The 144,179-nt window shown below is 45.5% G+C and overlaps 1 protein-coding gene across 1 annotated transcript; it reads left to right on the top strand.

Moving 5' to 3' along the window:
* Positions 1 to 83,294: 83,294 nt before the first annotated feature.
* On the top strand, positions 83,295 to 131,342 carry ky (kyphoscoliosis peptidase). Its single transcript, XM_052017695.1, has 7 exons — positions 83,295 to 83,439; positions 95,039 to 95,112; positions 98,014 to 98,122; positions 105,416 to 105,533; positions 113,998 to 114,186; positions 123,181 to 123,371; positions 130,435 to 131,342. The coding sequence occupies exons 1-7, from the start codon at positions 83,295 to 83,297 to the stop codon at positions 131,340 to 131,342; spliced, it is 1,734 nt and encodes a 577-aa protein (XP_051873655.1).
* Positions 131,343 to 144,179: the final 12,837 nt, after the last annotated feature.

Raw genomic sequence — 144,179 nt, 5'->3', positions numbered from 1 at the left:
AGCTCACTGTGAGGTGTCATGTTCGTCACTAATTGGGCTGCCCCAACCTTGCTAAAGAGAGATGAACTCCTGATGCCGGAAGACCCCAACCCCAGCTGTAACTGTTTGACATCATCTAGTCATTTCACAACCTGTACAATGCACAAAGAGAGCCATGGGTTATGCAGTGTCTCTTGCTCAAATTATCCAACCCTGGGAGATAGGAGCCTGTACATTTCCTTGAATAGTTCATTAAATAATTCAACAAAGTTACAACATTTTGAATACTAATTTTGACTCAGAGCAGGTTTTATTAACCTTGCATAAGTATGAGTTCAGGAATTCCCCCCACCCAGCACATTAGCTGACCTTCCCATAATCAGGGTCTTGGTGATTCTCAGAATGTGGACACAGTGGCCAAGGTGAACATTTACTGTCATCCCAAGGTGCCCTAGAGAAGACGTTATTGAATCTTCTCTTTGAGCTGCTGCTATATGAGTGGTGATGCTGCTCCCTCATGGTCTAAGATCTGTGATGTTGACCCAACTTAAACATGCTGTCAACCTTTGAAGGGAATCTTGGGTCAGTGGTCCTGAATTTAATATAACTTTATATGGAGTGTGCAATATAATGTCAGAGCATAGGAGAAACCCAACTGACACCCATGGATCTTTCCAAATGACAGTTCAGACTTTGGAAAATGTTAATCAACAGTCCACAGCTCCATAGCTTCTGCCCCAACCCATCAAGCTTTAGTCTTCACTCTCCAGAGTCTATATCTTGGGTCCAACTCTTGCTCTGGTTTGTGGCCCTTGTCAAACTAATATTGAAATATAAAATGGCTGTTTTTTGGAGACTGGAGTAACTTGTTTGCTTATGTTCTAAACTAAAGGCAATCTTTGATTTACAGTTATTTAACAAAGAAACTCCAAAGAATGACTTTATCTGCCTGAGATTATCTGTAACGTTTTGATCAAAATTCATTGAACAACTAAGATTTTAGTTGATTCAAAAGATATAAATTCAACCATTTATATTATATTACCAGTTGTACAGAATGTTCATGGAGATGAATAACAGAAAAAATTAAATCTTTTTTCAGGAATGCAGCCACAGGCAACAGAAAATGTCTGTTGTCCCACTGAGAGAGGTAAGAGAAACCTGTGGCATTTACTTGTAGTTTCTTTGTTTAGTGTGTAAATTGTACAGCGGTGATGTTAAAAGGCAATGTTTATTCATTTTATGTGATGAAGACAATGCTGATATTTATTGCTCCTCCCTAGCTGCCCCTGAGAATGTGATGGTGAGCTGCCTTCTTGAACCACTGGGGTTCTGGTGAATGCACTCCCACTGTGTTAATTGGGAGGGAGTTCCAGGATTTTGGACACAGCAACAATGAAGGAACACCAGTATAATTCCAGATCAGTATGGCATGCAACTTGAAGAGGAATCTGTATGTGGTGGTGCTTCCTGAACTTGCTGCCTTTGTCCTTCTTATGGTAGAGCTGTGGGTTTGGGAGATGCTGTTGGAATTGCCTAGGGAAGTAAATGCAATTCATCTTGCAGATGATTTACACTGTAGCCACAGTGCCCCGATGTTTGAAGGACACCAGTCAAGTAGGTTACATTTGCTGGATTTTGTTGAGAGGATACCCAGACTCTGGCCTGTTCCTGTATCCACACCATTAATGCGGCTGGTCCTGTTTCAATTCTGCCCAATGGCAACCCCCAGGATGTTGATGGTAGAGGACTCAGTGATGGTAATGGCATTAAATGTCAAGGGTAAAGGCTAGATTCCCTCTTGCTGGAGATGGATTGTTACCTAGCACTTCCATGGCATGCATGTTACATGCCATTTACCAGCCTGTGCTGGAATATTATCCAGGTCTTGCTGCATACAGACATGGGCTACTTCATTAGCTGAGGAGCTGCAAGTGGAGTTGAACATTGTGCACTCAGCAGCAGACATCGCCACTTCTGGTCTTCTGATGGAAGGAAGGTCATTGATGAAGCAGCTGAACATAGTTGGGCCTAAGACACTTCCCTGAGGGACTCCTGCTGTTATATCCCGGGGCTGGTACGATTGACGTCCACAACTTCAACCATCCACTTCAAAGTGAGGTATGATTCCAGCCATGGGAGTGTTTTCTCTGTTGACATAATTTCATCAGGACTCCTTACTGCTAAATTTGTTCATAGTCACTGAATGGTCCTGGCAAAACACACGCTGGGTATCAGGGAGTAAGTTATTGGTGGGTAACTACTGTGTGATATCACTGTTGATGTCACCTTCTGTCAGTTTACTAATGATTGGAAGTAGACTGATGGGGCAGTGAATGGCTGGATTGGTTCTGCCTTGCTTTCCCTAAACAGAACATACCTGTGCAATTTTGCACAATGTCTGGCAGATACTAGTGTTGTAATTGTCATACAGAAATATAGCATGGATACAGGCCCTTCGGCCCAACCAGTCCATGCCGACCATAGTACTCACCCAGCTAGTCTCAATTTCCTGTGTTGGGCCCACATCCCTCTAAGCCCCGCCCCTCCATGTACCTATCCAAGTGCTTCTCAAATGATACTATTCTACCTGCCTCAACCACTTCCTCTGGCAGCTCATTCCATATACTCACCACCCTCCACATGAAAAAGTTGCCCCTCTTTAAATCTTTCCCCTTTCCTCCTAAATCTATGCCCCCTAGTTTTGGACTCTCCTGCCTTGGAGAAAAGACTGTTACCGTCCACCTTATCTATGCCTCTCATAATTTTAAACATAAGGTCTCATAAGGTCGCTCTTCATTCTCCTACATTCCAAGGAATAAAGACCTAGCCTAGACAACCTTCAACCACCACCCTCTGCTTCCTACCCCCGAGCCAATTTTGAATCCGCCTAACTCTCTCTCCCTGGATTCCATGGGATCTAACCTTCCAGACCAGCCTACCATTTTGGACTTTGTCAAAGGCCTAGTAGACAACATCCACTGCCCTACCCTTTTAGTTATCTCTTCAAAAAACTCTAAAAGGTTCATCAAGCACAACTTTCCAAGCAAAAAGCCATGCTGACTCCTTCTAATCAAACTCTGTTTATCCAAAAGCTGGTAGATCCTGTCCCTCAGAATTCCCTCCAGAAAATTCCCCACTACTGACATCAGGCTGACCAGCCAGTAGTTCCCTTGCTACCCTTTTTAAACAGCAGAACAACATTAGACACCTTCCAGTCTTCAGGAATGTCACTAGTAGCTAACAATGAAGCAAATATCTCCATAAGGGCCTTTGCAATTTCTTCTCGAGCCTCCCACAAGATCCGAGGATGCACTCGGTCAGACCCTATAGATTTATCCACCTTAATGAGCTATGAGGCTTCAAATACCTCCTCCATGCTAATATGAATCTCCTCCAAAACATCTCCACCAGTTTCCCTCATCTCTTAAGCAACTGTGATTTTCTCCTCAGTAAACACTGAGGAGAAATATTCATTAAAAATCTCACCCATCTCCTGTGGCTCAAGACATAGGCGGCCCTGCTGATCTCTAAGGGGACCTACTCTCTTCCTAGCCACCCTTTTTGTCTTTACCTCTTGGGATTTTCCTTAACTTCACCTGGCAGATCCATCCTCTCTTTGCCCTCATTTCCCTATTCAGAGTATTCTTAATCATTTTATAGTCATCAAGAGATTCATTCATCCCTGACCTCCTAAACCCAATGCATCCTTCTTTTTCTTGACCAGAGCCTCAATATCCCTCGTCAGCCAAGGTTCCCTGAACTTGCCAGGTTTACCCTTCACCCTAACAGGAACATGCTGCTCCTGGACTCTTAATATCTCACTCTTAAAAACCTCCCACTTGCTATTCGTTCCCTTCCCTTCAAACAGTCTCACCCAATCGACCTCTGCTAGATCCTGCCTAATTCCCCCAAAATTAGCCCTGTTCCAGTTTAGGACCCGAACCTGTGGACCTGTCCTATCCTTTTCCATCACTATCTTAAAACTAATAGAATTATGGTCACTGGAGCCAAAATGCTTCCTGACTCCTTCAGTTACTTGACCTCTCTTGTTCCCTAAGAGAAGGTCCAGTATTGCACCCTCCTGCATAGGGTCCCGAGTTTCAATATACAGACTCAGGAAACTTTCCTGGACACATTTCACAAATTCTATCCCATCCAGGCCCTTTACACTCTTTTGTGGCCCAGTCAATACCAGGGAAATTAAAATTTCCCACTAATACAACAACTATGAGCAATTTCTCTACACACCTGCTCCTCAAGTTCCTGCTGAGCCCCACTATAGTGACACTCCCCTTCTTGTTTCTAAGTTCGAACCATATGGCCTTACTGGACGATCCCCCAAGAATGTCATCTCTAAGTACTGCTGTTACGTCCTCCCTTATCAAAAAGGCAACACCCCCTCCTCACTTACTTGTACCTCTGTAATGCCTGTGGCATCTGTATCCTGGAATATTGAGCTGCCAGTCCTGCCCTTCTCTCAGCTTTGTTTCTGTTATGGCTGTAACATCCCAGTCCTCAGTGCCAATCCACGCTCTGAGTTTGTTCACCTTCCTTGTTAAACCTCATGCATTGAAACAAATGCAGCTTAAATGGGTATTCCTTTCCCTGTCTTTACTGTGCCCCTGACTATCCTGATTACTAAACTTGCTCTCACTGGCTACTGCTTTATCCCATGACTTGCTCCTGCTCAGAGTCCCATCCCCCTGCCAATCTAATTTAAACCCTCCTGTGAAGCATTAGCAAAATTTCCCTGCAAGGACATTGGTCCCTCTCTGGTTCAAGTGCAACCTGTTCCTCTTGTACAGGTCACCTCTACCCCAGATGAGATCCCAACGGTCCAAGAACCTGAATCCCTGCCCCCTGCACCAGCTCCTCAGCCACGCATTCATCTGGCCTATCCTATTTCTGACCTCGCTGGCATGTGGCACTGGGATTAATCTGGAGATCATTGCCCTCGAGGTCCTGCTTCTTAACTTCTTACCTAACTCTCTATACTCATTCTGCAGGACCTCATCCCTTGTTCTCCCTTTGTCGTTTGTAACAACATGTACAGCGACCACTTGCTATTCATCCTCCCCCTCAAGTATTTTCTGCATTCGCTCAGAGACATCCCTGACCCTGGCACCCAGGAGGCAACACACCATCCTGGCATCTCTACTGCGGCCACAGAATCTCCTGTCTGTCACCCTCACTATCAAGTCTCCTATCATTGTCTGACTGCACCCTTTCCCTGAACCTCAGAGTCAGTCACAGTGCCAGAGACCTGACTGCTGCTGCTAGCCCCTGAAACCACTTCCCGTTCAACAATTCCTGTTAGTGAGGGGAATGGCCACAGGGGAACCCTGCACTAACTGCCTACTCCCCTTACTTTTCCTGGTGGTCACCCATCTATCTGAAGCCTGTTCCTTGGCTGTGACCACCTCCGTAAAAGCCTCATCTCTGATGTTCTCAGATTCCCAGATGATCCTGAGCACATCCAACTCCAGCTCCAGTTCCTTGACCCGGTCTGTCAAGAGCTGCACCTGGGTGCATTTTCCGCAGATGTAGTCATCAGGGAGGTTCCCTAACTTCCCACATCTTGCAGGAGGAGCATTCCACTGCCCTAACCACCATCCTGCCTACACTGAGTCAACTCTAAGGATCAACAACAAAATAAAACCTTACTTGTTCTTATCTGTGCCTCCTCATCAAAGCCTTTTTAAAGATCTGCTCTCAGTCCCAGCATCTGGTCCACTTACTTGCCTCTTCTGTGGGGAATGGTTTGGTTAGTGGCACAGGACTTCAGTACTACAACTGGGATATTGTCTTGTCCAACACACAAAATGCCAAAGGAACTCAGCAGGTCAGGCAGCATCTATGGAGGGAAATGGACAGCCAACATTTCGGGTCAAGACTGTTCATCTGGACTGAAAAATAAGGGAGAGGTAGTCAGTTTAAAAGACGGAGGGAAGGGGTGAAGCAGGAGCTGGTAGGTAATGGGTGGATCCAGGTGAGAAGGGGTGATAGGCAGATGGGGGAGGGGGAGAGTGAGAATGGTATCAGGAGCTGGGAGGTGACAGGTAGAAGTGACAAAGGACAGAAGGTGATGGAATCTGATAGGAGAAGAAGGTGGAGAATGGAATAAATGGAGGGAGGTGGGGAGGGGAATCGGTAGGAGTGACAGGTCTATCTTTCAGTCCAGATGAAGGACCTCAACCCAAAATGTCGGCTGTCCATTTCCCTCCATAGATGCTCCCTGACTTGCTGAGTTCCTCCAGAGTTTTGTGTGTTGCTCCAGGTTCCCACATTTTCAGTCTCTCGTGTCTCCATGTTATCTTGTCCTGCTGCCTTTGTTGTATTCAGTGCTCTTAGCCATTTCTTGATGTTATGTGGAGTGGATCAAACTAACTGATAACTGGCTTCTAATATGCTGGAGAGATCTTGGGAGGGAACCAAGATGGATCACCCACTCAGCAATTCCACTGAATATGGTTGTGAACGTTTCAGCCTTTTCCCTTGTACTCACATACAGGGCCCCTCCATCAGTGAATGGGGCTTCCCTTAGAAGATCCTTTCCCCAATTACAAGGAGATGTGACAGAATGGCAAAGCTTTGATTTGGCCTGTTGGTTTTGGGATCACTTAGTTCTGTCTGTTTGCATGTTGTTTAGCAGATGTAGTCCTAGGCTGCAGCTTCACCAGGTTAGCGTCTCAACTTTAAGTATGACTGGTGCTGCTCCCACCATGTCCTTCTGCAGTGATTCCCCTGACTTGATAGTAATGGTGGAATTGGAGATAACCAGACCATCCTGATGGTGTACATCTCTGCTGCTGCTGATTATCCACAGCTCCTCACAGATGTCCAGGTCTGAGCTGCTATATCTGTTCTGAGACTATCCCACTGAGCATAAACACAGTGAAGAGTGTCTTGAGTGATGACAAGGCTTTGTCTCCACAAGGACCGTGCATTGATCATCTCTACCAATGCTGTCACGTATAGCCACATGTAGAATGGTGAGGAGGACATTGCGTCCGTTCATCCCTGCTGTTGGTTCGCTCACTACCTGTGGCAGACTCAGTCCGGCAGTGATGTCCTTCAGGACTCAGCCAACTCAGTCAATGGTGATGGGTGGTGATGTCCCCATCCAGAGTATATTCTGCATCCTTGCTGCTTTCAATGCTTCTTTCAAGTGTTGCTCAATGTGGAGCAGCATTGATTCATCAGCCGAGGGATGATGCTGGGTGGTGATCAGGAGGAACTTCCCTGGTCCATATTTGACCCGATGCCATGGATCTTCCCAAGGTTACTCCCTCCTGTCTGTACACACAGTGCTGCCACCTCTGCTGGGTCTGACCTTCCAGTGAGACAGGACGTACCCAGGGACTGTGAACAAAGAATCTGACACATCTTCCGTGAGCTATGAAACAGTGAGTGGTACTAGGTCAGGCTGAGAGACAGTTCTTCCAATGTAGACACCAGTCTTCATATTTTTATGAGGAGAACTGAATTGAAAGGAACTTCACTGTACTCAACTTTGATGCTAAGGTCGATACCAAGTGTTCCACTGGTTTTATTTTGATTTCCTACATTAACATCATTGTTATAATAAAATTGAATGGCCAAATGGGCCAGACCAGCTAAGGTTGAATCAGATGATTTTCACTAGTAGGCGAGTTCATGTTCCAGGTTGTGAACTGAATTTAAATTGCACATCTGCTTTGATGGGATTTGAACTCATGTCACTGGATCATTAGTGCAGGTCTCTCCATTCCTGGTCTGGTCAGCACCATATTCCACTATTTTGCATGACAGTTAACTAAGGGTTCTGGTTTTCATCTGAAGCAGCAAGTGAGCTTTGAGCAAACTGACTCAAAGTTGACTTGATATCATTTGGATTTTGCAATAGTTTAAGGCCAATTACATTGATGTTGTTACAGAAACTCAGCCTGATGCCCTCAGAAGCAGGACAAGGCTCATGAAGTTGCCAAATAGTGCAGCAATTATGAGGGTTGGGAACATTTCAAATTTCAGCAAAAGGGGAGCAGGAATTGATAAAGATTGGAGAGTAGAATGGAGGAATGTAAGAAGTCTAAAGGCATGCAGAATTGAGATAAGATGAGTATTTTCCTATACCCAAGCAGGGGACCTTTGAAATTCTCAGGTATATTCAAGACAGATTTTTGGATGTTAAGGGAACGAATAGAACATAGAACATTACAGCACAGTACAGGCCCTTCGGCCCACGATGTTGTGCCAACATTTTATCCTGCTCTAAGATCTATCTAACCCTTCCCTCCCACATAGCCCTCCATTTTTCTATCATTCATGTGTCTATCTAAGAGTCTCTTAAATGTCCCTAATATATCTGCCTCCACAACCTCTGCCAGCAGTGCGTTCCACGCACCCACCACTCACTGTGCAAAAAAACTTACCACTGACATCCCCCTTATATTTTCCTCCAATCACCTTAAAATTATGCTCCTGTATATAGATATGAGTTTAATGCAGAAAAGTGGTGCTGAGATAAAAGATCAGCCAGAATCTTATTGGATAGTAATGAACACACAAAGGGCTGAATGGTCTGCTCCTGCTTCGATTTCTAATGTAGATGAGAAGAGTGACCCCCCCACTAATGTCAATGAGAAGGGTGAAGCACATTAATGTAAAATGAGAAGGGTGACCCATACTACTGTAGATGAGAAGGGTGACCCCCACTAATGCAAAGAGGTTCCCTAAACACCCTGACAGTTCCTGCTTTAAGGAAAGACTTGCAATTCTGTGGGGCTGGGCACAACCTGGAAAGTCCCAACAAAGTACTTTTGAAGTGTACTCACTACCTTAATTAGGTAAACAAGACAGGCAGTCTTGTGCTCAGCAAGCTTCCAATTTGATAAAAAGGTAATCACTTTGTTAACTTCATCATCATGTTAATAAAGTTTTTTGAAGAACAAATGTTAAATGAAATAAAGGATGGATATAAGAACATATGAAGCTGGAGTAAGTCAACTGGTCCCTTGTAACTGCTCCATCTTTCAATAAGAACATGGCTGATCCAATACTGACCTCAACATCACTTCCCCACTCTCTCGCTATACACCTTATCTCCCACCTTCCTTGAACAATGGTGTTACATTTATGATTTTCCAATTCTCTGGGACCTCTCTGAATCCAGGGAATTTTGCTAGATTACAACTTATGCATTTATTATTTCTGAAGCCATTTCCCATAAGACCCTTTCACACATCACTACTGTCCTTTCCAAACAACAACCTGACATTCAGAGCAAAGATATGTTGAACCCTTACCCCAAACACACTGGAGCTTCAAATCTCCAGCAACCAGAGTCCCGTAATGAATGCAGAAAAAAAGAGAAAGGTGCTCCACAGGTCAGGCAGTGTCTGTGGAAAAGGAAGCTGATTCAATGACCTGGGTGTCCAGCTCTTTTGTTGGTTTGTCGCTCATTTTAAGCCATTATTAAAATATAAAGTAAAGCTGTCTTTACAGACCGGTTATTAAGGGATGTTCTGTTTTAGAATATTCTGACTTGTAGGGCAGTCTTTGATGTATGATAGAGAAACTGCAGAGATCAATGCCCCTCTGATCAGTGGCTGGTTCCTGTGCAAAGCTGAAGCACTGAATTGAAAATTCCCATTTTTGTCTGTCCAATAATGCTACACTCTGTCACAGAACTGATTTGCTAAAGATCTTTAAGGAACTGTATGACTGAAGATAATTGAAACCTTTTACAGGAATGCAACCACAGAGAACAGAAGCTACTCCTTGCCCCACACCAAGAGGTAAGAGAGATCTCTGGTGTGACTTAGGATTCCTCAAACCGTGAGTTCTGCAGAGATTGTAAGACAGAATTAGATCAGAATTTTCAAGAAAATCAAGTGAATCTATGGTTTTTATCCTAACAAAAAGCAATGAAGGCAAACTGAACCACTGAATAATATGTTGACTTAATGTCAGTAAGATATTGTGCTCAGTTGCTGCAGCTTTGTTGATGCTGTTGTTGGCACCTCCCTTCCCAAGTATGACTCAACCAGCAAAGACGTGGTCCCATAACAAACAGATGGGAAAGCCAGAAGTATGCCAGTGCTAGACGTACCCCAACATGTCTTGCTTTAACAAAAGCCCTGCGTCAATATTGCACCATCCACAGCTTCATTTTAAGGGATAAAATTAGGAGCCATTCAGAGCCTTAAGTCTATAAAACACTTTGCCCTAATCCATTGAAGCTCTCATCTACAGTCTCCAGAATCCAAAAATAAATGCAGAGAGTGCTGAAATACTCATTGAGTCAGGTAGAAAGGGACAGTGTCAATGTTCAGGTTGGTGACAACATTGTCCAATATCATGTTGGTCAATATTCCAAGATATAAAATGGTTAACTTCATAGGCTGGACATAAGGAGTGTTCTGCTTTGAAATGTTATAAACTGAAGGACAATCTTTGATACAGAAACTGCAAAAAATGACTAATGCACCCTGAATCTGAAACTATATTTCAATTATGTGGAGATGGAGCTCAGAGTTGGAAAAAATATCATTTTGGCTTTCCTCTAATGCCATATTCTGTCACAGAACTCATTCAGAAAATAGTTCAAAGAACCAAATAACAGATAATGATTGGAACATTTTACAGGAACAGAACCACAGAGAACAGAAACTGCCCCTTGTCCCAGGCAGAGAGGTAAGAGATACCGGTGATATTCTTTGTAGGCATCCCCATACAGTGAGTAAGTTGTACAACATGGGGTGTAAAAGGGAATTGGACAGGACGCTTATAAGAAAGTAAGTTGAGGGTTCAGATTTTCATCCCATGTAAGCATTAAGCATTGATCTAACTCAGTGAATATTGACTTAATATCAATTGAATTTTGAACCAATGTAACTACATTTTGTAAATGTATCTTCAGGGGGAAAAAAGCACTATGCCATTAAAGGTTGAGATAATTGGAAGTAAATTGCACTTCTGTCCACTTCTGAGTCAAATCTCACCAACAGGAAAATTTAGCTGAACCAGGGAGCAGAGTAGCATTTCTGATGGGTCAGACGCGTACCTAGTGAGGTCAACATAAACTGGAAATCCTGGATTAAGACAAAGGGTATCTTCTGACAGTAAAACAAGCTGGTGTACATTCCGTTATCCTTCTTCATTGAGTGGTTACTGAACTAACAAGGGGAGACTTCAAAAGCCAACTCCAACCTCACTGGAGATTGTTCCTATGCCTTACAAGGAGATCAAAAATATTGTCTCGAGCTTCTAGCCAAATAATCTCCTGATCATCTAATGTTATGGATAGTTCCCTGGTCATACTGCTGGCAGTGTTTGGGGGCTTTAGGCTAGGATGATTGTGGTTTCTAAGGCAGTCCTAGCTGAGATTCATTGGCATTCTATGGGATGGTATCCAATCCCATCATGATCACTCACAGCTTGCTGACCTCAACAGCACTCTAGGTGATCACTCTAGTGATCACTCCACATTACACGGTGTACTGCTGACCACAGCACTGGACAGGTCACCCAATCTTCCACATAAGGAGAAGACAATTCATCCACTTTGAAGCTGGTTAGGAGGTGGTGGATGGCATGCACTGGGATTGGCCAGCATCACTTGTTTCCTGAGGATGCTAGTGACTGCACTCAAAGGGGAAATACAAGGGGAACCCCAGCTCTTCATGAATAGAAACTCAAAATCCAAGTCATGACAAAAATTTACTCTGTGTGAATGGAATCTCTCACAACCCTTTCATTCTCATGGAATGTGCTTTGCCAGAATTCCGTGAGTGTCAGGGTGAGTCCTGGGAAATAGGCTGCCACTACTTCTGTGGCTTCTCAACCTCATAGAGTCATACAGGACAGAAACAGGCCTTTCGGCCCACCATGTCTGTGTCTATAATTTTCAGATTCTTTGACACCTCTCTACAATACCACCACTGTTCTCAGGCATTCTAAATAACTACACCTGTGATGGTCATTCATTAGGTGATCCACTGAGCTGGGATTAATAGATTAATTCATTCAGTTGATGCACATTGATCTTCTTTCCACATAAGAATGTGGACTGTGAGACACACTACCTAACATTCAAAATCCTGAAGATGACAGAAACCTGAAATAAAAGCAGCAAGTTCTGGAAATACTCAGCAGGTCAGACAGTATCTGTGGGGGGAGAAACAGCATTTGCATTGCAGGTTGCTGACCTTTGACCAGAGACCAGTGTTTGTTGAACTCTAGCTCCTTGAAGCTTGAATCTTCAAAGGTTGGCTCCAGCTCTTTTCAATCCAGTATAGTCAAAGGGTTATCTTAATAGTAAAGGATACCCTTCCTTGGAATAATCTGAATTGAAGGATCATCTGATGTAAATTAAAAAAATGCAAATGCTGGAAATCTGAAATAAAAAACAGAAAATGCTGGAAACTCTCATCAGGTCAGGTAGCATCTGCGGAGAGAGAATAGCAGTTAACATTTCTGGTCTGCGACCATTTCTGTTCTGATGAACGGTCCCAGACCTGAAACATTCATTCTGTTTCTTTTTCTACATACGCTGCCTGACCTGCTGAATTCTTCCAGCATTTTCAATCTTTGATGAAAGTTTATATGATGATCGGGGCACTGTTGACAGGTGTTCTGTTTCAGTCTCAGTGGGATCATATTTTGTGCTCATACAAAAATGACAAATTCAGCCAGTTGCATGGTTACGTTCAATTCACAAAACTAAATAATGGAAAATGATTGAAATTTCTTACAAGGACACAACCACAAGGAACAGAAAACATTTCTTGTCCCATCCAGAGAACTGAGAGAGACTGTGATGTTTGCTTTTAGGCAGAGATTGTAGCCACACACAACACGCTGCTCAAGGAACACACAGGGGCAGAGAGTACTGAACTCAAAAACCTTTACTGATTCAACAAAGCACGTGAAAGCTCCCTACCCAAGGGTCCCTGAGACTCATGGGGCGGAGGTGACGTCCGACTGTCCCTGGAGGGTCTGCCCTGAGCGGGTAGTTCAAAAAGCACTACCGCATGTCTGCCCGCAGCTCCCGATTGCGATTCGAGTCCCGCCACACCACCCCCCTCCCTCCCCCAGAAACATCCATCGGGGGAGTGCAGCCCCCAGTCCGTGTGGCTTGCCTGGGTGGCCGGCCACGCCAGCGCGGTGCGGGTACCCTCACTGGTTGCTCAATGTCCAAGTGTGCCGGTTTGAGGTGGTCCACTGTAAAAGGCTCTTCCCGGCCACCCACCTCCATGACACATGTGGATCCGTTGTGCTGGATCACCGTGAAGGGTCCTTTGTACGGCCGCTGTAGAGGTGACCTGTGCATGCCCCTGCGAATAAAAACGTACTCACAGTCTCGGAGGTCTTTAGGGGTGAAGTATGGTGTGGGACCATGCCTGGAGGTTGGGACCAGTGCCAGGGTCCCTACCTTCCCACACAGCCTCGTTAGTACCGCTGCTGGAGTTTCTTCCGAACCTTGGGCCTCTGGTACAAACTCATCCGGGACCGTCAGGGGGGCGCCGTAGACCAGTTCCATCGAGGAGGTGCCCAGGTCCTCCTTGGGGGCTGTGCGGATGCCCAGTAGGACCCAGGGAAGCTCATCTGTCCAGTTGGGGCCCCTGAGGAGCACCATCAAGGCCGACTTGAGATGCCACTGGAATCGCTCTACCAAACCATTGGACTGGGGATGGTACTCTGTGGTGTGATGCAGCTGGGTGCCCAGGAGCTGTGCCAGTGCTGTCCACAAACCAGACGTGAACTGCGCCTCTCTGTCGGAGGTGATGTCCGTTGGGAGGCTGAACCTGGCGATCCAGTTTGCAATGAGCATCCTGGTGCAGGACTCAGTGAACGTGTCTGCAAGCAGTACGGCTTCCGGCCATCTGGTGAACCTGTCTACCATGGTAAAGATATACCTGGCACCCGGGAGACTGGCAGGGGGCCGACGATGTCCACATGGATGTGTTGGAACCTCCTGTGCGTCAGCTGGAACTGCTGGACGGGAGCCTTCACGTGCCGCTGGACTTTGGCGGTCTGGCAGTGTACGCAGGTCCTGGCCCAGTGTCCGACCTGTTTGCGCAAACCGCGCTAGACGTACCTGTCCGCTACCAGCTTGATGGACACCCAGATGGACAGGTGGGCCAGGTCGTGTAGCGTGTCGAACACCCAGCGTCTCCAGGCTGCTGGTACCACGGGTCGGGGTTTGCCGGTAGACACGTCGCACAGGAGTCGATCCGCTGCCGGGCCGATGGGGACGACCTCCAACTGGAGCCCTGAAACGGCGATGTGGTGCCGGGATCTCGGTGTCCGACCGTTGTGCTTCCGCCAGTGCTGCGTAGTCTAGTCCTGAGGACGATGTGCCCGCTGAGTGGAGGCAGGGGCGAGACAGTGTGTCGGTGATGATGTTGTTCTTCCCTGCGATGTGGCGGACGTCCGTGGTGAATTCCAAAATAAAAGACAGGTTCCTCTGTTGCTGAGCTGACCATGGGTCCCACACCTTGGCCAGTGTGAAGGTGAGGGGCTTGTGGTCCGTATACATGGTGAACTCCCTTCCCTTGAGGAAGTACCAGAAATGCCGGACAGCCGGGTAGAGCGCTAGCAACTCTCTGTCGAAAACGCTGTACTTCACCTCTGGTGGCCGTAGGTGCCAGCTGAAGAAAGCGAGTGGTCGCCACTGGCCCTTGACGAGCTGCTCCAGGACTCTGCCGACTGCCGTGTCGGAAGCATCGACTGTGAGTGCCGTGGGCACATCGACTCCCGGGTGCACTAGGAGGGCTGCCTTTGCCAGCGCCTCCTTGGCCTGCTCGAACACCTCCGTGGACTCCGCTTCCCATGCCACCTCTTTGGCCTTGTCGGCCATCAGGCTGAACAAGGATCTCATGATGTGTTCCACCATCGGCACAAACCGATGATAAAAGTTGACCATCCCTACAAACTCCTGCAGGCCCTTGACCGTGCTGGGCTTGGGGAACTGGTGGATGGCCTGGACCTTGTCTGGTAGGGGAACTGCGCCATGTCGGTTGACTCTGTGGCCCAAGAAGTCGATCTCCGTCAGCCCGAACTAGCACTTCGCCGGATAGATTGCCAGTCCGTGGTCGCTCAGGTATTGGCAGAGCTGGCGCAAATGTGCCACGTGCGCTTGGTGCAAACTGCTGGCCACCAGGATATCGTCAAAGTAAATGTAAATGAAACCCAGGCTGCGTCCTACCGAGTCCATGAGCCTTTGGAAAGTTTGGGCTGCATTCTTGAGACCGAAAGGCATCCTCAGGAATTCGAACAAGCCGAACGGGATGATGAGGGCTGTCTTGGGCACATCGCGGGGTGCACTGGGATCTGATGGTATCCCCTGACCAGGTCGATTTTCGAGAAGGTGGTCACTCCATGCAGGTTCGCCGTGAAATCCTGGATGTGGAGTACCAGGTATCTGTCGGTGGTTGTGGCGTCGTTGAGCCTTCTGTAGTCTCCGCAGGGCCTCCATCCTCCTGCGGACTTGGGCACCATGTGCAGCGGGGATGCCCACGGGCTGTCTGAGTGGCGTACGATTCCCATCTCTTCCATCTTACAGAACTTCTCCTTGGTGAGGTGGAGATTGTCGGGCGGGAGCCTGCGAGCTCGGGCATGCAGCGGTGGTCCTTGCGTGGGGATGTGGTGCTGCACGCTGTGCTTGGAGTTGGCCATGGAGAACTGCGGGGTGACTATGGAGGGGAATTCCGCCAACACCCTGGCGAATTTGTTACCCGAGAGGGTCACGGAATCCAGGTGGAGGGCCAGTAGCCTGGCTTCTCCTAGCTGGAAAGTCTGGAAAGTCTCGGCATGGACCAAACACCGGCCTTTTAGGTCAACCAGGAGGCAGTTGGCTCGTGGGAAATCTGCCCCTAGAAGTGGCTGTGACGCCACTGCCAACGTGAAATGGCTGGACCCAAAACGCAGTGGGATAGTTCGTGAGCCGTACATCCAAATACTGGTGCCATTTGAAACGGTGAGTTTGGGGCCTGGGACCACGTTACGAGTGTCCATGTTCGAGGGGGAAGTACGCTGACTTCTGCTCCAGTGTCTATCAGGAAGAGCCGCATGGAGTGTCGGCCCCAGAGGTACAGGAGGCTATCTCGGTGGCCAGCCGTCGTAGCCATTAGCAACGGCTGGCCCCGGCGTTTCCCAGAAAAGCACATGGTGGACGGCAGCGGCGTGCACCTGAAACCCAGCTTTGGTGATAGAAGCACCATTGTTCCGAACCTTCGTCCTTTTCCCCCGTGGGTCTCGACGGCTTCGGTTGCGAGGCCTGGGCTTTGAGGTGCGCGCTTGTGGCTAGGCCGATGGAGGCTGCTCCACATTGCTTACTCTGCCAAAGGACGCCTGCTTTAGCCGTGACCCTACGTGGGTTGCTGAAATCCTCACTTGCGAAGAGTAAGTGAATGTCCTCTGGCATTCGCTCGAGGAAGAACTGTTCAAATAAAAGGCATGGCTTATGGCTGTCCATGAGTGCCAGCGATTCATTCATGAGCTCGGATGGCGTGCGGTCACCCAGACCGTCCATGTGTAGGAGCCGCGCAGCTCGTTCGCGGCGGGAGAGTCCGAAGGTACAGATCAGGAGCACCTTAAGCTTAGTGTACCTGTCGTCCATTGGTGGCTGGTGTAAGAAGTCGATGATCCGGCCTGCCGTGTCCTGGTCGAGCGCATTGATCACGTAGTAGTACCGCATGGCGTCAGCTGTAATGTCTCTGATATTGAACTGGGCCTCAGCCTGCTTGAACCAAACATGGGGCCGAGTGGCCCAGGAGGTCGGAAGCTTCAGAGAGACCACGCTGTGCGAGTTGCTCGAACTCATGGCTGGTCGCTGAATCGCCGGCTCCAGATGCCGTCTGGAACTCGGGGTCACCAATGTAGCTGCACGCAACGCACTACTCAAGGAACACACGGAGACAGAGAGTACTGAACTCAAAAACCTTTACTGATTCAACAAAGCACGCGAAAACTCCCTACCCAAGGGCCCCTGCGACCCATGGGGCGGAAGTGACGTCCGACTGTCCCTGGAGGGTCCACCCCGAGCGGGTAGTTCAAAACGTGCTACCGCGTGTCTGTCCGCGGCTCCCGATGGCGGTTCGAGTCCTGTGTGTGCGGGCTGCCACAGGATCACATTTACACCACATTCTGTATCTGGTGGCATGGTAAATAGTACAAATTTGATCAATTGTAAATGGAAGGTGTACGGGGATCAGCTGGTCAATGGGCCTCGGATACCAGGGTTCCAGACCTGGGTGTGGGGCTGACAACGAGTGGCACTGGATCTCTGGCACTGGGTTTCTGGTCCTGGGGTAAGGTTGACAGTGAGCTGGGCACTGCTGGATCTGGTCTCTGGGTGTGAGCTTGACAGTGAGTTAGTCCTCTCGACTGTTGAGCTGTACCTGCCCATCCAAGCTGAGATCTCTCTGGAACGTCAGTCCTACCCAACTTCCAGCAAATGCTGCCATACCCTCTATTCCCAGCTGTTTCATAGACAAGGTTCAACTCCTCAACCACGGTTGCTTTACTCCTCTCAACCTATGCGTGGGGTTTGGGTATCTAGCATGAGTCACAGTGCTGCTTGTCATACAATTTGTAGCCTTTAGCTCTGCCATTTACAGGGTTAATTTTAATTCACAGAACTCAATGATGGAATATGATTGAAATGTTTTACAGGCTTGCAACCAGAGGAAACAGAAAACATGCCTTGCCCCGAACAGAAAGGTAAGAGGCACCTGCGTGTTCACTTATACATTTCCTTGTACAATGAGCAGTGAATGTAAATGGGAATTAGACAGAATAGTTGCAGGAAAATTAATTGAGGTAACTGCTTTTCATTCTGATTGGCATCCAAGCTTTGAACAAGCTCACTGAAGCTTGACTGGGTGGTAGCTGAGATTTGTACCCAGGTCATTGCAGCTTTTAATCAAAACCATTTGATGGAAATTCCTCAACCAAGTGATGGCCCAACCAATGAAACCTGGTATGACCACAGTCAGATGGGAAAGCACGATTCATAGACTCCATAGTAACAACCCATCATGTCCTGCTTCTGGAAAGGACTTGCACGCATATCATGCCGTTTACAGTCTCAGTGACCCAGGGAAGTACTTTGAAGTATGGCCAGTGTTTACCATTGGAAAGAGGCAGACAGTTTGTGCTCAGTTAAGGCAAGACATATTAAGAGATGATCTCAGTTCTTAAACAAAACAGGAGATATTTATTCAGCTGCTTCTATGCCCTTGAGAAATTTGTTGGCCTTTTATTGCTCTCATCCTGGGCACCTCTGATCTCGGCCATCTCCTCTAGTTGAGATCAGGAGATTCCTATTACCTCTGGCCGAGATCCTTTTCATTTGGAGTATATCTTTCTGAGTTCCTCATCTCATCTTCTCCACCATAAGGGAAACTCCAAGCTGTCCAAAGGAAAATGAATTCCTGGAGGGAGATCTTTGCATAGCTGGACCTGTGCAAGCAAAGACAAAATGTCTGGAATGGAGGGATGAGTTTTATTGCAATTTTCTGCTAAAGTTATACAACCTTGGGATATTTCAGGAAATATTCTTTCATAATTAAATATCAAAGGCAATGGTATTGAGGGCAGATTATCAGGGGGTTCAGACTCTGATAAATTCTCATATGAAGGATTGGTTCAGGAATTCACTCACCGAGCAGGGAGGTGAACCTAGCTCATTCTTGGAAACTTGGGCATCACGGCCAAGGTCAACCTTTATTGCTATTCCTAGTTACTGTTGGAAAGGTGATGTTCTCCAGTTGGTGCCAGTCAGGAGCCAATGACAGCTATGGTGTGTTCTGGGTTACAACAGCCATTAGACACCATCTCCCTGGAGACAGACAGTGACATCCTCGAGCTAGAAGGTGTCGCTCTGTCTCAGGAGTCCACACTCTCCGCCGGAGTCCTCATGTATGTCTCACAGTCAGGTACCCCGGACTACAGGTCCCATCTTGAGACAGTACAAGTGCCAGCTTGCTATACCAGATCCTGAATTGGTCACCATCATCCAACACAGCCATTGGCAACCAAAAGAGAGCAGTCTTCCACCAGTCTATCTACATCAATGGGAGGCCATTGCAGAGAAGTGGTAGGGTCAGCAAACCAAGGTGGACAGTATTCACCAAAGGGACATCATGGGGTGAATTATTCATATGTATGTTCCTTTGACTTTAATGGTCTGAGATATATTTTTAAAATATTTCCTTCAGTCATCCTAATTTAAGTACTTCAATGAGATGTGTGAATGTAGTGATGGTGGAACACTGGTCTTTGTCTGTGTAACCTTTATACTTCATCTGTTCTGTATGTGTAAATCCCGATACGTTGTTCTGTTCAATGAGCACACATTCCAGAGTCATCCGGGCTTTCAGTTTCTACAGTGCATTGGAATTAGCCCAAGGTGAAATGAGCTTTCCAGAAGATGTGTGTGAAGTAATCAATGCAAGGACATTTAACATGCAGCTATCTGAGCCAATGAACTTTCTCCCTGCTATTCATTACTTTCAAAGCGAATTGTCGGTTTTCCTGCAGTGTTGTCCCTGGGACCTGAAACACTAGTGAAACATTTTTGGAAAGTATTGTGCAGATGTTGATAGAACAGAGATCTAGAAAAAAAAGCACTCTGACAGCTGGGTCATCAGCTGTACCTGGGACACAGAGTCAAAGCAGAGGGAAGGGTAGGGGACGGCTTGCTGACAGCATGCTGAGCACAAGAGTTTACACTGTCTTCCCAGTTAAAGATCATCATTTCTGTTTGGTCTCACTGGTTAAATCACTATCAGAGATCCATTTACAATGTATAGAAGGAGTGGGCAAGGTTTTCTCCACCTGGTTTGTACATTGAAGCCATGGTACTTGACTGGGCAATATTAGTTTGCTTAGGTCAAGTACCACCATGTCTCATATTTAGCCAACCCTCCCCAATGAAGATTCCTTTGGACTCAAACTTGCCGCTGTGATGCAACTCTACTAACTCTAGTGACCTGGGTTCAATCCTGACCCTAGGTGCTGTCTGTGTGGAGTTCACATATTCTCCCTGTGACCACATGGGTTAATTGTGTCCCTGGTAGAATCTGGGGGTAGTTGATGGGAATGTGGCAAAGAGGACTTCTTCTTCAGCCCTTTGCCTCTTCTACCTGTCACCTCTCAGCTTCTTCCGTCGCTCCCTTTCATCCCCCCTCCCCCACCCACCCACCTTCCCCCCCCCCCCCACCTGGACTTACCAATCACCTGCCAGACTGTGCTCCTCCCCCTCCCCTGACATTCTGGCCTCTGCCCTCTTCCTTCCCAGTCCTGACGAAAGGTTTTGACCCAAAACGTCGACATAGATGCTGCCTGACCTGCTGAATTCCTCCAGCACTTTTTAACTGTAAGAGAGAAACAGAATCAGCATTTGAAACTCTGTTTCTTTCTCTGCAGGTGCTGCCTGACCTGTTGAGTCCCTCCAGCATTTTTTGCTTTCACAACATATAGGTAACAGTTCCACTCACTTCATTGGGACCGACTCAGTGGCCTCTCAAGTGCCATGGCAGTCTCCCAGGTCCAGTGTCAAGGGTTTTAGGGGCTCTGTGCCAAGCAGGGCTGCAGTAGATAGAGCTCTGTGTAACCACAGTGCCCTGGGAGGGCCAAACAGTGATCCTAAAACAACAAAATGTATGTGCTCCAGGTGAGCTTTGTATTAGGGATGACATCACTCCATAGGTTCCCTATGTCCTGAAGGTGTTAGTGTGTATCATTCCCTGGAAGGCCAGGTTGACTTTCTAGAATATGCCATCCACACAAAATAGCTACATACCCATGAATTCTGCCTCAAAACACCCTTCCAACTAGAGCCTACCTTCCAATCACACTGAGGTTGAGCTCTGAGCTAAGAAATCCAGTATTTAGTTTATCTTATGACGCTGTGTTCTGTCACAGAAGTAATTCACAGAGTAGTTCAAGGAACTAAATAACAGAAAATGATTGAAACTTTTTACAGGAATGCAACCACAAGAGTCAGAAACAGCTCCTTGCCCCAATCAGAGAGGTAAGAGAGATCTGTGATAGTCACTGTGAGCTTTCCCATACAGTTAGCGAGTTGTAGGGCAGTGAATGTGAAAGGGGATTGCTCAAGGCATTTGCAAGAAAATCAAATGAGGGTTTTGACTTCCATCCTGAATAGCAATGAAACTTTAATAGATATCAGTGTGGTCTTGTACCTGTGTAACTCCAGCTTTGTCCATATTGATGGACACAAGTGTCTGGAACTTCCATAATCAGCTGGGAGCCCTCACTCACACTGGCAGCTTCTATAGAGGTACAGGTCCTCTCCAGCTTATAAATGCCTGACTTATTACAGCCCGTACATACAAACAAGCATTTAGGAGACCAGTTGGATGGATTTGCTGGCTGCTGCGGGGCTGCAAGCATCTTCTGCTGATTGTGAACTCGGCTCGTGGTCACATTTTCAACTTGTAAACTGTTAAGGTTACAAAGAGTTCTCAGAAACGGAAACCTGTCGTAACCTGGGGAGGACCTGTACCTCAACCTCTCTTGCTTTGAATAGACTTGCACCTGTTTTGGGCTGTTAAGAGCTTCGGTAAGTCTCACTGCAGTGTCTTTTTGGAGTGTGGTCACTGTGTCAACAACCTGGCCCCAGAACACTGAGAACAAAAGAACACTGCCACATTAAAACCAACTCCAAAAGTCTGCAAAGGAAGTTGTTTACTGATAAGTACAATATGCACAGATTCTGCAGTGACGACAAGACTCTCTCTGGCCTAACAGGCCAAGGATTCATAGAATCGAGAGCTTGTCCAGGACAACAAAACACTCAGTGCCAACAGGAAGGAAATCCCCTTCCCTTGATACAAGTGTTCATGACAAAACTCTACAACGAGTTATCCAATCCAGTTTTGCTGCCTCCCCAGACAACACAATGCTGAAAAGAACAAATCCCAAATGAAAAACAGTTAGATCTCAGGAGCAGATGGAATCCCTGCTGTACTTGTAACACTCAGTGGCGAGGAACATTAATCACAAATTCACAACCTCATTTCTCATGTCTAAGAATCGGAGGACATGTCAGGGAATTCTAGGGACTCCATAATCATGACCATCTTCAAGAAAGTGGACAAATTATGTTGCGATAACTCCAGAAGGGTCTCTCAACTGTTGCTATAGATTTCCTCGATCGTAGCCACCCAGTGGCTGAAGAACTGCTCCCCAAATCACAATATGGATTCTGTCTACACTGAGGCAGAATGGAGAAGATCTTCACCACGTGAGAACTCCAAGAGAAATGCAGAGAGCAGCACCAGCCACTGTATGTGGCCTTTTATAACCTTACAAACCCTTGACCCAGTCAATGAAGGGGTTAGTTTGGACAATCCATCTCCAGCTTGGCTGCACTCAAAAATGTTGTCTCCATTCTGTGTCTGCCAAATGATCATAGAATCATAGAATGGTTCCAGCACTGAAGGAGCTGTTTGGCCCATTGGGTTCCATAAAGGCTCTATACAAGAGTGTTGCAGCTGGTCACACTACCCACCCTCTCCCTAACATTCCTTCTGGATATTTCTCCAGCTCCCTTCTGAATGCTCCAGTGGCCCTCCATTACTGCCCTGGCAGTGCATTTCCTCACACACAGTGAAGAGAGAAATGTCTCAGCCCACTTTTGATTTTATTTCCCAGTCACTCTCATACTTCAGCCAATGGGATGAGTTTCAGTCTATACCTTTCAGGATGCTACATACCTCAATCAGATCCCCTTACAATCTCCCCTGTTCCAAGAAGAACCATCCCAGCTTCTCCAGTCCATTCAGATAACTTAGCACCCTCATTCCTGGAATCATTTGGGTGAATGGTCCAATCCAGCTACACCACCACCCACCCTGCCCCACTTGAGGCAGAGTCTGCATGTCCCACAGTGGTCTCAGCAGACACCCCAATCCACTGAACTGGAGTAGAATTGAGTCCAGCTTTGAGAAGAAGATGCTGTTGAGAACACAGCAGAATATTTTGTGCTCAGAAAGCTTCCAAAAACACTGGCATGACAATGAGTAATTTTACTGATGTTGTCCAAGGATGCACTTCCCTGTAGCTGTGACACTTTACTCTGCAAGGTTTTTACCCTGTGCTACCTCAGTGATCTGTACGGACAGTATGCAAGACAAGTTTTTCATTGTACGTCGGTATAAGTGACAATAATAAGCCAATACCAATACCAATACTAATATTGGTGTTTTATATATCTTCTCATCCTTGGATTGTGCTTTGGGGTCCTTCACAGCCATCGGGGAGGGAAAATGTGACTTTAGTTTGTCACCTCATTTAAGGATCTCTTGCATGTGCTGAGTGGTACCCCCTCAGTCCTCACTGGTCCGGATAATGCCAAAAGATACTTGGAGTGGGTTTTGAACCCACAGCCACTTCTCAGAGGTGAGTGTGCAACACTGTGAGCCTGCCCAGGCACCCCTGCTCTGATCGTACCACATCCTCTTGTGTTGGAGGGCAGATCTCACTTTCTAAAAGTATCTAGTTTTTAAGAGATTTGAGTTTTAAACTTTTTAATATTTTGTCTTTAAATGTAACTGATTTTTGCTAGTTTTTGAATTTTTCTGTAGCTATTTGTTCAAAGTGCACCACAGAGTACAAAATGCACTGTGGTCACTTATCACCTTTCAATATAAATTTTAACACTGATAAATAGACAAACTAAAGAATTAGTGGTCGATTAATTTTAGTTCGCCGAAAGGATGCAGTGAGCTGTCTAAAGGGACATAAACCAACATCACTCACTTCACGGGCCCTGAGCTCAGGAGGATCAGGAATTTGGCTTCTGGGAGGGATTCCAAGTTTGAGAGGATCAAGGAGTCTCAGTGGGATTCTTTCGTACTCTGACAGTTAGATTTTTGGGTTGAATTCACAGAATAAAATCATGGAAAATGATTGAATTTTTACAGGAATGCAACCATGCAGAACAGAAAGTGTTCATACCTTCAACCAGAGAGGTAAGACAGAGCTGTGATATTCTTTCATAATGTACATAGATTTGTAAGAAAAAAGGTATTGAAATAAAACAGTAGATCCTGAGAATCCTCAACAGGTCAGGCAACATGTCTGGAGACAGAAACAGAGTTAACATTTCAGGATATTTCCCAGCTGAATTTACTACGTATTGCCATATTTCCTCCTGGCATTGAAGGAGAGCATTTGGCTTCTCAAGTGTAAGCCAACTCGCATATAATCCCATTCCCCCACTAACTTTTCCTGTAACCCATTTTCCCCACATTTTCATCAATTCTACCACTCATCCACACACCAGGAACAATTTACAGTGACCAATTCACCCACCAACCCACACACCTTTGGGAATTGGGAGGAAACCGAAGCACACAGGGGAAATCCACAGGGTCACAAGGAGAATACGCAGATAGCACCGGAGGTTAGAATCAAATCCAGGTCTCTGGAGCTGTGAGGCAGCGCCTCTTGTAGCTGTGCCACTGTGCTGTTCAATTTTACTTAATTAGTTCAAAATGTATTGGATCACATCCAGCCTTTGTATGTTTGTATACCAGTGGTGAAAGTGAATCAGAGAACAATTTCTACAGAAGTTAAATGAGGAGAGCTGCTATTCAAACTGTTGAATTATTATCACTTCTCTTACATTATAGCATGTTGTCAGAAGTCCCACTTGATATTATAGGCTGATTTTGTCCTTGTTAAAATCACTGAGTTACTGTGAGCAGTGCATGGGGAGTTCACTAGTGTTGTCTATCATGTTGTGAGACTGCCCTCACTTTGGCTCACTTTTCTTCCCCTGCAAGACCATCAAATCAGAACTTTTGCAACTTTCCTGAGCAAAATCCACCACCTGGTACCTCAGCTTGTTTGCAATCAGAATTCACACAGTGGGGTTGTTAATAGTTTTATTCCTCCTGGAGAATGTCAGCAATGAGCCGTATCTAACATGATGATTTGAAACCAAATTAACCTGTGTGCTTTTCTTGAAACAATGACTGTGTATTATTACAAAGACAATGGCCCCATATCATCTGACTGACCCCACACTCTTCCACACCTCAAGCATCATTGAAGCCAACCCCAATCCCATTCTTAGTTGGGCTTAAAGTGCACAGACTGTCTCTTCTAAAGGTAATGACTTGCAGTCCAGAATTATCCTCTAACATCCCAGTTTATTTCTCCCTTTGTTCTGGGGTTGTGCCTGGCATGGTCCTTCTCACTTGTCCCATGGACATTAAGAATAGCACTTATTGAGCCATGGGCCAAAGAGAAGGAAGTGACCTTCTCCTTAAGTTGTGCTCAGGACTGAACATTGCCCTGTCGCTGGGCCCTGACCACTGCTACCTTGCAATTTCCTCACATGTGTATGCTTTTCTGAGGCTCGTAACACTTCCTAATGCTAATTTCAATGATCAGAGTGCATCTTCTCCTCCTTAGGCAGTCCCTTAGGATAAAGGGTGACCTGCCCGCACTCTGGTTCTGTCAGTTCTGGGGTGGTTGACGAGACCGGTGTGGGAATAGTAGACCCTGCCACATGTGGGGCAGGAGATAGCTGATAAGGCAGATAGTTTGTGAGGTGGTGCATGGTGTACCCCTTCCACCATTACACAAGGCTCCTGTGTGCTCCCAATGCATGGACTCAAGGTCCTCAGTACCATCCCAAATAGACACTGGTTCACTTTGTGCAGTCATGCGTCAAGGGTCAGATGGGGCATTGCTTTTCTTCAAGGAGGCCTTGATTATTTTCCATGATCCACCTGGTAATCTCTTTCCAAGACAGAGCTTGGAATAGAGTGCCTGTTTCAGGAGTCTGGTGTCAGGCATGTGAACAATTAACTGATTGAACACAAAAACCACTCTGGTGTCACCATTCCTATAGCTTCTCCAAAACTGTAGCAGTTTGCTAATGTATCTTCACATTCTGTTTTTCAAACTTTACTACTTCACATTTTTCTATGTTAAAATATTGACTGCCAGGATGCCAAAAATGTCTCCAAAATTGATGTGTTAAAATCATGCCAGTGCTGATCCCAAAAGTTCCCAAGGGATTGTGATCTAGAGCTGCAATCCTTGTGTAATGGTACAGGCATTTTCTTTTCATAAATGCTGCTTTAAATTACAACCGTTGCATCCTGTTGAAACCATCTCAGGAACAGAACCCTGCCATAAGCTGGGGACTGACTGGGGATGGTCTGTATACAAATATACAAAGGCCAGATGTGACCCAATATATTACTGAGCTCATAAAGTACAAATGGGTAGCATAGTCATGTAGCTATTAGAGCTGGTATGTTTGTGACATGTAGAAATGATTTGGACGAAAATGTAGGTGAGCTTATTAGTAAGTTTTCAGACAACACAAAAATTGGCAGTTATGGATAGTGAGGAAGGTTGTCAAAGGATAAACCAATTGGAAGTATGGGGGGGTGGGAAGGAAATGGCAAATGGAGTTTATTCCAGACAAGTGTGATTTGGGAGGTCAAATGTAAGAGGAAAATATACAGTAAGTGGCAGGACCCTTATACAGAGGGAACTTGGAATCCAAATCCGTGGTACCCTGAAAGTGATAACACATGTAGATAGGGTAGTAAAAAAAGCATACAGCATACTTGCCTTTGTCGGTCGAGGTGTTAAGTACAAAGGTTGGAAAGTCATGTTGCAGCTGTATAAAAATTTGGTCAGGCCACATTTGGAGTATTGTGTGCAGTCTGGTCACTACATTACAAGAAGAATGTGGAGGCTTTGGAGAGGGTGCAGAAGAGATTCACCAGGATGCTGCCTGGATTAGAGAGTATTAGCTATAAGAAGAAGTTGGACAAACTTGGATTGTTTTCTCTGGAGTGTTGGAGGCTGAGAGGACACCTGATAGATGTTTATAAAATTATGAAAGACCTATATTGGGTCAGAGTCTTTTACTCAGAGTAGAAATGTCAAGGTAAGAGGGGCAAAGTTTAAAGGAGATATGTGAGGCAAGTGTTTTATACAGAGAATGGCAGGTGCCTGGATCAGGCTGCCAAGGGTAGTGGTGGAAGCAGATACAATAGAGGCATTTTCTCACTGTACCCTATCTATACACCTCAATCAGGTTCCCCCACCCCCCATCCTCCTCCACTCTGAGGAAAACAACCCCAGCCTATCCAGTCTCTCCTCATAATTGAAATGTTCCCTTCCAGGTGACATCTGATGAATTACCTCTGCACCCTCTCCAGTCCAATCATGTTCTTCCTCTTTCTCAGTTTTGAAGAGGAGTCCCGGACCTGAAACGTTAACTGTTACTGTTTCCACAGATGTTGCCTGACCCACTGAGTTTTTTCAGAATTTTTTGTTTTCTTTTAAATTCTTCCTATAATGTGGCAATCAGAACTGCACACAGTACTCCAACCATGGCCTACCCAATGTCTTAAAAAGTTGTACCATAACCTCCCTCCTCATATATTCTCTGCCCTGGCTACTGAAGGCAAGTATCCCCCATGCCTTCTTCACGACCTTATCTACTAGTGCAGCCACCTTCAACAATCCTTGGGCCTGTACACTAAGGTCTATCTGTTCCACAATACTCCATTGGGCCCTCTCTAATGGGAAATTAAACATTTACATTCAAACCCTCAGCCTTACTCTCTGTCTTTGATTGTCAGAGAGCTCCCACTGGGAATGGTCCATCAGAGTTACAAGAATTATAACACAAGGTATGAATGTGAAGGCAGACTCATGCATCCTTACTAAAGAAGAAAGAGTTGTTTGAAGTTAAGACTTGGCATACCATTGGTAGGGAGAGAATCCTTACCGTGGTAACAAAATCCCATCTGTAGAACCCATAACCATTGGTTATAGAGATCAGGCCTCAGCATCAATGAGGTCCATGAGTCACCACAGTGGCTTCACTCTCAATGCAGTGCAATCCTCACACAAAGAAGGATCAGGCACAGATGCCAGTGTTACCAGGCCCCACACCAGTGCCCATTGAGAGATCAGCCTTAAACATACAAAGTCCATTGCCCTTTCCCCATGACTTCCTCACAGCACCAGCACCCAGGAGTCTACCTCCCAGTCACTGGGGTCAAAATAGCGCTAAAACAAACTGCTGGAAGAACTCAGCAGGTCAAGCAGCATCTGTGGAGGCAGAGGACTTGTTGGTGTTTTGGGTCAAGACCCTGTATCAAGTCTGAGAGTAGAGAGGGAAGATAGCTGGTATAAAGAGGAGAGGGGGAGGAGTGAGACAGAGGCCAGTAGTTCATTGGTGGACCAAGGAGGGGTGAAGGATGGAGCCAGGTGGGGGAGAGGGAGGAGTGGAGTTGGGAGACAGAGACAGGTGGGTGATAGATGGAGGCAGACAAAGAAAAGAAGATGATGGAGCAAGATGGGGGGAGGGGAGGGTGAGGGTGGAGGCAGAGGCTGGAGATGGTTAAGTGGGGGCACAAAGGCTGTCAGTGCTGGAATCTGATACGTAAGGGAGGTGATAATGGGAACTACTAGGGGAGAGGTAAAGGGCAGATGGAAGCAGATGGGGGAGCAGATGGGGGAGGGAATGTGGTGGATGGAGTGTGTGGGCCATAGGTGGATGAAATAAGGAGGAGGAGGAGGACTGTGAAAGTGGGTGACGGGGGGCTGGGAGCACGTAATGGGATAGGGAACAAAAATGAGAGGACTGGAGGTGGATTGGAAGGAGAGAGAGGGGGGAATCACAAGAGGTAAGGGTTACCTGAAACTGGAAAATTCAATGTTCATGCCATTGGGTTTCAGACTACCCAGATGGAATATGAGGTCAAAATGGTATGGGTAAGTATTAGGACCTAACACCTCATATAAGTGATCCAGTGCAGTTGCTGAGGTTACAGTTTAAGGGATAAGCATTGGCCATTATCCCTCAGCATGACCTTTGACCCAGCAGAGAACTGAGAGTGTCAGTACTTCATGTCTCAGGGGCTGTCACCCGTGGGACTGACCTGACAAGAGAATTATTGGACCCAGTAGACATCAACTCTGAGGGTCCCATTGGTTCGACAGCTGCCAGAGTGACAGAGGGGCGAAGCTGTTCAACATAAGGGGGCTGACTCCATCTGGAGAGTCATTATGTAACAGCGTGTTCCAGGCAGCTGGGTGATGTGAATGGGAATTGTAGGGGTGAGGGGAAGAAAGGGGAAAAATAAATTATTTTCTTAATTACTTTGGTTTTGTTTAAAGGAGTCAGAGTCATACATTGGTATAGGTATTGGTATTGGTTTATTATTATCACTTGTACCGAGGTACAGTGAAAAACTTGTCTTGCATACCGATCGTACAAGTCAATTCATTACACAGCGCAGTTACATTGGGTTAGTACAGAGTGCATTGAGGTACTACAGGTAAAAACAATTACAGTACAGAGTAAATTGTCACAGCTACAGAGAAAGTGCAATGCAATAAGGTGCAAGATCACAACAAGGTAGATCCTGAGGTCATAGTCCATCTCATCGTATAAGGGAACCATTCAATAGTCTTATCACAGTGGAGTAGAAGCTCTCCTTAAGTCTGGTGATATGTGCCCTCAGGCTCCTGTATCTTCTATCTGATGGAAGATGAGAGAAGAGAGAATGACCCGGGTGGGTGGGGTCTTTGATTATGCTGGCTGCTTCACCAAGACACCGAGAGGTAAAGACAGAGTCCAAGGAGGGGAGGCTGGTGTCCATGATGCGCTGGGCTGTGTCCACAACTCTCTGCAGTTTCTTGTGGTCCTGGGCAGAGCAGTTGCCATACCAGGCCATGATGCAACCAGATAGGATGCTTTCTATGGTGCATCAATATAAGTTAGTGAGTGTCAAAGGGGACAAACTGAATTTCTTTAGCCTCCTGAGGAAGTAGAGGCACTGGTGAGCTTTCTTGGTCTATGTGATTTGACCAGGACATGCTGTTGGTGATGTTCATTCCCAGGAACTTGAAGCTCTCAACCCTCTCGACCTCAGCACCATTGATGTAGACAGGTGCATGTACACCGCCCCCTTTCCTGAAGTCAATGACCAGCTCTTTTGTTTTGCTGACACTGAGGGAAAGGTTGTTGTCATGACACCATTCCACTAAGCTCTCTAACTCCTTCCTGTACTCTGACTCATCGCTGTTTGAGATATGGCCTACAATGGTGGTATCATCTGCAAACTTGTAGATGGAGTTAGAGCAGAATCTGGCCACATAGTCATGAGTGTATAGGGAGTAGAGTAGAGGGCTGAGGATGCAGCCTTGTGGGGCACCAGTGTTCAGAATAGTTGAGAACAGCATGGAAACAGGCCCTTCGACCCAACTGGTCCATGCCGACCAAGATTCCCATTTTGTTTGTATGAACATACAAAAGTTTATTGACTAAATCCACTAAAAATGACATCCAGTGTCAAAACTACAGCAACTGACACAAGAAAGAAAAAACTATGCAAACAGATCCTAACTACATAACTGCAGCAGATAATGCTAACTAAACGACCGCAAAATGCAGTACTTCAGATTAAAATATTGTTTGCACCGTCCACAACACACGCGATCCCCTGAGGGGCCCACTGACCGTGGAATTCACCGAGGGTGCCCACGGATACCGTGTGCTCTCTCTCCAAGGACACCTGGGCACATATATAAGCCCAAAAGAGGGGCAGGCAGGCGGCCCGGCCAGAACCCTCGACTGCCCTCTGTCAGGAGCTATGGATGGCCAACTTGGCCAGACCCAGGAGAAGACCAACCAGGAGATCCCCCAAACGACCACCCCCCCAACCCCGCTGCACCAGGTGACCGTAGATCAGCATCGTCAGGCTGAAGTGCAGCCAGAACTTGAGGGGGGCAGCCCCTTCAGATAGGCAAAGAGGGGTTGCAACTTCTCGTACTCCATATATACGTGGTACACCGTCTCTTCCTGGCCACAGAAATAACAGGCGGCCAGGGTGTTGGTGAACCGGCTCAGAAAACGATTGCAAGGCACCTCCCGGTGCCAAGATTCCCATTTAAGCTAGTGCCATTTGCCAGCATTTGGCCCATATCCTTTTAAACCTTTCCTATCCATGTACCTGTCCAATTAAATGCTGTTAATGTACCTGCCTCAACCACTTCCTCTGGCAGCTCATTCCATATACTGAGCCCTTCTGGGTGAAAAAGTTGTCCCCCTCCCCAGGTTCCCATTAAATCTCTCCCCTCTCACTTTAAACCTATGCCCTCTAGTTCTCGAGTCCCCAACCCTGGGAAAAAGACTGTGCACATTCACCCTATCTATGCCCCTCAATATTTTATACACCTCTATAAGATCACCCTCAGTCTCCTACGCTCCAATGAAATAAAGTCTCAACCTGCTCAACCTCTCTTCATAACTCAGTCATAGAGTCATAGCACACTACAGCACAGAAACAGGGCCCTTCAGCCCATCTAATCCATGCCAGCGTGGTTTTCTGCCTAATTCTATCTACCTGCACCCCTCCATACTTCTCTCAACCATGCACCTATCCAAACTTCTCTTAAATGTTACAATTGAACCCACATTCACCACTTCCAATGGCAGCTCATTCCACATTCACACCACCTTCTGAGTAAAGTCATTCCCCCTCAGATTTCCCTTAAGTATATTTCACCTTTTACCTCTATGTCTCTCTTTTACCTCTTTTACCTCTTTTAAGTCTATGACCTCTATTTCTAGTCTCACCCAACCTAAGGGGAAAAAGCCTGCAGACATTCACCCTATCTATATCCCTCATAATTTTGTATACCTCTATAAATCCCCCCTCATTCTCCTGCACTCCAGAGAATAACACCCCTAAACTATTCAACCTTTCCTTATAACACAAGTTCTCAAGTCCCAGCCTGTGTAAATTTTCTCTGCACTCTTTCAAGTTTATTGATATCTTTCTTGTAGGTAGGTGACCAGACTGCGCAGAGTAGTCTAAGTTTGGCCTCACCAACGTCTTATACAACTTCAACATAACATCCCAACTCCTGTACTCAATGCCCTGATTTATGAAGGCCAATGTGCCAAAAGCTCTTTTTACAACCCTATCTACCTGTGATCCCACTTTTGAGGAATTATGGATCTATATTCCCAGGCCCCTTTGTTCTACTGCACACTTCAGGGCCCTACCATTCATTGTGTAAGTCTTGCCCTGGTTTGTCCTCCCAAAGTGCATCACCTCACACTTGTCTGCATCAAATTCTGTCTGGCATTTTTCAGCCCATTTTCCCAGCTGGTCCAAATCTCTTTGCAAGCATTGATAACCTTTCTTGCTGTCTGCTGTGCCCCCAGTCTTAATGTCATCTGCAAATTTGCTGATCTAGTTTACCAGGTTATCATCTAAATCATTACTATAGATGTTAAACAACAATGGCCCCTGCACCGATCCTTGCGGCACACTACTAGTCACAGGTCTCCAATCGGAGAAACAACCATCTACTACCACTCTCTGGCTTCTCCCACTAAACCAACGTTGAATCCAATTGACTACTTCATCCTGAATGCCAAGCGACTTAACCTTCTGGACCAGCCTCCCAATCGGGACTTTGTCAAAGGCTTTAGCAAAGTCCATGTAGACAACATCCACTGCTTTCTCTTGATTAAACTTCCTGGTAGCCTCCTCAAAAAACTCTATAAGATTGGTTAGACATGACCTGCTATGCACAAAGCCATGTTGACTATCCCTAATTAGGCCATTTCTATCCAAATACTTACGTATCCTGTCCCTCAGAATACCTTCCAATAATTTACCCACAACTGACGTCAGACTCACTGGCCTATCATTTCGCAACTTATTCTTAGAGCCTTTCTTGAACAGCGGAACAACATTAGCTCTCCTCCAGTCCTCCGGCACCTCACCCGTGGCTAAGGACATTCTAAATATCTCTGCTGGGTCTTCTGGTATTTCTGCACTAGCTTCCCACAAGGTCCAAGGGGACACCTTGTAAGGCCCTGGGGAATTATCCACCCTAATTCACCTCAAGACAGCAAGCACCTCCTCTTCCGTAATCCGGATACGATCCATGACCTCACTACTCTTTGTCTTCAGTTCTATAGACTCTGTGGCTGTCTCTCAAGTAAATACAGATGCAAAAAATTAAGTTAAGATCTCCCCCATCTCTTTAGGCTCCACTCATAGATGACCACACTGATCTTCAAGAGGACCAATTTTGTCCCTTACTATCCTTTTTCTCTTTATATAGCTGTGGAAACCCTTGGGATTCTCTTTCACCTTGTCTGCCAGAGCAACCTCATGTCCTCTTTTAGCCCTCCTGATTTCTCTCTTAAATGTTCTCTTGCATTTCTTATACTCCTCAAGCACCTCATTTGATCTTAACTGCCTATACCTGATACACGCTTCCTTCTTTTTCTTTACCAGGGCTTCAATATCCCTCAATAATCAAGGTTTCCTAAACTTGTTAGCCTTGCCTTTTAGTCCCTCAAGTCCCAGCAACATCCTTGTAAATCTCCTCTGCACTCCTTCCAGCTTAATGGTACCTTTATGAAAACAGGGTGATCAAAACAATATTCCAAATGCGGCTTCACCAACGCCTTATACAACTGCAACATAACATTCCAACTTCTATACTCAATGCCCTGACCAATGAAGGCCAGCCTGCCAAAAGCCTTCTCACCACACTGTCTACCTATGATGCCACTTTCAAGGAAATATTTAATATTTTTAATTATTTAAAACGTTTGGTGTTTTTACTTCATTTTATTGAATTTCTTTCAAATTTCACTTTTAATGTTTCTGAATGAGAAAGATATTGAAAGTTTCTTGAAAGATTTGACAGCTGACAAAGCTGCCGGCAGAGTTTTTCTTGTTGCCAAGGTTCCTGGGTGAATTTGGTCATTTCAGTAAGTTGAAGAATGACCTACCACTGGTTTAGGACTGTCTGGGCTTGTGAGATTTAATAAAGATAAGTTCTAAGGAATGGGAAAAGACGGTGGCAAGTATGGCTGGGTAAGATCTGAGCCATTGAAACTACGTCCTGTATACCTATGTATTGTCATCAATATTTCTCAGACAGAACAGTGGTCATTATATCAACCATTAAGGTTCAACACTGGACAGATCCTTCTGATCTAAAGAAATCTTTTGGTGTAACTCTTGGTGATCTATCCCTTTGCCAGTTTTATATTCATGATGGCACTTTTCCCATGGCTTTTATGTTGCCACCAAGTCAATGATGTGATTCTTTAACAGATGTCCTTTGATAGCTCATACACACACACCAAACACATTGTCTTCATCAACCCCCAAAGTACCTTCACCACTATGGTCAATCAAGTTAGTCCAGCATTATTTCCCTTTAACTCAGTTACTTGCTCACACTTTTCCAAATACTAGTCAATTTTGTCCAGTTTCCTCACCACTGGCCTAAAATTGCCACATTTATCCCTCTCCCTTTTGGTCTGGTCAAGCAAATAAATGCATTATTTACATCCCCTCAGTGCTAAGGCACCACTCCCTGATCTTGGAGGATTATGGTCAGACTCTCAATTATCTAAATTATACCTCTGCCTGGCCAGGTGACTTAAAAATTCCCAAGCATGATACAGGAATCATTTAGAATTCACTACTATCTTATAACAAAATGTAGTGTTAATAAAAATATTGCAAGCAATGTGCAGGGATCCATGGTGAAGTTGGAGAGAAAGCTACACAGGCAAAGATAGAGTCAGGAGAGTTTCACACTGAGGTCTCTCCAGAACAAAAACATCAGGCAAAATTATTGCACAGTGAACAAACACGCAAATTGTTTCAGCTTTTGCATTCATTTGCAATAAAATAAGCCACATAGCACCGTATCCTCACAGTAAAAGCCAGGGGAAAGAGGAAGCATTCTCAAAAATATTCTGACTAATTAACGGTTACCCTTTGTCGTCTTCTCATTTGTGAACAGTTGACTGAAGATACATGGTCAGTAGTTTCTTTTAAAATATCTGCTGCTTCCTTGCTCAGGTCCAAGTTCTTTTCTGTGTTCCATGTCTGAGCTAATTTGGTGGTAGTGTGACACATGTTTTGTGCCCAGGGCGCTTTGCATGTGGTGAAAAGCCCATTGAGTGTGACACTGATGGAGCAGTGGGCGGAGAACATGGTGGAGGTGGGCAAAGGGAGAGGCAGCTCCCTTAGTGGTGTCTGCTTCCCACCCACTTTATTCTGCTCCATATGCTGCACCTGGATGAACCAATACATGAGATGGGGAATTTCCTCTCTCCTTCGATCACTGAGCATTGTCTGAAACAAACATTAAACTTTGTTTCCTCAGCACCAACAGCCCAGTCGAGAAAGATATCCAAATCTTCACTCAACAAGCTTTTCAGCTCAGGTAAGAATGCGGACTAAAGAACAATATCGGATCTCACACCATGTATATTGCAACCACTTTGGTGATGGCCTCCAATTTGTCACACTCCAGCCCTCTACCTCATCACAATTATCCAATTTACTTTTGAAAGCAATTACTTAATCTGCATCATTCACCCTTCTTCCCCACTCTCAGATCGCTGTGTAAAAAGTAAATCCCTTCATTTGGCTCTACTTCTTTTGTTGAAACTTTGCTATTTCATTATCGAAGCTATATACCTGTTGAGATTCTTTGCTACCTTTTGCAGAGGTCCCCAGCTGCAACTTGAAAGGTTTTGCTGAGTTTTAATAATAAAAGCAAAACTTGCAGCACCTTGTCAGGTGGGATGCGGGACAGTTTTTGTTTGGAATATTTGTGGTTACTTTTAGCAAAGGCCCAGTATGCACAATGTACCCTGTAAAGAAGAGTGTGTGTACAATGGGTAGGGCCAGGACAGGTTGGGTGTTGGACCACTGTAGGTATGACTGGTGGCCCCCTGGGATTGAAGAGGACTTGCTTCCACTCCTGTGAGTTCTGTGGTGACTGATGAGGCCAATGTGGGAATTGCAGACTGTCACTGCTGGGAAGTGGCAGGCAGATTGTGACAAGTGCAGCAAAATGGGTTGCTGAAGACTGGGGGGGGGGGGGGCAGAGACAGCGGGGGCTGAGTGATGGGTGTATGTTGAGGGGGCAATGTTTGGAGCAACTATCAGTGGATAGCTATCAGTGGATAGTGAGGATCAGGTGTATCTCGGCTTGGGGGTAGTTTGATGGGCAAGGGTCTATGTCCCCCAGCTGATCCAAAACCAAGCCCCTGTCTCTTCCCGAGCCCACACTGTGTTCGAGGCAGCAGGATATTGTTACAGCCACTCAGAGCTGCTGCTCAGTGAAGCTGGGGATCGGGAGAAGCCAGGGTTCCACAGACGTCGTCTCCTCTACACCTTTACACCTCTACAGAGCACGCCCTCTGCTCAAAGCCAATAACATCTGAAACAGAGACATTGTTCTCACACTAACTGGGTAGCAAGGTTTCTGAATTCAGCTTCACAATTTTATCATGTAAAGTCAATTGCCAGGAATAAATTCCTTATTCCAACATTCCAGTCAATAAAAAATTGTTGGAATTGTACAATAAAGTGACTGAACACAAAAAGCACTCCTGGCACCTTGCAGTTGGGCTATTTGCCTTCATTAGCTGGGACATAGAATATACCAGCATGGAGGTTATGGTACAATCTTACAAAACTTTGGTTAGGCCACAGCTGAAGTACTGTGTCCAGGAATGACATGACACACGAGAGAGGGTGCAGAGGAGATTCACCAGGGTGTTGCCTGGGATGGAACATTTCACGTGAGGAGAGACTGAATGGATTGGGTTTGTTTTCTTGGAGCAGAGTTGGCTGAGTGGGGACATGACAGAGGTGTACAAAATTATGAGGAGCATAATGAAGGTAGATGGTGAGAAATTGTTCCCCACAACAGAGACATCTAAAACCATAGGTTTAAGGTGAGGACCAGGAGGTTAGAGGGGGTCTGAGAAATAGTTTTTTTCACCCCGGGGGGGGGGGGGGGGCGGTGGCTGGAATATGGAACACAGTGCCTGAGAAAGTAATAGAGGCAGGTGTTCTCGCAAGTATCTAGATGAGCACTTGAATTGCCAAGACGTAGCAGGCTACTGACCAAGTGCTGGTAAATGGGATTAATATAGATAGGTTCTCAAAAGTCAGTTTGGACTTGATGGGGTGAATGGCCTTTTCCCAGGGAGACTGAACCCTAATGTACATTGGCCCCAACAACCTTGAATTATCAAATCATTAAATCGTTAACGTTCCAAAGGGTTTTGCCAGCTCCTGTCTATCTCATTAGCAGCACAAACATTTCTTCAAGGATTTGTAGTGTAAGAACATGGCGAAGCTGCCAATGGAACTCAGGACTAGTCCTTTTGGCAGATCTTTGATGGTCATCATAGACATGGTGGGTCTGCAGGTCTGTTTCTATGTCTTTGACTTTACCTTGGTGGGTTGCTACCTTGAAATACCCAATCTTTCTCCCCCAGATTCTCCCTTACTTCCTGCTTATTCCATGGGACCATACTTCAACTTTTGTTTATTGAGTGCTCAGTTGATTCCCACTGCCAGATTGGGGTCATTGTACCTGATCTCTGTTTCTGTTTCTGGGTTACAGATGTAAGTTATCAGCCTGGGTACAAGTGCCCTCGAAGAACCATCCAGCAAGGACTGCCTATTCTCTATCACAGCTGTTTCAGTGTCTCAGGCAACAACTAACTCTTGTCATACTGCACCCAGCGTCCTTGTTGATGATTTCCAGGTTCATTTTCCATTGAAACCAGTGAGGACAGTGGGACATGATGTAATATATTGGGATAAAGTGGCACAGCAAGTAGAACAGTTGCCTCACAGCTCCAGTGATCCCGGTTCAATCCTGATCTCTGCTGCTGCCTGTGTGGAGTTTGCACGTTCTCCCTGTGACTATGTGGGTTTCCTCCAGGTGCTCCAATTTCTCCCACATGCCAAAGATGTGCAGATCAATGCTGTGCATTGCCACTAGTGTGTAGGTGAGGGGTAGAATCTGGGGGGAGCTGAGAAAATGTGAGGAGAATAAAAGTGGGATCACTATAGGATTAGTGTAAAAGGGTAGTTGATGGTCAACACAGACTCAATGGTCTGAAGGGCTTGTTGCCGGGCTATATGACTCTGTGTCTCTAAATACAGAAAATGCCAGGGAACTCAGCAGGTCAGACAGCAACTGTGTAGAGAGAACCAGATTTAGTGTTCCAGGTTGATAACCCCTCTTCACAACTAGACTGGCTGTAGATGTTTTAATCTATACAAGAGGGGGAGAGGTTGAGGGAACAGAAGGAATGTATGTGATAGGACAATCAACATCCACTTCTCTGCAACTTAAAACACACCTGTTTGTTCATTTCTCCGATCTGATGACAGATCATTGACCTGAATCTTCGTCTCCCTCCACACCTGCTGCCTGACCTGCTGAGTGTTTCCAGCATTGTTTGTTTTATTTTGGATTTCCAGCAGTTTTTTGCTCTTTAGCTAGCATGGTGTAAAATGGATTGACAACTTCACTGAGTCCATTTCCCCCTCAGAGACGTTTTCTTTTAAATACATGTGCGACCTAATTGAAATGTTGCACCCATAATATGTCCCATTGCTGCCTCACACAGTTTCCAGACTTCCGCTGATGATGGAATCTTTTGCAGGAAAACAGTCCAAGAGAAAACCTCAAGGATCATCTTACGACCACACCAGTCAGAAAGGTTTGTCCTACACAGCACTTAACCTCCTAGTTTTCCAAGTCTTATTGGGGCACTGCCATTTATCAAGTTCATTGGCACATTATGGTACATCATGGACAAATACAGAGTAGGCATGAGTCTAGGGTGTGTCTCAGAGTCTGCCCACATCTCCCTGATCGTACCAGTGTCTGGAGTTCTCCAGTGTTTACAGTTATCTATGGGAATATGTCTATATTTACAGAGATCCTTGGGAACCTATCGCATTAACAGCACTTCCTTAGTAATGTCAAGGGGTCCTCAGAGTCTGTCTTTGGCAATACATGTTATTTCTGGGGAGGAAATGTCAGCACCCCCAGACATGTCAATTTTGTGAGTGTATCATTTTACGAAACATAGAAACAAAGCAAATGGGAACAGGAGTTGTACTGTTGTAACATTGATTGCGTGAGTGGGCACAAACCAGGCAAATGGAGTTTAATGTGGGAAAGTGTGAGGTCATGCACCAGTGAGAGGAATCTAAAGGCAGGCTGTTATCAAAATGGAGGGAAATTGCAAATAAGTGAAGTACAGAGGGATCAAAATGTTCTTGCTCAGAAATCACCAAACATAGCTGGCAGGTACAGCAAGTGATTAGGAAGGGAAATGACATATTGGCCATTATTGCAAGAGGATTGGAGCTTAGAAATCTTGTTACAATTGGACAGGGTACAAGTGAGGACGCACCTTGAGCCCTGTGCACAGTTTTGATCCCCTTATTTAAGAAATGATACACTAATGCTGGAGGTAATCCAAGAGAACTTCACTAAGCTAATTCCTGGGATGGGAGGGTTATCCTGTAATGAGCAGCTCAATAAATTAGATCTATATTCTTTGGAGTAGAGAAGAATGATACATATACTGAGGACGCATGACAGGATTGATGTCGAGATGTTTCCGCAAATGGTGAATCTTGAAGGAGGGGACATAGGTACAAGATTAATGGAGTGGTCACTTAATGGAGTGGTGCACGGCAACTTCTCACAGAACGTGGTGATTGCTCTACCCCAGAAGGTTACTAAGGCCAGATAATTGGTATTTAAAGAGGAAGCAGATAATTTTTTTTGGAAATCAGTGATTTGAGCGCCTGGGGCAGATCAGCCATGAACGTATTGAATGGTGGGGCAGGTTTGGGGGTGGAGTGTCCTACTCCAGTTCCTATTTTTCTGTGTTTTTGTTGTTCTTATGTTACACCTGCCATCCATCAATCTGTAGGAACTGCTCCTCAGTCCAAAGAATTTTGGGAGATGACCACTAATCCATCTACTATTTCCAGAGCTACATCCTTTGGTATACTGGGGTGTAGATTATCAGGCCCTGGTGATCTCAGAGAGTCATAGAGTCATACAGCATGGAAACAGGCCCTTTGGCCCAACTGGTCCAAGCCAACCAAAGTTACCACCTAAGCTAGTCCCATCTGCCCATGTTTGACTGATGAAGGCAAGTGTGCCAAAAGCCTTCTTCACCATCCTATCTAACTGTAATGCCAAGTTCAGGGAACCATGTATTTGTACTCCTAAGTCCCTCAGATCTACAACACTCCCCAGGGCGCTACCATTGACTGCGAATGTCCTATCCTGATTTATCTTCCCAAAATGCAACACTTTGAGCTTAAACTCTGAATTAAACTGCATTTGCCGTTCCTCGGCCCACTTACCCAATTGATAAAGATCCTTCTGTAAATCCTAATAACCATCTTCATTGTCAACGACACCACCTATTTTAGTGTCACCTGCAAACTTACCAACTATGCTCCTATACAAATCATGTATATAGATGACAAATAACAATGGGCCTAGCACCAATCTTTGCTACATATAGTTTAGTACATATCTTCACTAAAACTGATTTCCTTCCATCACTCCCTCTCAGTAAGTTCCATGACATATCTGGGAGGTTATCTGTGTCCTTCTTTGTGAAGACTGAGCCAGAGTTTGTGTTTAAAAGTTACCAGTTATAATTTCCCTCGTTTCCAACTGTAGGGGACCTATATAGAATTCACTTTTTCTGCCCGTACATTTATAGAAGATTTTACACTCATTGTCTGATTCCCTCCCTTAATTGTTTTGTTCTCCTTTGCTGAATTCTAAACTGCTCCCAATCCTCAAACCTACAGCTTTCACTGGCGATTTTATATGTCTCCTCTTTAGATTTAATACTATCCCTAATTTCCTTCCTGAGCCATAGTTGAGTCCTCTTGCATGACTTACTTTTACACCAGACATGTATGATTAATTGTCATTCACGTACACACTATTTAAATATTATCCATCACCTACCCACCATAAACCCACTTAGCAAAGTTTCCCAGTCTAGCATAGACAACCCACACCTCATACTCTCAGTTTCCTCCGTTCAGATTCAGGACCCAATTTTCTAATTCTACTGTGTCATTCTCCATTTTAGCAAAGAATTCTGTCATCTTTTTGTTGCTTTTCCCTAAGAAACCACTCACAAGAGTGTTAATATTCCTTTCTTGTTACACAATACCCAGTGTAACAGGATCACCTGTTCTCTGACCAATTCCTCAATGTAGAACATAGAACAGTACAGCACAGGGACAGGTCCTTCGGCCCACGATGTTGTGCCAAAATAATTAAGTTAATGACACCTAATTACACTAATCTTTTCTGCCTGTACATGGTCCATATCCTTCCATCCTCAGTGTATTCGTGAGCCTAAGAGCCTCTTAAAAACTTCTATCGTATTTGCCTCCACCACAATCCCTGGCAGTACATTCCAGGCACCCACCATTCTCTATGTAAAAAGTTTGCCCCACACATCTCCTTTCAACTATCGCCCTCTCAGCCTAAATCCATCCCCTCGAGGATTAGACATTTCATAGAATCATAGAATTGTACACCACAGAAAAAGGCCCTTTGTCCCATACATGTCCATGTCGATCAAGATGTATATTCAAGTTAATCCGATTCCCCAGCACTTGGCCCATGTCCCACCAAACTCTTGTCTTCCATATGCCTGCCCACATACTTCTTAAGTACCTGCCTCAACCATTTCCCCTTCCATGCATCTACCACCTGCCTTGTAAAAAAGTTGCCCCTCAGATTCTTATTAAACCTTTCACCTCTAACCTTAAAATTATGTCCTCTAGTTTTCGATTCCCCAACCCTGGAAAAAAGACCGCTCACTCTATCTATGCCCCTCATGATTTTATGAGATCACCCTTCAGTTTCCTATGCTCCAAGGATTAAAGGCAAGGCCTGTCTCCCTATAGCTCAGTGCCTCAAGTACTGGCAACATCCTTATAAATCATTTTTGCACTCTTTCCAGTTTAATCACATCCTTCATATAACAGGGTGACCAAAACTGAACAAAAAAGCTCCAAGTGTGGCCTTAGCAATGTCTTGGACAATCACAATATAACCTCCCAACTTCTATATTCAACGCCCTGACTGAAGAAGGCCAGCATGGCAAAAGCCTTCTTCACTGCCCTGTCTTCCCGTGACCCCACTTTAAGAGAACAATGCACCTGTACTCCAAGGTCCCTCTGTTCTACAACAGTACCCAGGGCCCTTCCGTTCAATATAAAAGTCATACCTTGATTTGTCCTTCCAAAATGTAACACTTTGCGCTAATCTGAATTAAATTGCATTTGCCATTTTGCAGCCCACCTACCCAGCCGATCAAGATTGCACTGAAATTCTTGATACTCCTCTTCACTGTCCACGACACCACCTATTTTAATGTCATCTGCAAACTTACTAACTATCCCTCATATATTCTCATCCAGATTGTTAGAGATGACAAACAACAATGGGCCCAGCACCAACCCCTGGGGAACACCACTAGTCACAGACCTCCAGTCTGAGAAACATCCTTCCACCATCACCCTCTGTTTCCTACCATTTCGACCCTGGGAAAAAGATAATGACTGTCTATTCTATCTGTGCCTCTCATAATCTGATAAACTTCTATCAGGTCTCCCCCGAGCTTCTGCCACTCCAGAAGAAACAACCCAAGTTTGTCCAACCTCTCTTTATAGCACATGCCCTCTAATCCAGGCAGCAACCTAGTAAACCACTTCAATACCCTCTCCAAAGCATCCACATCATTCCTATAATGGGGTGACCAGAATTGAATGCAACACTGAATTGAATTCAATAGTCCAGATGCAGTCTAACCAGAGTTATATAAAGCTGCAACATAATTTCCTGACTCTTGAACTCAGTGCCTCAACTAATGAAGGCAAACGTGCCATACACCTTCTTTATCACCCTATCGAATTATGCGGCCAATTTCAGAGAGCTAAGGACTTGGACCCCAAGATCCTTCTGTACATCAGCGCTGTTAAGGTTCCTGCCATTAATGGCGTAATTTCCCTTTACATTTGATCTTCCAAAGTACAGCACCTATCCCACTGTGTATATCCCACTGTATCTTTTGGCAATCTTCTACAATATCCACAACACCACCAACCTTTGTATTGTCTGCCAACTTATGAAGCCATCAATCCAGGTTTTCATCCAAGTATCAGTAAAAAAACACCATCACATGCACACTCTAGGAATTTCTCCTCCACATTACTATTGCTAATTTGGTTTGACCGATCTATGTGTAGATTAAAGTCACCCATGATTCCAGTTGTGCCCTTACTACCCATTTAATTCCATTCTCTACATCTCCACAACTGTTAGAGGGTCTGCAGACAAACTAACTTCATGCTCTTTGGAATCTCTTAGATCCACCCATTCAGAGTAAACATTAGGATTGTCCAAACCAATATCCATCCTCACCATCATATTGATTTCCTCCTTTTCTAACACCACCCCATCTTCTCTCACTTTTTGCCTGTCCTTCCGAAATATTGAATGCCCCTGAATGTTCATTTCCCAGCATTGGTCACTTTGTAGTCATGTCTGTGTAACAGAAGCTGTATCATATCCATTTATGTCTATTTGTGCTGTCAATTCATTCAGCTCTTTGCAAATTGCCTTAATGTAATTAAGGTAATTAGGTAAATACAGTGCTCTGTACATTAAGGCACAAGTCCTTAGACTTGTATTTTTAGCATTATTAACCCTCTGAAGTTTTCTGTGCTATGGCCCCATTTGCCTCTTGTCCTTATGTTCTCTCCCTTTCACTTATGGAGTCACAGCATGAAAAACAGCCTTCAGCCCACCAAGTTCAAACCGACCATCATGATCCATTCACACTAATCCTACAGTAATCCCATTTTATTCTCCCCACATTCCCATCAACTTTCCTCAGATTCTACCATTCACCTACATACTAGGGATAACTTACAGCAGCCATTTAACCTACCAACCTTCACGTCTTTGGATGCGGGAGGAAACTGGAGCACCCAGAGGAAACCCACAGAGTCACAGAGAGGATGTGCAAACTCCACACTGACAACACCCGAGGTCAGGATTGAACCTTAGTCTCTGACACTGTGAGGCAGCAGCTCTACCCACTGCACCACTGTGCTACCCTCCTTCTCTGACTGCCATTCCTTTCCCTGTTTCCCACTCTACCATCTCCCTGCTCAAATTTCCGTTCCTCTACCATTATAGGGCAACATTAGTAAACACCATAGAACCACAGAACCATACAGCACAAAACAGGCCCTTCCGCCCACCATGTTGTGCCGTCCATCAAACCACCCTCACACTACCTAACCCCTTCCTCCCACATATCCCACCATCCCACACTCCTCCATATGCCTATCCAACAAGCTCCTGAACCTGTCCAATGTATCTGCCTCTACCACCACCCCAGGCAGTGCATTCCATGCACCGACCACTCTCTGGGTGAAAAGCCTCCCCCTGACATCTTCCCTGAACCTCCCACCCATAACCTTAAAGCCATGCCCTCTCGTCTTGAGCATTGGTGCCCTGGAAAGGAGGCGCTGACTGTCTACTCTATCTATTCCTCTCAATATTTTATATACCTCTATAATGTCTCCTCTCATCCTTCTCCTTTCCAGTGAATAAAGCCCTAGCACCTTAAGCCTCTCCTCATATTCAATACTCTCTAATCCAGGCAGCATCCTGGTAAATCTCCTCTGCACCCTCTCCAACGCCTCCACATCCTTCCTATAATGAGGCAACCAGAACTGAACACAGTACTAAGTGTGGCCTAACTAGAGTTTTGTAAAGCTGCATCATCACCTCGTGGCTCTTAAACTCAATCCCGCGATTTATGAAAGCCAACATCCCATTGGCCTTCTTAACTGCTCTTTCCACCTGTGAGGCAACTTTCAATGAACTGTGAATATGAACCCCCAGATCCCTCTGCTCCTCCACACTGCCAAGTACCTTGCCATTCACCCAGTACTCTGCCCTGGAGTTTGTCCTTCCAAAGTGTACCACCTCACACTTCTCCGGATTGAACTCCATCTGCCACTTGTCAGCCCAGCTCTGCATCCTATCAATATCCCTCTGTAAGCTCCGACAGCCCTCCACACTATCCACAACACCACCGATCTTAGTGTTGTCTGCAAACTTACTAACCCAGCCCTCCACCCCCTCATCTAAGTCATCTATAAATATCACAAAAAGTAGAGGTCCCAGAACCGATCCCTGTGGGACACCACTAGTCGCTGCCTTCCAATCAGAAGGCACTCCTTCCACCACAACCCTCTGCTTTCTACATGCAAGCCAATTCCTAATCCACACAGCCAAGCTTCCTTGGATCCCTTGGCCTCTGACCTTCTGAAGAAGCCTACCATGTGGAACCTTATCAAACGCCTTACTAAAATCCATGTAAACCACATCCACCACACTGCCCTCATCAATCTTCCTGGTCACCTCCTCAAAGAACTCTGTCAAGCTTGTGAGGCAAGATCTTCCCTTCACAAAGCCATGCTGGCTGTCCCTAATCAGTCCATGATTCTCTAGGTGTTCATAAATCTTATCCCTTAGAATCCTTTCTAACAGCTTACCCACCACAGACGTGAGACTCACTGGTCTATAATTCCCTGGCCTATCCCTATTACCTTTTTTGGACAAGGGGACAACATTCGCAACCCTCCAATCCTCCGGCACCATCCCCGTGGACAACGAGGACTCAAAGATCCTTACCAGCGGTTCAACAATCTCCTCCCTAGCCTCTCAAAGCAGCCGGAGGAAAATCCTGTCAGGCCCCAGAGATTTATCTGTCTTAATATTATTTAACAACTTCAACACATCCTCTCTCTTGATATCTACAACCTCGAGAACATTACCCCTACCAGCACTCCCTTCCACGTCATCAAGACCCTCTCCCTGATGAATACCGAAGAGAAGTACTCATTGAGAACTTCTCCCACTTCTGCCGCCTCCAGGCAAATTCTCCCACCTTTGTCCTTAATCGGACCTACCTTTACCCTAGCCATCCTCCTATCCTTCACGTACTTGAGAAAGGCCTTGGGATTTTCCTTAACCCTACTAGCCAACACCTTTTCATGTCCCCTTCTAGCTCTCCTCAGCCCTTTCTTAAGTTCCTTCCTTGCTACCCTATATTCCTCACGGGCCCTGTCTGAACCTTGCTGCTTATACCTCATGTACGCTACCTTCTTCTCCCTAACAAGTCGTTCCACCTCTCTCGTCACCCACGGTTCCTTCACCCTGCCATTCCTTCTCTGCCTCACCGGGACATATTTATCCCTAACATCCTGCATAAGATCCCTGAACATCGATCACATCTCCATGGTACCTTTTCCTTCAAAAAGGACATCCCAATTTACACTCCCAAGTTCTCTCCTTATAGCCTCATAGTTCGCCCTTCCCCAATTAAAAATCCTCTTGTCCTCTCTGCACCTGTCCCTGTCCATGACAATTTTAAAGGTTATGGAGCAATGGTCACTGTCCCCCAAATGCTCACCCACCAATAGATCCTTCACCTGTCCCGGTTCATTTCCAAAAACTAGATCTAACATGGCATTCCCTCTAGTCAGCCTGTCAACATACTGCATCAGGAATCCCTCCTGGACACATTTAACAAATTCCGTCCCATCTAAACCTTTGGCACTAAGCAGGTTCCAGTCTATATTTGGGAAGTTGAAGTCTCCCATTATAACAACCCTGTTATTTTTGCTTCTCTCCAAACACTGCCTGCCAATCTGCTCCTCTATATCTCTACCGCTACCGGGGGGCCTATAGAATACTCCTAGTAGAGTAACTGCTCCTTTCTTGTTCCTTAATTCCACCCATACGGACTCTAGAGATGATCCTTCTACAACATCCATCTTTTCCACAGCCGTAACAGTGTCCCTGACCAGTATCGCCACCCCTCCTCCTCTTCTCCCCCCCCATCCCTCTTAAAACACCGAAAACCAGGAATATTCAATATCCACTCCTCTCCTGACGTCAGCCACGTCTCAGTAATAGCCACGATATCATAGTCCCCTATACTTATCCAAGCCCTCAGTTCATCCCCCTTATTCCTGACACTTCTTGCATTTAAGTAAACACACTTCAGTCTATCTACCTTACTACTTTCATAGCCTGTATTCTGCTTCTCCTTCCCCAAAGCCTCTCTACCTGTTTGATCTAACTTTTCCCCATCCCCTTCTTCCTCTGACCTACTCCTCTGGTTCCCTTCCCCTTCACAAACTAGTTTTAACCCTCCCGAACCACCTGAGCAAATCTCGCCACAAGGATATTGGCCCCCTTCTGGTTCTGGTGTAACCCATCCTCTCTGTACGGGTCCCACCTTCCCGAGAAGAGATCCCAATGATCCAGAAACCTAAAACCCTCCCTCCTGCACCAGCTTCTCAGACACGCATTTATCTGCCACCTCCTCCTATTCCTGCCTTCACTATCGCATGGCACTGGCAGCAATCCCGAGATCGCTACCCTTGAGGTCCTGTTCCTCAATTTTCTACCTAGCTCCCCGAACTCACTCTTCAGGACCTCATCCCCCTTCCTACCTATGTTGTTGGTGCCAACATGGACCACAACTTCTGGATGCTCTCCCTCCCGCTCAAGAATCCTGTGGACCCGATCAGTGACATCCCGGACCCTGGCAGCTGGGAGGCAACATACCATCCAGGATTCATGCTCACTGCCACAGAACCTCCTATCTGTTTCCCTAACTATCGAGTCCCCTATCACTACCGCATGTCTCTTTCCCACCCTTCCCTTCTGAGCAGCAGTACTAGTCCCAGTGCCAGAGACCTGGTAACTGCAGCTAGGCCCCTGCAGGTCATCCCCCTCAACAGCTTCCAAGGCAGAAAACTTGTTACTGAGGGGAACAGCCTCCGGGGTTCCCTGGTCTGTCTGCCTGCCTGACTTCTTCTTCCTCTTCCCTCCCCTGAGGGTCACCATTCTATCTGCCTCCTGAACCTCAGATGTACCTGCTCTAAGGGAGGTGACTGTCACCTGATGGACTGTGTCTACATAACTCTCTCCCTCCCTTATGCTGCACAGTGTTTGTAGCTGCGACTCCAGCTCATCAACTCTGAGCCAAAGTTCCTCCAGCCTCAAGCACTTACTGCAGATGTGGCCATCTTGGACCGCAGCAAGGTCCACGAGTTCCCACATCAAACAGCTGCAGCACACCACCATGTCCTCCATCTGACTACCTTTCTTTTTTCCCTAGTTAGTCCCACCTACAAATCTATAATGAACAACAGGTAAACCTTAACTTTACCTACTTACCAGCTACTTACCCTCCTTGCCCCCTCACGCCGAAGCCCTTGAGCCAAAGCCCAGAACACTCTGCTGCCTCTCACTTCACTGCCCGCTCCGACGCTGCCCGCTCTATAGGCTGTTTCCTTTTTAAGCTGCCCGCACCGCGCCTGCGCAGTCCAGCCCCCACTCGACTAGTTAGAAAAAACTTATAAAAATCTAACCCTTACACTAAAAACCCTAACAAAAACTAACCCTTACACTTAAAAACCCTAATAAAAGTGATAAACAGAGAAAACACTTAGCTGCTCCAAAGTCCTCCGAACACCTTCTCACTGCCAAGCTAGGGCATTGATCCCAGTCTTGCCTATGTGTAACACACACAAAAGGTACTGATCCTATCTTTGAGAGAATGTGCCAATGTCCCAGGACTCTGAATCTGCACACCACCTCCCCCCACCCCAAACCACACCATTCTCCAGCCACTTATCATCTGATACAATTTCCTATTTCTATCTATGCTCACGTCTGGCACTGGGGGTATTTCGAGAGCTTGCAATTGCCTGGAGTGAACCACCAGCAGTGTGTCAGTGTTTGCAAGAGGTATCAGTGAGTGTTACATTATTTACTGTTTGCCACCTGGAGTGTGTCTCTACACCTCCCCAGGAGATTGCAGTTTTAACAAGAGCTCCAAGAACATAGAACAGTACAGCACTGGACAGGCCATTCAGCCCACGATGTTGTGCCGATCTTGATGCCGATTTATACTAAGTGTCCTCCTCCTGTTTAGCATCCATATCCCTCCATTCCTTTCATATTCATGTGTCTGTCTAAAATCCTCTTAAACTCCACCACACTGCCTGCTTCCAGTACTACCCCTGGTAACCCATTCCAGACACCTACCACTCTCTGCAGAAAAAACTTGCCCCTCACATCGCCTTAAACTTCCCCCTCAACCTTAAAAGCATGTCCTCTGGTATTTGACATTTCTACCCTGGAGAACAAATTCTGACTGTCTACCCTATCTATGCCCAGACACTCTAAGGAGAACAACCCAAGTTTATCCAACCTTTCCTTATAGCTCGTACCCTGCAATCCAGGCAGCATCCTGGTAAACCTCTTCTGCACCTTTTCCACAATCTCTACATCCTTCCTATAATGGGGTGACTAGAACTGCACAAAATACTCCAAGTGTGGTCTGACTAAAGTTTTATGTAGCTGCAACATGACTTCCTTACTCTTATATTCAACACGCCTACCAATGCAGGCAAGCATTCCATGCACCTTCTTTACCACATTATCTACTTGAATGCACACCTTCAGTGAACTATGGACCTGGACCCCAAGATCCATCTGTACTTCAATGCTATTAAGGGGTTTACCATTAACTTTAAGCATTCTCCTTTAATTTGACCTCCCAAAGTGCAACACTTCACACTTGCCCGGATTAAACTCCACTTGCCACTTCTCTGCCCATATATGTAACTGATCTATATCCCGCTGTATTCTCTGATTGTCCTTTACACTGTCCACAACTCCACCAATCTTGGTGTCATCTGCAAACTTGCTAATCCACTCTTCTACATTTTCATCCAAGTCATTGATATATATCACAAATAACAGAGGTCCCAGTACTAATCCTTACGGAACACCACTGGTCACAAACCTTCAGCCAGAATAACAACCTTCCACCCCTACTCTCTGTCTTCTGTGGGCAAGGCAGTTCCGAATCCAAACTTGCAACTCACCCTGAATCCCATGCATCTTTATCTTCTGGATCAAGTTACCATGAGGGATCTTGTCAAATACCTTACTAAAGTCCATGTAGATAACATCCACTGCCTTACCCTCATCAAGCACCATTGTCACCTCCTCAAAAAAACAAACAAGTTTATAAGGCATGATGTGCCCTGCACAAAACCATGCTAACTGTCCCTAAGCAGGCTATGCCTTTCCAAATGTACGTAAATTCTATCCCTCAGTATCCTCTCCAATAGCTTCCCTACCACTGATGTGCGGCTCACTGGCCTATCGTTACCTGGATTATCCCTATTTCCCTTCTTGAACAAACTCACAACATTTGCTACTCTCCAGTCCTTCAGGACCTCACCTGCTGCCAGTGAGGACACAAAGATACTTGTCAAAGCTCCAGCAATCTCCTCACTTGCTTCTTTCAATATTCTGGGATATATGCCATCAGGCCCTGGGGATTTATCCACCTTAATGCTTTTCAGAAAACACAATCTCAAATCCTCCTTAATCTCAAAATGTCCCAACACATTAGCATGCTCCACTTTGTTTTCACTATCCTCCAATTTCTTCTCCTCAGTAAATACCAATGCAAAGTACTCATTTAGTACCTCAGCCACTTGCTCTGACTCCAAGCACAAATTCCCCCCTCTATCCTTGAGTGGGCCTCCCCTCTCCTTAGTTATCCTCTTTCTCTTAATATACGTATAAAATGCCTTAAGATCCACCAAGGACATTTCATGGCCTCTTTTGGCCTTCCTAATCACCTGCTTGAGCACTTTCCTGCAATCTTTAGCAGAAGATAGCTATCTTTAGCCCCACAAGGGCCCAGTCTGGTTTCAGCTTCCTAAAGCTTACATGTGCTTCTTTTTTCTTCCTGACAAAATTTAGGACCTCTTGGGTCATCTGAGGTTCCCTTACTTTACCATCCTTGTCTTTACTCCTTACATGCCAATCCTGAACTCTAATCAGCTGGTCTTTAAACAACTCCCACATGTCAGCCGTGGGCTTGTCTGAAAGAAGCTGCTCTCAATCAACTCCCCTTAGCTCCTCTTATCCTGTCATAATTTGCCCTCCCCAAATTTAATACTTTGGTTGTTGATTGGTAAGGGGGTTAATGGTTATGGGGAGAAGGCAAGAGAATAGGGTTTAAAAAGATCAGCCATGATTGAATGGTGGAGCAGATTCTGCTCTTTTATCTTATGGACTCCAGCCACCAGCCACCAGCCACCAGCCACCAGCCACCAGCCGTTTCCCAGCAATTATCCTCAGGAATCTGCCCACTCTTCTTGCACCAGATTGGACCTGGAGTATGTTCAAAGGCTGATATTGTGAATGGGAATAAGGAAGATGATTATTTTCCAGCAAGACTTACATGAGAGGACAGAAGTCCAGATATCGTAAGCAAACTAATACAGAGACAAGGATAAGGAAGCATGAATATTAAAATAAGCAAAACAACATCAATGAAGTAAATAATGGCATTAGGAGTGTATAAACCCAGGAGCCAATCAGCTTTGAAGGAAGAACACTGCACATGAGATACCCTGGCAATAATCTTCCAAATGTTTTTTGATTTGGCATTGTTACTTTTATTCTGGAAAATATGGTGTTCTGTTATTCAAAAACCAGGGAAATACAGACCAATTACTCTAGTATCTGTTACTGGAGAATTACTGAAACAGAGACACCCAGTGTGGATTTGTGAAGGGGAGGTCATGCTTGACAATCCTGGTTACATTTTTGTTCATGTTGATTGAAATAGTGGAAAAGGGTTAATGTGTAATATTTCTCGATGTAGTTTATATGGGCTTCCAGAAGGCTTTTGACAAAATCTTTCATAAGGAACTGTGAGGTGAAGTTGAAGCTAACAAGAATTGAAGATGGATCATTAACCTGGCATGGAAACAGGTTGAACAGCAGGAAAAATCATGATTTGGGAATTGGCAGGATGTTACTGGTGAGGTCCCGCACAGCTCTCTGTTGAGTTCCAGCTAATTACCATATTTATAAATGTTAATTATGGGGTAGAAAACCACCACTCCAACGTTGCTGTTGGCACAGGGAGAGCCAGTCTTGGTGAGCAGTGCAGATGGAACCACTAAACTACAAGCATATCAATAGAATAAGAGTAGCACAGTGGAACAGCAGTAGAGCTGCTCCCTCCCAGCTCCAGTGACCTGGGTTTGATCCTGACCTCTAGTGCTGATGCATGGAGTTTTCATGTTCTCCCTGTGACCATGTGAGATTTCCAACTCTCCGGTTTTCTCCAATATCTCACTGTTAAATTAAATGGTCACTCTTAACTAACTCTAGTGTGTAGATTCACCTAGGGCTGTCAACGAGAATGTGAGGAGAATAGTGAGGGATGGGATTGTTCTGTGAGCCAGAATAGATTTGATGGGCTGAATAACCTCCTTCTCTTTGTAAGGCAATGTAATATAAATAGGCTAAACTATATTCAGTGAAGTTCATTGTGGGCAGAAGTGGTGGAAATCCCTGGAGACTTGGGGAAGCATGTATTAAGGTCCATACAAAGAGGGACAAAAGGCAAACAATAAGACAAGGTAGTGGACCTTTAGATTCAGGAGGCAGGAATACACGGAATGAGAAGTAATGCTCACTTGTGAAAACTGTTGACAGCTCTGGCATTGCACCTTAGAAAGGATATATTGGCTCTAGAGGGAGTACTGGTTGATTTGCCAGAATATACCTGGACTCCAGCAATTAAGTTATAGAGAGAGATTACCCAAACTGAAATTGAAGTAAGTAATCTGCAGAGGCTGGAAATCGGAAAGCAAAAGAGAAATGCTGGAAGCATTCAGCAGGTCAAGCAGCAGCTGTAGGGAGAGAAACAGACTCAACACTTCAGGTCAGAGGCCATTCATCAGATCTTCATTGACCTGAAGTACTGACTCTCCACAGATACTGCTAGGTGTGTCCAGAATTTTATTTTGTTGCATGTTTTCCATGGAATTTAGAAAGTTAGGTGGTGGTTGGATTGTAACTTTCAGGGGAACTAACAGGTTAGATGGAGAGAAGCTATATCTGTCACAGCCATTCATAGATACTTAGAAAAAACCATAGAAAACCACAGCACAGAAAACAGGCCATTTGGCCCTTCTAGTCTGTGCTGAAACATTATTCTGCTAGTCCCATTTACCTGCCCCCAGCCCATACCCCTCCAGATCTCTCTCATCCATGTATCTATCCAATTTACTCGTAAAAGTTAAGAGCAAGCCCGCATTTACCACATCAGATGGCAGCCCATTCCACACTCCCACCACTCTTTGAGTGAAGAAGTTCCCCCTAAACTTTTCCTCTTTCACCCTAAAGCCATGTCCTCTCGTACTTATCTCTCCTAATCTAGGTGGAAGGAGCCTACTTGCATTTACCCTGTCTATGCCCTTCATCATTTTATAAACCTCTATCATATCTCCCCTCATTCTTCTCCGCTCCAAGGAATAAAGTCCTAACATGCTCAATCTTTCCTTATAACTCAGCTCCTGAAGACCTGGCAACATTCTTGTAAATCTCCTCTGCACTCTTTCAATCTTACTGACATCCTTCCTGTAGTTCGGTGACCAGAACTGCACACAATATTCCAAATTTGGTCTCACCAATGACTTATACAACCTCACAAAACATCCCAACTCCTATACTCAATACTTTGATTTATAAATGCCAGGATGCCAAAAGCCTTCTTTACAACCCTGTCTACCTGTGACACCACTTTCAAGGAATTATGTATCTGAACTCCCAGATCCCTTTGTTCCTCCGCACTCCTCAGTGCCCTACCATTTACTGTGTATGTCCTCCCTTGATTTGTCCTTCCAAAATGCAACACCTCACACTTGTCTGCATTAAATTTCATCTGCCATTTCGTGGCCCATATTTCCATTTGGTCCAGATCCCTCTGCAAGCTTTGAAAGCCTTCCTCGCTGTCCACTACACCTCCAATCTTAGTGTCATCCGCAAACTTACTAATCCAATTTACCACATTATCGTCCAGATCATTGTTAAAAACTAAGCTTCATACTTGGCAGCTAAAGACATTCAGGGACATGGGGGAGAAAGCGAGTATGGGAATGAGTGAGGAGACCAGCCATGGGTAGTCAAACAGGTTCAAGGGGCTAAGCAGCCAACTCCTGTTCCCCTGTTCCGATGCAGAGCACCTTGGTCCCATACACTTCTTTAATGCCAAGAACTGGCAGCCTCAGAGCAACAAACAAACTGCAGGTGGAACTCAGCGGGTCAAGCAGAATCTGTGGGAGGAAAGGAACTGTCAATGTTTCGGGTCAAAGACTTGCATCAGGACTGAGAGTAGGAGGGTGAGATGGCAGGTATAAAGACGAGACAGGAATCTGAGGCAATTTGGTGGGCTGAGGAGGGGTGTAAGATGACAGGCAGGTGGTGCCAGGTAGGGGAGAGGAGTGAAGGTGAAGATGAGAGCCAGTGGCAGGTCAATTATAGATGGAGGCAGATAGAGAAAGAAAGGGAAACTAGAATCAGAATTGTTGGGGGGTGGGATCCATACTGGAGAGATTGGGGAAGAGGTGTTTGGCTCTCAAATAGAGGAGGCTAGGAGTAAGTACCATAGGCAGGTGATAGAGAAGGGACGTGTTCAGACAGGCTTGAGATGTGTCTATTTTAACGCAAGGAGTGTTGTAAACAAGGCGGATGAGCTTAGAGCTTGGATCGATACTTGGAGCTATGATGTGGTGGCCATTACGGAGACTTGGATGGCTCCGGGGCTGGAATGGTTGATTCAAGTGCCGGGTTTTAGATGTTTCAGGAAGGACAGGGAGGGAGGCAAGAGAGGTGGGGGAGTGGCACTGTTGATCAGAGATAGTGTCACGGCTGCAGAAAAGGTGGACGCTGTGGACGGATTGTCTACGGAGTCTCTGTGGGTGGAGGTTAGGAACAGGAAGGGGTTGATAATAGTGCTGGGTGTTTTTTATAGGCCGCCCAATAGTGACAGGGTTATTGAGGAGCAGATAGGGAATCAGATCCTAGAAAGGTGTGAGAATAACAGAGTTGGTGTGATGGATTTTAATTTCCCAAACATCGACTGGCATCTCCAGACAGTGAGGGGTTTAGATGGGGTGGAGTTTGTTAGGTGTGTTCAGGAAGGGTTCTTGACACAGTATGTAGATAGACCTACAAGAGGAGAGGCTGTGCTTGATTTGATATTGGGTAATGAACCTGGTCAGGTATCAGATCTCTCAGTGGGTGAACATTTTGGTGATAGTGATTATAATTCTATCTCCTTTACATTAGCACTAGAGACGGATAGGAACAGATAGGCTAGAAGGGTGTTTACTTGGAGTAAAGGGAATTATGAGGCTCTCAGGCAAGAAATTGGAAGATTAAATTGGGAACAGATGTTCTCTAGGAAAAGTACGGAAGAAATGTGGCAAATATTCAGGGGATATTTGTGTGGAGTTCTGCACAGACATGTTCCGATGAGACAGGGAAGTCATGATAGGATACAGGAACAGTGGTGTACGAAGGCTATAATAAATCTAGTCAAAAGGAAAAGAAAAGCTTACAAAAGGTACAGAGAGCTAGGTAATGTTAGAGATCTGGAGGAGTACAAGGCTAAAAGGAAGGAACTTAAAAAAGAGATTAGTAGAGCCAGAAGGGGACATGAGAAGGCCTTGGCGGGCAGGATTAAGGAAAACCCCAAGGTGTTCTACAAGTATGTGAAGAGTAAGAGGATGAAATGTGAAAGGATGGGGCCTATCAAGTGCAGCAGTGGGAAAGTGTGTATGGATCCGGAAGAAATAGCAGAAGTACTTAATGAATACTTTACGTCAATATTCACCACATTAAGAGATCTGGGTGATTTTAGTGGGGACTTGCAGCAGCCTGAAAAGCTTGAGCATGTAGATATTAGAAAAGAGGTGGTGCTGAAACTTTTGGAAAGCATCAAGTTAGATAAATCGTCGGGACCGGATGAGATGTACCCCAGGTTGCTGTGGGAGGCGAGGGAGGAGATTGCGGAGCCTCTGACGATGAGCTTTGCGTCGTCCATGGAGACAGGAGAGGTTCCGGAAGATTGGAGGGTTGCAGATGTTGTTCCCTTATTCAAGAAGGGGTGTAGGGATAGCCCAGGAAATTGTAGACCGGTGAGTCTTACCTCAGTGGTTGGTAAGCTGATGGAGAAGATCCTGAGAGGCAGGATTTATGAACATTTGGAGAAGTATAATATGATTAGGAATAGTCAGCATGGCTTTGTTAAGGGCAGGTCCTGCCTTACGAGCCTGATTGAATTTTTTGAGGATGTGACTAAGCACATCGATGAAGGGAGAGTAGTAGATGTAGTATATATGGATTTCAACAAGGCGTTTGATAAGGTACCCCATGTGAGGCTTATGGAGAAGGTGAGGAGACATGGGATCCAAGGGGACATTGCAGTGTGGATCCAAAACTGGCTGGCCCACAGAAGGCAAAGAGTGGTTGTTGAAGGGTCGTATTCTGAGTGGAGGTCGGTGACCAGTGGTGTACCTCAAAGATCTATACTGGGACCCTTACTCTTTGTGATTTTTATAAACTACCTGGATGAGAAAGTGGAGGGGTGGGTTAGTAAGTTTACAGATGACACGAAGGTTGGGGGTGTTGTGGATAGTTTGGAGGGCTGTCAGAGGTTACAGCAGGACATAGATAGGATGCAGAGTTGGGCTGAGAAGTGGCAGATGCAGTTTAACCCAGATAAGTGAGTAGTGGTTCATTTTGGTAGGTCAAATATGTTGGCGGAATATAGTATTAATGGTAGGACTCTTGACAGTGTGGAAGATCAGAGGGATCTTGGGTTCTGAGTCCATAGGGCGCTCAAAGCGGCTGCCCAGATTGACTCTGTGGTTAAGAAGGCATATGGTGTATTGTCCTTCATCAATAGGGGAATTGAATTTAGGAGCCGAGAGGTACTGTTGCAGCTATATAGGTCCCTGGTCAGACCCCACTTGGAGTATTGTGCTCAATTCTGGTCACCTCACTACAGGAAAGATGTGGAAGCCATAGAGAGGGTGCAGAGGAGATTTACAAGGATGCTGCCTGGAATACGTAGCATGCCTTATGAAAGCAGGTTGAGGGAACTCGGCCTTTTCTCCTTGGAGACACGGAGGTTGAGGGGGGACTTGATAGAGGTGTATAAGATGATGAGAGGTATTGATAAGGTAGATAGTCAGAGGCTTTTCCCCAGGGCTGAATTGGTGGCCACGAGGACATAGGTTTAAGGTGCTGGGGAGTAGATATAGAGGAGATGTCAGGGGTAAGTTTTTTACTCAGAGAGTGGTGAGTGGTGTAAGTGGCTGCCGGAAATGGTGGTGGAGGCTGATACGATAGGGTCTTTCAAGAGACTGTTAGATAGGTACATGGAGCTGAATAAAATAGAGGGCTATGGGTAAGCCTGGTAATTTCTAGGGTAGGGACATGTTTGGCACAGCTTTGTGGGCTGAAGGGCCTGAATTGTGTTGTAATTGTTCTATGTTCTAAAAGGGGAGAAAGAAACAGATGGAGCAAGCTGGGGGAGGGGGAGAGTGAGAGTGGAGACAGCTGCTGGAGGGAGATAAGCAGGAACACAAAGTACAACCAGAGCCAGATTCTGATAAGTAAAGGAGGTGAGAATGGGAACCATTAGGGGCGAGGTGAAGGGCAGGTGGAACCACAACCACATGGAATGGTTGGCTGAGGGAACTGGTGGGTGAAACATGTGAGGAGTAGTTGATGGAACCAGGAAGGGGATTGGGTGAAATGGGTGAAGGGGGTGGGGGGTGGGAATTATGGGACAGGGGACAAAAATAGAGGGCTGGAAGAGGATTGGAAGGAGAGAGAAAAATCAGGGGATGGAGATGAGGATTAACTGAAATTAGACAATTCAATGTCCACACCATTGGGTTGTAGACTACCCAGACAGAATATGAGGTGTTGTGCTTATAGTTTACATTGGACCTCACCCTGACAGTGGAGAATCCTACAATGGATAGGTTGGTGTGGGAATGGGGAGAGGAAATGAAGTGGCATGTAACTGGCAGCTCGAGATGACCACTGTGGACAGGGTGCAGACTAGGCAACCGATTCGCAGAACACTCCTTCCCACATCTGGCCCTGATTCAATCTGCCTTTCACCACTCCCCTAATGTTTCCCATTATCATCTTCCTTATCTACCAGAGTCCAGTGCTGGTAACCTTTGAGTTCCTGCTTATCTCCCTCCAGCAGCTGTCACAAGCCCTCACACTCCCTTCCCCACCCTGGCTCTTTTTCCTCTGTTTTTTGCCTGCCTCCATCTATCACCCATCTGTCTTTGTCTTCCAGCTCCACCCCTCCCCATCCCATACCTGATTTGATCTTCCCATCATCGTTCAAACCCCCCCTCCCTCAGTCCACCAATCACTTTTGGCCCCTGTCTCACCACTCCCCTTCTCCTCTTTATGCTGACCATCTCCCTTCTCCACTCTCAATCCTGATGCACAGTTTTGACCTGAAACATCGATAATTCCTCTCCTCCCACAGATGCTGTTCTACCCTCTGAGTTCTTCCAGCAGATTATTTATTGATTCATAGCATTAAGTCCATGGTTGTACAATGACCATAATGATGGTGTCTCTGGATGTATGCCAGTATTTCTAAGGTCTCCCCAGAATTGTGGATACATTAACAGTCCTTTTGCTGCATTACATGAAGCAGAATTGCTCAGCACAAACTCTGAAACTGTATTAATACCTGATCCACAGGAGAAGATTTTTTTATACCAGAAGATGAAAGTATCTTGGAGCAAAACATCGAAGCAGGTTTGTGCATTCACGTGTTCACCTAAAACACACTTTGAAGTTTCAGCAATAGCAATAGAGTTTGATCAAAATTCCTGAGAGTATTCTGAAATGCCAGAGATTGCTATCTGGGAGTGTGTCAGTTTGTACGCTCCTTCTGTGGTGTGTGCAAGTATCTGCTCTACTCTCTGGGATTATGTCAGTTTATACACTGCTCCCTGCGAGTGTGTCCATTATTACACTCTTCATTGCTCACTGGGAGTGCATTGGTTTGTATATTGCTCCTCACTGATCCCTGGGTGTGGGTGTGTGTGTGTGTGTACACTGATGATCCCTGGGGTGTGTGTGTGTTTGTGTGTATTTGTGTGTGTCTGTGTCTGCGTGTGCATCTGTATCTGTGTCTGTGTGTACACTGCTTCCAGGGTGTATCTTATTTTGTACTAACCTCCAGGAAGGGTGTCAGATTGTGCACGGTGTCCTGGGAGTAATTCAAGACGTGCACTGCTCCCTAAAATGTCAGTTTGTGCACTATTCTGTGGGGTGTGTGTCAGCTGGTACACACTTGGTGTGCAAGTCCAAAGATCCCTGAAGGAGGAAGCAGGTAAGTAGCACAGTTAGGAAGACATATGGAATACTGGCCTTCATTAGCTGAGGCATCAAATACAACAGGGAGGTTATGTTCCACTTTTATAAAACCTTATTCAGACCTCAGCTGGAGTAGTGTGTGCAGTTCTGGTCACCACTCTGTAGGAAGGAGGCGATTGTACTGGAGAGGGTGCAGAGGAGATTCACCAGGATGTTGCCTGGGACGGAGTGTTTTAGTTATGAGGAGAGACTGGAGAGGCTGGGACTGTTCTCCCTGGAGTGGAGGAGGTTAAGAGGAGACATGATTGAGGTATATAAAATGATGAGGGGTATAGATGGAGTAGATTGCAGGAAACTTTTCCCCAGATCGGAGGTAGATAAAACTAGAGGACATAGATATAAGATAAGGGGGAAGGGATTTAGAGGGATCTGAGGGGGACTAGAGAGTGGTGGGTACCTGGAACACAGAGTGGTGGAAGCAGAGTTGCTGACAGCATTGAAGAAGTGTCTAGATGAGCACTTGAATCACCCAGGCATAGAAGGCTGCAGGCCAAGTGCTGGATGATGGAATTAATACAGATGAGTGCCCACTGTCAGGGTGGACATAGTGGGCCAAATGGCCTGTTTCCATACTCCATGACTCTTCCCTGCACGTGTGACTGTTTTCCCACTGCTCTCTATGAGTGTGTCAGTTATTACCCTGTTCACTACTCTCTGGAAGTGTGCCAGTGTCTACACTGGTACCTGAGAGGCTGTCAGTTTGCACACTGTTCCCAGGGAATGTGTGAGTTTTGCACTGTGCCCTGGGAGTGACTCAGATGCACACTGCTCCCTGGGAGTGTGTTGGTTTGTGAACTACTCCATAGAGTGTGTGTCAGCTTATATACTGCCCCCTCTGAGTGTGTCAGTCGGTGCACTGCCCCCTCTGAGTGTGTCAGTCGGTGCACTGCCCCCTCTGAGTGTGTCTGTCAGTGCACTGCCTCCTTCTATATCTGTTTGCACTATACTCGCAGGTCAATTTTGTGTCATCTTTCCTGGCCCTGGTAATGGCCCCTCTGTGGGGCCTGATGTGCAATCACCCCTGCCATGGCACTGCCTTCTACCTTAACCTATGTCAAGCATTGTCATCATGTGTTGCTCAGTTTAAAGTGTGGCACAGTTTGCACTCGAGCACAAGAACAAAGGAAGCAGGAGCAGGTCCCCAGCCCCTCAATCCTACCCCACCATTTAACCTGATTGTGGCTGATCTACACTGGCCTCAACTCTTCTTCTGGGACAGTTCCCCATCATCGTAAATGCCCTGATCTTCCAAATACCTATTTATACCTATATACCTATATACCTAATGATCTGGTCTCCACCGCCCTCGGGAGCAGAGAATTCCTGAGACTCACCACCCTCTGAAAGAAGAAATCTCTATGCCCTTCACTGTTAAATGACCAGCCCCTTATTTTGTAGCTATATTCCCTTGTTTGTGACTCTCCCACTGATGAAAACATCTCAACATCTACCCTGAAAGCCTCCTCAGGATTTTTTTATGTTTGAATAAAGTTACCCCTTAAAATATCTGCTCCATTTGCAATTACAATTCTTTGCAAACTCCCACCCCTGATGTCCCCAATTTTGCACTTTTGATCTTTTCCTGGTAGATAACTTGGTAGTTTCCAAGTTATCTAGTAGTGCTGGCGTTCTCATTACGTACAAGATGTCTCCATGTATTTGCCTGTATTCGGAGTGACCACAGAATTACTTTAATGGTACACCTTCCTGGTGTATGTGGGGCTGTACTTAACAAAATGTCTGAATTGAGATTAATTTCTCATTCACAGGCAAACAGCCATGCCCACCAAATGAAGAGGGTTCATCTTCACGAAGTGAAGATGCAGGTTTGCTATATTACATTTGATTCCTGTTTTTTGTAGTTCGGTTTAAACTATTTGCAGGGAGTTGTCTCTTATATCTGTTGTTTGACTTCAGTCTAAACCAAAGACAGGGAGTCCTGAAAGCTGTGTACCTATTCCCAAGCATAACACATGGGCTAGATTCAAAGAGTATGGAAGAACTTCTAACAACTTCCATCATCAGTGAAAAAGTATCAGGAAAAACTAAGTCACCAGGATCCCGTGGCTTGCATCCAAGAGTTTAAAAGGAAGAGGCAGCAGAGATAGTAGAGACAGTGGTTGTAAAAGTGGCTAACTATAAGCCTGTCAGCTTTATGTCCATCACTGGTGTCTGTAATCAAGGAAGAAATAGCTCGTCATTTAGATAAGCTTAATGTAATGAAAGGCAAATCACACCTGACAAATTTGCAACAGTTCTTCAAGGATGAAACAAGCAGAACTGATGTTGGGGAACGTGTAGTGTATTTGATTGGATATTCAGAAGGCATTTGATGAGGTGCCGCATAAAAAGTTAGTGCGTAAGGTAAGAAAAGTTGTTAACATGGATTAATGACTGGTTATCACAGAAAAGACAGAGTCAGTCACATTTCATCACCATCAATTACTTACTATTCATATTCATGAGCTAAAGGATGGGCAGAGTGTGAAGTATCCAAGTTTGTTGAGACACAAAAATAGGTGGGAGGGTATGTTGCAATGAGGATATTTGGTATCTGCAACAGGATATAGACAGGTTTAGTGAAAAGTTGGCAAATCAAGTTTAATGTGGGAAAATCTGATGAGATCCTCAGTAGGAGGAATCAAAAAGCGGACTGTTATCCAAGTGGAGAGAGACTGGAAATGACTGGACTACAAGGGGTGGAGATGCTCCAGTACATGAAAGACAAAAAGTTCGCACATAGGTGTAGCAAGTATTTAAAAAGGCAAATGGAGTATTAGTCTTTAGTGCAAGGAGGTGGGAGGTTCAATATAGAGAAGTATTGTTACAATTTTACCGGGTATTGGTGAGACCACACCTGGAGTATTGGGCTCAGTATTGGTCTCCTTATTTAAGAAAGGATATACTGGCACTGGAAGCAGTTCAAAAGAGATTCCTGGGATGAGAGAGTTGTTCTGTCATAAACAATTAATAAAGTTGTATCTGTATTCTTTGGAGTTTTCTAGGAAGTCAATCCCCCCCCCCCAACCCCCACCCTGTAATGCAGTGTTCATCCATATTATAAAATACTACAAATTGCAACAAAATCCTCGGCTAACATGGACATCTGCCACTTGAGCAATCCAAGCTTCATTCACAAGAAAATGTCATTTATGAAGGAGGGAGGCCATTTAATTTTCAGAACTCGTATCTACAAAGTACATTTAACATTCAAGATTATCCCAGTGCATTTCACAAATGTGTGATCAAAAATTGACACCTAGTCTGGAAGGAACTTTTGGAAGAGGTGCACAAAACCTTGGGCAAAGTGGTGATCTATGGAGATAATTATTATTGTTGTTGATAAACAGCTCTTACTCCCAGCCCTCATTCTTCACTGTTCCATTATGCCCTATTGGATAAGCTGAAATTTCCTTCAGTTAAACATTGGGAAGACTGACCACCCCACCCCACCCCCATTAACATCAGGCTCCATCCCAGGGTCCACTCCCTTGCCTAGGCATTGATCTCACCTCTTTCTGTGCCTACTGTCCAAGCACTTGCGACCTTGGTAAAAAGTTCAGTTTTGCCTCGTATCCTCAGCTGATGTCTGCTCTTACTACTTTTATGTTGCCCATCTCCAACATTCCTTCAGCTCATTTCCTGCTGAAACCCTGAGCTATGCTTGGCTCAAAATGAAACCATTCCATTGGCACTGAGGCACAGTCTCAGGTTATACTCCTTTATCAGCGCAAGGGTGAACGTTCCTAATAAATCTTTGATAATCCAGCATCCGATAGTTTGGAAATCCTGAAGGTTCACCATCTGACTCATTCATTAGTCTGCAATGTGAGCTGGAGGTCCAGTGTGTGGCCAGATCCAGGGTTCCGACTGGTCGGGTGTGAGTTTGAGCAGGGTTGGGGTCCGGAACAACAGGAGTCTGGAATGTGAGTGGATTTGCTGTGGGAGCTGGAACCTAGAGTATGTTTCATGGTCTCTTTATACTCACTGAGTTCACCAGCAAATTTATTATCCTGCTGTGTAACATGCACAAAATTGAAACCAAAAGGTTTTGGTATGAGTATCCAATTGTCTGAATAATCTGCTACTCCTGCACCACCTAAGTCCTGAGAGTGTTGGTTTATCAAAGTGCTACATATTGGGACATAACAGTGCTAAAATAGTCCCTTGTTGTAATTGTCCAAAAGTCATCATTAAAACTGTTTTTTTTTAAATAGGAATTTGTGAAGTTTTGTCTCCAAAGTGTTGGTCAGAACTTATCTTTCCGATAAGATACAATAAAATTACCTCTGTGGTGTTTACCAGGGGTTAAATTGAAAACTGGATATTGAGCTCAAGGGGGTAACTAAGAAGACTGATGAAGGCAGGGTGGTAGACGTTGCCTATAAGGACTTTAGTAATGCATTTGATAAGAACCCACATGGTAGGCTGGTCCAGAAGGTTAAGGTACATGGGACCCAAGATGAGCTGGCTAATTGGATGCAAAAGTGGCTTGTTGATAAGGTGCAGAGGATAGTGGTGAAATGATGCTTTTCCGATTGGAAGTCTGTGGCCAGTGTGAATTAGTGCTGTGACTCTTGTTGTTTGTAATATATATTAATGACTTGGATGTGAATGTAGGAGGAATGAGTCCTAAGTTTGCTGATGACACAAAAGTTGATGGTGTGGATAGTAAGGAAGGTTATCTAAAGCTACAGCAGAATATAGACCAGATGGAAAGTTGGGCTATGCATTGGCAGAGGGAATTTAAACCCAACAAGTGCCACTGATGCATTTTGGGAAGTCAAATAGGGGTAGAACTTATACAGTAAATAGTAGGACACTGAGGAATTTTGATGAACAGAGTGACCTTGGGGTTCAAGTCCATAGTTTCCTGAAAATGGCAACACGGATAGATAAGGTGGTGAAGGAGGCGTATGGCCTGCTTACCTTCATAGGTCAGGTCATAGAATATAAAAATTGGAAAGTCATGTTGCAATTTTACAAAATATTGGTTAGGCCACACTTTGGAGTATTGTGTGCAGTTGTGTGACACTACAGGAAGGATGTTATTGTGCTGGAGAGAGTGCAGAGGAGATTCACCAGCACGTTGCCTGGATTGGAAGACTTCAGTTCTGGAGAGAGATTGGATTATCTGGTTTGTTTTACCTGGAGCAAAGGAGGATGAGAGGATAAGATAAGATATCTGTAATAGTCACATGTACATCGAAACAGACAGTGAAATGCATCTTTTGCGCAGAGTGTTCTTGGGGCAGCCCGCAAGTGTCCGGCACCAACATAACATGCCCACAACTTCCTAACCCGTACATCTTTGGAATGTGGGAGGAAACTGGAGCACCTGGAAGAAACCTACGCAGAAACAGGGAGAACATACAAACTCCTTACAGACAGCAGCCAGAATTGAACCCGGGTCACTGGCGCTGTAATGGTATTATGCTAACCGTTACACTACCATGCCTGCCCCTGATAGAAGGATATATAATTAAGAGAGGCATAGATAGGGTTGACAGAATCTTTTTCCCATGGTGAGGGTATCAAAGGCAAGAGGGCACCAGTTTAATGTAAGAGGAAGGAATTTTAAAGGGGATTTAAGAAGTATTTTACACAGAGTAGTTGACATCTGGAATGTGCTGCCAGAGGAAGGGTGTAATCAGATACAATCAGTACGTTAAGAAACATTTAGATAGGCACATAAATGGGCATGGCATGGAAGGATGCGGTCCTAATGCAGATAAATGAGATTAGCGTCGATGGGCCAAAAGGGCATCATGGACGTGGAGGGCCAAAGGGCCTGTTTCTGTGCAGTACGACTCTGACTCTATAACTCTATGACTCTGATAATGCTGCAGAGAATTACTAGTTGCTTGCTACAAGACAGAAAATATTCCCTGTTCCAAAGTCGTGTTATAAGTTTGAGAATAAAACTTTGTACAAGAGAGACAATGGGAACTGAAGCCTTTTTTAAGCAAAAAAATCATCCTCTCCTGAAACAAAGAAACCTTCCTTGGATTCCAAAGGTATTGGAGGTTAATCCTTCACAAGTTTGTGGAGGGTTGAGGAGGGAGTGTTTATGGTCAGCTGATGCCTTGGTGTTAGAGAGAAACTACAGATGTGACAAAACTTGAAGACACCTGGACTGTGTGATGTTTTGGAAGGACATTGCCACAGATACAGAGGTAGAGACAAGAGCATCAGAAGGACTGAATGGATGAAGGACTGGATTATAAAGCCTGTTGATGCAACTTAAGTGCATTCTTATCAGAAAAACTGTGATTATAGGGGATGTGATATGTTGACCATAATGACATCTCAAGAATTTACATTTATATAATTTTTATATAAAAATGTAGTTTATTTATATATATATATATATATATATATATAGTAAACTATAAAATATATGGCTTATCTATCTCATCTCCTCCTCGCTGACAATAAACACAGGTGCACCTCAAGCATGTGTACTTAGCCCACTGCCCTACTCTTCCTATACTCATGACTGTGCAGCTAAACACAGCTCAAACGCCATCTATAAATTCGCAAATGACACCACTGTTGTTAGTAAAATCTCAGATGGCATACAGGAGTGAGGTAGATCAGCAGGAGTGAGGTAGACCAAGGAATTGATTGTGGGCTTCAGGAAGGGAAAGTTGGGAGAATACATGCCAGTCCTCATTGAGGGGTCAGCAGTGGAAAGGGTGAGCAGCTTCAAGTTCCTGGGCATCAACAACTCAGAGGCTCTATCCTGGGGCCAAGACATTGATGCAATCACGAAGAAGGCATGCCAGTGGCTCTACTTTGTTAGGAGTTTGAGGAGATTTGGTATGTCAACAAAGATTCTTGCAAATTTCTACAGATGTACAGTGGAGAGCATTCTGAGTGGTTGCATCACAGCCTGGTATGGAGGCCCCAATTCACAGGATCGCAGGAGGCTGCAGGGGGTTATAGACTCAGCCAGCTCCATCATGGGCAGAACCCTCCCACCATCGAGGATATCTTCAAGAGACGGTGCCTCAAGAAGGCAGCATCTGTCAGTAAGGACCGTCACCATCCAGGACATGCCCTCTTCTCGTTACTACCATCAGGGAGGAGATACAGGAGCCTGAAGACCCACACTCTGTGATTTAGAAACAGTTTCTGCCCCTCCACCATCAGATTTCTGAATGGTCCATGAACCCATGAACACTATCTCATTATTCCTGGTTTTTTGCATTATTTATTTATTTTGTAATTTGTAGTAACTTTTTATGTCTTTGCCCTGTACTGCTGCTACAAAACAACAAATTTCATGTCATATAAGACAGTGATAATAAACCTGATTCTGGTTCTGATTTATTGAATGTAAGTAAAAAACACTCCAAGGGGCTTCACAGAAGTGTAATTAGTCAGCAAAGTGATCTGAGCCACAAATAGAGACATTGGGAGAGGTGTGAAGAGGAATAGTTGAAGACGCAGCTTTCAGATAATGCTATCTTAAAGCAAGAAAGAGGAGTAGAGAGGCAAGGAGCTTAGAGAGGGACTTCGAGCTTTGGGCCCAAGCTTCTGAAGGCATGGCTGTCAGTAGTGGATTAATTGTGGATGGTCTGGGAGAAAACATTAAACATTTTGAATAGTTTCAGTCAACAAAAATAAGGAAAGCAAGTCGATGAAGGGAGCTGAAACAAAGATGAGAAATTTAGCTCAGTGATCTCGTATAGATCAGCAAGCAAGGAGGTGAGAGATGGATACGATAGTGTGAGTTAAGACAGGAGCCACAGCAGCCTTGGCATCATGTTTCTGGTGAAAAGAATGTGGTGACCAGTGTGATCTGTCCTGGAAAAATCTAGAGGCAACCACCCACTTCACCATGTGCACAACCCTGAGCCCAAGGGCACATTTCACACCCAGCTTCCCCATTTCCTCTACAGACAATTTGGTGCAGTCACCTGTACAGCTTAGAGGGGTTGACTGAGGTGGGGGAGGAGTGGTGGAATCTAAATGATCTTAAGATATCTTTATTAGTCACATGTGCATCGAAACACACAGTGAAATGCATCTTTTTTGCTGTTCTGGGGGCAGTCCGCAAGTGTTGCCACACTTCTGGCGCCAACAAATCATGCCCACAACTTCCTAACCCATACGTCTTTGGAATGTGGGAGGAAACTGGAGCACCCAGAGGAAACCCACGCAGACACGGGGAGAACATACAAACTCCTTACAGACAGTGGCCAGAATTGAACCTCGGTCGCTGGCGCTGTAATAGCGTTACACTGACCGCTACATTACAGTGACTGCACCAGGAAGGAAATCAGTGTCAGCATCAGTGAGGAGAAGCACACAGAGAGGGGGAGTGGAGGGGCCACTGAGAAGGAGGTAGCAGGGAGGGTGCAGAGAAGGTGTACAGAAAGAACAAAAGGAGCAGTCAGAGGGAGAACAATAGGGGCATAGGGAGGATCAAACAGTTGGGACTAAAGAGTGAAGGGCAATTTGGGGCAGAGACAACAGACTGACCAATGGAGAGATCTAAAGGGAGATGGAAATAGGTCACCCAGTGCTAGATGAACTGCTGTGTTTTCAGGATGCCTTGTCTGCCATTATGGTTCAAAGGTTCAGTTTGCTGTTCATACTGTGCTATAATGACCATCACAATCTCTTACCAACACTCACCTGACCAGCTTCTCTTCCCCCGCACCCCCTCACCCCCCCCACCCTCTCCCCCCCACCCCAACTTGCAGAGAGGAGGCAGGAGACATGAGGAATGATCTGTTCATGGTGGAAGTGGCCAAGAGCTGATCTGGCGTTATTATATGGTAATGATTAAGGATCTCACTTCAAATTAACTCATGAGGTTAGGATAATGAGCAGAAAGATATGAAAGCAGAAAACACAACACTTGTGGAGAGAAAAGAAGAACTATCATTTCAGGTTGAAGATATTTCATCATAAGGTCTGTATCAGGGTGAAGACCAGGAGGTGATGGTGCCAGCTGAAAAAGTGGGGCAAAGGTGTGTCTGGGGGAGCTGTGAATAGAGGGTGAGTGAAATCTGAAGTACCAGAAGAGGAGAAAGAGGTAGTGGATATTGGAGAATGAAATACAAGCTGTAATAGGTGATTGCTGGAAACTGTTGAATTCACTGTTGGCTGTAACATGTCTCGTAACAAGCTGAGGTGCTGTTCTCAAGTTCATGTCGGGCTTTGTTGGAGCAATGTCAGAGGCCAAAGACAGAGAGGTCAGAGTGAGAGTAGGATTGAGAATTAAAGTTCAGGATTAGTTGAGAGGTTTCACCACGGTATCTTGTAACGATGTGACAATGGAATAACACAGCAGCACTGGTAATTCACGTTCTCCTTGCAATATTCCTAATTCCAATGTCACTGATGAGAATAAAACTTTGTACAGGAAAGGAAGCAAGACAAGGACGGGAGGATCCCATGACCAACAGGAAGCCTGACTTGGAAGCAAAAGGTAATGGCGACTAATATTTTCTATACTTAGTAGTGATGGGGTTGGCGATGGGGTGGGAAAAGTTGTCATTATATTACATTGAAACTACTAGGTGTAATCGATGTTTCACGTTTGAATAGAGGATTGGATTGGTCTGTGGAGATTTCGGTGATAAAGGAAACTGAAGAGATATTGTGTAATTTGAATTAGTTACAGTCTCACTGGAAAGAGAAAGGTGACTAATTGATGATATGATTAGATGGTGAACCGGGACAAGCTTATACAGAACCCTTGAGGACACCGCCTGGATAAAACTAATCTACTGAAAGAATGACCCCAATGTTTACAGGGAGTCAGGGATAGAGCAAGGCCTTCCTTCAGTCAGAGGGAAGCAGGTTGCTTCTGTGTTACTGTAATTAGACAGAGGAACAGAACATTTTTCATTGAAGGCAGCAACTAAACTACGGTGTCTGGTACAGTAATGTATCAAACTCATTCCACATGGTTCCTGAAGGCTTCCTTACACTTACACACTACATTGCCTCCCCTTTGAAAAGGAAATGAATGACCAAACATGTACACATATGAAGTCACACAGCAGTCCACATGTTTACATCATTAAGTGGCAGTTTTAGCCTCTGAAGTCTCTGCAACTGCAAAGGTGTCTCTTGTCATCCCAGCTGAAGAAAGTCATCGTGCGCCTGGTGGAGGGACGAGCCAGCCCCTCTATGTGTGTTCTGGGGCCATGGGCAGCTGTAAGCTACAGTCCTACCTCACCACATCTTCAGTGTCCTGATCAAGCCCAGAGAAGGACACAGAGTCCCCAGCTACCACCTTGTTGTGGATGGCTCCCATGGACATTGTGTGATCACCTTCTCCAGAATGTCCAACCTCCACATTCACCCTCAGCTCCAGCCCAACTCTACATCTGCCTCGAAGGAACATATGTATGCCCCAGCAATCACGCCCACTATCGCTGGAAAATCATCCCCAACAACTTCCAATGGGGAAATGCTCCTCACTCCAATGCTCCTCATTGGACAGAGGTGACGGTTCACCCACTGTAACTTTCTGGTTCAGTGAGCAGTAATTAGCATGGACATCCAGCTGTGACTTCAGGTTGACTTGCCGATGCATTCCTGGGGCACCTGCACCAGACTGGCCCAAAAATCACCAAAAATCACTATGACCAGAGCAAAATGCTGCAAGCCAGGTACAGCAGGAATCAAGTAAACCCCAAATATTGGCCAGAGCATCCTTCTCAACCTGTGCACAGCTTTCTCACTGGGGGTGAGAGTGGGGGAAGCATGTACAATCATGCCATGACTCCATCCTATGGGTAATAATTGTTAGATTGTTAGATAAGCATATGGAGGAATTTAAGATAGAGGGATATGTGGGAGGAAGGGGTTAGAAAGTCTTAGGAGTGGTTTGAAGGTCAGCACAACATGGTGGGCCGAAGGGCCTGTATTGTGCTGTATTGTTCTATGGTTCTATGGTAATAACAGCACCCACCCACAGCCAGAGACAACAACTGACAGTCCGAATGGTTTCCATACATGATGGACCAGGACCAATTTTCCACTGGGATTTGATCACAGTTTACACCCATCTGCAGCTTCTCAGCTTGAAGCCAGTATCCTGCTCTGGGCATTAACTTTGGGCAGCACGGTGACACACTGGGTAGTGCTGCTGCCTCATGGCAACAGAGACACGGGTTCTCTTCTGACCTTCAGTGCTATCTGCATGGAGTTTGCATGTTTTCCCTGTGACTGTGGGTTTAATCCGGGTGTTCCGGTTTCCACCCACATCCCAAAGGAGTGCAGGTTGGTGGGTTAATTGGCCGCTGTAAATTGCCCCTAGTATGCAGCTGGGTGGTAGAATCTGGGAGGAGTTGATGAGAATGTGGGGAGAATAAAACGAGATTGCTGTAGAATTGGTACTCCAAGACCCTATGAACTTGTAAGGAATCTTAATGAAGTGCCCAGACTTTGTTGAAACTGAATCATCCCAAGCAAAGAGTGAAGTTCAGTAACATTAGTCGGCTCTCTCACATCCAACGCCTGTCATCTTCTCCCAGAACCACCTCTGCCTGTCCCTGTTCACTCAGAACCAGTAAGGAGAGTGCCACCACTGAGCCTTGGCTGATACTTTGTGAAGAACACCAGAGAGGTTAATGGCTGCAAGGAATATCTGACAGTAATATACACACTACTCTGAGATACATCTGCACATTGTAGCGGTTGCTACCGCGGAATAAAACAAGACTCTACTCGGAGGATTGCCAAACAGAACTGGTTTATTTTCCCGCCTTGCGCGGGCCCTTTAAGGGAGAATGTTCCCGCCCAAAACAACCGACAATGACGTAAGTCCTACGTCATCAGGACTTTCCCACGCGCGGGTTCTCCCCGTCGCTCGGAAAGACGAGGCCCGCCGCCACCTTGGGCCCCGTCGCTCCGACGCCGCGCGACCTGACTGCCGAGCCGGTTCGCCCGACTAGACGGTGAGTCGCCACAACATAAACATTAAGTTATAAATGCTATCAGTTCCAGTTAATGAGAATGCTAAACCTGACTTGATGATTCAAACTCTCCACAGGTAACAAAACCTTGGAAAGACAGCCTGAACCTTCCCCAGAATACAAAGACCAAAAAGGTTTGGAATATTTACTTGTCATACATTTCATGGACTTTTCTTACTTAAGTATGAAAACGACCTTCCTTATTACCAGCCCAGCCCAGCTAAATTATGCTAATGTTGCTTTCAGATCTAGTTAGAACCCATCCGTGGAACTGTGTCCAGTACTGGGTACCAGAGATTGGGGGCAGGTTCTGGAACTGCATTCAGTACTGGGCATCAGGGCTCAAGACAGGTGTACTGGAACAGTGTTCAGTACTGGACACCAGAACTCAGGACAGGTGTACTGGAACAGTGTTTGGTACAGGGTACCAGACCTCGAGACAGGTGTACTGGAACAGTGTTCAGTACAGGGTACCAGAGCTCAGGATAGGTGTACTGGAACAGTGTTCGGTACAGGGTACCAGAGCTTGGGACAGGTGTACTGGAAAAAGTGCAGCACGGATTTGCCAAAATTTTACCAAGGTTTAAAGGGTTAACTCAGAGGCCAGGTTGCATGAAATGTTTAAGAAGGTAAAAGGTTTTGACCAGGTGGAACAGTGACATAGGTGACTATCTGGGTGGGAGGGTCTGATACAAGTAGGCATCAACTTTTAATCAGAGCATAGGTATTGACACAAGGAAGTGTTCTGCATACAGTGGGTGGGGAAATCTGGTACTGTCGCTTCCCAAAAGCTGTGGAAAGCAGAGCCAGTTGAAAACTCCAAAACTGAGACTGATGGATTGTTGTTAGTTCACGGTTACAGAACCATGGAGGTGGGATATCGATCAGTCAGGATCTAATCGAATTATGGAACAGATTTGACATGTGGCTGCTAGAATCACTGATTGTAAATTCATGCAATCCTGCAAGTTAACAGCACAAACAGAGGGCATTCAGCTCACTGAATCTGTGCCATCCAGACAATAAGTAACGAGTCTACTTCCCCTGGCCCTCTAGGTAACATTCTGTAGAGGGAATCCAGGTCCTTCTTAAACCTGACTGTGTCAGTATCTCCCTCTGTCAGATATTGGGAACTAGTCCTTAATGAAAACTAACACCATGGGGATCTTACTCAATGAAGTAGAGGCCTACAGTACCAGCGCTGCACTTCTCTCTGACACTTTCTCCACAGAGATCGACACTATCCAGAATTTTCCACCCAGATATTGTTGCCACAACACAGACAGCAGCCAGCCATCTGATAACAAACCAAAGTGGTTCAGTCAGCCACTACCACAATCACCACATGTAACAATTCTCTTTAATAATGAAAACAGAGAACAAACATCCACACTAACTGTTTATCTTTAGCTCAATGCTTCCAGATGCTTGGACCATCAGACTATTTCTCCTGATCTGGTCTGAACTTTTGCAGTTCCCCTGGGACCGGACACTGAGCTGTGGTGTTCACACTCTGCAGGGTTAGTGGTGCGCTGTCCAGTACCTCCAGGAGATTTTATCACCTGAAGTGCTGCTTGTTCTTGGGATGTCCTCTTCCCTTGGACCTCACGTGCTCAGGATATGGTGTGTGTCAGGCCATGTATTGGTATTGGTTTATTACTGTCACCTGTACCGAGGTACAGTAAAAAACTTGTCTTGTATACCGATCATACAGGTCAATTCATTACACAGTGCAGTTACATTGAGTTAGTACAGAGTGCGTTGAGGTAGTACAGATAAAAACAATAACAGAACAGAGTGAAGTGTCACAGCTACAGGGAAGTGCAGTGCAATAAGGTGCAAGGTCACAACAAGGTAGATTGTGAGGTCAGAGTCAATCTCATTGTATAAGGAAACCGTTCAAAAGTCTTATCACAGTGGGATAGAAGCTGTCCTTGAGCCTGGTGGTATGTGCCCTCAGGCGCCTGACGTCCAGCCTGATGGGGGCTTCATCCTGACCGTGTCTCAGACTCTGAGTGGTGACGGATCTTTGGCAGCTCTGCTGTAATGGTGTGTCCACCTCCAGTTCTCTTCCTAATTTGCACAGCTGATTTCCCTCATCTGGAAACAATATCTGCTGTCACTAAGCAGAGAGGAAATGTTTGCCTGTGTTGAGGCATCTTCAATATCAGTCATGTCTACCTTCATCAGTCCCACCTGCTGTACTGTAACACTTCCAAGTGATAGGTTTGATGTCCTTCTGGATCACCACGATGAACTCCAAGTCATAGCTCTCTAGATTCCTTAGGTTCACCACCATCACTAAGCAGCCTTCAATGAGTCTCACACTGCTAGTATTAAATGCACTGCCTTGAACTAGATGGCTTGCTTCAGGAGCACATAACAGCTTGATCCCAAGCCAAGTTGAAATGTCACAGGTTACACTTACCCTTGTCCCTAGACCTTGGTGTTGCTACACCTACTGGGTGCTCAATTCTCTGAGTTGCCTTCATTTGGCAACAGCCTCATCATGTTCAACTGTTACTCTGAATCTAATCTTGTCGCTATCTCTGCATCGCTTCTCTGCTCCGCATGGTATGTACTCTTTCCCATGCATGGATCTTTCTTTCTCAGCCACTCGTGCTACCATCCACAGCACTTGCAACATCTAAGCCACCTTGGTTATATTGGATGACTTGATGGAAATGTATTATTCTGAAGTGTTCACCCTGTTTCTGAGTCTGAATGATCTTCATTCCCGATTTCCAGCTGTTTTTCTCCTTTGCGGTCAGCCTATGGATCTCTGCCTGAGGCGGCAGTTTCCTTTGACACCTGAGGTATGTGTTGGTTCTCAGGTTTCACCAAGGGTGTGCACCTTCACCTTCAGTGTGTTCCACTGATTACCCACTCCCTCTGCCTCCTGGCTTTAAGAATGTGCTGGCACCCCACACTCAGGAGCAGTGGCCCGGAGCACTGCCTAGAGCTCTCCTGCCTAACTTTTAGCTGCCCCATGGGGCCCACAATGAAGGGATTTACTGAGCCTGCAGTCCAGAGCTCCAGCTCCGGGGTTTGGTTTCCACTGTTTATTGTTGAACCATTTTCTTTGAAACTTAGAATTTTCACAGATGGTCCATGGAAAGAATGTACCATATAAGAGCCCAAAAAATAGGGTTATTTTCCCTTTCTTCACACCAATATTTTCTTTACCCCAGTTCTTGCTGATCCTTGTCAGCACTTGTAATATATGTGGACCTTGGATACAGTTGCAAGTTCAACCTTAGAAGAACAATGACAGGATAAAGGAGTGTGAAACAAGGGTGTTTGCTTGATTCTAACATAAGCCATTGCAGAAATCAAACTGGTGAATCTTTGTAATTTCAGTAAGAAATCTTTATGTTTCCACTCAAGCCTCCTGTAACAAACCATCTGCCTTCTTAATTATTTGCTGGACTTCCATGTTAACTTTCGCTGGTTTGTGTATAGGGGTATTTTGGTCCCTCTGAGCATCAACACCTTTCAGATTATCTGCTTTTCTATTTTTCTCAACAATTTGGATGTCCTCACATATTTACATTATATTCTTCTACCATTTCCTTATCCGTTAACTTCATAGTTTCAAGAGGTTGGACCAACTTGGGTTGTTTCCCTGGAACAGCAGTGACTGAAGGAAGACCTGATAGAAGTTTATAAAATTATGAGAGACATAGATAGGGTAGATAGTTGGAATCTTTTTCCCAGGGTGGAAATTTCAAATACTAGAAGGCATAGGTTTAAGGGGAAAGGAGGTAAGTTTAAAGGGGATGTGCAGGGCAAGCATTTTGTACAGAGTGGTGAGTGCCTGGAATGGGCTGCCAGTGGTGGAGGTGGAGGCATATGCAATAGTGGCATTTAAGACAGGCACATGAACATGCAGGGAATGGAGGGATGTGGGTCGTGTGCAGGCAGATAAGTTTAGTTGAATTTGGCATCATGGGCAGAACAGACATCATGGGCCGTAGGGCCTGTTCCTGAGGTGCCTGTTGTTCTATGTTCTATATCTCCTGAAATATCCCTGCATCCTCTTCACCACCCACATTGTCTCCCGGCTTTGTATCATCAGTAAACTTGAATTTATTGTACTTGATCATCTCGCCCAAATCTGTGCTATAGATTGTGATCAGCTGGGGCCCAAACACCAATTCCCACTGCACCCCATTAGCCATAGCCTCCCAACTGGACTCATTTACGTATTATAGAGCATAGTACAGTACAGCACAGTATGGGGCCTTCGGCCCACAATGTTGTGCTGACCTATATAAACCTACTCCACGATCAATCCAACCCTTCCCTCCTACACAGCCCATAAACTTCCATTTTTCTTACTTGGGGACTTGTTGTATGAGTTATATATAAATTCACCATGATGGAAGAAACACAGGTGGTCTTTGCACCTGGCCTCACGTCATCTCATGACCAGCTTGTACCAAGTTATGTTTACAACAGAAATAGCCTTCTATTAAAAAGAAGTAAACCTGCTGCTCAGCAGAGAGCTGAGCTCCATAATCACACTTGCTGTGTGAAAATGATGGTGCTCTCCAGATCAGAGAACTTCTCTAGAGCAGAATTACAAGTGGTTCATTGGCTAATGAGAAACAAAGCATATCGAACAAACATTAATGAAGTACATTCTAAGACTGGAGACAGAAGAGACTGCAGATGCTGGAATCTGAAGCAAAAAACCAGAAACGTCAACAATTCCTCTCTCCCCCCCCCCCCCCACAGATGCTGCTTGACTGCTGAGTTCCTCCAGCAGATTGCTCATTGCATTCTAAGATTTTTGGAAACATGTATCAAGGAGCAATGCATTGGTAGCTTACATTCTTGCTTTCTTAAACATTATGACACAGAAAGAGGCCATTCAGCCCATTGGGTCCATGCTGGCTCCCAACAGAGCAATCCCATCAGTCCTATCCCCCTGCTTCTTATTTTCTCTACCCCTGCAACTTATTTTCCCTCACATGTCCATCCCCTTTGAGTTTTCTGACACCCACCTACACTGGGATAATTTACAGTATATAATTAATCTATTGGCACATCTCTGGAAGGCGTGAGGAAACCGGTGTTCCTGGGGTAGACCCAGGCATCCAAGGAAAGAACATGCAATTTCCACATGGACAGCACTCGAGGTCAGGATGAAACTAGGGTTGTTGGAGTTTCCAAGTGATATCAGAATGCATTATTACAGGGATTAAAAAGTGTTTGTGCTTATTGGTGTAAAAGCTTAGAAGGTGTCAACTTTGACTCACGGGGGGCTTGGGCGGGGTAATCTCACCCCCCTGAGTCAGAAGTTTATGAATTCAAGCTCCAATCTAGAGACATAAGCACTTACAGGCTGAAAATATACAACCATTGGGGAATGATGCACTGTCAATGATCACCTTCCAGGAGAGATGTGAAATCAAAACCCTGTTCACCTTCTCAGGTGGAAGTAAAAGATCCATCAAAGTGCAAGGCAGTCACTCTCCCCTCCTGGTCAACACTTACTGGAGGAAGGGATGATTTCACTGGGAGGCTGCTTGCTGTGTTTCCCGCATTACTGAGAAATTATGCTGAGCATAAAACAGGAGCTTGGCACCAACAGTTGGAATCCAAGCCCACATGAGGCTCCTCCCAAAATCTGTCAACACATCCTTCCATTCTTTCCTTCCCAGGGTGCTAGGGTGTGAAAGGAGCAATATAAAGGTTTTACACCCTGGAATATTTCTTTCTTTAGTCATGAGTTTAAGGATGTAAAGCTTCTCCCACTTTTTATGTTCAGTATCGACAGTCTCTAAAAGGTAATGATACTCAGTGGATGTCCAAGGGAAGATCTCTCTGTTCAGTCATAAGGCTCCAAAATTTCACCCTGCATTGCCTTTTGTGAATGACATTAAAATTTCCCACTGAGTATCAGGGAGTTTTGAACAATCTGCCCCTGCTGACTGGGAATTGGGCTGGACTTCCAGATCTTTTTTGATCCTCCTTATGGACTTGATGCTTCATAACTCCCATTCCAGTTTCAGAGATTCCAAGGAGACTTTTAGTCCATTAACTACTCAGTTTAAGAATTATTACCTGAAATTACTTCATTGACAAACTAGAATATTTACTTTAGTTCCAAGGAACCATTGTTGCATCGATCATACTCACAATTCTTCCCAGGCCAGGTCAGGCACTGGACTGATGTAGCACCTACCTGTACAGGTAATCTCTCCTACTGTTATTCTCTGAGTTGGGCTGGACTCATTCAGGTTGGGAAGCCAGTTAAGTTTCACAGAGCCACCTACTCACAACACATTTAAAAAGTTTAGCAAAACCTAATAAATGCCAACACAGCAAGCAACATGACATAAGAGGTTATATGAAATTTTGAAGATATGGTACAAAATATCACAAACAGTCACACTTTAGTAGAACCTGAATATTTAGCACCTCACACTGCTTTACCCCTTAACCACCCCTCCTGGTTTTCCTCTCTTCCCCTACGGCTGGTTAACTCCGCAGTTTTCTTGCAGGCGACCCCTTGACAATAAACATTCCTATTCTCTAATTCTAGATGATTTTAGACAAGACTCACCACAGCAACTACTCAGGATGTTTTGTCTGTGACTCCTTGCAGGTTGACCCTCATTTCTCTGAGCCCTCTTTACATATAATCCAAATATCACACCAATGACAATTTAATTGATAAAGCCATCCCTTTTAATTGTACCATCTCCATCCTCTTGTCCAACATTACAATGTTTGATGTCCAACTATTAGCACAAACAGAATGCTTCGATGGAGGAAAGTTTGAATTTATCAGCGGTTTTAAACTTAAGGATATTTGCCTTGATGTTAACACTTGCCAACACAGTTGGTATTGGTATAGGTTTATTATTGTCACTTATACCGAGGTACAGTGAAAAACTTGTCTTGCAAACCGATTGTACTAGTCAATTCATTACACAGTGCAGTTACATTGAGTTAGTACAGAGTGCATTGATGTAGTACAGGTAAAAACAATAACAGTATAGAGTAAAGTGTCACAGCTACAGAGAAAGTGCAGTGCAATAAGGTGCAAGATCACAACAAGGTGAGTTGAGGACAGAGCCAGACACACTGCAGCCATCTTGTTACTTAAGCAATGACTTGTTATTTTGGTGACAGGGGCCCGAGAGAATAGCTTGTGTTAGCATAAACAGCTACTTTAGGACTTGTTTCAGCTTACAGACTGTAAAGTTCAGCACTGACACTGGGTACCCCACAACACTTTAAGATAGGAACTTCAGTCAATTTCTTGATCAACTTTTGGTTCTTGCTGAAGGAATCTGACTGCACCTGAAAGATAAAGAATTGACACTTGCACTTACATAGTGCCTTACTTCAATTATCTTTCAAATATCATTACTGTTACTAAGGAGATTCAGCTGTCAGTTTGTGCACAGTCTGATCCCATAAAAAGGAAAGAAAATGAAGGACTAATACTGATTAAAGAATCACAGGAAGAATTCCATTCCTCTTTTTTGACATCCACAGTGTGATCTTTTATGTCCTCTAAGAGACCAGGTAAGGCTTCTGTTTAGTTTAACATCTAAAACATGCAGCACTCCCTCAGTGGTGGGCCAACATTATTGTACATCAATGATTTGGATTATGGAGTAAATGGTTTTGTGGCTAAATTTGCAGACGACACCAAGATAGGTGGAGGAGTAGGGAGTATTGAAGAAACAGGAAGGTTGTAGAGAGACTTAGATAGTTTAGGAGTATGGGCAAAGAAATGGCAGCTGAGATTCAATGTTGAGAAATGTGCGGTTGTACACTTTGAAAGAAGAAATAAATGGGCAGATTATTATCTAGATGGGGAGAAAATTCAAAGTACAGAAGTGCAAAGGGACTTGGGGATCCTCATGCAGGATACCCTAAAGTTTAACCACCAGGTCGGATCGGCAGTAAAAAAAAAGCGAATGCTATGTTGGCATTCATTTCGAGAGGTATAACATAAAAGTAAGGAAGAGTTGATGAGGCTCTATGAAGCACTGGTGAGGCCTCATTTGGAATACTGTGTATTTTTGGGTCCCTTATATTAGGAAGAATGTAGTGATGTTGAAGAGGGTTCAGAAAAGATTTACGAGGATGATTCCCGGTATGAAAGGGCTTACATACGATGAGCATTTGTCGGCTCTTGGACTGTACTCACTGGAGTACAGAAGAATGAGAGGGGACCTCATAGAAACATTTCAAATGTTGAAAGGACTGGACAGAGTAGATGTGGTTAAGCTGTTTTCCTTGGTGGGTGAGTCCAGGACTAAAGGGCACAGTCTTAGAATTAGAGGTACCTGTTTAAAACAGAAATGAGGAGAAATTTCTTTAGCCAGAGGCTAGTGAATTTATGGAATTCTTTGCCACATACAGCTGTGGAGGCCCGATCATTGGGGGCATTTAAGGAGGAGATTGATAGGTATCTAATTAGTCAAGGTATCAAGGGATATGGGGATAAGGCCAGAAATTGGGGCTAGATAGGAATAGTTTTAGTTTAGCTCATGGAGCAGACTTGATGGGCCAAATGGCCTACTTCTGCTCCTTTGTCTTGTGAACATTAGGCAATCACTTGACAGTGGTGTTTGAACACACAACTTTTGACACAAAGGTGAGCTTGGTACCAGCAATGACACAAGCCAGTGGGATCAGCTTTCCATCATCTGTTGGACTAAGGTAAAAGTCTTCAGGAACATCAGCCCATTTGTTCAGGCGTAGGAGCATCAAGTGGAGTGTGGTTCTACAAGTACCGCCAACTTCACTCAAACGGATGGCTGCAAGGGAAATGAAACCTTGCACGGCACTGCAGTGAGGAATGCTCTTCTGAGGTTGCATATTGTTAAAGGAAGATTTCCCAGATGTTGGTCTGAGAGGTAGCCACACACCCATAGGTCACTCACTGGAGAATGGACAGTCAAGAAGGATGATGGATGTGACTACCAATGAGGCCACCATGATCTTATTGAATGGCAGAGCAGGTTTGAGGGGATAAGTGGCATTTGCCTGTTCATTTGAGGAAGGCACAAAAATTGAGAAGGAAAGGTTGGAGGAGCCTCAGCCCTTGAACGTCCAATAGGTATGAAATCCTGGATGAGAGCGGAGAGTACAGGGAGGACAAACAGACTGACCACATGACCATGGTACAGGGAACCATGCTGGTTGAGGGAGTGGAAGGAAATGTAGCCGTGATAAAGGAGAGCATAGAGAGGGGTGAGACACTGTGTGGTGCAACCATGACTGTGAGTCATGGTCCATGTCAGCCCAGTGCAAGAGTTAAGAGCATTAATTCAGAGCATCAGTGGAACCTGGAGTGGGAGAGGAATGACTCAATGGCTGTGGTCCATGTAGAACCAATGACATGGATCTGACTCTGAAGGACATTGTGCCAAAGGAATGTGTGAGCTTTTGGTGTCCAGGTAGGAAAGCAGAACCACGAGCTGATGATCTCTGCAATAACTCCTCACCTAGAGGTTAGACAAACTCGGGTTGTTTTCTCTGGAGCGTCGGAGGCTGAGGGGAGACCTGATAGAAGTTTATAAAATTATGAGGCATAGAGTAGACAGAATCTTTTTCCCAAGGTGGAAATGTCAAATATTTGAGGGCATGCATTTAAGATGAGAAAGGGAAAGTTTAAAGGGGATGTGTGGGGCAAGTTTTTCCACAGAGAGCGGTAGGTGCCTGGAATGGGCTGCCAGGCATAGAAGTGTGATTTGAGATTGGTATTTAAGTGGCTGTTAGACAGGCACATGAATGTGCAGGGAATGGAGGGATATGGATCATGTACAGGCAGAAGCAACTTAATTTAATTTGGCATAGTGTGCAGCGCAGACATTGTGGGCCAAAGGGCCTGTTCCTGTGCTCTACTATTTTATGTTCTATGCTCTAGATGCAAATTGTCAAAGGGTCATAAGGTCATAAAATTGAATGTAAAGGAGCTTTGGTGTGGGAGAAGGGGGTTTGAGCTCATGGCACACTGGCATCAGTGATGGGGAAAGAAGAAGCTGTTCCATGAGGAGAGGCTTCATTTGAATTGGGCTAGGACAAGTGTCCTTGTGAATAGAGTAATGGACTAAAGAAACAGCTTAGTAGGTGTGGATCAGGGTGGGGATCATGGTGGGGGGGGGGAGGGGCGGGTGAAGGGAATGGGAGTAAAGATGGGATAAAGGCAGAAGAAGGGTCTTAGCTCAGAAAGCCAAGAAATGCAATTAAAACCCAAAACAGGAAATGCTGGAAATACTCAGCAGGTCAGGCTGCATCGGTGGAAAGAGAAACAGAGTTAATATTTCAGGTCAGAGACCTTTCGTCAGAATTGGCAAGGAGACACAAGAAGCTAGTTAAGCTGCAGGGAGGGGGTGTCGCTAATAAGGTAAAACCAGGGTTTTACACAATGGAATCAGTTTGGATTGAGCTAAAATACAGGAAGGAGCACAAAATGTTGATGGAAGTTTTCTACAGATGGTGGGGGTGATGCAAGGCATAGTATGGATCAGGATATTCGAGGTGCATGTAACAAGGGTAGTACAATAAACCAGGAAGATTTTAGTCCACATATAGACTGAGCAAGCCAAGGTAGTGAGGGATGAATTTGTGGACCATATAAGAGATGGTTTTCTGGACCCAAGACACAAGAGACTGCAGATGCTGGAATCCAGAGCAGAAAACAAACTACTGGAAGAACTCAGACGGTCGAGCAGCATCTGCGGAGGCAAAGGAATGGTCAACGTTTCAGGTCAAGACCCTACATCAGGACTGAGAGTTTAGAGGGTGATAGTCAGTATAAAGCAGTGAGAGGGAGGGGTGAGGCTGGGGCTCCACTGCCAGGGTGAGGCCAAATGCAAACTGGAGGGACAACACCCCATATTCCGCCTGGGTCATCTACAACCTGACAGCATGAACATTGACTTCTCCAATTTCAGGTACCCTGCTCCCCCTCTGTCCCTTTTCTCTCTCCTTCTGACCCACCTGGGCCCTCCTACACACAACCCCACCCCAGCCCCCTATCACCCAGTTTCTTTCCCCTCTCCCGCCTACTCCATCTGCCCATCACCCACACAATACTCCCACTGGGTCCCCTATCCCCTCCCCTCCCCTACTGTTCCCTTCTGCTGCTGTATTGCCCAGTGAGCTCGTCCCATCTGCCCGCATTTGGCCTATAGCCCCCTAAACCTCTTCTATCCACATACTTATCAAGGTGGCTTTTAAATGTTGCTAATGTGCCCACCTCAACCACTATTTCTGGCAGCTCATTCCAAATACACACCACCTTTTGCATGAAGAAGCTGCCCCTGATGTCCTTTTTAAATCTCTCGCCTCTGATCTTAAAACTATGCCCTCTTATTTTTAGTACCGCCTCCCCTGGGGAGAAAAGACTATAGGTCTCAAGTGAATGAGGAACTGAAAGAAATTATCATCAGTAAAAAATTATTATCAGATAAATTAATGGGGCTGAGAGAAGACACGTCCCTAGGACCTAATAACCTCCATCCTGGGAATTAGAAGGGTGGATGTCATCTTCCATATTCCATAGATTCTAGAACAGTTTCCACAGAATGAAAGGCAGAAAGTGCAACTGCATTATTTACAAAATGAGGGAGGGAGAAAACAAGGAGCCATGGAGCAGTTCGATCAAAAGGGAGCTATGACCAATTAGCCTGACTTTAGTCAAAGGAAAACTGCTGGAACTTATTGTTAAAAAAGTGGTAACAGGGCACTTGGAAAATATTAATAGGATTGAGAAGATCCAGTCTGAATTTATGAAAGGAATGCCATGTTTGACACATTTTGAGATTGTAGTTAACAACATAAATAACTTGAACATGAAGGAACCACTGGTGTATGTAGACTTTCAGAAGGCCTTCAATCTGCACAAAAAATTACTAAATAAAATTTAGGGTAAAATACCAGCGTAGATTGAGAATTGGTTAACAATAAAACAGAGAGCAAGAATAAAGGGGTCATTTTCAGGTTGGGAGGGAATAACATGGGCTGTTGCAGTGATCAGCAATGTGGCATCAGCTGTTCACAATCTATACCCAGAGGATGAAGGATCTGGACGAGGGAAGCAGCTGTAAGTTTGCTGATGATACTGAGCTGATTGACAGTGTGGACTGTGTGGAGGATTTAGGGGGTTGTAGAAAGTTTGTGAATGGTGAGGACACAGTAAGTGGAATATACCATGGAAAAATGTGAGGTGGAAAGTAGAGAGAAACAAAGTATGTTTAAATGGTGAGAGATCGAAAGATGCTGATATTCAAAAGGACCTGGGTATCCTTGTACACAGATCACTGAACCTGCAAGTATGTTAGCAATTAGGAAGGCAAGTGGTGTGTCAGCCTTTATTGCAAGACTATTTGATTTCAAGAGCAGAGATGTCTTTCTGCAAGTCCTGATGACTCCTAATGAAGGGTCTGAACCCAAAACATCAACTGTACATCTCCCTCTATGGATACTGCCTGACCCACTGAGTTCCTCCAGGTCCTTTGTGTGTTGCTCTTTCTGCAAATATGTCTGGCCCTGACAAGACCCCACCTGTATAGCTCTGCTCTCCCCACCTGAGGGACGATATATTTGTACTACAGGAGTGCAGTGAAGGTTCACCAGATTGATTCCTGGGATGGCTGGTTTGTCCCTTGAGAAGAGGTTAAGTAGACTGGGCCTGTATTTCCTTGAATAAGAGGTTATGTCAATGAAGCATACAAAATCCTTACTGGGCTTGAGAGGGTAGTTGCAGGAATGATGTTTTCTCTATTTGGGGTGTTCAGAACCAAGGGTTGCCATCTCAAAATAAGAATTGGGCCATCAGGACAGAGATGAGAATGAATCTAGAATTCTCTGCCCAAGGGAGCTGTGAACGGTTAGTCGCTGAATATATTCAAGACAGGCTTCGGTAGATGTTTGGATTTCAGGAGAAGCAAGGGATTTGACATTAGAGAAGGAAAATGGCGCTGAGCTAAATGGTCAGCTGTGATCTGATTGAATTACAGAGCAGGCACGAGGGGCTGAGTGGCCTCCTGCTGCTTCTCTTTCCTTCATTCTCATGTTCTCTGCTTTCAGTCTGGTCTGGGAGTGCCTGATGTTGATACTGAGGTGACCAAGACAAGAAAGACACTCCAGTGAAAACACAACTAAGTCACGCTATAAAATAACTCCCACCTTAAGTGCTGAATACTGGGGTGGGAGTAGGCTGAAAGCCATCAGAATTAGACTGTGGCCTGCCCTCAGCCTCCCCTAATTTTACTCACAGTTTTTGTGCTTGGCAAATAATCATTGTCTGAGTGGTCGATGTGATCATCTCAGTATGCTGCAGGGGTGTTACTTAAATAGACTCCCCGATGATTTCTCCAAGAATTCTCCAAATAATCTGCAGACACCCCAGAACATGAGACATCTTTCTGGGGTTACTATCCCCTGCCATGGTTTTGTGAACAAATAAAAAAGTCCTCCCCTAAGACTGCTCATACAGTGAACGCCACACATCTAATGTTCACACTTCACAGCGGAGAGGAATAATGTAGAAAGGTCACTGTAATGACTGGAATTGAGAGGCACAGTGGCACAGCTGGTAGAGCCACTGCCTCAGCTCCAGAGACCCAGGTTCAACCCAGTCTTCCGGTTCTGTCTGTGTGGAGTTTGCACATTCCCTCTGTGACTGCATGATGATATATTTATTGGCTGCTGTAAATTGCCCCTAGTGTGCATTCAGGGGTGGAATCAGGGGTGGGGAGAGGGGAGTTGATGGGAATGTGGGAGAAGAAAATAGAATTTAGTGCAAGATTAGAAGATTAGTGCAATGAAGTGGTTGATGGTTGCCACAGACTCAGTGGGCCAAAGGGCCTGTTTCCATGCAGTATGAACTCTAAGTTGGCAAATCTGCCAAGGGTATTTTTATATAAAATAGTTTAAAAAGTGTTCTCTTACACTGTGCTGCTGCACGCAATGTCACAAAGGTACCCTGCAACTGAAAAACATTATCTTGATATTGCAGATTTTACCTATGGCCAAAAATATAAACTAAAAGAAATTAAAGGTGGGTATTGTGGAGGTAGGGCTGTTCTCTTCTTCATTTGTGCCACTTGAGCTCCCTGTTATGGCAATGAGGACCTTTAACTTGCTCGGAGAAGCAAATATCAAATGAAAATTTTTTTAAAAGCTGCAGATGCTGGAAACCTGAAACAAAAGCAGCAAATACACTCAGCAGGTCAGGAGGCATCTGTGGGGAAAGAAACAGTTAATGTTTTTGGTCTGGTTCTGAAGGGTCTTGACCTGAAACATTAACCATCTCTCTCTCCACAGAGGCTGCCTGACCTGCTGAGTGTTTCCAGAATTTTCTGTTTTTGTTTCAAGCAACTCTCTCATTTGCTGCAAAATGATTCGAAGAACACTAAACTACGTGCTGGGGCAAGAACACTGTATCTGGGGTCATAGAACCATAGAACACCACAGCACAGAAAACAGGCCATTCGGCCCTTCTAGTCTGTGCCAAAACTTTATTCCGCTAGTCCCATTTACCTGCACCCAGTCCATAACCCTCCCGACCTCTCCCATCCATGTATCTATCCAATTTATTCTTAAAACTTAAGAGTGACACTGCATTTACCACATCGGATGGCAGCCCATTCCAGACTCCCACCACTCTCTGAGTGAAGAAGTTCCTCCTAATGTTCCACCTAAACCTTTCCCCCTTCACCTTAAAGCCATGTCCTTTCGTACTTATCTCTCCTAATCTAGATGGAAAGAGCCTACTCGCATTTACTGTCTATGTCCCTCATAATTTTGTAAACCTCTATCAAATCTCCCCTCATTCTTCTACGCTCCAAGGAATAAAGCCCTAACCTGTTCAATCTTTTCCTGTAATTCAACTCCTGAAGACCCAGTAACATTCTAGTAAATCTTCTCTGCACTCTTTCAATCTTACTGCTATCCTTCCCATAGTTAGGTGACCAGAACTGCACACAATACTCTAAATTTGGCCTCACCAATGTCTTATACAATCTCACCATAACATCCCAACTCCTATACTCAATACTTTGATTTATGAATGTCAGGATGCCAAAAGCCTTCTTTACAACCCTGTCTACCTGTGACACCACTTTCAGGGAATTATGTATCTGAACTCCCAGATCCCTTTGTTCCTCCGCAATCCTCAGTGCCCTACCATTTACTGTGTATGTCCTACCTTGATTTGTCCTTCCAAAATGCAACACCTCACACTTGTCTGCATTAAATTCCATCTGCCATTTTCTGGCCCATTTTTCCAGTTGGTCCAGATCCCTCTGGAAGCTTTGAAAGCCTTCCTCACTGTCCACAACGCCTCCAATCTTAGTATCATCAGCAAACTTGCTGATCCAATTTACCACATTATCATCTAGATCATTGATATAGACAACAAACAACAATGGTCCCAGCACAGATCCCTGAGGCACACCACTAGTCACAGGCCTCCAGTCTGAGAAACAATCATCCACTACCACTCTCTGTCTTCTCCCACACAGCCAATTTCGAATCCAGTTTACAACCTCTTCATGGATACCTAGTATATGAACCTTCTGAATTAACCTCCCATGTGGGACCTTGTCAAAGGCCTTACTAAAGTCCATGTAGACAACATCCGCAGCCTTTCCTTCATCTACTTTCTTGGTAACCTCCTCGAAAAACTCTACAAGATTCGTTAAACACGATCTACCATGCACAAAGCCATGCTGACTATCCTTAATCAGCCCTTGGCTGTCCAAATACTTGTATATCCGATCTCTCAGAACACCTACCAATAATTTACCTACTGTTGATGTCAGGCTCACCGGCCTATAATTACCTGGTTTACTTTTAGAACCCTTTTTGAACAATGGAACAACACAAGCTACCCTCCAGTCCTCTGGCACCACACCCATGGCTAAGGACATTTTAAATATATCTGCCAAGGCCCCTGCCATTTTTACACCAGTCTCCCTCAAGGTCTGAGGAAATATCTTGTCAGGCCCGGGGGATTTATCTACCTTTATTCACTGTAAGGCAGCAAGCACCTCCTCCTCTTTAATCTCTATGTGTTCCATGACACTACTGTTTGTTTCCCTTCCTTCCATATACACTATGCCAGTTTCCTGAGTAAATACTGATGCAAAAACAACTGTTTAAGATCTCCCCCGTCAACTGAGGCTCCACATATAGACAACCACTCTGATCTTCTAGGGGACCAATTTTGTCCCTTACTATCCTTTTACTCTTAATATACTTGTAGAAACCCTTCGGGTTTACCTTCACATTTTCTGCCAAAGCAACCTCATGTCTTCTTTTTGCCTTCCTGATTTCCTTCTTTAGTATTTTCTTACATTTTCTATGCTCTTCAAGTACCTCATTTGTTCCTAGTTGCCTATACCTGCTATACACCTCTCTCTTTTTCTTAACCAGATCACCAATATCCCTTGAAAACAAAGGTTCCCTTTGCTTGTTAACTTTGTCTTTAATCCTGGCAGGAACATGCAAACTCTGCACTCTCAAAATTTCGCCTTTGAAGGCCTTCCACTTACCGAACACATCCTTGCCAGAAAGTTAAGACCTCTCTAAAGAAAATCCCTGGGGGAAGTTTACTTGCAACAATCTCAGCAATACGGTTGGTGTTTTTGAGCTATATCACACAGAGATGCCCAGGAAATGGATTTCATTCTCTGTCGGTGTGCTAAACATGTGCAAGTACGCAAATAAATCCCCTATAAAATACACTGATTCATATGGTGGTTTACACTGAGTGACCTAGAATGGGAGTGCAGCCATTCCCATAGGCAACAGGCTGGAAAGCTCACAACTGCTGCATCTTCCTGCACTTTTGCCGCACTGATCACTGCAAAGGAGTCCAGAGGTTGAAGGATCTCTCCCATAGACTGCTGCCATGGAGGTGAAAACAAAGGCAGGAAGGGGACACAGTGACCTCGTGTGTTGAGACACCCCACACACCCCACCCCACAGGTTCCATGTCACTGAGCAGTGTGGGATGATATAGGAGGCAGAGATCTCAAGGGACAAGTCTGATGTGGTCATGTTAAAAAGGGGGAAACAAGTGATGCAGTGCCAGTTACGCTAAGCGTTGATGGTTTTTTTATATTACACTATTACACTACATTTATTACACATTACATTACACTGAGGCTAGCAGGTGCTGTGTTCAAGACTTTTATATCCCCCTACCACAGTCCCTTTAACTGATGACTCATGGAACATCAAACGTAGAACAATACAGTAACAGGCCCTTGGGCCCATGTCTGTGCCGACCACGATGTCATGATGTCAATTTAAACTGCACATCTGCCCGCACATGGTCTATATCCCTCCATTCCCTGCCTGTTCATGTGTCTGTCTAAATGCCTCTTAAATGTTGCTATCGTACCTGCTTCCACCACCTCCCTTGGCAGTGGGTCCCAGGAAGCTACCACTCTCTGTGTCAAAACTCTTGGGATTCCCTCTTGTGGGAATGTATCTAGCCTTTACCTCTTATCCTCATTTACACTTCTCCAGGTCAATCTTTAGTTCCATTTTGACCTGCTGGATCCCCTCCCATCTCTCTTCCAATTCAGAAGATTCAGATTGTTCCTTGCCTTTCTCCATTACTAATTTAAACCTTGACATGATGATCACTCTGACACATGGCCACCTCAGCCTCCAGCACCAGATCTACCTGTGCTTCCTTCTTCCTTGGGCTAGGAACATATTGAGCAAGGAAGTTCACTCCTCTGATTTCAGAACTGCCTCCCGCCCCCAAGGTTCTTCCTTTACCCTTGTTCTCACCTTATCCCAAGAGTTTTGTCAAATAATTTGGAAATTTCACTCTTTGAAATACTTTCTCATGTCTGTATTCTCAGTAAGCATCCTTTGTGATAGATTTCATTTTGTTCTCACTCTTCAAACATCTCATTTTATTTACATTTGCAAAATGTATGTAAGGACAATTAAAGCTGCTGAGAGACAGGAAAGAAATGTGCTGGGTTAAAAAGTACTGTCAGTACTGTCCCCCTCTATATAGCACAGTGACTATAACTAGTAGAGCAGCTGCCTCACAACTCCAGCAACCTGGGTTTGCTCCTGACTTTGGGTGTCGTCTATGCGGAATTTGCATGTTCTCCCTGTGACCACATGTGTTTGTTCAGGTGCTCTGGTTTCATTCCACATCCCAAAGCTGTGCAGGTTGGTAGGTTAATTGGCCATTGTAAATTGCCCTTAGTGTGCAGGTGAGTAGTAGAATCGAGGGGTGTTAATGAGAATGTGGGGAGAATAAAATGGGTTAGTGTAGAATCAGTGTAAAAATGGTTGCATGATGGTCAATGGGGACTCAGTGGGCCAAAGGGTCTGTTTCCTTGCTGTATCTCTCTATGAGTCCATGACTGTTGAGTGCATTCTTAGCTCAGAGAATTCGGTGTAAGTGAATGTGCACTAACAAGCAGCAGCTACATCTAGAACTAGTGCTCTTTTGAAAGATTTTGAATGAAGCTACTCTTTGCCAATCCAAGTACATATCAAGCAAGTGCACTGTTAAGAGCAGTGTTGCCAGTCTATGAAAAGATTTATAATATCACAGGGAGAAATTCGAAGCAAGCTGTTGGTGAACTGTATACTGATATAGACACATTTGGTTCAGTAGTCCCATTGTCAATCATATTCCCGAGCCTCATTTCATGCTAATTATCACATCCATAACATACAATGGCCGGCCGAGCAACATAAGTCAAGAGATATAAACATTCTCAGCTAACTGACAGGCTCCTTGGGAATAGCCACAATCAGCAAAGCTGAACTGTATTTCTGGTTCAGACCTGCCTTGTCACACCAAGACTTTGCGCAGTCACAGTGTGAGTACAGTGCCCTGTGATGACTGTGGGGATAGAAGAGCTGATAGTGCAGACTCACAACATCATCGTTTACAGTCAGAGAGCTAATTACAAGACAGGCCCCGGAAGGTGAAATATAAACAAGGCTATACTGTAAATAGTAACGAGTACTCCAAGGGAGGATATTTAGGACTGATGGCAGTTAGCCATGTGTGTCAAAAGTAGCCAACACGTGGAGACTACACAGATGACACAGGATCATAATAGTGGGAAGTTTGAGCTGGATGCTGTGATGGGGGTGTACAGGTTTTCTGGAACAGATGAGTTGGGCAGAATGGCCTTTCTACCTCCTGCTCCCCACCCCCCATGACTCTGTAAACTGAATCAACAGAATGTGCAGAGAACTCTTTCAGTGGAGATTCTTTACTCCACTGATTGGGAAGTGTAATGTACCGGGGAATACCTGCACTGCACTTCAATGCAGCTGTAATGCCCACGCTGCCAACATGGAGGTTCATGCTCCTGCCAATGACCGTGTTTAAGGCCATACAGCTGAACAGCAACGGGAAAGGCACCCAGCGGTACTATTAATAGGGATCATTAAGCACTTTCAGCAGCAAGGGGACTTCATCAGATGTTGATACTTCCAATAATCATTTCAAGGTATGAGTCTACAGGCAGTGGAGATTTTGCTGCCTTCAAGAGTTTGATACAAATACTTGCATTTCAAGATGAATGCAATTTCCCCTCTCAGTATGACCTGACTGGAGGAACGGACAGGACAAGCTGCTGAAGAGGGTGCAGGAGGACGGACAAGACCAGAAAGCTTTATCTACCCAGGGACCTCACAGAGCATCTCTCATACCAGAGACTCAGCAATAAAGTGCATGGGACACCTGCACTCCAGTAAGGCCATCCTCACTGATAGAAACCTGTCACCGGCTGCTACCCACAGAGTTGGGGCAACGACCATCTTGTCAGTGGCTTTTAATCACAGACTCACTGAAACTTACAGCACAGAATGGTTCCGTGGACTGTGTCCCTGCCAGCCTAAGCATCCTAACCTCACATCCACACTCTTGGTCTGAGACCTTATTGGTTACAGCACATCAAGTTAAATGCACTCAATAACTCACTCTTGAAGATGGAGAATTCTGACTGGGAAAAGATCTCCTTATCCTCTCTCAAATTCTTCCACCAAATACTCTAAATCCATGAGCTCTTTGTTCTTGATGTCTCTGCTAAAGAAAATACATCCTCCTTCTTCACTCTTTCCAGGTTCCTCATAACATTGGCCCATTAACTCTTCCCTCAACTTCTTCTATTCCAAAGCAAAAACAGCTTGCCTAGTTTTTACTCTGAGTTAAATCCTCCAGTCCTAAAAACATCCTTGTAAATCATTTGTCCCTTCCAATAGTGTTACCTGCTCCGTGTGAAGTGGTGATCATGAAACTATGAATTATTCTTTCTCTAACTTTACCTAATACAGTTCATCCACATCCTCCCTTTTCTTGTGCTTGATCAATAAATGAAAATATCTTGCAAGCCTTCTTAAGCAACTTAACAACTGACCCTGTGGATGTGCATTTCAAAGTCCTCCACACTTCCAGGATGTACATCCACAGGCTTAGTTGTTAAGTTGTATATTACCTTGCCTTGTTTACCCTGCCCAAAATGCATATTCTTATTGGTGTGTGGGAATACATTTGCCCCTTGTGACCATTTCAGTTCCATTGACACCCTACAGCTTTCTTCCTCATACTTAACCACACAGACAATTTTTGTCTCCACAAACTTTTTAATCATGTCCCCAGATTTATGCCCAAATCAGAGATATACAAGCGACCTAGTACTGCTAACTGCAGAACCCTACCATGTACAACTCTCCTGTCACTCAAACACTCAACAATTACCCTTTCTTTCTCTGTATTGAGGCAACTTTTAATCCAACACCATGTTCCCAGCTTCCCATGGGTATTTACCTTTCTGACTACCTCCCATGTCAGACTTTGTTAAGCACCTTACTAAAAATCTATATTGTCCAGACCAAATTTGATTCCTTCCTTGAAATCTTCCTTCCTTGCTATTTGTCAGAAGATTCAATCAAACTTTCTTACTGCTTTGTTAATCCTTGCCTTTCTAAATATCGTTGCCTAAAATATTTTTACAGAATCATAGATGGCACAAAAGGAAGCCATTCTACCCACTAAGTTTGTGCTACCTCCGAGCAGCCCAATCCCATAAGTCTTATTCCGCACAAATGCCTCAGAGCTCTGTAAGTTATTCCCTCTCCGGTGCCCATAAAGGATACAAAGGGGAAGATAGTGGTTATGATCCGAAACTCACTGCCTGTGGGTGGGCGGGCAGGGAAACAGAGTCAATCAGGATTTTCCTGCCCACCCACAGGCAGTGTATTTCAGATCATAACCATTCTCTTCCCCTTTTTATCCTTTGCACAAAATTTTAAATCAGTCTCCCTGATCCTTGAACTACTTGGGAACAGCTTCCTCCATGTGACATTAAGCCAGTCATGAATTCACACACCTCTATCAAATCTCCTCTCAGCTTTACTTCCAATGATTTGCTCCCCTGCTGTTGTTAGTCTGACCAGCCGGCAGTTACTTGCCCTATCCCCTTCTCCCCGTTTAAACATCAGTGCCATGTTAGCAGCCACTGCATCCAATGATAACAGGAAAGTAATGATCACACTCTCTACTTAATGGGCTTTCTCAAACTGATAAAACCCTGTTCCATCACAAGCAGCAAAATAAGTAGATCTATACTCCTTGGAAGAATTAGGGTGATCTTACTGGAGCATATAAAATCCTTAGGAGGCTTGACAGGATAAATATCGAGATGATTCCACATTGAGGGGACAGGTTACAAAATTAGGGGGTGGTCATTTCTACACAACTGAGGTGTGTAGAAACTTCTTCTCACAAACCTTTGGAACTCTCTGCTCCAGAGAATTGTGAAGACTGGATCATTGGGGGGAAGCTAAAGAGGAAGTAGATTAGTTTTTGAAAGACCAGGGCTTTGAGGACGATGATGAACTGGCACAGAAAGGGAGATGAGGTCTGGGGCAGATGAACCCCGGACCTCGTCGAATGGTGGAGTGGGCTTGAGGGACCGAGTGGCCTACTCCTTCTCCTATTTTCTTTGTTCTTGGATTCCATCAAGCAAGAGATATTATGGAGAATCCTTTTCCAGTTTGACTGTGCTCAGGAACAAGTTCCTGTTCTACGTTTGCTACACATTAATCGCAACCAATGGTTCCTCCTCTACAGACCCAGTCCTAATGCAACAAGCCTGCATCGTGGCCCCCGTACCCTTCTCAATCTTCCTCACCACAATGCTGCAGCTCACCTCTGACAAGCTTCCCGTTGGAGTGCAGCTAATCTGCAGGATGAATGGGAAACTGTTTAACCAACGTCACCCTCTCTTCAGAAGTAATACCACTCCAAACTCAGAGATCAGCACACAGTATACAGATGACAGTTACAAATGGGCACTTCTGGAGACTGAGCGTCACTCTTTACTAAAGGACGGGCCTTAAACTGAACATCAGGAAGATGAGGTTGCTCTAGCAACCTGCCCCCAGAGCACCACACTAATCCTTGATCATCAAAGTCCACAATGGTCACTTTCCAAACATAAGGAGACACAGATGGTGAAATTCCCCATCACCTCCAGTGCACCAACAGTCTTCACCTGCTGAGGAGAAGAGTATTCAAAGACCAAGATGTCAAACCCAGTACAAAGCTGATGGTCCAACAGGCAACAGTGATCTCTACCCTCCTGTGCAATTCCTGTGCAAAGCACCTCAAACCACTAGAGAGATGCTATCATAACTGTCTCCTCAAAATCCTTCAGATCTACATAGGATGAGCAAACCAATGTCAATGTTCTGTCCCAAGACAACATCCCCAGCATTGAAGCCCTAGCTATATGCAGCCAGCTGTAATGGGCAAGCCACATCATGTCTGACAACAGGCTCCAGAACGAGACAACCTATCCCAAGCTTTGCCACGGGAGTACTGGGGAAGGAGTGAACTGTTTACCCCTTTGAGCCTCTTCCACCATTCAGAGAGATCATGGCTTATCTCAGCTAACTCAAACTCTTCCCTTTTCTGTATCCTTGTTAACAATCCACTGACCAATTATTCCTGCTTGCAGAAGAACTTTCTGAATTATCATTGTCTTTCATATGATGTACTGTTTGCGAATTTCACTCCTAAAAACCAGACTCTAGCTTTTAACCTGTGATCCTTGATCCTGCAGTCTGCACAAATGGTTTCTCTCTATCGACCCTACCAGCTCCCCTTAATATCTTGAAACCTCAATCCAATTACCCCCACACCCAAGAGAGTACAAAGCTAATCGCCCTTGTAACTGATCCCTGGAAGTAAAGACAAGCATGTACTGTTTCCCGTCAAGTCCAACATACCCTTAAGCAAGAGACAAACCCGTATCATACCTCTCTCAAAGTCAGGATATCTTTCTGTAAGTGTGGTGCTCAGAACAGTCCCTTTAGAGGTATCAGTTAGTTTTAAGTGGTTGTGGCTGCTCATGATATTGGCAGCTACTGAACAAGGTGGTTAGCGACAACTGGATAGTGAAATCATTGATAATTCCTGCATTGCAATCAACAGTCATCAGTTTAATTTACAACTGGAGCTCCATACTTTTCAGCCTCAGTGAAATCAGCACCTGATAAATATCCAGGGTTAAGGATGCATGGCCATTGGAAAGGAAAAACAGTTTAGCATGTTAATAAAGCAAATAAGGTCATGGTGGATGCACAAACCAGAGAAGCTCTTCCATGGCAAAAGACTATGTATGGTGCTTAGAGATTGAAAAGTTTATGAATGAATCTAATACTAGTTAGCATTAGTAAATCAACCACATAACAAAAATAATTGCTTTATTTTTCAGATGACATTTTCAACCTGAAGTCCATGAAAATGGACTTGACAGAATTTGAGGCTCTTGATGCATATGCTTGCAAAGTAAGTATCAAATAGAGTAGGGGAGCTCCTGCATTTCCACACTCTGCTCTGACTAAATGGTAAATCAAACGTCAGAACGTTGCCTGGTTCCTGTAAAGCTGCGTTAAATACTAGGTTCTCAGTAGCCAACAGCAGACATGGCCCCGGAAATCCAGTAGTGCACGGGGTGGCTTGTTGCTCAGTCAGCTATGCTCTACTCCTGCAGAGTGACTGAACCATGTCAGGTCAGTCTAGAATCAGGCTCAGGTTGGGAGATTCAAAGGGTAAGAGCCAGGGCCAGTAGCCAGCACTGGTGTGGTGGTGTTAACACAGAACATAGAACACTACAACACAGTACAGGCCCTTCAGCCCACAATGGTGTGCCGACATTTTATCCTGCTCTAAGATCCATCCCTCCTACATAGCCCCCTGTTGGTAGTCAGAGGTTGAGTCAGGATGTCTGGCTGGTGATCAGGGAGTAGGATTCACAGTGGGAAGGGGGTGGACGGTGAGATTGACAGTCAGGTGTAAAGTAGGGGTTAAGTAGTACTGGAGTAGACTGGTGTTGGTGGAAGCTGTGGAGGTTAGTGATTGAAATGTGATTAAGTGGTGATTGGGGGATGGTTCTCAGGGTGGGCTTGGTGATCAGGGGCCTGATTTAGATTTTTTTGGGGGGTGTGATGGTCAGCTGGGCAGGGAGATAGTGTAATGAGGTCCACCCAAAGAGATTTGAAAGAAAGCTAGCTAAGTACCCACATTTAAGTTATCCAAACTGAGCTGGGATCCCAGCACCACCTGGGACCTGCTGGGATCCCATGCGAGTGGCTGCTGGGAATTACAGGCCTGTGTTGTACGGTATTGTACCAAGCCCACCTTCCCTCAGATATTAAATATAAACAGAAAATGCTGGAAACACTCAGCATGTCAGGCAGCGTCTGTGGAAAGAGAAACAGGTTCAACATTCCAGGTCCATGACCACCTTTTATCGGAACTGATGGCGAATGAAAGGTTAATGTTTCTCTCTCCACAGATGCTGCCTGACCTGATGAGGATTTCTGTTCATGTTTCAAATTTCCAGGGGCTGCACAGTTGTTTCCCTCTGTACTGCAGCATAAAAGACTCACAGAGTGGTGGGAGGGAAGTTGCAGATTGGTAGATCTTTGCATGAGGTCTGTGATTTTCCATTACATTTCATTTTGTTTTTTGAAACAGCGTGCACAGAAGTCAGTGCTGTGTGACACACCAAGGCACATGCTGAGTTCCCAGCCCACTCAAATCCTTCCATCACTCCCATTCCAAAACAATTCTTTTTTACAAAAGCAAACTAATATGCATAGTGGAAACCACAGAAGATGCTAGAAACTTTCAGTTGATCATTTGTTTTCACAGAAGGATCACCATTTATCTATGATTTTTACAATGGCTGCTACTCTTTCATCTCTTCCTTCTGATAGCTTTTGACCAAGTTCAGATCAGCCTTTCACTTGGGCTTTCTCCTCCCCAACATCAGACCCAACCTGATACAAGAGCTCACTGGAATTGATTGCTAAAACCAAACGAGAAATTCCCAAATAGTCTAGCATTAGCTCAAAGAAATGTCTCCACGGTGATGTTCCAATAAACCCGAGTGATGCCCCCTCACTGTTAACTTACTGTCTGTGGTTTCTGCCACTCCCCTTTGTTTAGATACTTGGACCTTGCCACAACCTCACTGTTCTTTCCTGGGCCCATTATAAAGACTGGCTTTTTGCATTCACACAGCACCTGCCCCTGTCAATCCCCTCTGTTGTGACTGTGAAAGATTCACACAGAGACCAGAGCTGTAGATGGAAAAGATATTTACTCAGCACAACATGCAGGCAATTTGGAAGGTTCTGGAGAATCTCTCTCCAAACTCAAAGTACATTGAGGTTTTATACCCTTTAAGCACAAAGATAAAACAGCAGATGATTAAAATACAATTTCAATATAGAATTACATAGTTTACTCCAACACATTGGGTGTAGGTAAGTGGATCTGTAGAATTACATGTTTACAATGGGAGCACAACTGACAAGAACATCTCTTCAGTTTCACCCAGAACTGCCTTCTTTTATCATTGCATTGAGAGAGATGGCCCTCTGCAAACAATGGTGTGTACTCATGAAGCTATCTATCCTTGCTCTAGATTTGTATTAACTGGCTGCTGGCTCCATAATACCTGAAAGATGTCCCAAGCTGAACAATCCCTCACACTCCCCCTCTACCCCAACAGTGCCCAAAGTTTATCGCTGTAATATGGACAACAAGCTTTACTGCCCATTCCGGGTGGGGCTGTGAAGACGGTACATGACCTTCTCCTGAAGCAGCTGAGTGCTCCTGTGATGGGGCTCTGTCTGCGGGAGCAGGAACCAGGGTCTGCTGTGGTGCCTCTGTTGTCTGTCCAGGGAAACACTGTGAGTGGTTCAGAAGAATCCCGGGGAAGGATGTGATACAAGTGGTCCAGAGCATTGCTGTCAGAATCTAGAAGCAGTATCACTGTATCTGGAAATGGAAGCTAAGTTCACCAACCTGCCCCCACCCATGGTCCCCCACTGACCAGCCACACCCACAGTGCTCCCTCTCCCCTACCCCCACCCAGTCCTCCTCCCATGCCCAACTCACCCATACTTCTCCTTCCCACCTCACCCCCACCCACTGTCCTCCTTACAGAAGAGGAGAACTGTTAAAATTGTGACTAATGTTTACCAGTGATCAGAGAGGCCAGACTTCTGTTGAATGGCAAAAGTACCAGAGGTGATGTGTGGATTTGGGGAGAAGCTGAAAATATTGAAACCATTTCACTTGCACCTCTCAAAAACCTGCCAGTAGCGCTCTTTGACTAAAGAGAAGCTTCGGCAAATTGGTAATGGTGAATAAATCACTCTATCTCATGTCAAATAGGTTCCTCCAAGGAGTTCTGTGTCTGCCCTGGTACAGGACTTGTTGCAGTATGCAAGCACAAATCTGGAGAAAATTCGAGCCATATGGATGTGGATCTGTTGTCATATTGGTAAATCTGCAGTTAAATTATCTTAACTATTCTGTAAGGAGTTATTTGCAACACAAATGAAATGTAAGTTTAGTTACCTGAAATATCCCTATGTGCACAGTATGTGCCATCAATCAAAATCTGCTCACCAGATCCCCAGAAGGGAACTGAATGGGCTTTGGGCTTCTTCCCTTCAGGAGTGTCACAGAAAGGGTTCTGCTCAGCTGGCAGCTGCTCTGGCACCACTCTGCCTTGGTTCTTTGCAGCAGTCTCTGAATTCTTAAAATTGTACTTTATCTGGTGGAAATAACCTCGTGTAAAATATTCTGTATAATCAGAGTCATGCAGAGACAGGCCCTTTGGCCCACCATCTCTATGGTGATCATCACATACCCATCAATACTCATCCCATTTACCAACACGTGGTCCATAGTTTCTATCCCTTGTCAATTGAAGTGCTTGTGTCAATACTTCTTAAACGTTGGACCCTTGAAGAGTTGAAACAGTCAGATCAGGTAGTGAGAGATACAGGGTTAACAATTCCAATTTTAATGTGATCTTTAACAAATGATGTAGTGATGATGTATAGTTATTAATATGATGTTTGAAATGTAGACCTTAGAGTAACATGAACCTTCAGTGTAACATTAGAAGTGTGTCATCCAATTAGTGCATCACAACCTCCCACTAACAGCATTGCAGCTAAGGCCAAGACATCTGTTTTAATGATGAAGATTACAGGGAAATTATGGCCAGGACTGCAGATGACTAGCATCCAAACTCTTCTCTGAAATAAGAGACAAGGGCACTTGTTGTGAGTGAGGAAACAGATTCAGGATCTCAAAGGCAAGGACTCTGAGCACAGTCTGGCAGTAAATGATTTATTTACAAAAGACAAGTGTGGGAAAAATGGTAATGGGAATGACACACACACACATGTGCACAAGTTATAGCGAGCAGAGGAAAATCACGCCGGGGATAAAACACACACACAAAACGAACTAGGCACACACAATCAAGGAAAAACAATACAATACCTGCCAGCCCTTGACTCAGTGCAGGCACAGCTCTCTGCTACTAGGGACACTAACGAAAACGCTCCCAACCCTTAAACAGTGCACACCTCACCAATGATTTCTCCAGCGCCATTCCACAGTACTCGGCCTGGAGTGAAGCAGGGTGATCCCTCGAAGCTGGCAAAGAGAAAAAGCCGAGCACATGTGGCGCCTTTTATAGTGCTGGAGGGCTGGGGTCCAGTCCAGGTAATTTACAAAGGCCAATGGCTCAGTGCCAGCAAGGACTAATCGATTACAAAGGCCAATGGCCCAAGGCCAAGTACAAAGGTACTTAAAGGAACCAATGGTCAGGTGTGAGCTAATGGGTGGGGTGGGGTGGGGTGGGGTGGGGCGGGGCCAAACCTTGATTGGCAGTGGTGTGTCTTCTGACCAGGCAGTGGGCAGTGCTGTCACGTGACAGCCAGGACCCTCCGCAATACAGGGCTTTAAGATACTCTGTGGGGAGACAGGGTCTCTGGTTAACAATTCATTTTAAAGACAATAGATTTTGAGCTTGTCTCCAGGGTGGGATTTGAACCGCCAGCCTTGTGTCCCTGGCAGTAAGACTGATCCATAGCTGGTCAGATCTGGAGTAAGTTAACGGTCTTAGCAAATACAAAAACAAGAAGTGGAGCAGGAGCAGGCTGAGGGGAGACCTGATAGAAGTTTATAAAATTATGAAAGGCATGGATAGGGTAGATGGTCTGAGTCTTTTTTCTCCAGGGTGGAAGCGTCAAATACTCGAGAGCATACAGTAGCATTAAGGTGAGAGGGGAAAGTTTAAAGGACATTTACAGGGCAAGGTTTTTACACAGAGAGTGGTAGGCACCTGGAACATGCTGCCAGGGGAAAGCGGTGGAAGCAGATGTGACAGTTTAAGAGATATTTAGACAGGAACATGAACAGGCAGGGAATGGAGGAATATAGACCATGGGTAGGTAGGTGGGATTAGTTAAATCCCTTTCCCTACCTAGGTCGTTGGTACCAATATGTACCACGACCTCTGGCTGTTCTCCCTCCCCCTTCAGGATATCTTGGACGTGATCTGAAACATCCCGGACCCTGGCACCTGGGAGACAAACTACCTTCCGAGTTTCTTTCCTGCATCCACAGAATTGCTTGTCTGTCCACCTAACTATAGAGTCCCCTATCACTACTGCCCTCCTCTCTTCTTCCCTACCCTTCTGAGCCACAGGGCCAGACTCTATGCCAGAGACACTGCCACTGTTGCTTCCCCCAGGTAGGCTGTCTCCCCCAACAGTACTCAAACAGGAGTACTTATTGTCAAGGGATACAGCCACAGGGGTACTCTCTGGTACCTGACTCTTCCCCTTCCCCCTCCTGACTGTGACCCACTTGCCTGACTCCTGTGGTCCCGGTGTGACCACTTGCCTATAACTCCTTTCTATCACCTCCTCATTCTCCCTGACCCGACGAATGTCTTCGAGCTGCATCTCCAGTTCCCTAACACGGTCCCTCAGGAGCTGCAGCTCAACACACCGGGTGCAGATGTAGCCTTCCCAGAGGCAAGGAGACTCTGAGAACCCACACCTGACACCGAGTACAGGAGACCTCACTCATACCCCTTCCTTAACTCAAGTCACCTACCTTTCCTTGCCCCTATACGCCGAAGCCCCTTGAGCCAAAGCCCAAAACATTCTGCTACCTCTCACTCCGCTGCCCTCTCCGACGCTGCCCGCCGGATATGGTGGTTTGCTTTTTAAACTGCCCGCGCCTTATCTGCTGACATCATGCACCTGCACAGTCCAGTCCCCACTATTCTGGATTAAAACTCATATAAAAACTTTTTAAAAATAACCTTATAAAACTAAACTTTATGATAAAAACCCTATAAAAAAAAGAAAAACTTACCTGTCCCGAAGTCCTGACGTCTGCCGAAGTGAAACCCACGAAACCTTGACATTACCTTCACACTGCTGTCTGCTGGCATTCCTCGAGTGCCACTGGCACCAACTCTTCCTTACTGTTGCAGAGACTTTGATGCCAATTGTTGGAAGTAATATGGCAGTCCTTTCATCACTGAGTTAGAGTGAGGAGGTTACAGATTCCAGCCACACTGTCGAGACTTGAGCGCATTATCTCAGCTGGTACACCATGGCAAAACCAAGAGAACGGCATGGTACCTAATCCAGAATAAAGACTGATTGCATTGGCTGGAACTGGTTGTGTTGCACACCAGGTCAACAGCATGGAAAGTCCTTTTGCTGAAGAACAACATTGAACCTGTTATGTTTTATAACAAATTGGTTATTTTTTCTGGCATCAGTCCCTTAACATGCAAATTAATTGTTTTACACATTACCATAGTGAGCAGTAGAGAAAGATATGGTTGACAGGGGCAGGGGGCGATGTGGCTCATAGAGGTGGTGGGGGGGGGGGAGATATGGTTTATGGGAGCCAGAGGGGGAGATACAGTTCACGGGACCAGGAGGAGAGAGGATGTTGAGCTGTTGAAAGGATCCAATAAAAACTGAAAATACTGGAAACAATCAGCAGGTCAAGCAGCATCTGTGGAGAGAGAAGCAGAGTTAACGTTTCAGGTCAGAGGCACTTCATCATATTCTTTGTCCCTGTACTCACTAGCCAGATGTGTGTTATCACATCGACACCATTTCCCCTTCAGGCAGTTCTTCCCTGTCGTTGTAATAGAGCCAGGCTCTAACTCTGCAACACAGTGAGCCTTCACTGGGTGATGTTGTGAATCCTGCACTTACATGGTCACCACCCCCAGACACTATCCCCATCCCCCAGACACTGCCCCATTCCCCAGACATTGTCTCCACTCCCAGGACACTGCCTCCACCCCCAGACACAGTCCCCATCCCCCAGGACACTGTCTCAACCCCCAGACACTGTCTCCATGCCCTAGACACTGTCTCCACTCCCAGACAGTGTCTCCTGCACTTGGCTTTGTAAATGGAAATCACACACCCAATAGCATTATGGTGAAAACTTTTTACACTAATTGTTTGTAAATTGGGGAGTTACTGGTGTGGAAAAGCAGGAGACTCCCTGCACCTGGACACTGTGTCTCAACCTACTGGGCAATGTCTTGCTCTGCAACCTTTTTGAAGTTACAGGTGTAGAATTTCACAAGCAATGCAACCCCTCAACATCTGATCCAAACTTGCTCTATGCTTGCAGTGCTCAGTAATCAGTCTCAAACCTACCTCAAAGATTGCAACAGCTTTATCTGGATGCTGATTCTGGCTTCTTAGCATAACATTGAACATGGAATATTACAGCACAGTACAGGCCCTTCGGCCCACAATGTTGTGCCGATGTTTTATCCTGCTCCAAGATCTATCTAACCCTTCCCTCCCACATGGGCCCCCATTTTTCTATCATTCGTGTGTCTATCTAAGAATCTCTTAAATGTCCCGAATGTATCTACCCCTACAACCTCTGCCAGCAGTGCGTTCCATGCACCCACCACTCTCTGTGTAAAAAACTTGACTCTGACATCCCCCTTATATCTTCCTCCAATCACCTTAAAATTATGCCCCCTCGTGTGAGCCATTTTCGTCCTGGGATAAAGTCTCTGAATGCCACTCGATCTGTGCCTCTTATCATCTTGTACGCCTCTATCAAGTCACCTCTCATCCTCCTTCACTCCAAAGAGAAAAGACTTGGTTCACTCAACCTATCCTTGTAAGATAGACATTGATAAGATCTCAAAAGATAACATTGATCCATTGGGCTGGGGGTGAAGCACCCAGTAATTCCCCGATTAACAGACATTCAGTTTACTCATTTTCACTATAATGCCACTGACTCTTTGGGTGTGTAACTTCCACTTCCAAAGCTAGTTTTTACAAAAATGAATCAGGCACCAACCCTTAGCATGTAACAATAGACGATACCAAGCTATCCAGGGTGCACTTCAACCAGTCTTGTCAATTTATGTAGGGGCATGTTAGGCACAGCTTTGTGGGCCGAAGGACCTGAATTGTGCTGTAATTGTTCTATGTTCTAAAACTTCAATTAACCAATCATTTTCCAGAAACGTAACCCTTTACATAAATTGAGGAATTCCTGCAGTTTAACCACCCTTGAGATACATAATTTCCTGGAGACACAAGAGATTCTGCAGATGCTGGAATCTGGGGCAACACACACAAAATTCTGGAGAAATCGGCAGGTCAGGCAGCATCTATGGAGGCAAATAAACAGTCAACGTTTTGTGTCGAGACCCTACATTGGGACTGGAAAGGAAAAGGGCAGAAGCCAGAATAAGAAGGTCAGGGGAGGGGGAGGAGCGCAAGCTAGCAGGTGAAAGGTGAGTCCACGTGAGAGGGGGAAGGTAGGTGGGTGAAGAAGGGAGGACAAAAGGGAGTGATGTAAGAAGCTGAAAGGTAATAGAAGAGGCAAAGAGCTGAAGAAGAAGGAATCAGGTAGGAGAAGACAGTGAACTATGGAATAAAGGAAAGAAGGTGGGCAATAGATGGGCAGGTCATGAGGACAGGGGAGGGGAAAGAGAAGGAATGAGGGGGCCACAGGACCCAGACGATGTTTTCCCTCATTCCTGTGGCCCCCTCACCCTTTCTGTTTCCCTCCCCACACCTCATGACCTGCCCATCACCTGCCTCTGACTCCCCACCTCCTTCCCTTCATTCCATGGCCGACCATCCTCTCATACAAGATTCCTTCTTCTTCAGCCCTTTGCCTCTTCTATCACCTCTCAGCTTCTTACTTCACTTGTTTTCATCCCACCCTCCTTCCCCCCTCACCTGAACTCACCTATCACCTGCCAGCCTGTGCTCCTCCCCTCCCCCAACATTCTGGCTTCTGCCGCCTTCCTTTCCAGTCCTGATGAAGGGTCTTGACACGAAACATCGACTGTTTATTTCCCTCCATAGATGCTGCCTGAGCTGCTGAGTTCCTCCAGCATCTTGTGTGTGTTATATAATTTCCTGGTTTGGCTGGAGGTTTCTATGAACAACTGGACTGACAGAGTGAGAGGGGTGACCTCTTCCCTTCTTCCGTATCTTCTGCAGAGGAGAGGACATTGTCCACCACATAACATACTTCTTGACAGCTGCATCGTTCCCTGCAGAATGCTAAAACATCACATGTATTTTATGTAGGTATATTAATACATATGATCTTAGCAATATTTCATAAGTACAATTTTCACATAATGTAAACAGAGTGCCCAGTGATAAACCATTGATCAACTAATATGTTTTCTGCTAAAGTTGTGAATTGTATTGTGAGAAGCCTATTGGATCATGGTCTGGAAGGATTGTGAAGCCATTGTCCCAACTGCCCCATGAGGTGTTATCTCAGAATGAGCAGGGACATTGTCTGGTTGGCAGACTGATGTTTCTTGAATCTCACTGTGTGTCCATTGCCTGTTATAAATGTCAACATCAAGTGTACCCACTTCAAAAATAACATGTGAATGTAAAAGTCCTGTCTATTTGCTTATTCAGAGTTAATCCCCATAAATCATACATTAATGTGTTCTGTGCAGTCACTTCCAAGGATAGGTTCCGTGTTTGAGTATTTATCATTCACTATCCCTTCCTCTCTCCATCTTTCTGCAGTTGTAGCAAGGAGTCCAGTTACCTGCTTTTTACCTCCCTGCATCTTACCTGCATCTCCCCGTTGCCAGTCACTTCAACTCCCTCTCCCACACTATCACTGATATGTCAGTCCTCTGCCTCCTCCATTGCCAGGAGAATTCCAAGCGCAAACTGGAGGAACAGCACCTCATTTTCCATCTTGGAACCTTGCAGCCTAACGGTATGAATATTGAACTCTCCCACTTTAGATAATCCCCACAAGATCCCCTCACCACCCCCCCCCCCCCACCATGCTTCTTCTCTTCTTCCCTCTCCTAGCCTCTTTTTTCTCTCTCTCCTTACCTTTGACCACTGGTGGACCTGCTCTCCCCTCCTCCCTCGCACCTGCCTATCACTATCTCTTACCTGCATCTACCTATCACTATCTTGTGCCTACCCCGCCTCCCCTCTTTTGTCCACCTATCACTGCTCTGTTTTTCCCTCCTATATATTTTCCCTCCTTTTCCTATCTTCAGTCCTGAAGGAGGGTCCTGACCCGAACCGTTGACTGCCTGCTTTTCTCCACGGATGCTGCCTGGCCTGCTGAGTTCCTCCAGCATCATCATGTTTTTACCTGCTTTTTAATATTTTCAGACTTTTACGGCACTCAGTAAGTGGCGACGGTTTTTGTAAAGCAGAATGTAACAGATAGTGTTTCCATGTATTGGCAGAGTACGATGTGAAGGGATACCACAATAAGGAGCAGTTACACTCTGGCCCAGATGACGTATTGAAGACTGGAAAAGCAGTGTGTGCTGGGTATTCGGGACTCTTTTGTCAAATGTGCAGGTAAGGCAGTTTCATGATAAAATCTGCTCTTTTCCTCAGCAGCTGCCCTTGCCCTCCTCTACTATCTCATTTGAAATTACAATTGAAACACAGGATTCAGCTCATGTGCACAATTGCTGCATGTGACAGTGGTAACTGTGCAGGCTTCAGAGACAGTGTAATTCCCCAAAGTTGCCTGCACCACTTAAAGCCAGCCTGCAACTCCTGAAGGGTAGCTGCAAGTAGTGTTCCCCAGGAGAGAGTGGTAACGATTGCAGACTACCCTGTTGGCCTCGGTGGAACACATGGAGAGGAGGGGCAATGTGCTGTGTCCACTGAGGACCAACAGACAAGCTCTCCAAAGAAGCCGGGAGTATCTGAATGTGGTACCCAAAAGACATGGCTAACTGGTGGGGAGAGTTATGGCTGCATCACTGTGTTCCCCAGCAGCACAGCATCTCACTCCAAGTCTGTTCCAGACTATAGTGTGTTTATACCTAACCCTCCTTATGCCAACCTCCCTCAACTTTTACAGTTTACTTGTTGCAGAATGTGTTTACATGGTCCCTCCCTCATAGAAGATCCTGACCTGTATAACCTGACCAGGTGGTAGTGACATCACTTTTGCTGTCATTTATACATTTTCCATGACCTAGGCATCACTGGCCAGGCCAGCATTTATTAAAGTCACAGAGTCATAGATCAATATAGCACAGATACAGGCCCTTTGGCCCAACCAGTCTATGCCAACTACAGTGCCCACCCAGCTAGTCCCAATTTCCTGCATTCAGCCCATATCCCTCTAAGCTCTGCCCCTGCATGTGCCTATCCAAGTGCTTCTTAAATGATACTATTGCACCCGCCTCAACCACTTCCTCTGGCAGCTCGTTCCATATACTCACCACCCTCTGTGTGAAAAAGTTGCCCCTCAAGTCCCTTTTAAATCTTTCCCCTCTCACTCTAAACCTATGCCCCCCTGTTTTGGACTCCCCTACCATTCACCTTATCTATGCCTCTTATAATTGTAAACACCTCCATAAGGTTGCCCCTCATTCTCCTAGACTCCAAGGAATAAAGACCTATCCTGGCCAACCTCTCCTTATAACTCAGGCCCTCTTGCCCTGGCAACATCCTCGTAAATCTTTTCTGCACTCTTTCCAGCTTAACTACATCTTTCCTGTAACAGGATGACCAAAACTGTACACACTACTCCAAGTGTGGCCTCACCAATGACTTTTTCAACTGCAACATAATGTCCCAACTCCCATACTCAGAGCCCTGACAGATAAAGGCCAGGGTGTTAAACCTCTTTTTCACCACCCTGTCTACCTGTGACGCCACTTTCAACTAACTATGCACCTGTACTCCCAGGTCCCCCTGTTCCATTAAACTTCCTCAAGGCCTACCATTCATCGTATAAGTCCTATGCTGGTTTGACTTTCCTCACACTCATCTGTATTGAAATCCACTTGCCACTCCTCAGCCCACTTCCCTAACTGATCAAGATGCCCCTGTAATCTACAATAACTTTCTTCGCTATCAACAACAACTCCTAATTTTGTGTCATCTGCAAACTTACTGATCAAGCCTTGTGTATTTGCATCCAAATCATTTATGGAAAGAACAGTGGTCCCAACACCAATCCCTGTGGCACACCACTAGTCACCGGCCTCCATTCTGAGAAATAACCTTCAACCACCACCCTCTGCTTCCTACCTCCAAGACAATTTTGAATCCACCCAACTAGGTCTCCCTGTATTCCATGGGATCTAACCTTCCAGACCAGCCTACCATGGCCCCCTATTGTTACTCTTGAGAAAGTGGTGGTGAGCTACCTTAAGACACACTAGTCCTTCTGGTGAAGGTGCTCCGACAATGCTGTTGGGCACGAAGTTCCAGCGACGGAAAAGGTCCGGTGATACATTTCCTGGTCAGGTTGGAGGTGCAACTTGGGGGGAACCTGCAGGTGGTGGTGCCTGTCACCCTTGTCCTTTCTGGTGGTAGAGGTCATGGGTATCACAAGTTCTGTCAGAATAAGCGAGGTGTGTAACTGTAATGATTTTTGCAGTTGTTACACACTACAGCCGCAGTGTGCCAGCGGTGGAGGGAGGGAGTGCTGATGGTGGTAGATGGGGTGCCAATGCGGTAGGCTGCCTTGTCCTGGATGGTTTCAAGCTTCTTGAGAGTTGTTGGAGCTGCACTCACTCAGGCAAGTGGCGATGTTCCATCATGCCAATTTGTGCCTTGCAGGTGGTGGAAAGGTCTGGAGTGTTAATTCCCGAGCTGCAGGATACCCAAAGTCCAAATCAAAGTCAAATTCGAGTTTATTATCACATGCACATAATGTGTGCACAGGTGCAATGAAAAACTTACTTGCAGCAGCATCACAGGCACACAGTATTAGATAAGCAGCATTCATAAAAAAAACATAAATTAAATATAAATTGTACACAACTTTTACAAGAAAGAACACAATTAGAACAAAAAGAACAAAATCAAAGTTCCAATATCTGACCTACTCTTGTAGCAATGTGGCTGGTCCTGTTGAGTGCCTTGTCTATGATGGCCCAGAATGTTGACAGTGGGGTAATGCCATTGAATGTTAAAGATAGGTGATGGACTCTTGTTGGAGATGGTCATTTTCAGCACTTCTGTGGCATAAATGTCTCATCACTTTGCCTGATTATTGTCCAGGGAGTGACATATGCAGGCATCAGAATCAGAATCAGAATCAGATTTATTATCACTGACTTAGATGACATGAAATTTGTTGCTTTGCAGCAGCAGTATTGGTATTGGTATTGGTAGTGCAAAGACATAAAATTACTATAAATTACAAAAATAAATAAATAGTGATGGAGCTGGCTGAGTCTACAATCCTCTGTAGCCTCTTGCAATTCTATGCATTGGAGCATCCATACCAGGTGGTGATGCAACCAGTCAGAATGCTCTCCGCCGTACATCTACAGAAATCTGTAAGAGTCTTTGGTGACATACAGAATCTCCTCAAACTCCTAACGAAGTACAGCCGCTGATGTGCCTTCTTCATGATTGCATCAATGTGTTGGGCCCAGGACAGATCCTCCAAGATGATGACGTCCAGGAACTTGAAGCTGCTCACCCTTTCCAACGCTGACCCCTTAATGAGTCCACAATCAATTCCTTGGTCTTGCTGACTTTGTGTGAGGTTGTTGGTGTGACACCACTCAACCAGTCAATCTATCTCACTCCTGTATGCCACCTCATCACCATCTGAGATTCTACCAACAATAGCCGTGTCATTGACAAATTTATAGATGGCATTTGAGCTGTGCCCAGCCACACAGACATGAGTGTAGAGAGAGTAGAGCAGTGGGCTAAGCATGCATCCTTGAGGTGCGCCTGTGTTGATTGTCAGCGAAGAGGAGATATTATTACCGATCCTCACTGACTGTGGTCTCCCGATAGGGAAGTTGAAGATCCAGGTGCAGAGGGACATACAGAAGCCCAGGTTTTGAAGGCTGGCCTAAGTACTGAGGGGATGATGGTGTTGAATACCAAGCTGCTATCGATAAATAGCAGACTGGCATATGTCTTCCAGTTGTCTAGGTGCTCCAAAGCAGAGTGGAGACTCAGTGAGATTGCATCTGTTATGGCAGTCAGCTAACTGCAGTGGGTCCGGGTCCTTACTCAGGCCGGATGCTTCATGTGCTGAGGAGTTTTTAATGGAATTTTATATTGTGAAATCATCAACAAACATCCCCATTTCCCACCTCATGATGTGTTGCAGGTATTCACTCCTGTATTAAGTGACAATTATCTTTATTGGTTCAGTTAAAAACAAACATGCAAGTCGTACAAAACTATCTGTGCGCACACCCACTAGGTTTCTCTGACCCTCCCTGAACAGTCAAAGAATAGGAAAGGTAATACCCGGGAATAGGAATTCATGCTGGTCAGGGGTTCCTCTTGATCCTGACGTAATCTCGACAGTTCCGACGTGGGGTCATCCACTTCTGCGATGATTAGCCTCCAGTGTTTTCGCTGCTTCTACACCCAAAACCCTCCATTCTTATCCTCTCTCTTATCAGATCGAACTGTTGTGTTTCGATTTCATTGGCTTAGGCTTATCTGAGTAGCCTGTGTCAGCTTCTCGTTGAATCTGGCCTAAGGCTACAGGCAGTATTACTTTATTCCACCAGATTTGTGCCTCATGTCACTTTCTTTGTTCTCCCTGACCAAGAACCAGTTCACTAAACAGTTCACAAAATGGCAGCTTCCATTCCTTCTGCCACATGTCAAGAACAAAGACATTTGGTTTGTCTATTTCCACTGTCCTTGACTCATTCCAGTTAGATGTTTTGCAGATTTTAATTCCTTTATGTCCTACAGATGGAAGGAAGATCAGCGATGAAGCTGCTGAAGATGGTTGAGCTTCAGACACTGACCTGAGGAACAGTGATGTCCTTGGGCTGGGGTGATTGACATCTGACAACCACAACCACCTTTGTTCGTGCAAAGTATGATTCCAACCACTAGAGTGTTTTTACCCTTGTTGCCAGTTGACTTTGGTTTGACCACAGCTCTTGCTAGCCAGCAGTTGAGATACCGACACAGCCATAGATTAAAGGACACTTCAAAGAAGAAATTGCAAGTGTTGATATTGGTGGCACAGGTGACCTTTAACAGTTGGACTTAAAGCACAGCCAAGATACATGTACCCACTAAGCGCCTTGATGGTCTGGCTACAACAGAAGACCAATGGATTTGCACAATGGGGAACTTGCCAGGCAAAGGAGCTTGAGCTTGCAATCCATCCCTTCCATTCGCATTACGTCAGCACTCTTCTGGACTCCAGCACAACTCCAGCTCAGTTCCATTGTCACATTGCAGAAATCATTCAGTTTCGAGCGTAGAGGAAGCTCAGACTTCTGCCCCACAGGGTCATTAATCCTATCAGTCTAATCTCCCTTGTACAATAGTAGCCAAAGCATCAACAGATGCCATGTCAGACTGGCACACTGATTGGTGGGACTTGTGGGCTGTACACAGGCCAGCCATCTCTTGTCCAATAGAATGGGAGGGCAGTAGCTCCATGAAGCATGAATTTCCTGGCCTTGCTCAGGATGGTATCAGATGTCCTTGCAGGAGCCCCTGCTGCCTGGCCATTCCTGTTCTACCTCCTGTTCCACTCCTGGCCACTCCTGTTCTATGCCCCCCCCCCATTCCAATAGTAGAGAACAGTATAGACATTCCAATGTCAGGATGGCCCACCTGATGGATGGTGGACTGGGCTGGGCCTACTGGTACTGTAGTGGGGGCATATGAGTCATGACATCATAGAGTTATATAGCATGGATACAGGCTCGTTGACCCAACTCATCAATGCCGAACAAGATGCCTATCTAAGCTAGTCCCATTTGCCCACATTTGGCCCATATCCCTGTAGACCTTTCCTATCCATGTACCTGTCCAAATGTCCTTTGAATGCTATTATTGTACCCACCTCTACTCCCTCCTCTGGCAGGTCATTCCACATACCCACCACACCTCTGTGTGGAAAAAGTTTCACCTCAGGTCCCTTTTAAATCTTTCCCCTCTCACTTTAAACCTATGCCCTCTAGTTTTAGACTCCCCTACCCTGTGGAAAAGACCGTGACCATCCACCTTATTTATGCCCTCGTGATTTTATGTATCTCCATAAAGTATCCCTCAACTTCCTACACTCTGGGTAAAATAGTCCCGGCCTATCCCATGTACACTCCTCCTTCACATCGAAGGAGCAGTAGGCTGTCAGCTTTTGGGATGACCTTTTGTGTTCATGATATTTTACTGATCTGGGACCATGGACCCAATACCCTACCCCACCCCACCCCATTCCATCCCAAACCATCCCACCCCATCCCATCCCATCCCATCCCACCAAGTCTGCTGCTTCTAGCATTTCACCATTTACAAAGTGCTCTGCCCTATTCTTTAGATACGTAGTGGGTGACCTCCCCGCGCCCCCCCCCCCCCGCCACCATTTGCCAAAAATTGAATTCCATTTCCCACAATAATCTGTTAATTTTTAATTGCTGTGTCCAGCTGCAGTGCTTACAGAGCTGTCTCTGTGTCATCTACAAACTTGGATAGGAGGCTCTCTGACCAATCTTCTAAATCATGTAAGTGAATAATCACAGCTCCAAAATAAATCCTTGCAGGAAAGCACCAGTTACATTCAGAAAGTGTGGAAGCCTACCCATTATCTCCCTCATAACCAGCTCAATAACTTCTTCAGTCCCCTAACCTTCAACTTGAGCCGTGAGTGTCTTGCACCAAATGCCTTCCAGCAGCCTGTATAAATCATTAGCCAGATCTTTTCTCTTATCCAATGAGAAGGCCTCAAATGATGTAATGGAATGACATGAATAGGCCAGAACAAACTGCACCCATAAAGGCCACTGGCAACCAGTAAAACCCTGTCCTGAAGGTTGTCAGCTGTCAAAGCTGCCAAGACTTTTTTGTTTCTGACTTTCAGAAATGCTTAAAAAAACCACAAGAATTAAATAAATCACTTGCAAAATAATTAAAATATTGACTTTTTTAAAATCAACTAAAAACACTTAAAAATTAAAAATATGAAGCAAAGTGTGACTAATTTTGTGAATACAACTTCCCCTTTCTGTGACACACCTCACAGTCAGCTCTCTGATGAGTGGGCTCGTGGACTCTGGCCAGGATCTGAGGGCAGATTTCCCAGACAGCTCCCATCCCAGGACACGACTGGGAAATGGTTTGTGGAGCCGCTGCGGGAAATCCAGGACTTCAGCCTCGAAACTTACTAGACATGCTGAGAAGTGCCAGCAGTTCCATGTTGAACCTTTGACACTCCTAGTGGAATTTGGGGCAATATTCTGTCTGTACAACCTCACCCAAAGTTTCAATCAGGTTTCTCGGCATTAATTATCCTTTACAAATCCATGGCAGTCCCTCTGATCATTTGAAGGGACATTGTATTTAGGGACAAGTAGGGACAAATCCCTGTACCTGATCTGGGTTCCATTTCACCCTGTCACTGACACAGACTGACACAGACACATAAACATGACCACATTCTCAATTGCATGCTGCAGAATCATCTTCCCTCATTGTAAGACTCCCTTTGGATCAGTATTCATTGGAGTTTTGAAGAATGAGAGGTCACCTTTTTGAAACGTAAGATTCTGGGCTTGACAGGGTAGATGTCAAGATATTTTTGTTAGTGGGAGAGTTTCCAATGAGAGGACATGTTTTCAAGATTAGAAACCAATCATTTAAACCTGAAGTGTATAGAAACTTTTTCTCACAGAGAATAGTGAATCTCTGGAGTTATGAAGTTTAGGTCATTGGGGGTATTTAAAGTAGAGGTAGATAAATTTTTAAAAGATCCGGTTATTTACAACTGTGGAACACTGGCACAGAAGAGGAGATGAAGCCTAGGGCAGATCAGCCATGATGACAGTGAATGGTGGGGCAGATTTGAGGGGCCGAGTGGCCTAGTTGTGCTCTGGTTTTCTTGTGTTCTTTGCTCTTGGCTGTAGAAGAGATTGTAGCTTGAGATGGATGAGGAGGAGGATCATCCTCGAGGTTACGGTCATTGTGTTTGGTTGCTGGTCATGTCCTCAGCAGTGAGGGACCGATAATGGCCAGCGTTTACTATTCCATGGGGCTTGGCCATGAAGACACTGTCCTCCCCAGCTGGCTCCTGTTGCCTCTGGTTCTGACCCAGCTTGTCCTGTGAGAGAGGGAAGTAGGCAATCTGTTTTGTGCATTGCTACAAACAGAAAGCCAGACCAAGAGAAGAATATAAAACAATGCTATTCTCAAGATGAGGCTTTCCACTCCAGGATATCCAAGATGTCCTTTTTTAGGAAACGTGGCTTCCTCCCACTGTGGTTGATGGAGTCCTCACCCACATCTTCTCCATTTCCTGCACTTCTGCCCTCACCCCATCCCCCAGACAGAACAAAGATAGAGTTTCCTTGATCCTCACTCCACCCGACTCTGCATCCAGCACATCATCCTTCGACCCTTCCACCAGCTACAATGTGATCCCACCAGCAGTCACATCTTCCCTTTCTACTTCCAGCAGGGACCACTCTCCATTAAACAAATGGAGACTGTGTCCATTAAACAATTCTTTGTTTGCATTTCATCTAGAAGACCAATCACATTTTCAAGCTGTCCTCCGCTGCTTTCTGTTTGGTGCTTTGAGATCAAGTTGCAGTGAACAGTTTCTGATGTTTAAGGACCTATGTGGCATATTCATTCTAACCCCACCAGCCCCACCCCCTGTCCTCACACAGCCCCAACACCACCTGCCCTCTTTTGGGTGACTGATCTTATGCTCCTTCACCCTTACTCCGCACACACTATTTTTGGCCATTAACGTCTGGAAGAGATAGCAGCTTATATCAGATGAGTTTATCAAAGTTGTAACTGGAAGTGGTTGCTGATCAAATGTGCATTAACCACCACAAATTAGTTTTGCAGCTGTGGAGTGTACTGAAATCTCAGGATACTCCAAAGGCTATAATTACGATGTTGGGAAGAAGTTCAAAGGAGATTCGGACCATGCATGGAATGCCGTGTTTCTGGAAGGGAAGTGGCATCTCCTGGACAGTACGTGGGGAGCGGGTCACGTTAACGAGACCTGCACCAAGTTTACCCGCAAGTAAGTCACGTTCCTACTTTATCTGTTCCACATCGACAGAAGGAACAAAATAACACAACACCTACATATTTTTACTTTTAGGGCCATGGGATTGTAGTTTCCCTTCTTTTCCTGGGGTATACTAGGAGGTCTGTGTGTACTGGGAGGTCTGTGTTTACTGGGAGGTCTGTGTACTGGGAGGTGGTCCCTCTGCACTGGGAGGTCTGTGTGTGCTAGGTGGTCTGTGTGTGCTGGGTGGTCTTTGTGCATAGGAGGTCTGTGTGTACTGGGAGGTCTGTGTGTATTGAGTGGTCTGTGTGCATGGGAGGTCTATATGTACTGGGAGGTCTGTGTGTGCTGGGAGGTCTGTGTGTACTGGGTGTTCTGTGTGTACTGGGTGGTTTGTGTGTACTGTGTGCACCAACTGAAAATCTCATGAGGAGTTCATTCATTCCAGGAGACACAGGGAGCCTCAGAATGTGTATAGTTTCTCTACTGAAGACTAACTGTATCCAGAACATGTGCTGATACCACTGCAATTACATCATCTTATCAGACACTTGAGTCAGTACATGTTTACATACAAATATACTGCACTACTCTCTCTTTGAGACCATGTCCCACCTAGAGGTAGATACAGTGGTTTTCAAAATGATGAGGTGCCAAGATTGTGTGGATAGTGAGAAACTTCCACATAACAGAAACATTGGAAACCAGAGAGTATAGATTTAATGTGAGGAGTAGGTGTGTCAGAGGGAAACAGAGGAAACTTTATTTCCCATGGTGTTTGGTACGTGGACACACTGCCCAAGAAGGTGATGAAGGCAGATACTGTCAAAACATTTTAAAAGTATCTGGACAAGCACTTGAATATCCAGGGAATAGGAGGCTTCAGACCAACCCCTGGTAAATGGGGTTGGTTTAGATGGGTACTTGATGGTGGGCATGGACATGGTGGGCTGAAGGGTCTGTTTCTGTGCTCCATGACACTGTGAGTCTCTGAGCTCTATCTATCTGCATGACATTTACGGATTGAGTCTATTAACTAGCTTTTTCAGACACTAACACCTCCCTAACCGTGTTTGGGTCTCTGGCATTATAATTGTTTCTTCATCTGAAGAATGCGTGACCGACACGTGGCTCAGTTCATGACTGACCTGTATTTCCTCCTCTGTAGCTTGTTCTACACCCACTGCTTGAATAAATTTATCATGACACTTTCCTCCAGCATGTCCTGGAGTGTCCCTCGCTGGCTCAGTGTGGGGACTTCCGACCTTTCCTCCAATATACACATCCTGCAGACTCATTCCACTTCACCAGCATCCCACTTCTGTGTGTCGTGCTTGTTCAGTGGGCTCACTGCTCCCATGTTCTCGTACTGTCTGAACTGCTTCTCTTTGCCCCTTACTGACCAGGTGTTAGTATTTGAACTGTGCTTTTGATTTTGCTTCACTTGCTGTTTACCTCGTCTTTCCTCCAAGCTGGACACAAACACGTTCGGAATCTGGGTGAATCCTAAGGTGAAGGTGGCATTGTACATATTTGTGTACTGGAGTCTACGATCACGGTTTCACAGTATCACTAAACACATCGCTCTAGCTGAGCTGATGTCTTGGGTCAGTCAAGCTATGTAGTTAGATACAACTAATCTTTGACAGTAATAATGTCTATGGGCGTGGTTGTGCTGGAGAGAGTGCAGAGGAGATTCACTCAGCTGTTGCCTGGATTGGAGAACTTCAGTTATGGGAGAAATTAGATAGGCTGGGCTTGCTTTCCCTTGAGCAGAGGAAGCTGAGAGGTGACCTGATAGAGGTACGTATAAAATTATCACAGTCATGGATTGGGAACCTTGGATGACGAGAGAGATTGTGAATTTAGTTAAAAAGAGAAAGGAAGCAGATGCCAGGTTTAGGAAGCTAAAATCTTCAAACTATATCATGTTTAAACTTGGAAAAAATTAGGAGTGGTACTGTTGATTCTTCGCTTAAATTTGAAGATATTTGGAGTCCATTTATTCAATATTTTCACATGATGTAGATCCCCTTTCAATAACTTTCCAACTTAGAGGAACGGAGTTGACGATATAATATTGCTCTGTTTCTACTGAGAAATTTCAGTCCAGTCTTTTTTTTCTTTTTTTGTTTGTTTTTTTTTAAATTTTTCTGTTTAGTTTAGTTTATATTGTTTATAATTTTTCTTATTGATTTAGGTTTTTTTTCTCTTTCTTTTTTTTAATTTACATAATAAATCTTTTTATTTCCTTTCTTTTATGTTATATTCATTTACTAAGAGGTCGTTGGATCTACAGATTTTTTTATATCTTATTGTTCTTTATGATTATCTGTGCCATGATTGTTATCCAGATCTCTTTGGATTACATGTACAAACATCGATGTTATATATTAACCTGCATTAATTTGAAAACTAATAAAAAGATTGAAAAAGAAAGGAAGCTAAAATCAGACAGGGCCCTTGAGGAATATAGAGACAGCAGGCAAGAGCTCAAGCAGGGGATGAGGAAGGCCAAAAGGGGCCAAGGCAAGTTGATTAAAGAGAAACCCAAGGCATTTTATGCTTACATTAAAAACAAGAGAATAACTAGGGAGATGGTAGAGCTACTCAAGGATAAAGGAGGGAATTTATGCTTGGAGTCAGAGAGTGTGGGTAAGGTACTAAACAAGTACTTTATGTTGGTATTCATCAACAGACAGCACATGGAGGATAGCGAGATCAGTGTGAGGCATGCTAATGTATAGGGCATTTTGAGATAAAGAAAGAGGTAGTGTTGGGTCTCTTGAAGAATGTCAAGGTGGAAAAGTCCCCAGGGCCTGATGAGAAATACCCCAGGCTATTGAGAGAGGCAAGAGATGAGATTACTGGGGCCTTGACCAAGATCTTTGTGTCTTCTCTAACCACAGGTGAGATCCTGGAGGACTGGCAAGTAGTTAATGTTATTTCATTGTTCAAGAAGGAAATAGGTATAATCCTGGAAACTATAGACCAGTGAGTCTCACATCAGTGATAGGGAAGCTATGGAAGAGGATTCTTCGGAATAGGATTTATGAGCATTTGGAGAACCATGGCCTAATTAGTGACAGTCAATGTGACTTTGTGTGAGGCAGGTCATGTCTCCTGTCTTACTAACTTGATTGAGTTTTTCAAGGAGGTGATGAAGGTGATTGATGAAGGGAGAGCTGTACATGGATTTTAGTTAGGTGTTTGACAAGGTCCCCCATGGTAGGCTCATGGATGGGATCTGCGATGACTTGGCAGTTTGGATTTAGGAGACAGGGTAGTTGTGGAAGGGTGTTATTCTGGCTGGAGGTCTGTGACTTGTGGTGTTCCACAGGGATCCATACTGGGACCTCTGCTGTTTGTGATATATAGGAATAACTTGGATAAAAATATAGATGGGTGGGTTAATAAGTTTACAGATGGACAAAAATTGGTAAAGTTATGGACAGTGAAGAAGGTTGTCAAAGGATTCATCAGGATACAGATCAGTTACAGATAAGGGTGGAGAAATGGAAGATGCAGTTTAATCCGGGCAAGTGTCGGGTGTTTTACTTTTGGAGGTCAAATGTAAGGGGAAAGTATACAGTTATGGCAGGACTCTTAACAACATTGATGTAGAGAGGGATCTTGGAGTCCATCCATATCTCCCTGAAAGCGGCCATACAAGTAGATAGGGTGATAAAGAAGGCATATGGTTTGCTTGCCTTTCTTGGTCGGGACAATGAGTAATAGAGTCAGGAAGTCATGTTGCAGATATGTAAAACTTTGGTTAGGCCACACTAGGAGTACTGGGTGCAGTTCTGGTCACCCCATTACAGGAAGGATGTGGAAGCTTTGAAAAGGGTACAGAGGAGGTTTACCAGGCTGTTGCCTGGATTAGAGGGCATGTGCTATAAGGAGAGGTTGGACAGACTTGGGTTGTTTTCTCTGGAGTGTCAGAGGCCGAAGGGAGAACTGAAGTTTACAAAATTATGAGAGGCATTGACAGGGTAGACAGTCAGAATCTACTTACCAAGGTATAAATGTCCAATACTAGAGGACGTGCGTTTAAGGTGAGAGGGAGAATGTTTAAGAAAGTGCATGGGGCAAGTATTTTACAGAGAGAGAGGTAACTGCCTGGAATAGGCTGCCAGGGGGAGTGGTGGAGGCAGATACAATAGTGGCATTTAAGAGGCTTTTAGATAGACACATGAATATGCAGGAAATGGAGGGATATGCAGGCAGAAAGGATTTAGTTTAATTTGGCATTGTGTTCGGCACAGACATGGTGGGTCAAAGATCCTGTTCCTATGCTGGTCCTGTTCTATGCTCTAAATGCTTTGCCTCTTCACAGAATAGACATGTGGTGAATGGTGGCCATTGCCTTCGCAGAAAGAATTCGTTCCACTTGCACTCATGTGCGGCCTTGTCCTTGGCAGAAATTTCTCAGCATTTTCCATTGCCATTTCTATCCAGATTACATATTGGCAATCCAGGTCAAACATAAAAGCAACACAGTGGTGCAGCTGTTAGAGCCACTGCCACACAGCTCCAGAAACCTGGGTTCAATCCTGACCTTGGGTGCTGTCAGTGTGGAGTTTGCACCTTCTCCCTGCAACCACATGGGTTTTCTCTGGGTGCTCCAGCTTCCTCCCACACCCCAAAGTGTGCTGGTTGGTGGGTTAATTAGCTGCTGTAAATTGTCCCTACTGTGTAGCTGAGTGGTAGGATTGGAATATGGGAAGAACAAAATAAGATTAGCGTAGGATTAGTGTAAGTGGGTGCCTGATGGTCAGTGTGGGCCCAGTGAGCCAAAGGACTTGTTTGTGTTCTGTAAGATCTAAGGTTTTGTGTACTTCATTATTTGGGACTGAATATAGTTTTTTTTTATGATATAGTAAAACTTATTCCGCACTGCATGGTTTAAGAATTCACCAAAGGTTCAAGGTCTGGATGGATCCCTCAGTGACACCATGTAGTTGCTGTGGTCCCTCTTGCTCTGATATTCCACGTGCCTTTGTTTGCTGGTTCACCTGGCTGTGGATTGAAATGATCCTCCGGTTTCCTCCTTACTTCAGTGAACCGAACATCCTTCACTTTCTGTGGAGCTCCCACATCAGTGAGCTGCAGCAGGTCTCAGAGCCTGTCTCTGTCCATAGAGAGCTTCTTGTGCCCTCTCATGGCAATATTCAGTGCTTACAGAATTCCAATATGATCCTACTCTCCCAGAATATTACCTGCAGTCATCAAAATTTCCATCCGGTGCATGTGCACAGTGACTAACTTGTGTTCTTGACTGTACACCAGCAGGCTGCCTGCATAACCTGTCTGTGTCTGAGCCACCATTTTGTCCCATTTCTGCTGATCTGCTGGACTCAGCTTCTCGACACCATGTCCAATCCTCCTGTCTTTAACTCTCTTGCATTCTCTCTGGTTATTGACATCTCTCTACCTCTTACTTGCTGCTGCTTGAACACGTGGAAATGTTTACACTGAACCCCTAGTATCTGCTTCTGAATGACCCCCATTGAGTCATAGAGTCATAAGGGATGGAAACAGGCCCTTCGGCCCAAGTGGCCCATGCCGACCAAGATGTCTATCTGAGCTAGTCCCATTTGCTTGTGTTTGGCGCATGTCCCTCTAAACCTTTCCTGTCCAAATGTCTTTTAGTCATCATAATTGTACCCACCTCCACAGCTTCCTCTGGCAGCTCGTTCCATATACCCACCACCCTCTGTGTGAAAAACCTTCCCCACATGTCACCTTTAAATCTTCCCCCTCTTACCTTAAACCTGTGCTCTTCAGATTTAGTTTTAGACTCCCCTATCATTGCTCCGAGACTAATGTATCTTCAAATTGCTGTTTCCAATCCAATTTAGTTAAATCTCTTCTCCATCTAGAAAAATTGATTTTATGGCTGTTTAGAATCTTTACTTCTATTTTATCTTTGTCCTCTTCCATAACGATGCTAGATCTGAGTGTATTATGATCACTGCAACAAAAGTGCTCTGCAGTGATACTCCTTCCATCTGTCCAGCTTCATTCCCTGAAAATAAATACAGAATTGACCACCCCCTCCACAGCTTTTGTTGGGCCTGCTACATATTGCATAAAAACATTCTCCTGGATACAGTTTAGGAATTCTGTGCCTTTAATACCTTTCTCACAGATTATCGCAGTTAGTCTTTAGAATAATTGAAATTCCCACAATTCCATCTTCGTATTTATGCACTTGTCAGAAATTTGCCTTTAGATTTGCCGATCTAGTTTCCTCAGGCGATTGGGAAATCTACAGTACATTCCCAATGAGGAGATTGTCCCTCTTTTGTTCTGTAGTTCATCCCACACAGCCTCATTTGATGATGCTTATTCATAACCATCCTTACAGCCAAGATTGTTTCTTGAACCAATATTGCCAATTACCCCTTTACCTTTTTACCCTGTCTCTTGCTCCCAGTCCAGCCTCTCTCAGCCAGTTTGTCGAACTCAGTTTCCCTCTTGTAAAGTTAATGCTGATTGACGGCCTTCCAATTTTCCAAATGTCCTCTTACTGCTTCCTTAGTAATGGACTCCAGCATTTTGCTAATGACAGGTTTTCATTTCCCTGACCTGTATTTTCCTACTTTCTCACTCCCTTCAAGTACTCCCTTGCATTTTCCAATTTACTGGGATCTTGATTAAGAACCAAGAACATAAGAAATTGGACCTGCTCCACCATTCAACAAGGTCATGGCTGATCTTTTACCTCAGTATCATTTTCCTGACCCCAAACCCGCGGAGATTTGGAAATCATGAACAAATTCAGTTTCTGAGCCTCCACAACCCTCCTAGGTAACGAATTCCAATGATTAACTATCCTCTGGATGAAGAATTTTCTCCTTATCTCAGTCCCCTTCTGACAGTGTGACCCTGATCTTAGACTACCCCTGGCCAGGAGAAACATCCTCCCTGTATCCAGCTTGTCAAGCCCTGATAAAGTTTCCACAACCAACGCAACTACTATCTCTGCAGCCACATCTTATAAGACCACAGGATTCAGGCCAGCAGGTCCGAGGGACTTGTTAGCCTTTAGTCCCTAGTTTGCAGAATAGTTCTACTTTAGTGTAAGGCAAAACTAAGGAATTTATGTGAGATATCGAAGAGCTCAGTGCTACAGAAAGCTGAGATGCATAGATGAAGGTCAAGAAGGAAATGAAAAGGAAATAAGGGAAGGAAAAAGAAGCAGTGAGAAACACATTTGCAAGTAAACTCATGATATAGAAATACATGAAAGACAAGGAAGAGCAGGGCTTGACAAAAATCAAGAAGTCAGCAGAGACAGAGCATCTGTCTTCACAAAGTATGGACTGCCTCCAATGCTGCTGAGTGAAGAGGTGAGTGAATTGGTGAAAGAGTTATACAAAGCAAGAGAGGGAATAAAAGGAGGATTGAAAATATTCCAGGCTGTTAAGAGGTCGGAGGCCGTGGAGGCGTTGGCCTGTGTTTTGAAATGTTTTCTGACTGCCGATGTACTGGAAGGTGGCTCATCTGGTACTTAGTATAAAAAGGGAGAAAGGGTTTGATTGAGGAACTACAGACCAGTCAGCCTAACATCACTGCTGTGCAAAGGTTCTGAGGGACAGTACTAATCATCAGTGGAAAGGCACAGATTAACCAGGGATTAGGGACAGTTAAAATGGGCTTGTTAAGAGAAGGTCATGTTTGATTAACTTGAATGAATTTTGGGGGATATAACAACGGTTGATAAGGGGAGTGCATTTGACACAGACGCATGGATTTTAACATAAACTGATTAAAAAAATAAACTCCAAAATGCTGGAAACTCTCAACAGGTGAGTGAACTGAGAAGCAAAGTTAATATTTCAAGTTGACAGCCTTCACCAGCATTTTCTGAGTTCAGACTTCCAGCATCTGCAGGTTTTCAACGAATAAACAACTTTAAGATTGAAGGGTAATGCCAGGTTGGATCCAACAAAGGGTGGATGAGTGTTTACTGGAGGGGTCAGCCTTTTACTTTATGTGTTGCACATCAATTACTTAAATGTGGGAGTATGATTGAGTATTTGGTGTGTGAGGAAGAAACATTTCACAAGTGGGGCAGAATATGGGATTCGGGTGTGTGGAGCTCACCACTGCAAGGAATGCCCTGGTCATATGTAACATAATCGCGGATGAGCACAGGTATGCTGGATAATTTGTTTTAGGCTGGGGGTGGCTAAGGGTCTCATTCCACAATGTAAGTTTATATGATTACAGCCCCCACCCTAAGGAGGTACCCACTCAGTGTCCCTACTACTTTCACTGCTTCTTCCAAGTGTTGTTCAACATGGAGGGGGTGATGATTCACCAGCCGAGGGATAGTATTAACAGGAGCAGCAGGATGCTTCCTTACCCAGGCCCAACCATGCAAGGAAACATCGCATTGTATTGGCATCTGAGCCTATGAATTATACCAGAATAAAAATCAAAAGCAGAAATTGAAACAGAACAAATCAAAAACAGAAATGGAAGCACTCAGCAGGTCAGGCAGCATCTGTGGGATGAGAAACAGGTAATATTTCAGTTCCGAGACCCTTCATCAGAATTGACCTGACCTGTTGAGTATTTCCCGCATTTTCAGTTTTTATAATTGTGCTGGAGAATTTTGTTTTCCTTCCACAATGATGAAGGTGAAGTGTTTATTAATAGAGGATGTGGTCTCATTTGTACTGGAGACAGAATTGACTAGAGAAACAGACAAAATGCTGAAGGAACTCAGTGGGTCAGGCAGCATCTATGGAGGGAAACGGACAGTTGACATTTCCCTCCATAGATGCTGCTTGACCCACTGAGTTCCTCCAGCATTTTGAGTGTTGCTCCAGATTTCTGGCATCTGCAGTCTCTCTTGTCAACAGAATTGACTGGGGAAGCTCACACAGACATTCTAAACCAACCACACTGCAAAATGAACTGGTGCCATTTTGCCAGCTTCTCAGGGATTTAATTCACATCATACAAAGACACCCTGCCTTTCTTTTACAGGTACGTTGAATTTTATTTCTTCACACATCCATCACTTTTCATCAATAATCATTTCCCCATGGAAGAAAAGTGGCAGCTGATTTCTCCAAGGATTTCCCTCAAGATATTTGAAAATATGGTGTTCAGAACTGGTGAATTTTTTAATATGGGTCTGACATACATCCACCCAGATGTGCAGGTGATATCCACAGGTACAGTGAGACAATATGATCATTTTAAAGTTCTCCATGTTGGTTAGTTTGAACAAGAAATCATTGTAGAGTAAAGGTGAATGAGAAAGGGAGAGAGACCAAGAGAGTGCAAAAGAAAGAGCCAGAGACACAGAGACGGGTAAGTTACTGGAGGCGGTTCTGAGAGACAGGATCTATCTGCGTTTGGAAAGGCGAGGACTGATCAGGGATAGACAGCATGATTTTGTGTGTGGGAAATTGTGACTCACAAACTGATTGAGTTTTTGAAGAGGTGACCAAGAGGATTGATGAGGGTGGGACAGTAGACGTTGTCTACACGGACTTTAGTAAGGCTTTTGACAAGGTCCCACATGGTAGGCTCATCCAGAAGGTTGGGTCACATTGGATCCAGGGTGGACTAGCCAGTTGGATACAGAATTGGCTTGGTGAAAGGGGAAAGAGGGTGGTCGTGGACGGTTGTTTTTCAGACTGGAAGCGTATGACCTGTGCTGCAGAGCACGGTGCTGGGTCCACTGTCATTTGTCATATATGTTAATAATTTGGATGACAATGTTAACACGGTCAGTAAGTTTGTGGATGGCACCAACATTGGTGGTGTGGTGGACAGGAAAGAAAGTTGTCTAAGGTTACAACAGGATCTAGATCAACTGGGAAAGTGGGCAAAGGAATGGTCGACGCAATTTAACTCAGACAAGTGTTAAGTGATGCATAATGGGAAGTTAAACCAGGGCAGGATATACAGAGTGAATGGCAGGGCCCTGGAGAGTGTTGTAGAACACAGAACAGTACAGCACAGGAACAGGCCCTTCGGCCCACAATGTCTGCACCAAATATGATGCCGAATTAAACTAAATCTCTTTTGCCTGTACATGATCCATATCCCTCCATTCCTTGGATATTCATGTGTCTGTCTAACAGCCTCTTAAACTCCACTATTGTATCTGCTTCTACCACTACCAGTGGCAGCCTGTTCCAGGCACCCACCATTCTCTGTGTAAAAACACCTGTCCTTTAAAATGGTCTCCTTTCCCAGGGTTGGGAAGTCTAAAACTAGAGGACACAGGTTTAAGGTGAGAGGGGAAAGATTTAAAAACAAGGTGAGGGGCAAGGTTTTCACTGAGGATGGTGGGTAAGTGGAACAAGCTGTCAGAAGAAGTAGTAGAGGCAGGTACAAATACATAATTCAAAAGACGTTTGGACAGATACATGTATAGGAAAGGTTTAGAGGGATATGAGCCAATGTGGGCAAATAGGACTAGCTCACAAAGGCAACTTGGTCGGCATGGATGAGTTGGGCCGAAGGGCCTGTTTACTGTGCTGTATAACTATGACTCTATGACTCCATAAGACACAGTAACACAGAGACTGGGGCCATGGAGACAGGGATGCAGGGACATAGAGTCAGCGAGACAGAGACACAGGGGCACAAAGGCACAGAGATGCAGGGTCACAAAGATACAAAGAAGTGGAGACAGAGGGACACCTAGAAACAGGGACAGGGAGACACGGACAGAGAAGCAGAGGCACAGAGAGACTGTACATTGTTCATGTGAGAGCAAGAGAGTGAACTTGTGAGTATGAGAGATATGGAACAGGTAGAAAGAAAGGGGGGAGGGGACAGAAAGAGAGAAAATCAAAGAAATATAGGATGAAGAAACTGTGTGAATCAGTAGCTACCCAAAAGATTAGATAGGTAGATACCTAGGACCTGTCTCTTCTGGGATGGGCCTTGTAGATGGGTCAGTGAAAGAATATTCTGGTTAGAGATTACTTTTTAAAATATTTGGTTATTAATCCCCTCTCCAGCTGATAAAGAGCTGCGAATAAAACAGCCCTTATAGAACATCGATGGCATTTATAAACACATGGGAAATAGGTTTATTATTGTCACATGCACCGAGGTACAGTGAAAACTTGTCTTGCATACCATTCATGCAGATCAATTCATTACAACAGTGCATTGAGGTAGTACAAGGTAAAACAATAACGGAGTGTAGAATAAAGTGATCACAGCTACAGAGAAAGTGCAGTGCAGGTAGACAGTAAGGTGCAAGGTCACAACAAGGTAGACTGTGAGGTCAAGAGTCCATCTTATCATAACAAGGAACCATTCAATCGTCTTTTAACAGCGGGATAGAAGCTGTCCTTGAGCTTGGTGGTACGTGCTTTCAGGCTTTTATATCTTCTGCCCGATGGGAGGGGCGAGAAGGGATAATGTCTGGGGTGGGTGGGAGTGTTTCAATGTACATGTGATTAATAAATAAATATTATTATTATATTATTATCTTTGATTATGCTGGCTGCTTTACCAAGGCAGCGAGTAGTATAGACAGAGTCCATGGAGGGGAGGCTGGTTTCCATGATGTGCTGGGCTGTGTCCACAACTCTCTGCAGTTTCTTGCTGTCTCAGACAGAGCAGTTGTAATACCAAGCTGTGATGCATTGGGATAGGATGCTTTCTCTGGTGCAATGATAAAAATTGGTGAGGGTCAAAGGGGACATGCCAAAATTCTTGAGCCTCCTGAGGAAATAGAGGTGCTGGTGAGCTTTCTTGGCCATTGTGTCAACGTTATTGGACCAGGACAGGCTATTGGTGATGTTCACTCCTAGAAACTTGATTGGTGAGGGTCAAAGGGGACATGCCAATAAGGAAGAAGAAGTGCTGGTGAGCTTTTCATGGCTGTGGTGTCTACATTGTTGGACCAGGACAGGCTATTGGTGATGTTTACTCCAAGGAACTTAAAGCTTTCAACCCTCTCGACTACAGAACTGTTGACGTAAACAGAAGTGTGTGCACCACCTCCCCCCCCCCACCCCCCACTTTCCTGAATTCAATGACCAGCTCTTTGTTTGGCGAACATTGAGGGAAAGGTTGTCATCATGACACCATGTCACTAGGTTCTCTATCTCCTTCCTGTACTCCAACTCATCATTATTTCAGATACAGCCCATTATGGTGGTATCATCTGCAAACTTGTAGATGGAGTTAGAGCAGAATCTGGCCATGCAGACGTGAATGTATAGGGAGTAGAGTAGAGGGCTGAGGACGCAGCCTTGTGGGACGCCAGTGTTGAGAATAATCATGCGGAGGTGTTGCTGCTTATCTTCACTGATTGCGGTCTGTTGGTCAGGAAGTTAAGGATTCAGTTGCAGAGGGAGGTGTTGAGACCCAGGTCTCAAAGTTTGGTGATGAGTTTGCTTGGAATTATAGTACTGAAGGCGGAGCTGTAGTCAATAAACAATAGTCTAACATAGGTGTATTTACTGTCCAGATACTCCAGAGATGAGTGTAGAGCCAGAGAGAAGGCATCTGCCATAGACCTGTTTCCGTGGTAGGCAAATTGCAGTGGCTCGAGGTTGTCTGAGAGGCTGGAGTTGACGCATGCCATGACCAGCCTCTCAAAGCACTTCAGGACGGTGGATGTCAGAGCCAGTGGACGGTAGTCATTAAGGCAGGTTACCTTGTTTTTCTTAGGTACAAGGATGATAGAGATCTTCTTAAAGCAGGTGAGAACCTCACATTGAGGTAGGGGGAGGTTAAGTATGTCTGCAGGTACCCCTGCTAGCTGATCTGCTCAGGATCTAAGGACAAGGCCAGGGACGTCATCCGGGCCAGTTGCTTTCTGTGGGTTCACTCTCTGAAAGGCTGATCTTATGTCCACAATTGCGAATGTGGATTTAGGTGCTGACAGGGTGGGTGGTGACGTTCCAATCCCCTTCTGTTGAAGACGTGCATTCAATGCATTAAGCTCATCGGGAAGCGATGCTCTGTTGTCGGTGATGCTGCCCGACTTCGTTTTATAGCCCGTTATAGCATGTCAGCCCTGCCACAAGTGACAGCTGTTCTGGGACTCAATTTTGGACTCATATTGTCTCTTGGCATCCCTGATAGCTTTTCGGAGGTCGTATCTCAATTTCTTACATAGGTCAGGGTTACCTGATTTGAACAGTGCAGACCTGGACTTCAGCAAGGAGTGGATATCCTGGTTCATCCATGGTTTCCGGTTTGGGAACACCCAGATTGACCTCTTTTTGGTACACAGTCCTCTACACACTTGCTGATAACATCCGTGTCAGTTGTAACGTTCTCATCTAGGTTGGCTGCTGAGTCTTTGAACCTGGACCAGTCAAAGCAGTTGTGCGGAAGCTCATCTATTTCCTCAGACAAGCAGTGTATGACTTTCTGTACTAGATCCTCACATTTCAGCTTCTGTTTGGTTGGAAGTCCTTTCTCCATTCACACTTCAGGAATGGTGTTTTTAAGCAAAAGTAACAGTGGAGGCTTCCCACCGTTTAACGCAGCACTTTCTTCGGGGAAGATTCCTTCGAAGGCACAAATATTACATATTACATCTGTACAAGCAATTCAAAAAATTCATCAGAAGCACAAATCCAAATTCCGTTGCACCAAAAATTTGAGCATCATGTTTTAGCCTGTTTACAATAGACAAATTCAAGACATTTTTCTGTGGTTTGCAAGGAGGGGCTGAGGGTGCACAAGATTTCAGTGAAAGTTTTGCAGACTTAACAGAGAAGATTAAGGAAGCTCAGGGAGAAACGTTAAGTTATGCTGCTATTTCAGTGCCAGTTTTCAGGAAAAACGAGCCCACAAGCTATGTAAACACTCCCCACCTGTACACCACACTGAATGACAATCTGAGAACGGAAAAAGACTGCCCTTCTAGAGCACCTTTCCCAACGGAATGATGTCCCAAAGCCTTTAAGGGATTTGTTACTGTTATAACGTAGGAAACACAGCTGCCAATTTATGCAGAAGCAGAAGTGAAATAAATGACCAGAATATCAAAGTGATGTTAATGGAGGAAAAAAAATATTACACAGGACACAGGGGAGTGGGGGAGTGGGGGGAGAGGGGAGTTCTTCATAACACTGCCATGGTATGTTTCATGTCAGGACATTGAGTATAGAAGTTGGGATGTTATCTTGCAGTTGAACATGATGTTGGTGAGGTTGTACCTGGAATATTGTGTACAGTTTCTGTCACCCTGTTATTGGAAAGATATCAAACTGGAAAGAGTGCAAAGAAGATTTATGAGAATGTCACCAGGACTCAAGGGCCTGAGTTATACGGAGAGGTTGGGCAGGTTAGGACTTTATTCCTTGGAGTGTTTGAGAATGAGGGAAGAATTTAGAGAGATTTATAAAATCATGAGGAGAATAGATAGAATGAATGCATGCTGGCTTTTTCTCACAGAAAGGGAATCAAGAACTAGAGGGCATGGGTTTAATGTAAGAAGGGAAAGATTCAATAAGAATCTGGGGGGCAACTTCTTCACCTGGTGAAGTGTATATGGAACGAGCTGCCAGAGGAAGTTGAAGAGGCAGGTAACATAACAACATTTAAAAGACAATTGGACAGGTACATGGATAGGAAAGATTTAGAGGGATATGGGCCAAATGCAGGCAAGTGGAACTGACTTGGACAGACATCTTGGGTGACAAGGACCAGTTGGACCAACGGGCCTGCTTCTGTACTGTATATCAATACTGTATGTTCTGAGAAGGGAGTCAAAGCCTTGGTGTTTCATCCAAGAGACTGTTTTCTTTTCTCACATCTTTTCCAAGAACACTTTGGGAGGTTAGAGAAGAAATTGCAGGAGCCCTGGCTAAGAGATTTGCATCATCGTTAGCCACGGGTGAGGTACTGGTAGACTGGAGGGTGGCTAATCTTGTGCCTTTATTTAAGAAGGGTGGCAAAAAAACCCTGGGAACTATAGAATAATAATCTGTGGTAGGTAAGTTACTGGAGAGGATTCTGAGGGATAAGATGTGCGTACATCTGGAAAGATGGGTTGTTTAGGGTTAGTCAGCATGGTTTTGTGCATGGGAAATCATGTCTTACAAACTTGATTGAGTTTTTTGATAATGTGACCATGATAGTCAATGAGGGCAGGGCAGTAGACATGGTTTATATGGACTTCATTAAGGCCTTTGATAAGGTTCCACATGGTCAGCTGCTCTGGAAGGTTAGATCGCATGGAATCCAGGGAGATCTGGTTAATTGAGCACACAATTGACTTGATGGTAGGAAGCAGAAGGTTGTTTCTTAGACTGAAGATCCATGACTAGTTGTGTGCCTCAGGGGTCGGTCCTAGGTCCATTGCTATTTGTCATCTATATCAACAATTTGGATGAGAATGTGCAAGGCATCGTTAGTAAGGTTGCAGATGACACTAAAGTAGGTGATATCGCCGACAGTGAAGAAGGTTATCAAGGATTACAGTGGGATCTTGATCAGCTGAGTAAGTAGGCCAAGGATTGGAGTTTGATTTATATAAGTGTGAGGTGTTGCATTTTGGAACGTCAAATCAAGGTAGAGCTTTTACAGTGAACAGTAGGGCCCTGGGGACTGTTGTAGAACAGAGGAATCTTGGAGTTCAGGTACATGGTTCACTGAAAGTGGAGTCTTTGGTAGACAGGATGGTGAAAACGGCTTTTGGCACACTGGCCGTCATCAGCCAGGGCACTGAGCATAGAAGCTAGGAGGTCATGGTGTGGTTGTACAGGACACTAGTGAGGCAACATTTGGTGTATCGTGTTCAGTTTTGGTCACCATGCTATAGGAAAAATGTTATTAAACTGGCAAGAGTGCAGAAAAGATTTACAAAGATGTTGCCAGGACTTGAGGGACTGATTTATAGGGAGAGATTGGACAGGCTTGGACTTTATTCCTTGGAGTGTAGGAGACTGAGAGGTGATCTTATAGAGGTGTATAAAATCATGAGGGACATAGATAAGGTGAATGCATTCTGTCTTCTTCCCAGGGTTGGGGAATCTTAGAGGTCATAGGTTTAAAGTGAGACGCCTTGTGACGATGCTTTGCACATTCTCATCCAAATTGTTGATATAGATGACAAACAGCAATGGGCCTAGGACTGACCCCTGAGGCACACAACTAGTCATGGAACTCACCCTACCTGTGCACATGACAATAAACACGATTTGATTTAACCTGCCTACCACTTTACTCAAAACCCACCAGAAAGGCAAGAGGGGTCATCGGTGCAGACATGTTTAACTAATTTTAACTCATTTCAAACAGTAAACGGAAGAGTGATCATCAACGTGGAAGGGCACTCCCCAACCTTGTTCATGTACAGCCTGGACGACAGGAAGGACTGTGCGATCATAACCCTGACCAGGTACGGCATGAAGCTGGAGGTCCTGCCCCAGAAGACAGGAGACCACAAGTTAAAGGTGTACGCTAAACTGTGGGACTCCGAAGAGGAGACGTACTCTTTCATTTGTTCCTATTTAGTTAAATGCGAGTCGGTGGATGAAAACTTCAAGCTGCCGAAGGCGTTTCACAACCCGATGGGTCCCAGCTGGCTCACGGAGACCAAAGGTCTGCTCCAGCCTTCACACCCCGAGCCCCTCATCTACTGCAACGATGGCCAGTGCGCTGTGCGCTTTCTGGTGAACAAGGAGCTGAGCTTCGCCAGCAAGCTCTCCTGCGATGAGGTCAAGCTGTCAGATGAGGTCATGAGGAACCATGTCTTCAAAACCCAATTCGGCAATTGGGTGGAGTTCAAGATCCAACTCCCCCAGTCCGGCCTCTATGTGTTTGCAATCTTTGCCAAGGACAAGGCGAGCCGCAGCCCCACACATGACCACGTCTGCGAATATTTAATCTCCTGTGCCAACCGCAATGTCCACTGGCCGGGCTTCCCCAAGATCTTCAGCTCCTGGACGGACGGGTGTGAACTGGTGGAGCCTCTGTCTGGCACCCTACCCCCAAACCAGATGGTCAAGTTCAAGCTCAAAATCCCCCATGTCAGGAAAGTTCAGGTGTATGGGAAGGGACCGTGCCCACTCAACATGAGCAAAGACGGCTACTGGGAGGGCGTCTGCAACACCGAGGACGTCAAGCACCTCAACGTGGGGGTGTCGGACAAAATGTTTGACAACAAGATTACATTTGCCCTTCAGTATGAAGTGAGAGGCACATAACATTGAGTGGCGTTACAACGGTGCTGACAGTTACCATCAGTGGCAAAAGCGAGGCCGGTTGGAATAAAAAAATTAAAAATATTAGTCTGTCTGAAGGTAATGAATATGTTTAGTGGTGTGGTCTCCCCTTCACTGAAACTTTACGGGGTACTACAGCTGACTGGAGACTACATTCAAGCTCTTCATTTAACATCTGGACCCTCAAAAAAGAAAGAATTAGAAATTGAATTTGCCTTTTATGTCTTCAGAATATCCAAAGATATTTCAGAGCTAATAAATTACTTTTGAAATGTTTTATAATGTTGTGGTGTGGAGAACAATGCGGCCAATTAACGTAAGTGAGAGTTTGCCCTTGGCGTGTTGAAGCTGCCCGAGGGAGTTCAGGGGTTGGTCACTGAGGTCCCGTGAGGAGATACTCGGACTGGTGACCAAGAAACGGAGCATCGTAAACCAGCGGAGAGAGGCTTGGGGAGGGAAGTTGAGCAAGGCAAGGGTCAGGACCGGAGGAGCACAGGAACAAGGCCACATAGGGAACATTTAAATCAGGACAGTGGGGGAACAGGAAGGTGAGGGATGGTGAGGAAGAGGAGAGTGAGAGGTGGTGGGGGACGGGAGGGTAAGGGAGTGACAGTAGGGGTACAGGAAGGTGAAGGGTGGTGGGGAAGAAGAGGGTGAGGGTGGTGGAGGACAGGAGGACGGGTTGGGGGGTGGTGTGGTGGGGACGGGGTAACACACTGGGAAGTCAAGCAGCAAGGGATGAGATGATCCCTACGTGAAGAGCACACGGCGAGAACCCACCAGGAGGAGGATGGAACTGCAGACAGCAGAGGAAACAAAAACATAGAGCGGGTGACCAAACCGGGGGCAGGTTGTGTGAGGGAAGGGCAACACATGGTGGGCAGGATGGAGGGAACAGCAAAGCTGTGAATGGTGTCCAGCCTCAGAGACAGGGCGAAGGGAGGGATGGAGACGGCAGAGGAAGGGATGGGGAGAGAGGGCGGAGGGAGGGATGGAGTGAGAGGGCGGAGGGATGAGTAGAGAGGGCAGAGGGAGGGATGGTGAGTGGGCGGAGGGAGGGCTGGACACAGTGAATGGAGAAGGGAGTGGATTGGTGGAGCAAGGACAAGCGCTAGGCACAGTTTCAGCGATCAACCTCGTGAGCTGTCTGGGCGTGCACTGAGATTGCTCTGCGGCTGTAATAGGAAATTTATCGGCAGCACGGGCGGAGCATCAGTTGGTGGAACCCTTGACTTGGGAAGGATCTGGTTTCTGCACTCTGACCAGAGGTTTGTGGCTGTTAGACTTCCTGGTGACCTCAGAATGACTTCCAGATCAGTCACTTTTAACTGGAGGGGACCCTGGACTTGCTGTCCTGTGGAGGTTCTTAGAGACCCCTGGTGAGACAGCATGGTCTTCATCCATAGTCAGACCCAGGATAATCATGACAAGAATTCCTCACCCCCCTCACTCCCACCCCACTCTGAACAGACCCCTCAATGCCTTCTGCTGCCTGATTGCCTTCAGCTGTCCAATCTATGACCCTGCCCCTTTGCCATCCCCCACCACCTCCATCAACTGGGCTGCCATTCCGAAACCCTATGCCCTGCCGGAGACCCCGTGCCCCCGCCACTGTTGGCCACATTGACACCCCCCCCCCTCCTGTCCCTGGTGCTTCTTGTCCCCATCCTTTTCCCCAGCTCTGCTGCTGACCCTTCTCCCTCAGTATCTGCCAACATCCAATGGCCCAGTGACTTGTAACCAAGGGCTCGGTGGAAGTGAATGTTGATGCATTGGGATGCCACTGGTCACTGCCCCAACACATTAACCCCTCTCCACCCACTGACAGCACTGCCGGGTGCACTGCAACTACGAGGCACGTGTTCAGAAGACCCAGGGCTGCTGCACTAACATGTGCACTGGCAGTACTTCACCAGCTCCTCCTCCTCTGACATCCCATCCAATTGCAACACCCACAGTGCACCCACTGTGGGCAGTGCAGTGGTGCAGCTAGCAGAGCTGCTGCCTCATAGCTCCAGCAACACAGGTTTAATCCTCACCTCGGATACTGTCTGTGTGGAGTTCCATGTTCTCTCTCCCACATCCCAAAGATGTGCAGGTGGGTAGAAATTAGCCATTGTACATTGTCCTTAGTGTGTACGTGAGTGGTAGAATCTGGTCGAGTTTGTGAGGAAAAAAATGGGATTAATGTAGGATTAGTGTAATGGGTAGTTGGTGGTCAGCACAGACTCAGTGGGCTAAAGGGCCTGTTTCTGTGGCGTACTTCCCTACGGTTCTGTCATGTGCTCTGCGTGTGATTCAGTAATGGATCTTCCCTCAGTATATGATCCTGTTAAATGATGCAGTGCCTACGCATCACCCTATGGTGTCAGGTCTTGGGAGTATATGGTCACCAGTGACCACCTGTCAAACCAACAGCGAGGGCTTTTTCAGATGCTGCAACTTTCTGACCTTTTTGTTGTGATGCACACCATGTATTCATGATGTCACAAGATCACAAGATCACAAGACAAAGGAGTAGAAGTAGGCCATTCGGCCCATCGAGTCTGCTCCATGAGCTAAACTAAAACTATTCCTATCTAGCCCCAATTTCCAGCCTTATCCCCATATCCCTTGATACCCATCAATCTCATTCTTAAACGCCCTCAATGATCAGGCCTCCACAGCTGTACATGGCAAAGAATTCCATAATTTCACTACCCTCTGGCTAAAGAACTTTCTCCTCATTTCTGTTTTAAACTGGTACCCTCTAATTCTAAGATTGTGCCCTCTCGTCCTGGACTCACCCACCAAGGGAAACAGCTTAGCCACATCTACTCTGTCCAGTCCTTTCAACATTCTAAATGTTTCTATGAGGTTCCCTCTCATTCTTCTGTACTCCATTGAGTACAGTCCAAGAGCCGACAAACGTTCATCATAAGTAAGCCCTTTCATTCCAGGAATCATCCCCGTAAATCTTTTCTGAACCTACTCCAACATCAGTACATCTTTCCTAAGATAAGGGGCCCAAAACTGCACACAGTACTCCAAATGAGACCTCACCAGTGCCCCATAGAGCCTCATCAACACTTCCTTACTTTTATACTTTATACCTCTCAAAATGAATGCCAACATAGCATTCGCTTTCTTTACCGCCGATCCGACCTGGTAGTTAACCTTTAGGTTATCCTGCACAAGTACCACCAAGTCCCTTTGTACTTCTGTACTTTGAATTTTCTCCCCATCTAGATAATAATCTGCCCGTTTCTTTGTTTTTCCAAAGTGTACAATGGCACATTTCTCAACATTGAATCTCATCTGCCATTTCTTTGCCCATACTCCTAAACTATCTAAGTCTCTCTACAACCTTCCTGTTTCTTCAATAATCCCTACTCCTCCACCTATCTTGGTGTCGTCTGCAAACTTAGCCACAAAACCATTTACTCCATCATCCAAATCATTAATGTACAAGGTAAAAAGAAGTAGCCCAAACACCGACCCCTGCGGAACACCACTAGTAACTGGTAACCAACCAGAGCAGAATCCCTTTATTCCCACCCTTTGCTTTCTGCCTACCAGCCAATGCTCCACCCATTCCAATATCCTACGTGTAATTCCATGAGCTCTCATCTTATTAATCAGCCTCTTGTGCAGCACCTTGTCAAAGGCCTTTTGAAAGTCTAAATACACAACATTCACAGCCTCTCCCTTATCCACCCTACCTGAGATTTCCTCAAGAAACTCCAATAGGTTGGTCAGGCAGGATCTTCCCTTCACGAAACCATGCTGGCTTGGGCCTATCTTGCCTTGCACCTCTGGGTATTCCATAACTTCATCCTTGAGGATCAATTCCAATAACTTTTCCACCACCGATGTCAGACTAATAGGTCTGTAATTTCCTTTATGCTGCCTCCCACCTTTCTTATACAGCGGAACTACATTTGTGACCTTCCAGTCCTCCGGAACCATGCCGGAGTCTATTGATTCCTGGAAAATTATCACTAATGCCTCCTCAATCTCTGAAGCCACCTCTTTCAGAACCCGGGTGCACCTCAGCTGGTCTGGGAGACTTATCTGTCTTTAGTCCATTTAGCTTCCTGAGCATGTTCTCTCTAGTAATCTTAACTGAATTCAGTTCTATCCCCTGAGACCCCTGACTATCCGGTATATTGCTGATGTCCTCCACAGTGAAGATCAATGCAAAATACTCATTTAGTTCCTCTGCCATCTCTCTGTTATCCATTATAATCTCTCCCGCACCGTTTTCAATTGGTCCTATATCAACCCGTGCCTCTCTTTTACTCTTCATATGTTTAAAAAAAACTTAGTATCTCTTTGAATGTTATCTGCCAACTTCCTTTCATAATTCATCTTTTCTTTCCTAATGACCCTCTTAGTTTCTTTCTGTAAGTTTTTAAAAGTTTCCCAGTCTTCTGTTTTCCCACTAACTTTTGCTTCCTTGTATGCCCTCCCTTTTGCTTTTATTTTAGCCTTAACCTCTCTCGTTATCCACATTTGTGCCATTTTTCCATTCATAACCTTCTTTTTTCTTGGAATATATCTATCCTGCATTTTCCTTATTTCTTGTAGAAATTCCGTTCTGCTCTGCTGTCCCTCCAACTAGCTTACTTTTCCAATCAATTTGAGCTAGTTCCTCTTTTATGTCACTGTAATTTCCTTGGAAGCCTGGCCCCGATTCCCACATCGCGACACGGACAGGTCCCGACCCGTATGCCGACTTCCCTCCAAGACTGTAAGTTTGTCTTCGTCAGGAGGGGTGCGCACCGATCACCGCTGCAACGGCCATACGAAGGGCCATTCCGGGTTGTCAGGAACAATGGATCTACGTTCGTGCTGGACACTGGGGGGCGCGAGGAGGTGTTTATGGTTGACCGGCTGAAGCTGGCTCATTTAGACTTGGACCAACCCATGGTGGTACAGCAAGCGTGGCGCAGGGGCAGGCCACCCAAGTCATAGTTTATTTAATTCTGGTTTTCGCGACGGTATTGCCGGTTGGGGGGGAGGGTTATGTAGCGACTCACCGCACCGGCATCGAACTGGCTCCCGACATCGTGACGTTGTTGGAGGCCCCGATCCAAGATGGCGTGGGGCCCTTCTTCTTCCCCAGCGTTGGGCTGGGAATGCCCGTGCGCGGGAAGGTCAGGTGACCCGCGCATGATGTCAGCGCGGGAACTGTAGCGTGGGAAGCTTTCGGCTATTAAAGGCGCACCGCGCCCCGGTCGATATTCGACTTCTGATTTTGAAACCAGCGACTCTGTGTCTTCATTTCGTAGCGTGTAGCTAGCCACTACAACACATCTGATATCAGCTTCTCCTTTTCAAATTTGAAACTGAACTCAATCATACTGTGATCACTAGTTCCTAATGGTCCCTTTACCTTTAGTTCCCTAATCAGCTCCGGTTCATTACCCAGCACCCAATCCAAAACAGCCGATCCCCTGGTGGGCTCATCAACAAGTTGCTCCAAAAAGCCATCCCATAGATGCTCCACAAACACGCTCTCCTGAGATCCACTGGCTTCCTGGCTTTCCCAATCCACCTTCATGTTAAAATCCCCCATAATTATCTTGACATTGTCTCTCTGACACGCTTTTTCTATTTCTAGCTGTAACTTATAGTCCACATCCCAGCTGCTGTTAGGGGGCCTATATTTAACTGCTATTATTGTCCTTTTACCCTTGCCATTTCTTAGCTTCACCCATAAGGATTCCATTTCTTCTGACCCTATGTCCCTTCTCTCTATTGATTTTATATCATTACTAACCATCAGGGCCACACCACCACCTCTGCCTACTTTTCCTATACACTGTGTACCCCTGGACATTTCGTTCCCACTCACAGCCTTCCTTAAGCCATGACTCAGTGATTGCCACAATGTTATAGCCGGACGCAGCGCGTTTCCGAAGAAAAACTCAGAGACGGGGAGGTTGAATTCAAAACACACTTTACTCACTCAGACAAAACTCGCCCGAGAACGTCTCCGGGCCCACGTGGGGTGGACGTGACGTAAGGTTCCCGCTGGAAGGCCTACCCCGCGGTTCGTTCACGACGCGCTCCCACGCGTCTGTCCACGGCCGCTGATGGCGCAAACCGTGCCAGATAAATTTGTCTGCTACCAATTTGATGGATGCCCAGATGGACGGGTGGGCCAGACCATGTAGCGTGTCGAACACACAGTGCCTCCATGCTGCTGGTACCACGGGCCGGGCTTTGCCAGTAGACGTGTCGCACAGGAGCCGAGCCGCTGTCGGGCTGACAGGTATGTCCTCCAACTGGAGTCCCGAAACGGCGGTACGGTCAGCCGGGATCTCGGTGTCCACCTGTTGCGCCTCCGCCAGCACCGTGTAGTCGATCCCTGGGGACGAGAAGGTGAGTGAATGTGGGAGCGGGACAGCGTGTCAGCGACCATGTGGTTCTTCCCTGCGATGTGGCGGACGTCTGTGGTGAGGTCCGAAATAAAGGAGAGGTTCCTCTGCTGCCGAGCCGACCATGGGTCCGATACCTTTGCAAGGGCGAAGGTGAGGGGCTTGTGGTCTGTATACATGGTGAAATCCCTTCCTTCGAGGAAATACCGGAAATGCCGGATAGCCAGGTAGAGCGCTAACAACTCCCTGTCAAAAGCGCTGTACTTAACATCCAGCGGTCGCAGGTGTCGGCAGAAAAAGGCGAGCGGTCACCACTGGCCCTCGACGAGCTGCTCCAGGACTCCGCTGACTGCCGTGTCAGAAGCGTTGACTGTGAGCGCCGTGGATACATCGACTCTCGGGTGTACCAGGAGGGTCGCCTTCGCCAATGCCTCTTTGGCCCGCTCGAAAACCTCCGTGGACTCCGCGTCCCATGCCACCTCTTTGGCCTTGCCGGCCATTAGACCGAACAAGGGCCTCATGATGCGTGCTGCCGGCAGCACGAAACGATGGTAGAAGTTTACCATCCTCACGAATTCCTGCAGGTCCTTGACCCTGCTGGGTTTGGGAAACCAGCAGATGGCCTGGACCTTGTCCGGTAGAGGGACGGCGCCATGCCGATTGACTCTGTGGCCCAAGAAGTGAATCTCCGTCCGCCTGAACTGGCACTTCACCGGGTTGATTGCCAGTCCGTGGTCGCTCAGGAGTTGGCAGAGTTGGCGCAAATATGCCACGTGCTCTTGGTGTGACTTGCTGGCCACCAGGATATCGTCTAAGTAGATGAAGACGAAATCCAGGCCTCACCCCACTGAATCCATGAGCCTCTGGAAAGTCTTGGTGGTATTCTTGAGGCCGAAAGGCATCCTCAGGAATTCGAACAACCCGAAAGGGGTGATGATGGCTGTCTTGGGTACAGTATCGGGGTGCACGGGGATCTGATGGTACCCCCGGACCAGATCGATTTTCAAAAAGATGGTCGCCTCGTGTAGGTTCGCCATGAAATCCTGGATGTGAGGCACTTGGTATTGGTCAGCGGTCGTGGCGTCATTGAGCCTTCTGTAGTCCCCGCAGGGCCTCCGACCTCCTGCGGACTTGAGCACCATGTGCAGCGGGGATGCCCACGGGCTGTCCGAGCAACGGATAATCCCCGTCTCCGGTGATAAAAACACCAGTGGTCCGAAACCTCATCCTTGTCCCCCGTGAGTCTCAGCGGCTTCAGTTGTGGGGTCTTGGCCTTGGGCTGTGCGGTCGTGGTTAGGCAGATAGAGGCTGCTCCCCGCTGTTTACTCTGCCACAGAATGTCCGCCCTGGCCGCGAGCCTGCGTGGGTTGCTGAAATCTTCAGCCGCGAGGAGGAGGCGAATGTCCTCTAGCAGTTGCTTGAGGAACAACTGTTCGAATAGATGGCACGGCTTATGGCCGTCCATGAGCGCCAACATATTGTTCATCAGCTCAGATGGCTTGTGGTCGCCCAGGCCATCCATGTGCAGGAGCTGCACGGCTCGGTCATGGCAGGAGAGTCCAAAAGTATGGATTAGGATTGCCTTGATCTTAGCGTACCTTTCCTCTATTGGTGTCTGGTGCAGGAAGTCAATAATCTGGCCTGCCATGTCCTGGTCGAGCACGCTGACCATGTAGTAGTACCATGTGGCATCGGCTGTAATGTCTCTGAGACTGAACAGGGCCTCAGCCTGCTTAAACCAAACGTGGGGCTGAGCGGCCCAGAAAGTCGGGAGCTTGAGCGAGACTGCGTTGAGTGAGTCGTTGGAATGCATGTCGCAGGTTCCAGATGCCGTCTGGAAGTGTCGGGGTCACCAAATATAGCCGGACGTGGCACGTTTCCGAAGAAAAACTCGGAGACGGTGAGGTTGAATTCAAAACACACTTTACTCACTCAGACAAAATGCGCACGCGCCGAAGTACCAGAGAGCCTCTCCGGGCCCACGTGGGGTGGACGTGACGTAAGGTTCCTGCCGGAAGGCCTGCCCTGCGGTTCGCTCACAACGCGCTCCCGCGCGTCCGCCCATGGCCGCCGATGGCGGTTCGAGTCCTGTGTGTACGGGCCGCTACAATGTCATATTTTTTAATCTGTAGCTGTGCCACTAGGTCATCCACTTTATTTCTAATGCTACGTGCGTTTAAATATAGTACATTTAGACGTGTATCTGCTACCAATTTTGCTGCATTTCTATTGTTCAGCAAATTATCCTGTCTTTTCACCTGCCTGTCCTTCTTTCCATCTTCACTGCACACTGTCTTGGACTTGCTCCTATATACCTCTTTCTCTATCCTAACATCCTGGTTTCCTTCCCCCTGCCAAATCAGTTTAAACCCTCCCCAACAGCTATATTAAACATTCCTGCCAGGACATCGGACCCCTTGGAGTTCAGGTGTAGCCCATCCTTTGTGAATAGGTCATACCTCTCCCAAAAAAGGTCCCAATGATCCAAGAATTTGAAGCCCTACTCCCTGCACCAGTCACTCAGCCACACATTCATCTACCAGATCTTTCTATTCTTACTTCCATTAGCATGTGACATGGGTAGTAATCCTGAGATTACTACCCTGGAGGTCCTGCTTCTCAACCTTCTTCCTAGCTCCTTGTAATCTTCCGTCAGGACCTCCTCTTTTTCTACCTATGTCATTGGTACCTACATGTACCAAGACTTCTGGCTGATCACCCTCTCCCCTCAGAATATTCTGGACCTTGTCCGAGACATCCCTGGCACCAGGGAGGCAACACACCATCCGGGTACTGTTGTCAGGCTCGCAGAATCTCTTATCTGTTCCCCTCACTATAGAATCCCCAATGACCACTGTATTTCTCCTTGCCCGCTGGACCACGGCACCAGGTACGGTGCCAAACTCCTGTTTGCCATGGTCTTCCTCTGTCAGGTCATCCTCTCCAACAGAATCTAAAATGAGATACCAATTTTTGAGGGGGACTGCCACAGAGGTACTCTCAACAAATTCTTTATAGCTTCTGTCTATCTCCTCCTCACTCTCCCTAATCAACCGAAGGTCATCGAGCTGCAGCTCCAAGTCCCTGAGGAGCCGCATCTCAATGCACTTTGCGCAGATGTCCTCGGGGAGGCTGGTAGTCTCCCAGGGTGCCCACTTCTGACACTCCAAACATAACACTAATCCCAGATGCATACTGCTATGGCACTGTCTAATGCAACTACGATAAATAAACGTAACTTACCCCCGCTCTATAAATCTCGCTTCTTACCCCGTTCTCACCTAAGCCTGTTGAGCCAAAGCCCAACCACTCTGTTCCCTCTCACTCAGCTGCCCACTCTGATGCTGCCCGCTGGATATGGCTGTCTTCTTTTTAAACTGTTCGTGCGCTACCGAGTGACGTCACATGCCTGCGCAGTCACTCCCCGCTATCCTCGAACGCTAAGATAAAAAGCAATTATCGCTTCATTAGTCTTCGACTCTCTCCGTTCCTTCGCCTCTCACTGCCGATCATAAACTGATGTACTGGAAGTTCTGTGTCATTTAAAGTGTCGCGTGGTCTGCAGTCTAGCTCGATCCTTTCTGCATTAATGCTGATTAAACCGTTGTGCTGGATTAAATACACAGGCTTGTTGTAATCCTGAAACAGTAAGAATAGTCTGCCACATCTGGGAGATTTTGTAACACTGGAATTTGAGGTGAATGTGTTGAGAGATTAAATCATATGGCAGACTAAGTACTTCACCAGTGTCAGATAATAACCACCGACATAATCAGGACATAAACCTCCAAGCCAAAAGCAATGTTTTATTCCATTAACTTTTCCAGCAGTAGAACTCTGTCATGGACAGAGCAAGGCACCAGATCCAATAAGTGAAGAGTGTCAACTCCAGCAAACCATCCCAAATCACTCTGAGGGTCACATACATGCATCGTGCTTTTCCTCCTTTACTTACTCCACTGCTATCATTCTGCTTTAAAAGTGGCCCAGGCTCCCTGAAATGTCAACAGAAAATGTTTGGCGTCGTTGGCATGGTTCAAAGGAACATGTTTTACCTTTAATACCTATTGCACCTTAAAGACTGACTAGAGGTCAGCCAGCATTGTCTTGTGAGAGAGATTTATAACAAATCCTTCTGCATCCTCAGTGAGTTGCCTCCTGCAATATCTCTCTGTCTGTAATGCAAACTGAACTTCCTCTTGAGCAGTTTCTTCTCTACAAGACCTCTCACCTTGCAGGGTCCTCCAACATGCAATTGGAAATTCTTATTTGACACTTCCCGTCCAGCTGATTTCTGTCCCAGTCTTTTCCCAAGACAATCTCTGTGTCTGTGAAACATCCAGCTTCATCTCATGCCTCCATTTAGTTAGGTTGCACATCTTAACGACAGATAGCTTTTCTTCTTCCAGTAGCATTAAGTAGTCAACCATGTTTCATGTGGTTTCTGAACTTCACCTTCCACTCAGTGAGATACAACTTCACAATAATCCTCAATCTCATTTCCTTCCTCAGGCCATTTCATTGTAGTTATTGACTCACTGCTTCAGTAGCTGGCTCACCTGAGCTGCAGCCTGTACCTCTGGTCTCTCCTGTATCCGTCACCTGGTGGTGCTTCCCTTGCCCACTTGATTGGTGACCTGCACAGGCACGAAGAGCTCTTGGATTTCCTCAGTGCCCCAGGCTGTGATCCTCTCCAAATCACTCAGTCCAAGTCATTCCATCCATCCATACCCACTTACAGCTCAAAACTACAGTAAAGGGACCTAACAATCCCTGCCAGACACTAGCTGTCCATCTCCCCCGGGATACGAGTGTGTGTCCCAAGGTGTATCACACGGCCCAGGTCTCCTGAGGGGAAGATGATGAAAATACTTTTATTTAAAATCTTGTCTCATCACAGACTGACTCACTACAGTAAATACATGTGTTTATTGCTGCTCTCTCATTCAACATAGTTGCCTCACACCTGTCATCATCATCACTATTCCAGGGAGCATTCCCATTTCCATCCTCTGACACCACCTCACACCACAGGTGGGTCCATTACCTCCCTATGCCTGCAGTGACTACCTTTATATTACAACATAGTTAGCCATACAGAAACCTCTCAGAGCAATTCCATAGAGTCAAAAAGTTTTACAGCACAAATACGGGTCCTTTGTCCCAACTTGTCCATGACAACCAAGTTACCTTCCTGAGCTAGTCCCATTTGCCTGCATTTGGCCTCTCTAAACATTTCCTATCCATGTAACTGTCCAAATGTCTTTTAAACCATTAATCCCATTCTTCCACATTTCCCTGTAACGTATTCTCTCTCCCATACCAATCAACCCCACTTCCCCCGTCCTACATCCACCTACGCACCAGGGCCGATTTACAGTAGCCAATTAACTTACAACCTGCCTGGGATGAATCCAGAGGAAACCCACAGGGAGAACGTGCAAACTCCACACAGCACCAAAGGATCGAACGTGGATCACTGGAGCTGTGAGACAGACTCTACCTGCCATACTACTGTGCTGTCCTCTCAGCTGCTAGCTTCTTCAATGACTTGTGCTTTTGCAATGTGACCTGTCCTCTGGTCAACTTCACAACTGGCCATCCTGAGACTGGTCCTCCATGGCAAGGTCTCCACCTCCTCTCCACGTGACCTGTGGCCTTCCTGCCTTTACCATCACCTGACCTGTGGGTTTCCCCTTCACCATCCATATCTCAACCATGCTGCCAACCCATTCAATGGGCTCATTCCTTGTCCATGCCCACAGAAGGAATTGGCCCTACATCTTCTTGCTCTGACAAGCATGGGTCTGCAGATGCTAACCTGCTGCTCTTGACTGTATAAAGTCACAGAGTCATGCGGCACAGTAACAGGCCCTTCAGCCCATCATGTCCATGGTGACCATCAGGTATACTCAACATTTAAGTAGTATCTAGATGAATACTTTGTCAAGGGATATTGGGCTACAGACCAAGTGCTGGTAAATGGGATTAGTATAGATGGATACTTAATGTAATAAAAAGTGCAAAAATGATTCACAAGGATGGTTCCATAAATAAGAGTGTTATTGTGAGAGTTTGAACAGGTCAGAGCAATTTTCATCGGGAGAGAGAAGACACATGACTTGATAGAGTCTGTTGAGACATGCATGCTTGGACAGTTGTGGAGGGGGTATTTCACCTGGGAGACATTAAATACAAGACTAATAAAAGTAATAAATGTTTTTACACAATGGTTAGATGTAATGGGAGATATTGGTGGAAGACAGCCGCAGCAGAGACTGGTTGAATCACATGGCCTGCTACTGCACTGGATACTTCATATAGTTATTCAATTTCCCCATTCTGGTGAATTTATTTTGTAGAACCTCCAAAACCTTGATGTCCTTCTTAAGAAGCAGTGGCTCTGTTATTCCAGCTGGGGTTGATCAGACATGGTTTAGTATAACTGCCTTGT

This window comes from Pristis pectinata, chromosome 6 (genome assembly GCF_009764475.1).
Source record: "Pristis pectinata isolate sPriPec2 chromosome 6, sPriPec2.1.pri, whole genome shotgun sequence".
NCBI lineage: Eukaryota > Metazoa > Chordata > Chondrichthyes > Rhinopristiformes > Pristidae > Pristis > Pristis pectinata.
Note: the sequence above shows the minus strand (reverse complement) of the source record. Positions and strands in the feature narration are given on the sequence as shown.

What these genes read in the sequence shown, in the direction of transcription:
- ky (XM_052017695.1), top strand. Translation starts at nt 83,295, where the DNA reads ATGTGGCATCAGCTGTTCACAATCTATACCCAGAGGATGAAGGATCTG. An exon ending in GTGGATCTGTTGTCATATTG is followed by an intron (nt 98,123 to 105,415) that starts GTAAATCTGCAG and finishes ATGTATTGGCAG; the next exon opens with AGTACGATGTGAAGGGATAC. An exon ending in TGTGCAGGTGATATCCACAG is followed by an intron (nt 123,372 to 130,434) that starts GTACAGTGAGAC and finishes CATTTCAAACAG; the next exon opens with TAAACGGAAGAGTGATCATC.